We start from the raw sequence: 101,993 nt of genomic DNA on the forward strand, positions 1-101,993 counted from the left end.
TTTTATGTATTTTCCTTAAACGTCGAAAGAGCGGGTATACGACAACTGAGCGATAGTCAATGGACGACGCTTAACTGGGCGACAGAAACTTAAAAATTTTTGCAGGCTTAGCAAGCATACAATTTGTCGAATATTAAGATATTAAAAACAAAATTGTATTTTGTGTATTAATCATCTCTTATTTTGTCGTCCATTTGAAAGATCTTCCAAAATTTCGGAAAATCTGGCAACCTACAGATGGTAAGTTTCGGCGCCATCTAGCGAAGAAATTTCCCACTAAAAGTGCATTAGATCCTCCTTAAGGAGCATTTTTCTTTTTATTATTATTTTGATAATGTATATGATTTTTAAAAAAAATTAAATGAATATATATAAAGATTATTACTATAAACAAAAATTCAAAATGTATTATGTATATAGCATAATTTAAAATTTAATAAATAGAAATGTAATATTCATTTAGACTCGGACAGCCTACAAAGGCTAAGGAGTTTATAGCCCATAAAACTGAAATTTCAGCATAATTATTATTTATTAAAAAAAAAAAGAAATTTGAAACGTTTAAGAAATTCCGGTATCGGATTGAAAGAGTAAAATACATTTCTGTAGTGCTGCCATCTATCGAGAGTCATTGTAAGGAATCAGGGGCATGTCTTCATAGTATTACTATTCACAAATCGAGTAACGCGGAAAAAATGGCTCTTATATTTACATACACGAGATGTGTGCCGGGAATTATTCGTCGGTACGGAATCCTAAGAGAAGTCAAGTGCGTTAATAAGGTAACAGACAGTATTTTGAATAAGTTGTAATAGATAAGAATGGTGAGAAATTGAAGGACATTTCCAAGCAGTTGCTAATTACTGTTGAATATCTCGACAAAAGTTTTATGAATTTATAAAAAATAATTACACGCTAATCATCTTCCTGATGTAAAGGAATTATCTCACAATTAAAAATTCTACCCAGTTAATTAAATATTCACAATTTACATGTTATGTAATGGGTTATTAAAATATCAGCTGGAACATACATTAAGTGGTCCATTCTATATTTTTCATGAACATATCCTCCAATGAATTTATATTGAATCTACAGGAAGGACAAAAATAAATTTCATCTATGTTCTGTAGTTATAAAAAGGTGTGGTGATATGATTTATAACATTAAATTCTACATTAATAAACATATGTATGCACCGGAAAATCGGTTTATTACAATGTTATATCTTATTCGATTGAACTAGTTTCTTAACAGGTAACTATACTGTGTCGAAACTGGGTATACTTAACAAACAAAGCAAACGAGACTAATTTCCTGCACAGATTTCTTATTCTTTCTTATAAATCTAAACAGGCATCTAAAGATGATGATCGTTTAACATGGTCAAAAATGTTTGCTTTCTTATAAATTTGTGCCGGAAATCGGTTTCGTTCACTTTGTTTATACTGTGTCGTTTAAAAGTCGATTTTGCCATTTCTGTTCTTAATAATTACTTTGAGCATAACAATTATGTCTTAAAAGAATGTTGTTAATATCTTCTCTCGTTTAATAGTATAATGCAAGAGTTGATTTGCAAGCCGGATACGGCTAAGGCTTCGTATATGGCTCACCGCCTCGATGGTTTCTTTTCTAAAACTTAATGTCTCTAACGTCTTGCGGGAATTAAAACAGAAAAAATCAAATGGCTAACTGTTTGTGCAAATTATAAAGGCCTGGCAATAGAAGGGCCTTTTTTAATTATGGTATGTTTTGGTTTACCGAATATCTTGAATACGATCACATCTGATATACGTGTATTTGACTGACCCTTTGCTGCATTTGAGTTTGAGACCCCTGGTATAATTTTTGCATTTGAGGTATGTAAACAAATAAGAGTATTAAGTTCTAGACTTTTAAGTTTGTCTATATTCATTATTTATATTGAATTACATACACATTGATATTTAATAATGGTACCTAATAATAATTCATGATCTTCTGTATAATGAAATAATTCAATTTCATAAAGTATAAAACTATATTTAAGAGTTGAAGTACTTTCTTAATTTATGTTAGTAATTGAATTTTCGATTTGTCTATAACTGAGATAGATATTTAAAACACAGTTGTACAGTTATTTAAAGATAGTTTTAAATAGGTTCTAAAATAAGATTGTTTTGTTACAATTTTGTTTGATTGGAATCTTTTTTACAGTAATATATATTTTTTAAAATCTTCATTTTTTGGTTTGTTCTCAATAATTTTAAATTAGTAAACTAAAAAATAGTAATTCTTCTTCCTTTTGATATGAGCTAAAGTGAATATAATACTACATTTCTTTGATTAAACCTTAGGGGAGCTTATTTTTAAAACATATGTATCCACTGGGTTTATTTGAAGATTCGGGTTTATTACTTGCAACAGGAGATGAGTGGGTAAAAATTGAAAGAAATGTTGTAATTACTCATACATTTTTTGAACTATCAAAACCATCTATTGACTATTTATGGGTTACAGTTACAGTATTTGAAATAATTTCTGGTTTCATGATTAACCTGATTATCGTGATTCAGTATCTTCCAATTTTGTTATTACATTGTAATTTATTGCTTCAAGATGATACAGAAATCAAAATATTTTCTACTGTCAAACTCATCATCTCTTTTGGAAAGAGATGATGAGTTTGAACTAGAGATTTCCTTATTAGCCTTTGGGTGATAAGCTCTCAACTTATAAACTTAATCACAACTTTCTCACACTCAATATTCAACAATATTGTTAATGAGTTTAATTTAGTTTATTATAAGTTTAATTATAATTTTATTTTGAAAGTTTCTGTAAACCTTGGAATAGAAACTGCTGTCTGATTCTAGACAATTTGAAGAGGTAGAAATTTAATTAAATTTCTTACCTATCACTCTAAACTACATTACCCTATAGGCTACTGTCAGTACTTTAACATTTAATGCTGGTTTTTATGTTACAACTAAATTTATTCCAAATTTTCTCATTTTTATTTTACAATAAGAATTTTATTCTTTTGAAATAGTGATTTATTATATGAGATTAAAAATTCTAACTTGTATATTGTGATGACAAAAATTTCACGAAAATTAACCAATAACTATAATGACTTGACAACACCTCATGTTATAAAATAATTTATATGGCAACTTTATTAATTTGAGATATATTTTTAAAATTAAAAGTTATTTAACAGCATATAAGAATTTTAATTTCTGTTTTGGATAACATAATAGCAAAAGTTTATGTTCTGAATATATATGTAAATTTAACTCATTTTGGTTTTACACTATATATTGTAGATTAAATTAATTATACATTTAAAGACAATAAAATAAAATACAAGTAAAGAAAAATAAGAAGAAATATTTATTTCTTTTTATACTTTTATATATAACATATTCAATTCTAAAATAATATAGTATTATTTATTGCAATGCATGAAGGTTATTTTATTTATAGTGGCAATAGTATTGTCACTTATTAATTCTAAAATAAAACAAATACGCGATGATCATCCTTTGATGTAGCTCCATCGTCTTTGATAGTCTGCTGTAAAAGTTCTGGGAGGCAAACATCATCAACCAGTATTTGGAGAGACTGCCCTAAGGCAGAAAGGATGCTGTAAGCACTTACTTCTGAGACATTCTTTCAGTTTTGAGAAAAGGTCAAAGTCACATGGATTGTATAAACTCAAAAATCTGAAACAGCAGTTAATAACTCACAGAAATCTCAATGCTGGAGTATTTTATTCCAGCACTTGATTTACAAATCACACAAACATTTTCAATCACACCTGACATGTGAGTATTGTGTGTATTCTAGTATTTCCCTCTTCTACTTAACAGTGTTCTCATTTATGGTGAAGAATGGCTGCATGCATTATTGTTTAAGACAATTGGATATGATTACGGCAATTGTGGCAATTTGTGATGAATTGAATTGAGGAAGTTACAATAGTATCTAACATTAACTGTTTGTCCTTGTGATGCTAGAGACAAGATGACCTCTTGGAAATTATATGCAATGTTTTTTCTGCAGTTTCTTGGGGCACAGGATGGCACTCATTTGATTATCTTGACACCGTGGTCTTACGCCATACCTTTTTTGTATATTTTATTTGTATATATATATTTTTCATTTTCCCTTCTTCCTCTGCCCTTTGTTCCTTTGTCCTCCTCCTCCTGAAAACTTCTCTCTGCAGGTGGTGATGACCTGATTTTAAGACAAAAGAAACAGATAGCCTGGAGGGGCTAAAGGGGAGATAGACTGGTCACTTTTGGCTTAGACGTTGAGATGTAAGGACGTATTTTGTGGAGGTCTCCAAGTCAATTTCACACCGACAGAAGAACGAAAGAGGCAATAGGCCGAAGGTAGAAAAGACTAGAGAGGAACCCTGGTATTTCAATACAAGAGCCCTTCTGGAAGCTTATTGAGGAATAAGTAAAGGGAAGAGAGAATTTGAACTTTACAGTCATTGAAATTTGTACCATCAAGAATAGATCTGAGTTCTAGCCACCGCCACGAGGTCGATAGCTAAATTTGGGTATCCGTTCTTGTCTGGTTCTTTACATTCTTCTATTCTATCATCTATCCCTTCTTCCTTTCCTTTAGTATAAGTAGTTTTTAAGTAATTAATTGTTAGTTTACGTGTTCTTTTTGTGTTGCACCGTGTATCTTCAATCAGTCCTTTTGTTGTGAGATTTAAAATTAACAATTCTGTCCGAGTGTCTAAAAAATTTATAACTTTGTTCAAAGAGTGTTGGAATCCAAACGAAAATCCTGTATAAACTATCAAACACGGGTGGAAAAAAAATAAAGAAGTTTTTTTGGTAGACTCTACCCTTTGTTGGACTCTTTTTCACCACGTGCGTTTACAACTATGTACAGTAATATGTTAAACTGAAAATGTCTTAACAGTGGTAGTTATGGGAAAATCATTATCACTTTATTGTATTTTAATTTCAATACTTTGTATTATGTAAAAACTTATAAACTGCAGATTTTATTTTATTTATTGATTTTTCTTAGGATGACCATTATTGTCTTCTATTAACAGAATCAAAATGAGACTGAACTTTTGATTTTGTCTAGAAATGGTTGTCATTGAGAGCACGTGTGTTTGAACATTTTATTAGACATGTCAGTCCTTATTCAAATACATTGTGTTTGAGAACTTGTTCAAACATATATGTTTGTATTTAGATGGATTACAACACAAAATGTAAAGTATATAGATTATGCTGTCAGAATTCTGAAATGATACATCAAAAGTAGCAAGTAAATCATTAAATTTTGTATTAAACTTGGTATACAAATATAAACATCCATAAACTCTATTGCATTAAAGCCAAACGGTTGCCAGATTATATCAGGCTATACATATTAATGCTGCTATTAATTTTAAGTAATGAAATGAACTCGAGCATAGCTACTCGAATTCATTGCATTACTTAAAATTGGTTTAACTGCCAAACCTTTCTTAGAGTTTCTGTTTTTTCTGACAAATTTCATGTAAGTTCAAGTAAATCATGATTATATGTCGTATTTGTTATATTTTTATATTTCGTAGTTAATTCTATTTCCATATGGTTTCTATCACCATGGTCAATAGCAATATCTGAAATATTTCAGTATAAACATAATATTTAATCAAATTACCTTTTTTTGCAGGCACAATTTTTTTATTCTCCAATAGATACATCATAACTACATAAATGTTAATATTCTTCTGATAACTTCAAAGTCACTTTGATTTTTGACACTCATTTTTTTTTTCTATCATTGTCAAATATACTGATTCTGTAAAAATTTGATTGTTCTGACTTTTTGCTGCTATTAACTCATTTAGTTGGTTATTGAAGCGACTATTCATATCACTTAATGATTGCTTCATGATCATTACTTTTTCAAAGAAGAAAATGCTATTTTAAGAGGCAAAAGTAAAATTAAAATGTTGCACAAGATTAACTACTAGTTGCATGAATTTAAAATTTGATACTAAATGCAATATGCATGTGCAACTCAGACACGATTGGCTAGTGTATGTCAGATGATCACTCCTCAAGGTATTATCATTGCTTTGCCCGACCAGGTGATGCAGTATTCATCAATCTCATAAATTATGATAAAAACCTTGAAATTTACTATAGTGCCCAATTTTGTTTGTTGTTATTCATAATGACTGTATATTAATCACTTAGTCCATAACAATTATATATATATATATATTTTACCACATTATGTATATGTTTATTTATTTTAACAATGAAAAACTTGTATAATCAATTTAAAGAGATTTTAATTTTGACATGTACACTTGTTGTTCTTTGGTCTTCTTTGAAAATAATTTATTTAATAACCTTCAAAAATTTTCACAGCACCTATGATCCTCTCATGACAAACCAGTTGAAAATTACTGACATAAAGGGTCATTACTTTCTGATTTGTCATTAGGTGGATCCTGTTGACATATTACATATTGAAGTTTGTGTTTATTTTTACTTCTTTTCTTCTTATAATAACAGAATCTCTCACATTCTTGTAACTGTTGTAGACAAAGAGAGTTAAAGAAAACTGCACCTGCAAGACCATAACAATTTAACAAGCCTAAACAAAAATGAACCAACAGAAAACATTAAAGTGAATATCAGCATATTTCCAAGTCAAGTAACATCAGAGCCTCCAGTGAGAGAATAAAGAACTCTCATTTTGTCATGAAGTGCACAGGAGGTCTCCATATGTCATGCATGTCACCATGTTCAATTCCTACTACAGTTCGGCATCAACAAACTTGCTTTTAACCTTGTGGAGTGTGTAATGTATCAAAGACAGAGAAAGTTATTCTGGGACTCACTGTATATTTTCAGTCAAAATTAGTGCAGATGTAAAATTTTTATCTAATGTACTGAAGACAAACAGCATTCAGTTAGATAAGAAGGCATACAGGCAATGTATGCTATCCTGCAACAAATTTACACACAAATGTTTGCAATTGCCACTCCAGTTCTCTCACATTCATAGATTGTTGAAGATAGTGACTCATCTGGTTCCACAAATTCTCAATGCGTGACAAATCTACATACTGGGCAGGTTGAGAAAGTGTATCAACATGATGGAAACATTCTTGGGATGTAGGGAAACAAACCCTAGCTCTACAACTGAGCATTATCTTCCTGGAAAATGGCTATTTGCAGTCCTGCCATGAAAGGTAACACATGAGGGTGCAGGATTTTCTGAAAGTACTGTTGTTTGTTAATGTCCTGCTAGGGTGACTGACTGACTCATATGAGATGGCTCCAAAGATCAGGTTGCCAGTACTGGGCCAGTGTGCCACTCAACACCAAAAGTAGAATTGAAATACTCACCAGTGGTCTTCCATACAATAATACAGTGGTCATTCTCTCCTAAACAGAATTGGGATTTCTTGCCAAAGACAATATGCTGTCAGTATTAAACCATGCTTTCCTGTCACCATTACAAACAAAACAGAAACCAAATGACTTCTGGACAACTTAAACTGGACTACTTTACCACTACTATTATTAATTAAATACTGAGTAATTTGGTACTGGAGTTAGGCATTAGGTGCCATAGGCCATTATATCTAAATTTACTAAGATGAGAGATCAGACAGAGGTCTGGGTAGCATAATAACTAGCAACACATCCACATGGTAAGCAGCAGTTGCAGGTTCAAGTCCCACTCTAGGCTGATTCTTTTCTTCCAGAATATTCTAAAATATTTAATAAAATATTAATTTAATCATAATTATTAAATTTAATAAGTCACCTAATGCTTACCTCTAGTACCAAATTACTTAGTATTTAATTATTAATAGTAGCAGTAAAGTAACCTGATTCTAAACCTGGCAATTGTTTGGTTTCATTACAAAATATCATGCTTTGAGATGTTTGTATATATATAAACAAAACAGATGATGTTGGGATGCTAATGAAAATTTACCTAAGTTTATGTTAGTTGCCTACCAATGATACAGAGGAGATGATGGTTCTGTAGCAAGGCATTAATCTGTCTCCAGATGTGAACAAAGATGCCATTGCAACTGTTTATGCTTGTCTTACATCAGACTATCCTTTCTACTGGTGGTCTGTTTAAGGCATTTAGAGCCTCACCATATATGTGTGCCTTGAAGTATCCACTGTTCTAACATCATATCAAAATTTGGTGAAATAGCTATTTTGCTTCCCTCAGCCCAATGACGTGTTTTTTTTTTTTTTTTCTTTAAATTATTAGCTATGTACTAAGGTAAAACCTTTGATTGCCTTATACAGGGATGCATGGTGTTCATAGGCCTCCAAATAATAGGTACACTTAGCATTCTGATTACAGTGAGGACCTGCAAGCCTTTTTATAGGATATTGAGGTAGCAATTTTAAGGCACTCTGGTGGCATTACTTGACATGTAATCAGGCTATAACTAATCATTTAAATACCTACCTTGGACATAGCTTTATGCAGTGATCATAGTTTTGCAGTGACCAGAAAGGTCTATCTGGATGCTGGATGCATAACTTTTTTGTCAATGAGTGTATAAAAATAAAAACGAAAAGTTTAATGACTTTATTTAAATCATTTCAAATACAAACTTTTTATTTAAAGTTGAAAACTGATAAAAATAATGAATTTTTAAACTAGTGTTTTATTGTATACTGTGAATTCATACACAACAGTTTACAAGTGATTCTTTATTGCATTTATTAATTACAGGTTTCTTTGGGTTAATTTCAAAACATTTAATTTTTGTTAGATGTATTTAGTTTATTGATATAAATAATTTCTAATCTGATCCCTCTTGAAATCCTCAGAGCAGAAAGCTTCTTCAATTGATATTAGTTTTTCCCGGATGATAATTTTTCATTAATTAGAGTTGGTTTGGAAACATTAAAATTTAATAAAACTCCCAATTAAACTTGTTGAACAGTTTTAAGAATAATCTATTTTAAAATTAGTGTAGATTATAAGAACTTTTATGAATCCATAGGGTAGATCAGGGGTGGCCAACAAGTCGATCGCGATCGACCGGTCGATCGCCATGCCAATTTTGGTCGATCGCTAGCGATGTCTTGACTTAATATATTATATTTGTAACCGAACGCAACTGTGTGCATGCAGTTATGACTCGACTCATAAGCAATGAGTGCACTTCGTACTGAAACAGTGTATAAACATAGTATGTATTTCACACTTCCCCCTCCTCACTTAGACTATGCCTATGACAACAAGTCGATCGCGACACATTTTTACGATAAAAAGTAGATCTTATGTGCACAAAAGTTGGCCACCCCTGGGGTAGATAATATGCGATATTATTTGATACATTATATTAAACATTTATTAATAGTAAATCTTACTTATCTTAGTAATAACTTTTAAACAGCTCAAAATGTAAGTGTAATTTTGTGTTAAAAAAAAAAAAAACTGGATGAAATCTTGAATTAATTTGAATATTCCATCAGCTGTACAAAGCGAATTATTTTGGATTATATGATGTCTGCTTTCTATGTTAATTATTAATATACAGTAGAAGTATATAATATACTTGTAAATTTTTAAACTAAAAAAAATTAATGCTGTTTCTACTTACTTAAGATATAATAATATTTTTACATTTATGTTTTAAAATTTTTAGGCATTGAGAATTCAAAGTTTGGGAACAAGAACAGGTATGTAATTTCTAATTTAACTTAAAATAATAAATTTAAGAATAAAAAAGTTTTATTTGAAATTTCTTAAAACTATAATAAAGTTATCCCACAGTTTACACTTAACTATATATTAATAATTAAAGTTATGCAAATTGAGACTAAAATTTGATATTGAACAGAGAATCCAGTTCCATAGTTATTTATGAAAATTTTATACTTTTTTCATTGTGTTGGTGTTAACATTCAGTTTTAATAAATTGTAAGTTAAAAAAATATTTTAAAATTTTAAGTTTTTAAAACTTGTTCTAAATAAGTGCAGTGGAACACTGTTTATACATTTCATATATATGTTACTTTACGTTGGTCTGAAAATATTCCTCTTTCTTTTCATTTGTGAAATATTTTATGTATCTAAATCCATTATGGGGTTTCATTTGTACATTTTTTCTGATGAAAATTATACATATCACAGTATTTTTTAGAAAATATTTCTATGATACATTCTTTGTTTTACACCCTTCATATTTTTGAAACTAAATGGCACAAAATTGATCATACCAAGCATATACACTCTCAGAAAGAGTGAATTAGTCCTACATTATTGGTTAATGGATGTGAAGCAATCATGATATAAAGAAAGTTTACACAATTGTAGTGTCTTATAACACTACAAGGAAAGTCTAGAGGTAAGAAGATAGTATATCACCCATTATCAGCAACATTTATTTCTGTAATAGGTAAAAATTATTTTGGTCTGGTCTCTTTACTGCTGTTAATCAAGTATGTGAATTACATCTACAGGGCACTTTAATATATTATTGTTATTTTATAATAAAAATATAAAATGAAAGAAAAATATTAAAACATTCATTAGAGGCTGTAATACTGTGAATTTGTCATAAAATCTATTAGTTTTGCCACTCTGTGCACCATGATTTAAATTTTGATTATTTGTTCGTTTGGTCCAGTTCTTTGATACATATAAATGATGCTCCACTGTATTTTGTGATTTATTAGATATTAGATTCTGTTGGTGGATTATAGTCATAAAGTATATATAAATTGTCTAAATCTTATGTAAATTTATTTCAAAATATTACGTATACAGTATTTTTTCTTCTCTGACTTGTGAATGTGGGATATGAATTTTGTATAATTGGGCAGAAATCTAGGATGCCTTTTAAGTTTTAATGTAATCAAATACACAATCAAAGTAATTATTTTTCTGTTTTTTGAATAACCATCATTGAATTTCACTTTCATCTCTCTTGTTAGTTAGCTAAAAAAATTACATTACAGTTTTACTCATTTCATTTTACTAATTTACAGAATAATGAAAAATAATGATGACATTTGTTCAATTAAAATGAAAACAGAAAAATTGTAATATAATGTTTTTAGCTAACAAGAATGACAAAAGTGGAAACTATAATCAGGAGAATGCCATTGATAGCCCCATTCATATATGTCATGCAAACTGATCACTTTTTACTGTGGTATATTGTACATCTCCAATATATACAAATTTATTTACAAATAACAGATCACTAAATATAATAATAATCCTAAATAAATTGATTTCTGTTTAGTTGCTGTGTTAATTGTTGTTAATGCACTAATTGATATTGCATTTTTAAATGTCAAAGAATACAATAACTGAATTTTTAATACATTGCAAAATGTTTTAAAATTATATTTACATTTTAAGAATGCTTCATCGTGCTTAAAAATATCATTACATTGACAAAATCTGAGATCGGCCCAGAGTGGGACTCGAACCCTCAACTCCCGCTTACCGTGCGGATGCGTGTTACGCTACCCAGACCTTCATCTGATCTGCCCTTCCAGACATATTTAATTTAGATATAATCACCCTTAGTTACTTATGGTGCCGACTGGGGATGCCTTCGGCACCACATTCTATAATCATTTACTGTGGAAGTCAGCCAGTCATCACTTAACCCCAGCGTGGTGTATATAAAATCTGAGATATTTGAACTGTTAGCAGTCTCTATACACTAATGAATATATAAGCTTATTTTATAATATCTGTATAAGACTTTTTATAAATTTAAAATTTATCAACAGGATACTGCATATTAAACAGCAAAATTATTAAAAAATTGAATAATAAAAACTTGATTGACTCTCAACTATGGAGATAATTTTAATTTTTTCTAACAATGTGAACAGTTTTAATATTTGTTAATTATCATAATACAAATCAATTTAATCTCAGAGAAATGTTATTCAACTTAACAACTAACAATACAAGATAAAATGTGAGAAATTTCTGTCGTTAAATATTTTCTGTTCATATTGAAATTGTGGACTGATGAATTTATCCTTTTGTCTTATTCTGGAAAACTTTAATATACTGTAATTCCATTATCTATATGTAATAATAGTTATACATACTAGAAAATTTATTCTGACTAATAAAAATTAGTATGTTTTGATATATAAATAAAATGGAATCTTTGAATTCCATACAGTTTGGCTGTTGTTCAAGTTCTAACATAAAAACTATTATACATTCTAACAGCTTTTTAAAAGATTAGGAAGTTCGTAATGATTAATTTTTTGTTAGAAATTAAGATTGTTTATATGTAAATTAACTTTTTAAAACTTTAGTCATTTCTTATAAGAAATCAAGGAAATTTTTACAACAAATCAATTTAAACTAAACTTTAATATATTGTTATTGTTATTATTACTGCAACATTTATTGTTTAATAAGTTATTTATTTACAGTTCAGGTCAAAATTAATACAAATTTCCACTGGCTCTTCAGCTCATAGATAACGTTAATTATTGTGAAACTGTTACAAAAATAATTTAGTTATTTTTATCAAAATAATAAACACTTTACATTTTAGTTTAACTGAATAAGATGTTTCGTGACAAAAATATTGTAGCTTACACAGCTCAGTATTAAATCAACAGTCATAACAAATCAACTACTTTTATAAAGATTATAATATTTTTCAGAATGTAGGGTAAAGGTTTTTTCAAATTTTTGTCTTGTTATAAAGCAAGATAGAATTCTGTTTTCTGTTGAAAAACAGTGGCAGGGTAGTGGTGCTGCAGTAAGAATAATGGCACCCATTGGGAAGAAGTGCACATGGAAACAACAGCTGTGAAAACATACAAAATTGAAAGAAAAACAGGTAAGTCACTATAAATTACATTAATAGATGTAAAATATGTACTCTTTTTATACTATTCTTGATAATGAACAGATATCTTATATAGAAATAATGTACAATTAGACAATTTTTTAATGTATTTGAATTTCTTTGTGAGCTCTTTGTTTTAACTCTAGATGTTTATGAATATTGTTTATTTTCTTGTAGGCCCAGAGCATCTTGGCAACACAATGGCAGGAGGTTCTATAAAGTGACAAAATTATGACACCTACCACCTGAAGAATGCAGTAGGTAAGGCTGTATTGGAAAAAGGACCATCTACAGGACTTTGGAGGAATTAGGAATATCTTAGAGCACCCTTAAAGACCAAGTAAATCAAGTGAACCAGAATTAGAATGCAAGCCTGCATGACACTAGTAAAAATATTGATAGTTACATCCATAAACTTGGACACTTATTTGTTCTACTTGTGAAAGTCAAGGTAAAGTTTTTAAAATATTTAATTGATATGCAAGAGTTTGAGCTGACAGTAACCCAGGTCAAACAAATGGCATTTCACCTTGCAAAAGACTCAACCCCTAACAATTGTCCATTTAATGATGATAAAGGCATGGTCATATTGGTGACAGTGCTTAGAGAGATATGGTTGGTCGTTAAGGACCGGCAGCACGAACAGCATTTACTGCAAGTGATGAGAATGTTCAGGATTTCTTTGACAAATTAGAGATGACAATGAATAAACTGAATATTTGTACTAAGCCCCAACAGATTTTTAATTATGATGAAAGTGGAATGACACTTGTAGTGAAACTGTTAAAAATAGTAACATTGAGTTGTAAAAAGATAGTCTACAGTATACATTTGCAGAGAGGATGTCACACAAACTGTTCTAAGTTGTTGTACTGCTGATCTGCAGTTCCCCCTTTGATCATTTTTAAAGTAGTAAGATTAGTTGATGGATTAGGTCAAAATTTTTCTAGTATCATGATACAGTTATCTAAAAATGACTGGATTAACACTCAGATTTTTCTAGAATGGATGCATTATTTTAAGAAAAACATTCTTCCATCAAGACCAGTTTTACTTTTGATGAATTCACATGCATCTCATGTTAGCATCAAAACCAAATCTATCTTCTGACCTTCTCAAGTCATTGCAGTCATATCATTCAATGTCGTGATGTAAGTGTCTGCAAGTTATTGAAGAACACATGGGCTGCTGAACTAGATCAATTCAAAAGAGACAATTCAACAAGTTCTCCAACTTGCATTTACTTCTACACTCTGATTAATTCTGCTTAGTGCATTGTATTCAAGCCAGAGACAATAAGAATCTACCCTTTCTGTCAAGAAGCAATCTCATGTAGCTCTAGCTCATCCTGCCTCTATTCCATTAATGATGCAAAAACTGTTCTTATTTTTTGTAGTTCAACAAGAAAGCTACAGATTCCAACAAAATCAAATGTTAACAACATTCTTTCCCAGCAAAAGCTTAAATCCACTAGAATTACTCAAACTTGTGATCCACAAGATAAATTACTCAAACTTGTGATCCACAAGATAAATTACTCATCTCACTCCCTAAAATAATTGAACATCATAGAAGACCTAAGAAATCAAGTAGTGCAGATCCAATAGTGAAGCCTTTAACATTCAGTGGAGGTTCAAGTGACATTGTGTATGGAGACTGTTTCAGTCCATACTCAAAAGACAGAGCCCTAAGAAATGGTGCTGCTTGGATTCAGTGTGGATCTTGTTATCAGTAGTACCATGAACTTTGTGTGCAGATTGGAGATTCTCCTCTGTCCTCTGTTCATTTGTAGATGATGTGAATGTTCTTTGGAAGTGTTCTCAGATAAGGAGAATGTGATAAGGGAAGTGATTTCCAATTGTGAACACAGTTGATAATGTGCACTTTTATAAAAAGTCCATGTTTAAATAATGTACAAATAAAGTTGTAATCACAAGTAGAAATTGTATTTAGTCATAATATTACCACCTGCATACCATGATATTACTATACATGCCATGGAATTACTTAATACTGTCAAAGTAAATGTCTTGGTCTAATTACAAATAAAGTATATACCTTAAAAATGTCATAAGTATATGCTGACGAAAGTAAACTATGAGGAGCTTTTTAAAAAGGTTATCTGTCAAAATTACCCTTTAGTCTCGACATAACATAATAATTTATTTCACCTCAAAATATCATGATATTGCCACTACTGGGATACACACGAATAAGTTTTTTCATAGTAATCATAATGAATAAATAATTCATGCCTTAAAGCCTTTAATCTATGGCAGTCTTTTATAAAATGTTTGACTAAAAATTCAAATTTCTCATTACAAAAAGTACATAAATTATTTTTCTGAATTCTAATAAAATGATTTTTTCTTTTTTACTTAACAACTGGGTGCATAGGTAGACAATGGGCATCTTTAATTAACATCATTCAAATGATTTCTAATTACTAATCTATATTTATTCAACCTAAGTTGAGAAATCACAGCCTTAGCATAGTAATTTAAGTTAGAGAAAAAGTATCCCTGCAAATGTCAATAACAAACAAATTCATAGAGATTTCTTTTCCTTAAACAAATATAATAAATTGAAGAGTTTAGAGGATCTCATTTGAATAAAATGTTTGATCAAGAATTTTCTTCTTAATTAAATTTATTTATAATAACCTGCTTTGACCATATAATTTTCTGTCTGTTCCGGCTACTAAATTCTTTTTTGCTGCCTCATCCACTGCTGCTAATCTATTATAGATTTGTCTCCTCATGTTAGTCTCTGGCAATTTAACATTATGGTGCCAAAATTAGATTGAAAGATAAATTATTTTAAGTTGCAATGGGTGATACCCAAATTCCATTCTGATCAAAGGCTCTGAAACAGGTTTAATTTTAACGACATTCTACAAAAACAAAGTTGAACAGCTTCAATTATTTGTATATTTTCTGACCATCCCTAAATTGAAAAACAAGTGCATTAACTTAGATAAAATCAGCAAATCAAATAATTTAAAGTGAACCTTGACAGATTTAAGTCTTAATCTAGAAAAAACAGAAAATAATCAGGAAATGCATTTATTCACTTCAATAATAGTTTGATTGACATGGCCTGAAAATAGACCTGATAACAAAAAATTACTTCCTAAATATTTAAATGTTGAACCATTTACAACTTATCTCTGCCTAACCAAAATTTCTCAATTCTTTTGTCTTTTGTTCCTTTTTGAAAAATTAAAATTTTTGTCTTATTTTTAATTTTTATAATTTAAGTTCTTAGTACAGAAACTTTTTAACCAATTAAGTGGTGACTGATGACCAGCCTGAGAGTCAACAAACAGCAGGATATCATCTGCGTTTAACATACAATGTATTTCTCAGGACATGGTGAAATTGACCAAAATTTTTAAGAATTTTCATGAAATTCCACATTCATAATTTAGTCAATATTTTGTGATCAACGGTGTCAAATGTATATTTGAGATCAATAAACATTATGTTTAATTTATTACACTTTCTATACAATTTTGTAAGGGGATTTTTTTACATTTTTGGGCTTCTGGAGTGTCAAAATTTGAAGAAATGCAAAACTGGGGCATTCAAAATTGATCTATCACCATACTTTTCCTATGTTATATTCTGTAACAGCTGGAAAAGTAAAGATACACATCAGCAAATAAATGTTTTATTTAATATATATTATTTTAAACTTTTACGAATGAGTCTATTAAAATTTTTCTGTGGTTTCACAACAAAATAAAACAAAACAGATGAATAATTCTTTTTATATTAATTTCTAATTCTTAATAAGTTTGCTTTTAACTTAATAGTTTGTTTTTATTTTGTATTTTGCAAATATAATAAATATTCATAAAAAATAAAGATATAATTCCTTAATATAAAAATCAAAATTCAGTGTTATTAAAAGAATTATTTAAAAATAGTAATAAATTCATGATTTTATTATATTGTTATAAGTATGTTTTTATTAATAAAATTAGGATTCATATGCCATTATGCCTATAAAAAATTTTAATACTTATGCTTATAAATTTTTGTACATAATATATAGAATTTAGGATAGAAACAGTGGAATGTTAAATATTTGACAATATTTTTGAGAAACCTTAATAAAAATTATTTCAATTATATTCATTTCTTTTATTTACAGAATGCGTGTCATATTTATCAAGTAGGAAAAGGAACATAAGGTACTAAATAATTTCTCTATAGCTTTATTGATTTATTTTATTGCTGGTAAGATATGAAAATAAACAATAAATTTATATTTTATAAACATGCATATACAATCAAATCTCAGGTTTTGAACAAATTGGTTCAAGAACAGAATTTTCAACTTGTAATTGTACTGGTTGGCATACAATAACTTGGTTACCAAACAAGCTACTCAGCAAGAGAGACAAAGATAGTCAACTCTCTATACTTCCTATGTTAAAGAAAGTCAATGGCCCAACCAATGTCAGGATTACCAATTCAGAAGTTAGTGCCACCAAGATCACCTTGCAACATTAGCTGTCATGACATGAATCGTTGATGACGTTGCTATTTAAATTATATTTCAATGTGTGTGGGAAAGATACTACTACTGTTTTTCGGTGCACGCCATAGTTGAATTTAAATCAAGTTAATTAATATATACTGCCTTAATTGACATTAATATAATATAAACATGGCATCTAAGAATTCATGTTTAAAGTTAAATTAAATAACAAAAATTTATTATTAAATTTAATTTTATTGTTGTTTTTCATTACAGGTACTCCTAACTTTACGACTGAGTTTCATTCCAACGACTATGTCGTTAAGCGAATTGGTCAATAAGCAAGGAGCTTGCGCTGGGAATATAGGATCATTGTAAAATTATACAAATTATGCAACAAACTTCAAATTTATTCGTAAAAAGACTATTATAGTATGCTATCAGCCTATTATAGTACTATAGGACTATTATAGTATGCTTAGTGCGCATGTCACCATCCGCCACTGACCGACACTCAAGCTGAGAAAGGGGATTCCCCAAATTGCAGATCGAAACTCGATTGGTCGTAAGTGCGAGTGGTCGTTAAGCAGATAGGTCGTAAAGTGAGGAGTACCTGTAGTATATAATTGCCATTCAACATTATATTTAACAGATTTTGGGATGAGGAATGGATTAATTTATTTTATATTGTTTCTTATGGGAAAATTCATTTTGGTTTTAGAACTTCTTTTAGGAATGAATTACATTCGAAAACCAAGGTTTGACTGTATTTAATTATTATTAAAAGTGCATATACATATATAAAATATAAAAATGTAACAAAAATATTCTTTTAGGAAAACCTTTTTTTATATGAATGTAAAGAAGTTATCAATTAAACTTAAATTGATATTCAATTTATGGAAAATGTATTTAATATTTAAGTAGACACTTCAATATTCTTGCATACATAAAAGTAAAACCATAACTTTATATTTCTTGTCAAATTAGTTTATGTAATGATATAATTAAAGTATTAAATTAACAGTAATTTGTACTAAAGCAGGTAGAAAGATTGCTTCTTTTAATTTATAATTACACACAGTTTTATATTCTATATTTTAACATTTTTTTCTGTAATGAGTTTATATATACAGGGTGTTTCAAAATTACTTGAACAAACTCAGAATGCTTCCTCTTATGAAAATAAGTCAAAACGATCTTACGAGTACAGGTTTGAAAATGAACAGCTTACAAACAAATCAATGTATTAAAATGGTAGCATCTTTCCAAACCACCTGAATGGAGACATCTATACCGATTTCCTCTCAAATATCTTGCCACTACTTATGGAGGATATGTTGCTGGCAATTCTAGCAATTGTGTTGTTTGTGTACAGTAAAGTTCTGCCATATTTTAGCTGCCATGCTCGCCACATACTGGATACCTTCCATTCACATTGATAGATTGGCAGTGAGTCCTATTGCATGGCATTCATATTTGTTTGACTTTAATATGGTGGATTTTTATTGTGGGGACATCTAAAATTATTTGATCATTCTGCTCCAGTTGATGATGTAACAATTCTGGAGCAATATATTTTGATGCTTTCAAAATCATTTGTGGTCAGTCTTGAGCTCAGTGGATTGGTGACAGCCCATGATTAGGTGGATGAATGTATGCACCCATATGGAGGACATTTTAACATTTATTATAGGTTTATCTAGTAATAACTGTCATAATGCTAATGAAAGGTTGTGTATTCTCAAGTTTTGTTTTCTCATAAACCATTCATTTCTGGACCCTGTTCATTGGACTTTTTCTCCATGTAAGCGGCATCCCGAAGTTTGTTCAAGTAAGTTTGAAACATCTTGTACATAAGACTTTTATGTTTAAGAGTTTGTTTTCAACTTCAATGAACAATTTCTTTTGACATGGAATAAGGCAATAGTGGAAACTTGAAATGAAAATTTATATTTGAAAGTATAAAAATAATAAAATTGAAGTTGTAATAAACTAAAATATTCAGTTAATTGTTTGTAATAAGTTGTCAAGTAGCTAAAACTACTGAACATTGTTAGTTAGTCACAAATTTGTGCTTCACCAAGTTGGTCAAAATGTGTGGAGGATGCACCATGACTTTACCTGTTGATGAAATATGAACATTTTGTGGTTTCTTTTAAACCCAAAATTTGTTAGAAAATGTACATAATATGCACATTAGGGACAGCAACACTGAATTTTGTCCTAGCAGCCAATTTTTGAAGCAGAATTTTTCTCAAAAATCAAAATTTGCATATTCAGCGCATATGGTTGAAATTTGTCCAGCACTTTCTACAGAGAGCGTTGAACACTGCCTTTTTTAATTATGATACCCTGTATACTGCCAGCTTACTCTAAGTTATTGAAGTTCATTTCAATACTAAATTTAATACTTTAAAACCTCAATTTACCTAAATCTTGTTTTTGCTTTTTTTCCCCGATTAAGTATTTTTTAACCAATTAAGTATTTCATAATTAAAATTATTTTTGGACTGTTTGCCCTTTATTTCCTTAATTTAATTAATATCTATTTAATAGTTTAAAAATTTATTTAGGCTTTCTCAGAAATGTCAAAATCTATCAACTCCAGCTTTTGCACAAAATTTTCACACATCACAAATTACAAGTAAGAATCTTTCTAATTACTTAAATCTAACAATTAGTTATTAAAATCTTTAGTTATATTTAATTACTATTAAACATTTTGTGTGTTTTTATACTTAAAGGAAACGAACTTAGAGTTGTAAAATGTCCCCAGTTGGCTGAATCATTAAGTGAAGGAGATATCAGATGGGAAAAAGGTATAAACATACATATATTTAGTTAATTGTATGCCTAGAAAGATATTTGATATAAAAATATAATAAAAAAATTATATAATAGAAAATACCTTAAGTTATTCATAGCAAATGCATGTCATTTGTCTTATTTAAAGGTTTTGCATAACAAAAATTTGCTTAAAACTGGTAAAGCAAAGAATAAATTCATAGTTAATTTGAATAAAAATATAAACTGAGTTTCTTATCACTTGATAGCATAATATAGATTTGATCTTAATTTTTTTAAGTACAATCTATTCATTATGCATGACATACTCTGAATTTGAAAAATAAATCAAATTATTATTTTAAGTATTTAAATTATCAGTCAGTACAAATATTTTATTAAAGATGTTTGTGAACTTCTGTAGCTCTAGTCAATCCCGCCACACGTTTGCAGTGACTATTTATATCCTTAAAGATCAGTAAAATCTCTCAAAATCAGGATTCCTGACACCACTTAGTTGATTACATGAACTAGGATGCAAATGAAAATTTATAACTAACCACAATTTTAGGAGGGACTGTTTCTATTGTGGGTAAGACGATGGAGTTAGGCAAATGACAGTCATTTGAATAAATTGATTAACTAAATATTTATTAATACGATATGATAATATATATATATATATACACACATATATATATATTTAATTGTGTGTATGTATATATATATATATATATATATACACACAATTAAAAATGGAAAACAAAATTGAAGTGATATAAAATAGTTAGATATTACAATTCTAACATATAAATCTTTTCTTATAAAAGGGAACTTGAATAATCAACTCATTAATCTAACCTTTACATTTCTCAGAGAGAGAGAGAGTTTACAATGCATATTACCTTCGATGCTGATCAGTTCTTTTCATCTGTAGACCTCTATAACTTTAAGATGAACCATTTCTGTTAAGTTGACTGGACTGAACTGACCTGAGTTGAGCTAAGCTAATGTTTAGGGTGATCTGTCCCTATTTATTAGAAATCTCTTCCAATCAGATAAGTTAAAATAAGCCCTTCACTTTTCCAACATTTGACGGAAGTCGGGTGGTTTTGCAGATAGTTTAGCATTGGATTTCTCACGTCCTATCACTTTTGAAGGAACTGTGTTATCTTTTTCCAATTGAACAGGAAGTTCCTTTTTATAACTTTGTACATTTTTACAAAAACAAGTAAAATGAATGAATTATATTTAATAAATAACTTTAACAAAATCTGTTAAAATTATTTTCTCAGCTCTAGTCTCGCATGTTCAATAAATTTAATTACATTATTTTATTACTTTTGTAATTTATGTAGAAAATTTTTGATGTTGTTGCTCAACTTCTTGTTAAATTCAGTGTTTTTTAAACAGTGAATTGTCTAATTAATTTTTATCTGAAAATTAAGCATAATTAAATTGTCAAGTCAAAATTGTATCTTTTAAAAAATTACGGTATGTATAAGTGAATGTACAAAAATTATTTTAAATAAAATTACTTTGAAAGAACTGCTTATTTAATATTATGACTAAATCAAAAATTTTTAACAGCTGTGGGAGATACAGTAGCAGAAGATGAAATTGTTTGTGAAGTGGAGACAGATAAGGTATGCTAAAAATCAGTTTGTTTAAAATGTAACAAAATATTTGACAATTTTTAAATATTTTAATTCTGTGTTTAATTATATTTGTCAGATAAGGTCAAAAATGTATATTAAATGTAGGAATGTAGCCAGAAATTTGTGTGTGAATCACTTGCATGACTTGCATAGACTTAGCATAGGTGGGTAAAAACACATCAGCTTATGATCACTAGCAACACATTATTGTGCAAGAAGCTGCCAAGTTGGTATTGCAATTCCTTGCACGTCATATGCAGCCTCTTATTCAAACCAGGGGTACACATGACAATGCTAATAAAAAAAAAAGCTGAACAAGAACAAGTATTAAATTTTATTCTTCTTTATATATATATATACAGTGTATATATGTATATGTTACCGCTAAAGCTCGAAAGCCGTTAATGTGTACATTACCTAGCTAATCTTCAGATTAACTAGGGTGCTCCGTTAAAGTTTCAAAAATTGTTCCATTTCTCAAATTACCTAGGTAATGTGCAGATAATCTAGATAATCAGCACATTACCTACTAGACACTCGGTAAAATGAAAATAAGATCTTTGCTGGAACAACAGCAATGTTTCTGTATGCTTAAATTAACATAATGTTATTTATTTAATTTTCGATATCTAAAGAATCAAGTTAATACAATCAAACAATCAACAAATTAGTTGATAGAATCAATCATCAATCAATTAAAAAACTGTAATACAAAAAATCAAATGGTTTAAAATATTATTACAATTAGGGAAATGAATTTGCAAAACATGTGATAAAATTGTGCTTACTTATTAGTGCAATCTAAAGATTGGTGACACTGAGTTACATAGCAAATTGGTTTCTGCGACAAGCACACCTATTTGTGGTACAGTACATTTAGATTTGCAGTCACATTTTCTGATACCCTGCCCAGTACCAAGGTATTGTTTTATTGCTGCTTGATGTGAAGATATTTCTACAGCAGGGACATCATCTTTCGTTAAAAATCTCTCTTTACAAACACTGAATTCAGATTTTGCATACAATTATTTTAAAATACCCGTTTTAGTACCAAGTTTATAAAAGCCATCCTCTGTTTTACTAAGAACCACAGTTAAAATTGAGCGTGCATCAGTTTTTGCTCTGTCTTCTTCAAGAAGTAGTAGGGAAAGGAAATGAGAGAAACAAACTTTTGAACTTTAACAATACGAAAGCCGTTAATGTGCAGATTACCTAGGTAAAATGTGGAAAACTCTTGCTTCTGCACATTAATGGATCAACCTAGTTAATCTGCAGATTAGCTAGGTAATGTACACATTAACGGCTTTCAAGCTTTAGCAGTAACATATATATACACTGTTTATTTATATTTTAATCTTAAGTGGGGGACCAGTGGGAGTTGGCAGAAAGTGAAGGATGGGAAAAGTGTTAATGTGGAAAATGTTGCACCTTGTTTCTGTGTGGCTACATCCCTGTAAATAACAAAAATATATTTTTAATATGTTATGAAATTTAATTAAGCTTATAAGAATGTATTTGATATACTTAAAAGGCTTATGTAAAGAATGTTTGAAAATAATTATCAATTTGTTTAAAAATTCTCATAATATACAAAATTATTTTAAATAATTTCCTTGTATGAATTCAACAATTAGTTTTTAAATTTAGTTTACTGTTTAAGTAAAGAGAAAATTGTTTTAAAATTATACTGTAAATATTTTTGATTCTTTTTCTTTAGTTTTAATCATATTAATAAATTATAATTTTTATTTAAGAATATTACAAATTAATTTGAGAACTGTCAAAATTTTCTGTCTTTAAATTATCTGTTTTCTACAGATAATTTGAAATTCAGAACTTTGTTTCCCATTCATAATCAGTGATGACCATCTTATCTTGTCAGATTAAATGATTTATTTAAATATACTAAGAACAAAAGTATGAAAATAAATTTTAATTATTTTATTACCAAATTGAATTATGACATTATATATTTTTATAACTGAAATTATGATTTCTAGACATCGGTACCAGTTCACGCTCCAGCAGCTGGAGTTATAGAAGAACTATTGGTAGAAGATGGAGCTACTGTACAACCAGGAATGGATTTATTTAAATTACGTGTATCTGGTTAGTCTGTTCTAAAATTCATATTTTTTGTTTAATACCATAAAATCAATTGTTGTTGGTTTTCAAATCATTCAATAATCTAATGTTCTCTATAATTTGTTAGAAATTATTTACAAAATGATTACGCCTAATAATGTTAAGAACATTATCAGCTGTATTCTAGAACTTTAAGTATGTATTGCAAACCAAAGGAAATGACAAAATTGATATCAAACTATAAGAAATTTTATTGAAATGATACTTTTAACATTTGCAAATTAAAAAGTTGTTTTCAAGATATAATTTCTTAATAATTTCTAGTTAAATTATTTTAATAGATTATTATATTTCATAATACAGAATTAAAATGGATATCCGATAAAACATAAATATTTTATTTTAGAATATTCTGTTTCAATCTAACAGTCTTGTGTTATAATAATAATGCAAGAGACTTGGTGATATGAGAATTTGTTTAGTTTTAAGATTGATTATGATAGCATGTTTTATGAAATAGATTTTGTTTTTTACACTTTATTCATTATAATAGATACAAAAACTTTTACTCACTTAGAAAGATTAAATGAATCAAAGTCAACTCTTCATGCAATAAAACTTTACAATTTTTATTAAGATTGTGTCTTAATATTTTTTTAAAATGGCTTAAAATTATATTTATACAAGTTTTTTTTTTTAACATAAGACAATAATATAATATAAACTATTTTTGAAATTAATTTTTATTTATAAATTTTTATATGATCAGAATATAAACAATCCTATTTGGAAGTAGTAATTCATTGTATGATATAAACAGCTAAACAACCAGACAAATTTTCTTGATTGATAAGTAGAATTAGAAGCAAAACATAAAGTTACTTTGACATAAATATTTTCACTGAACCATTAAACGTGCATTTTTATGTTTAATTTTCACAACGTAAGTACTGTTTTATCATAAATATTCATTCAATTTAATCATAGCTACAAAAATACATTTATTCTATTGATTAATGAATCTATCAGATGTTGCTTTTAGCAAATACAGTAAGATATTGCATATATTTTTTACTAAATTAAAATTATGTAGAGGAAAGTAAATTTTTAATTTCAGAAACCTTATATACTAGTTCCAAAATGACAGTGAATATTTATATAGACCCTTTTTCAGCTGAACGTTAATAAAATTTATGAAAAATCATATCTTTAATTACAATTGAATCTAAAGCTAGAATTTTAAATACTTTAAGAAAATGTGTTATTAATTTTTAAATTTAAAAAGAATAGTGTTATATTTTTATATTAATAAATATGTTCTTTTGTCTAGAATTTTTATTAATTTGGCATTTTCACTTTAATATTTTCCTGTAATTCTTTCTATGATGATTGTTTTTTATCTATAGGAATATTTTTACATGTGCAAATTTTTTTAATTCTGTATAGCTCAGCTTTATTAAAATATTATTACTTACAGATAGATTAAGTCATTGTTATGATTATGTTCATTTTCATCAATAGAATACACAAATAATTTGATATTTACTTAGTATTTTCATTTCCACTGTAGAGGATAATTTCACAAAATAAATATGAAATTATTTTATTGTGTTTTATCTGTTGTAAGAATGTGAAAGAATTCTGCTTTTGTTTATTTTTATCATTGTTGAAAATTATAGATTTTATATAAATATTTTTTGTAAAATTTTAAAGAAAGAAGAAGAATTTATAATTTATTTTTACTCATCTTCTGTTTAATTAATTAGGAGATGCTACAGTAGCAAAGCCTAAAGAAGCAGCTGCAGCCCCTCCTAAAGAACAACCTCCTGAAAGCATCCCATCACCACCACCACCTTCACCAGTGTCAGCAGAATCTCCCCCTGCTGTGAAACCAACTCCATCAGATGGACCAATACCTTCTGTACCTCCACCTCCACCATCTGTGCCAGTTACCCCAATGGTTTCTGTTCCAACTTCAACTGTTAAACCTGCTGTAGCAGATCCTAGTAAAATTACTGATTCTAGGTCTGAACAGAGGGTGAGTAAAATATTTTAATTATGTTGCTAAAAGCTGTAAAAGTAAAAGAATTCTGATTTCCCTTTTCCCAAACAATACAAACTTGTAGGACATCGGTTATTAGATGAACTATTACACAAATAAAGCAATAATAATAATAAAGTTTAGATTGTTACAATAAATATAAATATAGCTAACCCTCATTGTATGTGGTTTTTGATTAGTCTAAACCCACATTAGAAAATAACATCAAACATTGAATATAATTTGTTTTATTTTATTCTTTTGTCCATCTTTGAACTGTACCTTGAAGTCTTTAATAATTTTTTGGTGTTTTTCATTTTCCATGCTTTTACTCTGTCCAAACAAATATAAATGTAAAAATTACAATTCCAGACAAATTCTTAATGAACTAACTCAGAAATTAATTTATTTCCTGTTAACTTTGATATATTTGCAGAACCATTTAATCATATACATCAAGGATTACTTGTACATTTTATTAATTTCTATATTTTATTTTAAAAACTAATTTATTTTCCAACATATTTGAAGAAAGGTTACATTCTAAGAACTCATGAAGTGTAATTTTAAAATATTTGCCTAATTTATGTCATTAAACAGCTGATTATTAAACTAGATATATTAATGATCTGTTATCAATAATGAAATTACTTGTTATTTTTAGCTAAAAGATTTAATCTTTAAATTGCTTTTATCAACAAAGTGTAAAAATAATATATACACTTTTGCATTAATAGGTGAATTGTAAATTTGTAAATATCAGATTTTGATATTTAATCATTTAAAAGTTTTAATTATTTCTTTTCATTACATATGTAAAATAGTTGTTTTCATGATGACTTTTTATAAAACTTTGTTAACATATTTTTTTTTAGTTAGAATATAAAATGACTTTCATTCATCTGTAAAACGAATGAATGTCATTAGAAAGTTGATTAGAAGATGAAATTAATTGTTTGAACTATATTTGATATTGCCAAAAATTTTGACAAAATATTTAATGATAGTTTTATTATATTATATCTATAGCTTTATTAAATTAATGTGGAATAGTGAGAAGTTACATATTACAAATCTTGTTTTAAAACATCCTGAATAAAATGCTTACAAGAAAATGCTAATGACTATTACAGCAAAGAACTAATATAATCAAAACTGTCCATTTATATGTTGAATTATCTTGTGAATAATTCAGAAAAATTTGCTAACAATTTCTCTAAAACAAATACAGGGAGTGATCTGTTAATGAACAAATTGGATAACAAATACTTCACTGAACAAACATAAAAAAGAAGCAACGGAAATAGCAAATACCGATTGATTTTCCCTTGTCTTCAGGTAACAATTCGAAACTTTTCGGAGTGCGGGAGACATCGACTGACGCTCAATCCGATATATACTGATCAGATAGTATTCCTCAAACTTTGAAATACTCCCTTGTAATTCCAGCCTTTTATTTTTCTGACAGAAACAATTCTTTTATAGTATTCGCTGAGACTGTCGGGCGGGCACTCGTTAAGTTTTGCGTGGGTTTTTATTTTCGAAAGGTGAAAGTATAATAGCAAAGGTAGAGAGTGGGCAGATGATGTCTGATGTTGCTGGCCAGTATGGCTTGAACAAATTACAGTAGGGCACAGTTCAATCTTATCTAAGAAAGATACAGTATAATCAAGAAGACTCAAGCAGCTAAAGGAGTAACAAAAATCACATCTGAGAAACAAAGAACATTGAAGAGCTCATAATGGAACCTGAAAACGGATCTGATGACAGAAGAACGCCAAGAAACTCGGCGAGATATGTTTTCTTCTGAGAAAGAGGATTAATGCCGATATCTGCTATTAATTAAAGATCTTTTGAAGAAGTGGGGATGTCAGATCAACGATCTTAAAATGGCATACAAACCAGGTTGAAGTTAATAGGCTTGGGGATCTGTACAATTACAATGCTATTAATTACTTCTGAAAATCCTGAAGAAGAGAGAAAAGCAATCGACGTTACACAGATTTTTAAACCCCCACAAACAAAAAAACATGATTAATGAAAATGCAAGACTGTGTATATATGTATTTTATTATTACATATAAATAAATGTAGTAAGAAAGTATATATTTTTTTATTTTTGGGGGTCTCCAGAACAAATTAATCAAATTCCCATAAAAACCTATGGTAAATCAATAATCGGATAGCGAACAAAGTCTTGGAACGGATTATGTTTGTTAACCGATCACCTACTGTAATTAAAGACAAGTTTTTCAACATCAGAAATATTCAAATAAACTGAGGGATAGCAAACCAATAGATTATATTCTTTACAACTTTGCAAATCATAGAAATGAAAAATAGCAAAAAACTCTGAGAAAATGTAATGGAAATTGTAATATAGTATTGGTATAGGTAGGGAATATATAACATATCACATAAGTTTATCAATATTACTAATCAAATCTAGCATTTTTTTTTTTAATATAATGTTTCTACATTTTATGTTTGAATGAATTAGTGAAGAATAAAAACTTGGGTACATTCCTGTATGCATCAGATTTAATAAGTTTTTAATGGACAATAGTATAACCTTACAAGATTGCATATTAGCACATTTCTATATTGGCATTTTCACTTTTTTTGTCAAAATATCTTTGGTTAATACAGATAAGTAGTAAAAATGATGTTAATAATATAACCATGGAGGCATCCATATTGCTTCATAAGAGCTTGTTTTACCACAGCCCGACAAGTGCAATGTGCATCAGTCACTGCAGTGACGAACTCGTCGATGACTATCAAAACACATTTCAGTACGTTACAGTTCCCCGATGTACTGTTTGATGCATACTGGAATATAGATACCTGTGAAATATTTAATAATAAACATTGGAATGTTGGATGATTAATTCTTCTTTGAAGTTTAGTAATAAATATGATCATAAACGGATTAAATTTTATCAAGATTGTATAAGTTACATTTTGTTTGTCAATTAAATTAATTTATTTATGATTTGCTGGTAATCTAGTGAAAACTTCTTTTGAAAAATATCTCTCTTAATGAAATTTTCCAATTTAGGTTAAAATGAACAGAATGAGACAACGTATTGCCCAACGTCTTAAAGAAGCTCAAAATATTTATGCAATGTTAACTACTTTTAATGAAATAGATATGAGGTATGCTATTACTTAATTTTCAAATTTATAAATTGTTTTTTCTAATTATAGAAAACGTTAATGAATACTTCAAATTGTATTTTTAATTTCAATTGAAATCAAATAATTTTATTTTAGTTTATTAATTATTTCTCACAACTAGTAATATAATAGAAATGCGAAAACTTCACAAGGATGCTTTTCTGAAAAAACACGGCATTAAATTAGGATTTATGTCTGCTTTTGTAAAGGCATCTGCCTACGCTCTGAAAGATCAACCAATTGTTAATGCAGGTAAATTTATTGATGAGTAGTAATAATTTGTTCAGTATTAAAATTATTCTTCTAAATAACTATTTTTACAGTGATTGACAATTTGGAAATTGTTCATAGAGATTACATTGATATCAGTGTTGCTGTAGCTACACCAAAGGTATATTATGTATATTGAAGTTATTGAAGATAAGTTCAGCGCTGTCAGAATCAGTTTTACTGACTAGAATTGTTACTAATCAAAAATTTTATAGTTTGTAAATTATTTGAATCATTCAATAATTCTAGGCAGCAAAATTTATTCTGGTACTGAAGTGCAAGTCTAATTATTTATATGTGGTATGAACAATAAGTAACCTTAAAAGCTACATAAACTTCAATGAATAATATCAGAAACTACAAACATTAAGAATTTGTACTTGGAATAATCAAGTACAACATGGTATTGTCAGTATTAGCATAAGTAATGTCAGCATTTTTTCAAGTTTGTATTAGGGAGGAGATGAGTGTGATATGTTTTTCAGTGAGTGAAGAGATGGGCCAATAGAAATTCATCACAGAATGGGCTTAAAATATGGAATAAGCTGTCTTTCAAAACAACAAATTCAAGAATAGCAGAGGAATCTTGGCCATCTGACTGATGATGTGACAAATGAAGACTGATGCATAACAGGGTGATCCACAACTGATGTCCATTTCTTTCCTGAATTTCAGAATGTTGTGAAATATCAAAAGTCTCTGCAGATGGGTGGTGTAGCAAGTTGATGATTGCACAACTCTTCTGAAGAGGTACCTACAAGAAATGCTTTTTTTCTAGTTTTATGGCCCGGATTCACAAAAGTGTTGTTAGATACAACAAATTTATGACGTCATAACCCAATTTACTATTTACAACAAAATATCGGTGATCTGATTTTGAGAGTACAGTATACTATTTTGTCCACTAGCAATGTAGCTTGGGAACTTTCAAATAATGCAAGTTGTCTCCGACATGAGTTTTGGCGATAATATGGAAGAGAGAAAAAAAACCCATAATTTTACTTCTTCTGAAATACAGACAATAATAGATAGTCGAAAAAGAAAGAAAATATAATAATAGAAGAGAGGATAGATCCAACTATTACTTCTTGCAGAAAAGGTAATTGTTGGAGATTATTAACACTATTCACATCTTTGCAAATTAATGTATGTAGAAGCATAGATGAAATTTGATGTAAATGAAAGATTACAAAAGTGTTCCAAAAGAAAACAGGCTAATGAAATTTCTGTACAATTGATTATAATTAGAAAGAAATATTTTAATACCAGAGTAGATAAATTAAACCAACTTCACTGCCTCTAACCGGTGTGCTGCTTCTCTAATGAAAGCAGAGGACTTTGCAAACGTTTTTGAACCTAATGTGGTTCTTCTTCAGGCGCTATGGAATTCTCTATTCGAATTTGAATTTCCAGTCGAAATTAACCGTTGGCTTGGAAAATCTTTCCAGAACATTGCAAACATTTTCGAACCAAAGTCCTCTGCTTTCATTGGAGAAGAAGCACACCAGTTACAGGCAGTGAAGTTGGTTTAATTGATTATAATTTTAACATGACTAAGAGAATTGTTATAAATAGAATAGTATGCTAAACATGACGTATATGCCTTTCCAATGTTTCAGTTCCTCAATTAAACTACATTGTATATAAAGATGCCTATTTATGATGATTTTGGTTATGACAAGTTTTGTTTACCAAATTTTGTCATATTACAACGAATGTTCATCATAAGTTGATAGGCCCAGATTCACGAAAGGCATTGTATATGTACTAGACATTATTGCCAATTTGAGTCAGAGTGCAAGTCCGTCATCATTTGGGAACCAAAAATTTTTGTGCACAAAGTTACCTTTTCTATCCCAAAATAAAGTCAACATATCTTTTTAGATTACATGATGGAATGAAGTACTGTGCCTAGCAAAACATAACAGTTAATTACTGCATGATAAATTAAAGCCAGTAATCCTGCAAAAAAGAGACAGATCGTTGTCAAAATGTGTTCCTTAGCAGCACTTGCCTTCATACTGTGAATTTGACAGTTACTACTACAGAAGAGTTGAATATGGAAATATTGCCCCATCCTCCATATTAACAGGAAGTAAGGTCAGGTGATTATTATTTGTTTGACCTTCTCAAGAAGGCTTTAGGTGGAACTATTTCAACACACATGATGAAGTGTGCAATGCAGTGCATTGGTGATTAATTACACAACCTTTGGTTGTGTAATTAATCACACAAATCAAAGATGATAAGAACAAGTTGACAGTAGCAACATGTTTCAAAAAATTGTCAATAATTATTATTTATTAACACTTTTAAAGTTATTTATTGACCATGCCTCATTTTTTAACAAAATTAGAGAAAACAATTAAATTTCTAATTTATTTGTAAAAATTGGATCTGCTTTCCTTTTAGGGATTGGTAGTACCAGTAATAAGGAATGTAGGAAACATGAATTATGCTGATATTGAAAAAGCAATTAATGCACTTGGAGAAAAGGTATTAGCCAATAATTCTGCACGATATTAATATAATAAATGATAAATTTCATTGAGCAACTTTTTTTAGGCAAGACTCGGTAATCTTGCCATCGAAGACATGGATGGAGGGACCTTTACCATAAGTAACGGAGGTGTTTTTGGCTCGGTGTTTGGCACTCCAATCATCAATCCTCCTCAGTCTGCTATTCTTGGAATGCATGCCGTCGTCGATCGCCCGGTTGCCATAAATGGAAAGGTGAGTACCTCGTAGTAAAATCTTCGTTATTGCCGACTCTCAAAATAAAATTACAACCTATTGCACAGGTGGAAATCCGTCCAATGATGTACGTCGCTCTTACTTACGATCACCGTTTGATAGACGGTAGAGAAGCGGTTCTATTTTTACGGAAGATCAAGGCTACGGTCGAAGACCCGAGAATGCTTCTGTTAGATATTTAATTTCGGAAGTATTGGAAGCAATTGCAATAGTATGTATTAGTGGTAAATGGCAAATGACTTTATTTAATAAGGAATGTCATGATTAAATAGCAAATAAGTACTCTTATTTGAATTTGTCTCCAAGAACGATTGTAAACAAGACAATTGTTTTCATATTCTGAAACATTCAGGAACGCTGTTGTTTAATATAACAAATCTTGCCTGAAATGAAATATTTTAGCTTTTATCAATTAATACATTATTTAAATAAAAGACAAGATCTTAATAAATTTTATTATTAAATTTTGACACTTCTAAAGGAATACTAAAAATTACATTTCAAACTTGTTCCTTTGTTCTTTGATAGAAATACTCATTCAGAATTAAAATGATTTAATAGAAATAATTCTTTATTTCCTAGAGTGATGTATTATAAAATAAGAAGACGACTAGAATTTAAGTACCTGTTTCATAAGTCATTTTGTAAGCACACAGTATAATGAAATTCAGCAATTACTTTATACTTATAACTAAAAATATGTATAAAGATTCACATCCAAATCACTTCCATTTAAATGTATTACAGTAGAGCATCGATTATCCGACTTGCCGGCAAATTCAAATGTCCGCTAATGATGTGGTGCTACAATATTTGGTTATGTCTTGGCTACTTTAATATTATTTTTGTTAAATTTTTGCATGTTTTAGCTGGCAGCACTGGCTCGACCATGAAAGGGAGGCTAGTATTTAAACCAGGCCTAATACATAGCAATTGATTTTTTCATACTTTTCGGTTATCCGACCAACCCCAGTCCCCAATTAAGTCGGATAATCGATGCTCTACTGTATTTTGATAATAAACAGAAAATAAGATTCTTTAATATTATATGTAAAATTGATAGCTACAGTGTTTAAGTGCCAATGCGGAAAAGCCCGGCAAGAAATTTTTATTATTAAGATTAAATCAAGAACCAAATTTTTTTATCAAATCAAACATCTTTATTATAATGGTTCTCTCATCTTTTGGTTTGCAGTGTATTAATGTTAAGTAATTTAATTTTTGCTACTTCTGTCAAGTGAGATACAACACAACAAGGTGTTGGACAAATGTAGCTGGACCACTTGATAAATTTGTCAGATATACAGATTAACAGATGGCTGATTTTTTTTTCATTGTTTTAAACTCCCTTTTTGTTTTGAAATCAATGGAAAAAAAACAAACTAATCTATTAGTGACTTAGAAAATTATGTAGTAATTAATAATAGATCTAAAGTGTTTAAAAATTCTTAAAATTCAACAGAGGAAATGTTAGAAAAACAAAGGAATTACTGCAGCTTTATTTCACTGCATGTATAAAAAAATTAACAACTTACAGGGAGATACAGAAATATCCATGTATCCTATCTGTAGAGCTACACAGGGCTTTGCCATTCCATTATCCATTTCTTTTTTTAAAAACTGCTTTAGAAATCTGTTAAATTTTAATACTTATGGAAAAAAAAAAAAGAATTTGTATGAACAGTTGCCATAGAAATGAACATTCTACTAGAGAAAATAGTAATAATTAAGTGAAATTGACGCAATTTATTTTTTTATGTCGAGGGAATTTGTTTTCACCAGACAAAAATTACATATTACACACCTCTGCAGGGATATTCATGCTGAATTATATGTTTTAAAGATTGGAGATTCTAAAAATGACTTCCGTAACATCCCATCACGTATAGGTTTTTGCAAAATAAAAACAAATTTTTGATAAAAACTCATAATATATTTAGTTCATTGTAATAAATAAATTTTCTTACAACTAATCAAAAATATTTTCTACTTTTTAAAACAGTCGACAGAAAAAAATTATGGTTTTGTTTAACTACTAATACTGTCTCCGTTTTTAAGTGTAGAGCAGTAAGTATATTTGCCATTTGTTTGACTTGAAGATTATTTACAAAAAACTACTAAATAATGATTTATTAAAATTAAATTTAATTAAATTAATTCAAAATATAATTTAGAGATTTTGATTGATTGTGTAATTTACAGAGTTAAGGATTAATAATCTTGACCCTGAAAATCGTTAATATATTAATGTGATTTGACTGTATTACGCATTATATTAATCCTTAGAATGCATTCCAACACATTGTAGGCTAAACACCATAGATGGATTTTTAGTTTTGTCTGGTACTAACAAATCCAATTTTCATATTCACTGATGTAATCCACAATGAATACAATTTGTAAAAAATGACGACGACATTTTGATGTATGCCACATCTCGTTTTTATTTTTAAGGATAACAATTAAAAATAAAAAAACATACAAATGTTTTTCTGTTGACTTAGTCTGGTTTTTACACCAGACATAGTGTCCAAGATATTAAAGTTCAAAATCTCATAAATTCTACTACATAACTAATTTACCTGAACATGGGTTGTCCCTGTACACATAGATCACTCCCAAGAATTGAATTGTGCCTAAAATAACGAACCAAGATGAAGATCATATACTCCTATAATTGAAATATTGTCACATGTGAATCTCATATAACATTAAGACTATTATTTGGAGACAATGCAAAAGGTATTAGTAGAAGGGCAATAAGCTGTTGATCACTTTATTGCAACAAGTTGATTCCGATGCTTTAGCCATATTATAATTTAACTAGTGTTAAACCATGTTCAGGGAGACCAACATTTTAGGACTTTGACATACCAAGAATAGGCATACTGTCAGTATGTCAAAATTTACAATCCACTGTCACTTAAAAGAATGTCGTATGCCCGTAAACATCTCCAAATGAGATCTGCTTAAACTCGCCGAGGCTCAAGTATGACGACACATTTCCATCTACCAATAACTCCAGAATTCTACATATAATTGTTTCTGGAAATGGGTGAACCTGCATAATCCAGACACTCAAAAAGCGGGTTGTACGAGACTAGATTTCCCAAGAAAGTTTCCGTGCATTTAGCGGAATTTTGAGTAGTTGCCAGAGTGGCGGGTAGTGAATGGAGAGCATTACAGTACCCAAATGGAGTGCATCTATGCTGTACTACAACAGAAATGCCTTTGGTTGACTGAAGTATGGTAAGTTTTGTCGCACGACAACAATGTTCCACTGCATCAATGAAGACATCCATGTAAAGCTACAAGAATTGAATGCTTTCACTATGGTGCCCCACTTAGCATAAAGCCCAGACATTGCATCTTCAAAGTTTAAACATTTCCTGTAAGGATGGTGATTTGATAAAACAGCAGATGTTAACAGGACATGCTAAGAGTTTTTTTTTTGTCTCCAAGACCAAGGACTGGTATTATAGGCAAATCACTACTAGTTGACAGATGGATAAAGATTATTCAGTGAAATATAAATCATCACCCTGGATAGTTTGTTCTGTGTACAGTGTGCTGGTCTAACCATATGCAGCAGAACTTATGGATAGCCTGGTATGTGAAATATATCTTCACTTTCATGAATGGAGAAACCTGAAAGTGCTAAGGAAAGTACTAGGATTGTGAAATTGAAGGCACGATTAAATAATGTGAGTAGTATATTCTATATTCCTGTTCAACTGGAATTTACATCGAGTAATAGGTTTGTGGAATATATTTTAAATTTTTCGTAATTACTTATCTATATAATGTAATTTCATTCTAGAAATGAGTAAAATTAAATTTAGTTTTTTTTTTTTGTTTGTTAAGAGCAAGCTGATTCATAATGGCATAAATCAGCAATTGAACATGGGGAAAATGATCTCACTCACCAATTTCAACTTTTAGTATTGAATTATTTTGAGAATCAATAAATTAAAATGGGAGTACAGAAAATAAAGTTTTTGGCCCAATAAGCATCAATGTATCAAGACATTAGAGTTTAATATTATTGTGTTAAATGAACAGAATAACAATGCTGGTAAAGAAATTGATGATGAAACTATTGAATGGCAGATTTAGCAGTTTTTAATAATCAGATCTAGTCTATTTGAATAAATATGTTTCAATATTCAGATATAATACATTATTTTATAAAAAAAAAGAAACTTACAATATTAAAAACATTTTATTTGAAATTATTAACTTTTACAGTGACATTTTATCAAATCCGTTCTTTATTTTTCTTTATAAAAATGGAAGATCATGAAAATAAACTTTGACAGAGAAAACACACCTAAAAAAATAAGAGACTTACTAAAATGTGTCAAAATGCATTCTAAAAGTAATTTACTCAGATTAAAATTCTTCCTCAAATATTAACTAGTCACTAGGGATAAAGCCAAGCATGAGAAAAAAATTGGAATCATCTCAATTCATCTGCTATAAAAATGAATAAATTCTGCCATTGCACAATGATGTAATTTTCTCTCCAAACGAATCTTATAGTCACAGGTAATTTGTACATTACAATCTGGGTAAATTGAACACAATGAAATTGGGTTTCGTTATATCGAGTTTTAAGTGCAACCTATAATAAAAGATTATCGTTATTCTATTCAAAAAATACATATCGGCAATCGAGTTCTTTTTTCACAAGGCCGATTAACTAACCACACTTTCTGGTTTCCGTTTGGTGGAGACTTTTATTCATTAATGTAAAATACTTCAAAATCAAAATGGAACAAATTATGTAAACAAATTTCCAATTAAGTAACAGAAATATATAAATACTTTCAGAAAAATATTTTTTTACCTATTTAATTCTTTAAAAAAAAATATTTATCTCCGACAGGAATAAAAGAAAATTATTATTTTGAATAATATACATATGTTGTCAAATTGACAATGAACCAGGAGAATACTTTCAGAAATATAAATTAGAAGTATAATGCAGTAAAATTTTGCAAAATATACAACACAAGCTATTTCTAAATTGAAAATACATTAAATTTTATTCTGATAACTTTAAACTAAAAGAAAACAAAAACTTCCCCATATTTTAATTTATTCGTATCCAATTAGAGTACTGCAGAGAGATCAATCGCTATGCCTGGAATATTCGTTTTCGGTCTGATTGTTATCGTTATCTGACGTAGTTTGTTCGGGAATGTTGTGTGAAGATTTGGTAAACCTCTGCAACCTTCTCCTTCTGACTTCGGCTTGAGGATCGAAAGGTTGAGGAGTATCTGAAGTACTGGCTGTATTTTCTAATAAAAACATCTTTATCAGATCTTTTACACTACAGATTAGAGATGGGCAAATATCACTTCTTTAATTTGAATACTAACCAGATCTCAAATACACCTAATTACCATATTAAGTAAATAAAAAAAACTTTGAGTAGTTGTTTAAACTAAAAAATAAGTTAAGTTTCAGTTCAGGATTAACAGTTGTTTTAATCCTCACCTACTGCAGATTTTTATTTAAGAAATCAATAATTTTAAAAATGTTTTGCAAATGGTCCATCCAGTAAGCCATCATAGATGTTTCTATTGTGCTGCCTGTTGCAAAATTCACAATTTGCAAAAATTATATTCATCTGGAAATCAGAGTAGCAAATAGCCAGAAAGTAGTCCAGAAGGGGGAAAAGAATATCACAGAACACAAATTGGTCTTGGTCCAATACAATTTTACTGTTAATAAAGTTGCTTGAAAAACTCAGTCATAAAAACTCTTCATTTAAAGTCATTGTTCTTTCCCAGGTTACTTGTTTGCTTACCAAGCATTTTTCATTTGCCAAAATAGAGAGTGGTTGGCGATTGATATAAAAAAGCTAGTGTCCCCCCTGAATCATCACACGTGCTAATAATAATTATTCAAATATTTTTAATTTTTAAATACTCTGAGTTATTCCCCCATTGGGTATTTCTGTATTTAACACTGACTGTAGGTATAGTGTGATATTCAACTTTACATTTCGTCAACATAATATTCGAGATATCAAATACTTTATAGTATTCAAGTATTCACCCATCTCTATTACAGATCATAAAAAAATAGTTTACTCCAATATAATTACCATTATTAGATGATGATTCTGCTCCTTCAGGATGTGAACTTTTATTTATAGTAGAAGGCTCTTTACTTCTAGAAAATTAATTTTTTTAAGTTATTTATTAATCAATTTTGATAAAAGGATGTTCTATGTAAAACTGGTTCCATTCACCAATTCAGTACATTATAATAATCCTTCGTCCTTTTTCAACACTTAATTTTATTCGTAACGACACACACACAACCGATAACCAACACAAAAAACGGTCATTACGTATTTTCCGGTGTGGTGTGTTGTAATTTAATTTTATTCACAAAACATTATGGAAACTTGCATTATCAATACTTTGTTTTTAAGGTGAATAGATTTATTTCATATAGGACACCCTATATATGATTGTCTTCTTTATAAAATGGTATTATTATTTCATTCTAAGAGGTTAAGTTATAGTTTTATATTATGGCATTAGACAAAATTAATTAGTTAAAACTATAATAAAAACAACCGTTGTGACCACCTTTATAATGAGTCAGCTACTAAAATAATTCACAACTCACATAATACACTTTTCAAATTTCATTTCATAAAGCCTAGAATTTTATATTCCTTTTCATGCTTTTTCATTTTATAGAATTACTAGCAGATAAGCCTGGCACTGTTGTTATTTTTTGCCTGGGAAAACATTAAAACAAAAATGAGTTTGGTTATTTTAGCCTACCATTGTCATGTTTTTTGCAATACTCAGATGGTACAAAATGGCACAATTTCATTGGTCATGTTAACTCTAATATTTTCAGTGACTCTGAATGGTACTGTACCATACAGTACCATTCAGAACCAAACATCAAATGGTACAGTTTTTGCAAAATTTGATTCATTATTAAATTACCAATACTTAAACTCAGCACCCTCAAAAGTCCCTTAAAACATATTTTATGCTCACTAGTAACTTTGTATTATGTAATTTTTGGCAAAGCGACACACGAATGATGGAAAATGAGACACTATTTAGGTGTTACTAACTTGAAGTAAACCCAGAAAACTGTGTGGCCAGCAATGAACCCACGATCAACTACCAGTGTAACAGTTTTGACTCCATACAGATGAGTGCTATGTGCTGCTCATCAAAGTAATAATTACTGTGACAAAGTGGATGTGCTATATTAAGTGAATAAAATATAATTGTTTTTTTAATTATATCCCTTTTTCCAATTAAGACAAAAATTAATTGATATATAGAAATCTAATAAATACTTTGGGGTGATGTATACAATGTTAGTAGCATGTTAACAGAACTGCCAAGTTTCATAACAATTGGTCGAATGGACTGGGAGTACATAACAAACAAACAAACATATTAACTTTTAATTCTTGATAATAGGTTATAAAGTTTTTGTCATAAAGAAAAAATTGCTCTCTATATTTAGTAATTGAAAAATTTATCAATGAACAATTTTCATAGTCATACAAGCCCAAGCCAATGTCTGTCTTTCTCTATTTACAAATATAAATTGCTTATTTCAGAGAAAACTTTTATATGACAATAGGTGCTGTAATCATTTAACATTTCAAAGCATATAAAACAACAATACAAAACTTCTGTTTATCATCATCATCATGTTAATAAGTTTGAATGTACTTGATGCTTAACAACAACCTACAAAACATAACAGTTATAAGTTGTTGTTCCAATAAAAATGTTAGCACAAAAATCAGAATAAACTTAAATTAAATCATCCAAATCATACAAGATGTTTGCTCTTATTAGTTAAATGTTCAATTTAATCTTGCACTCAATACTGTATTTTAAATTTTAATTTCTGGCACTAGATACTTCATTAGCAGGCTAGCTGTTTGCTGTTATGGAAGATTAGTTAAACAGTAATAAAATTCATATAAAATACGGTATTGTACTTTGCCTCTTTGCATTTCTTATTGGCTTTTTTTGTTATGCTAAGATCTGTACCTGAAAAGATAAAGTTGAAATTTTAGAATGCTATGATAAGTTGCCAAAAATTAATGAAATGCTTTTGCATAGTTAAGAATTTCACAGCCAGTTTTGTGAAAAATTTTGAAACACAGAGTGAATATGTCAGCAGGGAAAAAATGAATAATGATTTGCAGGAGAAATAAACTGGAAAGATAGTAAAGCTGAGTTAGCTTTAAAGTTCTGGTTTAGTAATGTTTGTGAAAAAAGCACACTTGTTAATGTGGTCCACTAATGCATCGTAAAGCAGAAAAATTTACCATATTTTTAGCTAAGAAATTTTATTTCATAAACAACAAACCACACAGAACTTATTTTGAGACCAAATTTAATATCAACAGATTAGCATTTTTTTTTATTATCAGAAACTGGATCTTTGTCTTGCAATCAAAAAAATTAGTCTACTGACATTAAATCTTCAACTGGTGTCAAAAAAATTCTCTGTGGTTTATTGTTTATGAATATTATCTAATTATGTTGTGTGCTAGAATGGTTGATTTTATTTCAACCAGCAGAGAAAACAAAAAAACATTGTGTGCAGACACACTCAGGGTAAGAAGAAAAGTTCTGATGTTGCATAAGTGAATTTTGAATAAAGACAGAATATTAAATAATAATTTTTGGTCATTCACCAAGGAATGTCCTTTATTTTTGTGCAATGCCTGATACTTGTATGCCTAGTGATGAAAATGTAAAGCATTTAAAACACTGAAGGGACATACTACAATTCTTTGTTGAGCTAATATGCAAAGCCAGACAGGCTTTTAATATTTGGAGAAAGTAAAACTAGATGTTTTAAGAGCATGAAACATTTACCAATGGATTACTGTTTAAATGCAAATTCCTGAATAACAACTGTTTAGTAAAATGAATATAAACTAAATGAGAGATGATTTTGCTGTTATCTTCCCATGAATGCATGAATAGATTATTATATGGTATGAAAAAATTTTATTGTTCATACTATGCAATATTATTAGTGGTTTCTAGATTATTAAAATTTCACTATTGCATTACAAACAAAAAACAAGCTTAATGATTTATATGAAGTATTTTTCCCCACTATGACTGAATATAAACTAATAAGAATTAAAAAGAAATCTGAAAATCATATTCATACCTTAATGAAGCAACCAAAGTGCTATATTGCTGCATTTGCAAGACAGCTGCATCTAAAAGAGTTTGAATATTTCGAAGGCATTGGATACGAGCTTCCACATTTTCGCGTTCGTGTCCCTCCATATTCTGCAACTCTTCTAAAGACAATCTCTTAAGATCCGTGGCAGGAGCTGGAGGTGGTGGCGGAATAACTATAAAGAAAAACATAATACACTTTTCATATTGTGTAATTATATCTTTTTATTTGTAACTCTGATATTCGTTCACTAAAACATTGTACATACAAAAAGGGAGGAATGGAAATGGCGGAATGAAAGATGATGGTTGATTATTTGATCTAGAAGTGTTACTTCCAGATGTCGAAGGAGTTTCTTGAGTTGTTTCCCCTGTTGCAGCTTTTAAAAATATAAGAGTTAAAAAGTTATTTTAAAATTTTTCAAGTAATGAAAGCAAAATGAAAATTTTGTAAATAAATTTTGTATATTTCATTAACATAAATTTCCTAACATATAATCAATATCAAATATATAATACCTGTTTGTTGTTGTTGCTGCTGCTGCTGCTGCTGCGGCATCCAAAAAGGAAAAGGCATCGTACCAGGCCCTAGCATTGATTAAAAAAATTTTTAAACATTATCTTTATATGTGATATTAACTATGCATTTGAACATTTTTTCAAATAAAATTGCTTGTAGTAGTTTGTATAAATTAAACTTTAGAAATTTCATATGTTCAGATGAATTTGATTACACACATTTAAATTCCTGGTCTTTCAAGTACTAAGAGAGCTTTTTATTCAAGCATGAAGTTAGACCTACAATGGCAACCGGGTAGTAAAGGAACAGACTTCTTCATACCTATACCATCTGAGAAAATTTCTGAACCAACCCAGATCTGAAATCTTGATCCCATAAAATGAAAGACTAGTTAGTATGTATTGCCTCAACCATCTGGCCATCAATTTAAATGTTCTACCAACTGTTATGTTATACAAGTTAAACTCTTTCTAAATATATGGGATTTTTAAAACTTAGTCATTTTGTATCATCGCTATGCTAACAGGGGTGACACAAAATAAGTAAGTTACTAAAGATTTAGAAAAACATTTACACATTTAGAGTAAGAAATGATCTGTAAATAACTTAAAATCATCTTGATTGTAAAGACACGTCTATACCAAATTTCTTGCATGAAAAAAGTGAATTAAGGCAATTTGAAAACAAAAATTCTGTCTACACGATTATACAGAATAATACTTTCAAGATTCAATAAATGAACACTATTTGACAAACTTGTCTACACCATACAATAGACACTTGCGGGTGGCAATATTGGAGTCTCTCCAAATTTTGCAAGCTTAAATATGGAACCAAGAAAGTAGGAAGTTATGGTAAATACCACCTCTTGGATTGATACACTGCTGATGTCAATGTTCTGCTTTTTTAGGATTATAAATTTTCAGATGATGCTTGTGCCAATTCTGTGAGCAACTCCACACATTTATTTTTCTTGTGATAATAACTGAAAATCATATTTTAGAGATTGGGCCATAACTAATACTCAGTTATAAGCTTTTCCATTCTCCTTCATCCAAACTGCCATTTTGTCACAAGACAAACATATTTTATCACAATTGGTTGGAGCTTTCACGATCTTGAATCTAGTAGAATAGCATTCTGCTTCAGAATTCCTGAATTCAAGAACTTTGAAAGGACAAATTGGCCAGTCTGCATTATGTAATTAGCTTGAATACAGGTTTTACATTAAGAAAATTTGATCTTGTAGTATGCCTCTAAAAATTTTGTGAACATTTAGAAATCTTTCAAAAAAATTATTATTTAAGGATTTTGTCATCTTTATAATATAAGTCCTTTCATGTAAATGTGTTTTTTTTATAACAAAATTGCACATAGGGCTGCAAAAAAACATAATCCACTACTAAATCTTCCCACAGCTAGTTATATACAGTAGAGACTCGTTAATCGGAACCCCAGTAATCGGAATCGCCGGTAATCGGAACGATTTTCAGTCGGACTGTGTCGTGCTGAATCGAATGTTTTTGATACTTCTAAAATTTACTTCTAAAGTATAATTTTCATGTTTTTATATTCTTCAATATATTTATTTTGTTTGTACAAAATGCAGAAATAATTTTTAACGATACAATAGCCTCGATTATTATTATAAAAATTTTCGTTAGGCTTAAAATCGACGAAAATTCAACACGAAGCGACACGCAACGGAGAAAAATTTGAACATCGGACAGGTTAATGTATTTTTTCGTACATAATCAGTAATTGGAACAAATCACTAATCTGAACAACCCCAGTCCCCAATTGATTCCGATTTTCGGTTCTCTACTGTATTAGTAAATAACACCAACCCTCAAAAATATTCCAGCAGTAATCTGCTACTGCTTGCAAACCAAACATATGATCAATTCATACCTCTTTTGGTTAAAGATGCAAAATTTGCTATTGTAATCTAAGTTTTTTTAAGTTTTGCAATAACTTTTCTACAAACTAACAGAAAATGATCCAGTATTACATTTTATCAAAATTAAAAATTCTACAACAACAACAACAACAATCATTAAATAAGAAAACTTGATTAAATATATCTAATTAAACCTTGTATGGATTAAAATTATAATTTATTAAAAAAGTAAAAATAGTAGCATTATTTGAAAAATGTAATAATTAGGTCCAATGGAGAAATTCACATAAATAATTAACTACTTCATATGTTAAATTATATAAATTTTATACCAATTCAGTTATAATTGAATTCCATAATTCATTCCAATTAATTACACACAGATCTTTGTGTTAACATATTTAGCATATATATATATATCCTGGTTGTTATCAAAAACAATTTGATAAATGCATTTATCTCTAATAACTTTTCATTATCATTTACTACTGAGCTAAATATATTTTCAGATAATCTAAACGAAGACAAAAAAGTCTAAAAATTTCTTCTAAACATGAATTATAGAAAAATTTTTGTTATATTTTAACCATTAAAGTAAAATTTTTAAGTAAATAAAGATTTAATAAATTAAGACATAGTCGCTCTGGAAACATTCCCTAGACGATCTCCATTTTTTCTTGCAAAATGGGATCTTACGACGTCTTTTTTTACATCCATGTCCATTCGGGAGTTCGACTGTGTCTTAATTTATTAAATAAAAATTTAACATCCGACGAACTTCAAAAAACTGTAAATAAAGATATTAATAAGAAAATACTTCATGATTATTTAAACTTAATATACTTTAAAGTAATATCTACAGAACTAAGCATATCTCAAAATGCCAAATGATAATGAAAGAATATAAATTTTAAAACTCATTATGATTATAATAAAATTTAAGTTTATTATAGACATTTTTAAGTTTAAGGATTATCATTAAAATGCTAAAAAGTTGACACAGAAAATTTGTTACAAAAATAATAAGCTTCTCAAATTTTTTAGTCAGTTTTATAACCACTTTAAAAGGGGTTTTTTGGATGAATAAACTGAAATGTTGTGTCCTTCGAATCTGACACTCACCCGAGTTATAAAACTGACTGATTATATCTGGAAAATATTGTTAATTTTAGCTTCATACCCAAATTTTTTATTATATAATGTATTTCATATATATTTAATAGCAACCTCTTACTAAACATTATAAAATAACTAATCATAAATACTGTTATAGCCTACAAATGCATGTAAATATAATTTTGTAAATAAACTGGTCAGGGGGTTTTACTGATTTTAATAAATAATTAATTATTACTTCATTTTTTCTTTTGTAAACAATGAAACACTTCTATTCTTGTATATAATACATAATGAAATATTAAATCAAAGAATCAAAACCAAGTTGAACTAAATTCTTAAAAACTGATTAAACAGTAATAACTTTCATGAACTTTTAAAGTTTTTGATATTTTATCCTAATGCAGGGCTTAAAGCAGTCATGGCAGTGAAAAAAGAGAGTTCACACTGAAAAAAAGCTAAAAAAGCTAATTAGTGTTAAAGTGAACTAAAAGAGACATTATTAACAAAAAAACACATTTTGTATCAATAACATTGCATATGATTATTAATTTTTTCAGTCCACTTAATAGTTGACTGAAAAAATTAAATATGAAAATAGTTAGGCTCAGTTTATACTCCAGAAAAGTGACCAGCAAGACTGCATTAAGCCAAAACAGGCCCACATTAAGTTTTCATGTACCCCGTACGGAGTTCCCACCATTATACAGCAAAAGAAATGGAAGAGTAACATAACTACCAGAATGCATCTCCATATAACATGCCAAATTTCAAATGCCATTTATTTCAAGGTACATTTTTTGATTTCTTGTTAAAAAAAATTTGTAATTGAAGATGATTTTCTTTTGTTTAAGTCATGCTGTAGTTTCTGCACTTCTCTTGTTTTCTCCTCTTCATCACACTGAATTTTCTTTGCACCTTCCAATACCCTTGGACAAGATGTATCTCTACAACATTGTTTTTCTCAACAGCATTTCGTAGTCTATTAGTGGCTTCTTTGAACATTGTAGACCTCATTTTCCTTTGCATTGCTTCTTTTTTTTTTCTTCAGCTCAGCTTCAAGAATATCAATTTTCTTTCTCTCCCGTTCAAGCTCTTTTATTTTATTTTCCTCTTCTTTTTCTCTTCCTTCCTTCTTGTCCTTTTTTCTGCTTTTCTTCTTCTTTCAGTTTACTTTGTTTGTCCAAAAAAGCCTTGTAAGTAACATATGCATTGCAGGCTAACCCAAGTAACTTTTGTCATTGGCACCAAAAAGGCATTATTGTTGTATACATGGAGTCCATCTTTTACCATCAACAACGAATTCATCATTCATTCTGACAGATTTCTGTCTTCTGTCAGAAATAGAGAACTCTTTCATCATCTGCATTGCCATGACTGAGAGCCAACAATGCTTTGACTACTTTAGCGACAGTTGGGTATTTTGACATCATTAACCTGATATTTATTTATTTTTTTAATTTTCACTGGAAATACCTGTGGGACGAGATTTCCCTTTTCTTTCATCCCATACCTAAGCAAGAAAACAGTGCAGATGGTGATGGGTCATTCCATTTGTAATTTAAGGTTACTAAAAGGAATTTTCTAGTCTATTTATAACTTGATTCCCTGTATTATACTCCAAAAACAGGTCTTGTTTTTGCTTTCAAGATAGCTGAGGTGCAAAAGGAAACTTCTTACCAAGTCCTGATTTAAAATAGTTCATAAATACATGCTGACTGAAAATACAATTTACATAGTCGGTAATATTCTTTTCAGTTTCTTTACAAACATTATCAATGTTTGTCATAATGGAACAATAATTGCAATTAAACTGGATTAAGTGCAAGACTCTAGAAACTTGTTTCTAACTTTGTGTGTTTCTTATTCATTAGAGTGTGCTTTAGTGACTCTGGAGTCAGATTTTGTAAAATTCAGATATCAAAATCTTTATTGTGAGATTACTTGAAACAGAAACAATAGAATGCATCAATAAAAATATAAAGATAGTTATAGATAAAAAGATAAATAAAAATAGAAAATACCATTTTCCCTAATACAGTATGTTTCACATTTATTGTAGTAATGAGTAAAAATTCGCCATGGGATTACTTCAATGGCACAAGAGAAAGAGATGCTGGAGCTTGCAAACTGTGCTTTAAAACAATCAAAGCAGTCAGAGGAAGTACTAATGGACTGCATAGTCATATTGTACAACATCATGATATAAACTCATTAAAAAGAAAATCTAAGGAGACAGCAGAAACAGTGCACAAAGTAAATCTAATAAAAAAAAAAATAACTACATTTTTCAAGAAAGAAATTGAAGAGTCTTTGCCTGCAGTATTATCTCGTATGGCTTCAGTTGACGGACTGCCATTATCCAAATTTTGCACATTGAAAGACCTAAACCAAACTTTTCTCTGCAAGCAAATATGCAAATCTAGCGAAATCTCCTCATTCGATTAAAAAGATGATCACTGAATTTGGAATAAAAACTCAGATTGAGATTATTAAAGCTATACCAGAGCGCAAAGTTTGAGGAGAATCTTTCAGTATATCTTGTGACGAATGGACATCACTTAACAACCGTTGATATATGAATGTTAATCTACACGCAAGTAACAAATTTTGAAATCTAGGTTTGATTTGCCCACATGGATCGGTGTGTGCTGAAAAATGAATATAAATATGAATATGAAATATGAATATAATCAACATTAATAAATGAACATCAACAATATAATCAATGAATAAATATAAATATGAAATATGAATATAATCAACATTGAATTTTTTTAATCTGACATTTAAAAGTTCAATGTTGATTATAACAACCTAATTTCAATTGTCACAGATGGAGCTGCAGTGATGAAAAAAGTGTCAGGATTAGTCAATGTAAACAGTTAAGTGTGCATTGCTCGCGTCTTACACTTAGCAATAGTGAAAGTTCTTTACAAAAAAGGCCATGTTAAAGAAAACAGTACTGAATCCATACATTTAAAACTGGATGAAGAAGATTCTGAAATCTGCTATAACAATATCTCCCTCCTCCAGTTTTTACAGAATACCACAATCATTTGTTATAAACAAATCTGTACTTCTTCCTCCATACCCACTAGAAAGAAAAGTTATAAGTCCTGATGGGGCAATTCCAATTAAATATTTTATAGTATAAGCAGATTTATAGTAGGAATAAAACTGAATTTGATGTTGAACTGATGATGGCTTCTCAGTTTTAATTTCTGTACAGTCAATGATTACTCTTATTTCAGGATAATTTCCTTTAAATGACTGAGGTAATGTAGCCTTAATAGATACTTTTGTTGGCCAAATAATCCAATCTTGTGTTGCAATAAAAATAATTTCTAATTTATAAAAAATATGTTTTAATGGTGGTTCTATGAATTCCAAACAATGCACCTAATGCTGAATAGCACAAACCCAACTTTAACTTCATTAGAAAAATTAGCAATTTATTTTCCCAAGACAATTCATAAACTCTAACAGGACTGTTTGAAAGCATGTCTAAACATAAATTGAAAACATCAAATCCTACTGATATTAGATCTTTTAAAGATTGATCATCATAAAAATTTGCTACATCACTAAAATGACAGGACCTATAATTTTCTCCACATTCTTTTGAAATCATTTTAACGTGGGGAATTTGAATTTCAGAAACATTGTTACCAGTCATGCAAGTAAAAATTTAGATAGATAAGATACTACAAGTAAAAAATAGTCTACAAATGAACAGTTTGGAAGTTAAAACTGTTCAGTTGTAGACTCTGAGTTCCAAAGTCACATTTTTGTTCTTCTTTAGGGTCTAAAAAATTTTCTTCAATTACTACATCAAAGTATCTTCCTGCTTCTTCAAATGAAATGTTCTTTCTGTTCATTACGCGTTTATCTCTCTTCATTGACTGTTCGTGTCAACAATTTTCTTCATTGCTTCTTTTTTTCAGGATAGATTGTTGGATTATAATTTGGATATCTTGGATCTTCACTTTTTTCCCCATCTATGAAATGCATACTGCATATCCATGCTGATTTACTAAATTTAGAAGGATATTTTTAGAAAATTATTTGTATCAATTGTTAAAAAATTAACAATACATTTTGCATTTCTTACTTTTGTTTTTTAGCAAAATTTATCCAGATTTGGCACCTCTGTTTAAGGTTTGGACATGCAAGAAAATAATAAAATGAAACTTTTGGCATTACATGTTGAGTGTTTGCTAGTGTATTAGAACATCCAAACACAGAACAATTTACATTTGATTTTTCCTATTTTTAATATTATAACTCAAGTACAAATTAAAAAACAATAAGCAATTTACTGCACTAGGTATGGTTTTCAAATTGTCTCAGATACAACACATATGCATTCTTTAGCGAACTCCTGTGTGTTATATAAATATTTGCCACCAGGACGGTGCATGAGTAACTTGCACTCGGGGTCTATATACACGTACAAGTGTAGATGGCAGTGTGGCACACAATCACACGATAAGGCGTATGGGGGTGTGCTGGTTGCTATTTTGCTCCTGAATGCATTTACAAAAATAAATAAATAAATTCCATATAGAAAGTGAAAAAAGCTAAAAAAGCAAGTTTGCCTCAGAAAAAGCTAAAAAAGAGGAGAAAAAAAGAGTCACTTTAAGCCCTGCTAATGAGGTTATCTTGATTTAATAAACATCAATTATAAATCACACTTTGTTTACCAATATGACATTAATAAACAGTGTAGTTTATATTTAAATTTAATCATCTCTCTTGATTTTGTTATTCTTGCTTTGAAGTTAATTATATTAATATCCAAAATATAAGTATTATTTTTACATATTTTAAAAGCTAATCTATAAAAACAAAGTAATGAGATAGTTTGTTAATGCAATATTCAAAATGTATGTAACTTAGAAAATGAGCTTTACGCAAATTAACTTTACATGTATACATATATAACAATTAAAACAAAATTCCAAGATAAATATTCTGAAATGAGCAATAAGCATGATCTTCTCAAAGACTTAGACAATGGATATAACACTGCCAATATTAGTTATAATAAAATTGGTAAAAAGATAGTTTTACTTTGCAATTTTCAGATGTATAGGCAACTGCAACAGTTAAGTTGCAGTTGGCTAAACAGCTGAAAATTGCTGCTACTATCATTGCAGCAAATCAGTGGTCACACACTCGAGACACAGCAACAGTAATATAATTAGAAATTGACAAATAGAATTCTATTTAGTAATGACTATCATCATATGATTAGAAAAATGAACCAAATAGATCCATTGATTACCTCTTTCAATGGAAAAAAAGATTCAAATTTTTTAAATGAAATTCCACAGGCGTTCATAATTATGGATCAATTTTATAAATCATGACTGCAACTTAGTGCTCCAATTTTCCACCATTTTAAATAGTCACAATGACTTAAACATGCCAATGACAAATGTCTTCTATGCACTTGCAATCAGTTTGAGAACAACAAACTTTTTGTTTTTAGTTGCAGTCACACTCATCATGCAATATTCAGAAGTTGATGAGAATAGTCATCATGCTTGCAGTTTCCTGCATGGCTGAAAATTGCAAATTGTCACATGGACAGTCATAAACAATGTATAAATGTATTTATATATCACATCAAAATTTTTACAAATATATACTTCATCAATAATTATTTGATATGACAATATGTTGCTTTGCTGACATCATTTCTAGCATATTTAAGCACTGTACCAAACTGATGATGCTATCGTTAATGTAGAGTTGTACAAATGGGAGAGTGAGTTAATGTGAGTCTAAAAAAGATTTTGTCCATAAATCTCCAAAAATACTGAAGTATATCTTTCTGATGAAATTTTACATACAACTAGTCAGAAATGTACATACAGTAATTTTTGCTTAAAACTTATATTGAATTCATTATTCTACTTCACTGTATATGAAAGTCACTGAATTGTTCAACATAAATCTTTACTTACTGTAATTAGCAAACTTAAAGTTATTTAAGTGGATGGATTTTAAGAAAGATTATATTGTTTTACTTCTCTTTCATTTTTCTCTCTCTTACAATCTGATTTCACATGGTATTTTATACGATCAAACTTTTATATTTAAGTAATGATTTCAAATTTATAAAATGGAAATCTTTTGCTTCAGACATCTTGAGTTAAAGACTGTAAAAATTTATCAATGAACTATCACTGTAATTTCATATAGCTAACCCACAGCAGCATATAACCTGCACTGGTGTACACTCTACAAAAAATGGCTAGAGTGGAAATAAAATCTTCACATAACCTATACTGTATCTGTACATTTCGCAATATGCAAATTAGAAGATATCGTCTCATTTCTTTTTTCTATTTCTTTTGTTTTATTTATGTTCACAGTTGCTAGCATTGTAGGATGTAATTATGTATAAATGAAATGGAAAAAATGGAATATTTGAGATGGAACTAAACTGCATTAAGTATCTAAAATACAAAATGACTGCCAAACAACTAAATTTTTTATTGTATTGTGCATATCATTTATGTTTTATTTATAAAATTATATCATTAACTAGCAGGTAAGCCTGGCATTGCCTGGGCAAAAACTAAGTACAAACATTAAGATTTTGTACTTCTAACTCTTATATTATATTATAGTATTTGATTTATATTGTAAGGACCCAGACGAGGTCCGAAATCGCAAAAATGCAGAATTCTGTTGTGAAAAAAATAACGATAAATTATATAAGAGAGAGAGAGAGAGAGAGAGAGAGAAGAAAAAAAACTCTTAATCAAAGCAACGTAACGAAAAATGTAAACAACGAGTCTCGGGATGACGTCAATGCGCGTTAAATGACTTGCTAATGTTCAGTCCAAAGGTAGAACTCTGACACACGCGCTCATAAAGAGGTATAAGTTTGACACAAGTATTCAAAGGAAAAAATCAAACTTAGGAAAACAATTTCAGAAAAGGAAAAAATTGGAGAGATAGAAAATACCGCGTGATCGTTAGAATTCCAAAATGACATCAATTACAAACAACGAATTAAATTATGAGTGCAGGTGTTGTGGTTCTATCAACAATCTTGAGCATAGTCGACAAAGGGTGTCAAATAGACACCTCAAATCGGACCTTTCCCGCGACCCGACATGGTCTCGTTTTGCACTTGAAATCAAAGGGGAGACCAATCGGGAAGCGAGGAAAGGGACGAGGGACCAATCCGCAAGGTGGATAGTACACGAGAAAAACGTATAAAACCTGGGACTTCAAGGTCAAAGAGGAGTTTTTCGGAATGACGGACATGCCTCTTGTGGATTAAGACAGTGTGTGTAGTGTCGTCACTCGGAACTTTAAGTGTGTCACCATCGTCCAACGGCCCTTCTCATCCGCCCAGGACTGGATAGATCGACCAACCGAACTCGTGCACGTTACTGAAGATCACTGAGATTTGGAACAATCAAACCGACGTAAGCATGAATTCGTCCAAATAAACGGTTTTCCGCATGTAAACACTTGTCATCATTTGCCTCCTTCGGAATCGCCCACATACACGGGTTCCCTTAAGCTCATCCTGACGCAGGATATTTAAGCCCAGTCTACACCAGTCCAAATCTTACACTGATGTCAGTGACACGGGATTAATTGTATCCCCCTTTAAAGTCGGCGAATCTTACATAAGATAACATTTTTAGTTATATTGTAAGTGTTTATCACATCAAGTAACCATTTTAAAAATTCTTTAAATTGTATAAAGAATTTACACAGTTTAAAGAATTTATTGTATCTTCTTTTGACTTGACTTAGACACATATATGCACAAAATTATGGTAGTATTTAAAAAGGATCAATCATGTTAACTTCATATATTTCAATTAAACTGAAAATGAAACTGCTTCTACTTTATAATCTTATAATGGCATCATCTATGCTTAGATAAATAATTTGATAATTCTATGAATTTTTCAACAGAAAGACTATTTTATGTCACATAATGAAATTTTTCAATAAAGTTTTATCAATGTTTAAAGATGTAAACGATTTGCATTCAATTTTAAACATTTATTTAGTTGAATGTAATTTTATAAACTGCAAAACTATTAAAGTAAATAATTTATAATTCCTGTTTACATTCATTTTTCCATCTTTCTGTCCATATTTTGTACCTCTTTAAAATATATATATAATTAGATAAAGAAGCAAAAACTAAAATATAAGATAAATATAACAGAAAAGATAAGTTTATCAGAGTTACAGAATTATAATATGATATTAATGATTCATTAGATTTTACAAGTTATGATTGATTTGATCATATGTTATTGACTTAATCATTACTATGTGATCAATCTACTTGTATTAAATAGTTTTAATTGCTGTCACTTACAGTTCATAAATGGTGGTGGTTGCGGGGGCTGCGGTTGAGGCTGCTCTTGTGGAGCTGGTGGCGCATTTGCATTGGGAACATTTGTACTGGTTGGTGTAGCTACTCTAAGCACATCCATACGGCAAGTTGGACACGTTTGCTGTCGTTGAAACCAAGAACGTAAACAAGTAGCATGAAATATGTGATTACAAGGTAGTTTTTTGCTACTTCCACCTCCTGTCATCTCTTCACGACAAATGATGCACACATTGTCAACAGTTGCTAGCTCTTCAGGAGTAGCATCTGGATAACTGTAATGAATTATTTCAGTAAAATGTTTATTTTTTCTAAATTTATGCATTAATTATTAATTAACTTACAGTGTATTCATGTTTCTTATAGCACGTCTTGATAAAATTACATCATTTACTGCTTTTTTGAAAGCCCTGAAAAATTAAATTTAATGCATTAAGTCTATTATATGAAACTAATTCCATTTTGGTTACATGATAAATGTTGTACACTGAATACTGAATATTAGAATGTTATTTTATTAAAACATTTTGCAGAATTGTTCTATATCTTATATAATGCAATAAATGAAATAAATTCACTCTGAATTTCACATAATTGTTTAAAGTACTATATTTAAATTAAAATATTTGTAAAAATTTAAACAATGGAACCAGTATATTTTATAAGTTAAAAGACTATATTTTAAAAAAGGTAAAAGTTAAAAAACCTTAAAAACTTCTTAAAAAACAACCACAAGAAAATATCCTTCTTTACCTATTTTCAAGGAGATTTAATTAAAAACTATAGACTACAACTTTCTTCTAAAAGGAACAAGCTTTATTTAATATTACCATCAAATGCATTTCACCCTGGCTATAACAGGGCCTCTTCAGTGGATATAACATCAGAATCCATAGCAATATTTGCTTCACAAATATCATGATTTTGATGACAAACTATCTCGCACAAAGATGTATTTATACTTCTAATTACATTATCCCAGCATGCATCTACACTCAATCCACATTTAAAATAATAAAAATAGAAATAAAGCAGTATGTATCTTTTCCATATATAAAAAGATTATTTGAAAAATATAATAAAATATTGAATAATTATCAAAATAAACTTGCTCAGTCTCAAAAAAAAAAAAAAAAAAAAAACAGGTTAACTAAATTAACAGCAGAGAATTCAAGGCAAGAAACAAACTAAAAGAGTCTGATGTGGTGTACAGACTGGTATGTACAGTACATGTGACCAACCAAAATATTATATCATGGAAACTAAATGCCACTTGGAAAAGGGGATATCAGAGCACATGGCAACAATAAGACTAAAAAAATAATACTTTACCATGGTTTCGTCATTGTTGGAAAAATAATTATATCATCTATATATAAATAACATAAAAATTGTTTATAAGGAAAAGAATATCGTAAAAAGAAGAATTAAAGAACAATAATGTTATTAATTTAAATACTAGCATGAGTGTAGATGCGTGCTGGGATAATGTAGTTAGAGGTATTTTGTTATCAAAATCATGATATTTGTGAAGCAAATATTGCTATGGACTGTGATGTTATATCCACTGAAGAGACCCTGTTATAGCCAGGGCAAAATGCATTTGGAGGTAATATTAAACAAAGTTTGTTCCTTTTAGAAGAAAGTTGTAGTCTATAGCAGGGATGGGCAACCTGCGGCCCTCGGGTTGCATGCGGCCCGCATTCATATATTTTGCGGCCCGCGACACATAAAATGTGAATAAATATATCAATTTCCCAGCTTAAGGAAGTATGCAGCAAAAATTCAAATGTTATTTTCTACAACTTATGTATGTGAATAGTTTTTCCCGCAATGCATTTAGTAAAAATTAAAACAAGAAACCGGCTAACAGACACATCAAAACTAATTTAAAACTAGCAGTGATGAATATTTAACCAAATATTTCCAATATATTATGTTTACATCAGTTCCAAAAGCTAAATTAAGTATACCTTTGCTAATTTATAATTATATATGAATAAATAATTCTGATTTACCAACATTTTTTTTTCTCTTTCTCTTGTATGCAGCCTGCATCAGTTCAAAAGTCTTAAAATGTGGCCCTTACATAGAAAAAGGTTGCCCATCCCTGGTCTATAGTTTTTAATTAAGTCTCCTTGAAAAGCAGTAAAGAAAGATATTTTCTTGTGGTTGTTTTTTAAGAAGTTTTTAAGGTTTTTTTTAACTTTTATCTTTTTTAAAATATAACCTTTTAACTTATACTATATTTAAACTTTGATTAAACCATGAGCCATATTCTGGTCACTTATCTCTTCTCTCTTCTTTCACCAATGAATGACGTGAAAGCAAGAGACAAAATTTGTCTTTCATACACAGTGGCGATTCTGGTCGTTCATAACGATCTCATCTTTGTCGTTGATGTCACGATTCTATTCAGTTGATTATACATGTTCGGGTTATTTGCGCTCGCAACACAGTATACAATTTTAACCAATAAAATTGTAAAATTTTTGAAAATGCAGAGTACGTAATCATAGATCATGTGGCAAGGAAAGCACGTAATTTCAACAAAGTTATGCTTTTTTGTTTTATAACATTTTTACAGATTGTAATGTCAATTTGTCTCTTAACAAATAAAAATTTTAATAACCTAAGTTAGAAAATCGTGCATACTTAGATATTTTTTGAAATATTACCATCTAATTTCTTCTTAACTATCTAAGTAAGATTAACATCATATTTGATAGTTCAGTAATTGAAGTAGGATAATTAAAAAAAAAAAAAATGGAATCAGTGTAGGTACTGGAAAAAAATCAGAAGCGTTTTCTCTCTCAAAATATTTTTTCCTGAGATAGAGAATGTTCTCTAATAAGATTGTACAGTGCAAATAGCATCCAGTCATCCATATTGGATATAACAAAATTGAGGAGAAAGACATTGGACCGGTCAAAAGACAACTATCCGCTCATCTCTGATAAACGAGAGAAGCAAAGAGAGAAAAAGTTGTCCAGAATCGCATTTAGAGAGACGCGATGATCTCTCGAGACGTAAACAAATGATTAGCCAATCAGCGACCGGCTTGTGAGAGATGACAGACAAGAGACGATGACCAGAATACGGTCCCATATCATTACCAGAATTATATAATTTATACTGTACACTGTAATATGGTTGCTGTCTATTGGTTCTTGTATGTGAACATCTCTTTAATCCAAAACTATGTTCAGTGGACTATCTCACAGCATTACAGTTAGAAACAGCTTTATTTTTTTTAAATCCTTTTCTTAATTCCTTCAAAATATTTATTAAAATTTAAAAATCTTTGAGCAGACAGTCTAAGGCAATTTTTAGTTTTCTAATTTATTTCTTTAATAATTCATATGAAAAAACTTTTTAACATTTCCACATATAATCATTGTATCAAACCAAATGGATCACTTACACAAGTTAGTCAAATAGTGCAGTATGATATACAGCATATGCACCAAACAGATTGGGGTTGCATCGAATAACAGCAATACATTCTTAACAAGTTTTATGCTTATTAATTACGAAACACAATATAGTGCTTTGACGATCACTTAGCTTTCTTTTCCCTTTTATTCGCGACACGGTTTCAAGTCATTAATCAAGTTTTATGCTGTAGTTAATTCTAATATTTAGTGAAATATATCATTAGATGAAAACTGTAGTGAAGGAGCATGAAGTAATAAAATAGCATCTGTAGTGCATTTTTTTAGAATAAAATCATATTGAATAACAAAAAATTTTAATTTCCTAATTTGAGAATTAATTCCTAAATACATCACTAGAAATAAATATTGCACTTACCTCATACTAAGATACATAGGTCTAATAGCAAATAGTGGGAACGTGTGTATTTTTATCATAATAACCATAAATATAATGTACAGTATAACCTTCACAGAACCTACAATGAAATAACTGTTGTTTATAAAAACTTAAAAACAATATATTAAAATTAAATTTTGATTAATCTGCTTTATAATAAATCTCTCAGATGTTATCAATATTAACTTTACTTATTGAAAACTTAATGATTAAATATTAAAGTTTTTTTCATTACAGTTTAATAACAACCTTCAGATAATGATAATAAGAGTAAGAATAATAATAAAGTTCACAAAATAATATTAACTGAATTAATGTTAATTGGGCTGCAATTTGAAAAAATTATAGACCTATAAATTCCCATTGTTGTCTGCCCATCCAAGTTTCCTTCATCTCAAGAATGGAGTTAGATAGATGAAAGATGAGACCAGATATGAAAACCTTAGGGGCAGGAGGTGCCAATTAACTATATAAGAATTTTTGACGAAAATCAGAAGTCATGTTATATTCGAACTTAGACCGGAAATGACATTATTTCAATTCAAAAAATTTTCCCTAGATAGACTGGCATGACTCTATTGCTAACAGTAAAAGTATGATGTACAGGGGCAAGGCACTACTAATTTGAGGTGAAGAGCATATATTTTAAGTTAAATAAATTAAAAATATGATTAAAATTTGCAGTCCGGCATTGTGATGATGTCACAATAAATAATTACTCATTAAAGTTAAAGTTATTTTATTATATAAATGTGATCACTAAAGCAATGGTTAAAAGACAATGATATAATTTTACTGACCTACACGAGTTTTGATAAAAGTATGAAAGCTATTATACGAAAGTCATATAAAGAGAAGTTCTACCCCACACAAATAGTCAGGAAATTTATGTACGAGTACTGTACCAGCTGATAGAAAATAATGAACTAATACTGTATGTAGATATATCTTTTGCTTTATACTGTTAATATTGTTGTAAAAGTATATATTAGGTTGGGGAAAAAGAAATCCATTATTTTTATGTTTATTTTAAGACTTTATTTAACGTGGTTCGGATTGTCCGATTTAGGTCAAATATGCACCGTTTTGTTTTATAATTTGTTGACATTTTAAAGGTAACTTCATAATGCCTCTCTCATAGAAGCCCTGGTCCCTATTGGCAAAAAACTCAACTAAGCGATTTTCGTGATCTTCTCTTGACGCCAATTTTTTATCACTAAGGAAGTTTTGCAATGATAAAAAAAGATGGTAATTGCTTGGTGCCAGGTCCGCACTATAAGGTGGATGCATCAAAACTTCCCAACTAAGCTCCCAGAGTTTCTGGCAAGTCCCTATAGACGTGTGTGACGTGGCGTTGTCCTGATGAAAAACAACACTTCTCCTGTTGGCCAATTCTGGCCGCTTCTGATCAATTGCTAGCTTCCAATGGTTTAATTGTTGACAGTAGAGGTCCGAATTTAATGTTTGACCATATGGAAGCAGCTCATAGTAGATGATTCCTTTACAGTCCCACCAAATGCACAGCAAATCCTTCCTGGCCATTATTCCTGGTTTGGCCACCATTTTGAGCCGCTTCACTGCGCTTTGACCACGCTCGTTTTCACACAATATTGTCATATGTGACTCATTTCTCATCCCCAGTCACCATCCATTTAAGAAATGGGTCGATTTTGTTCCATTTGGCCAAGGCTTTGCAGATGAAAATTCGATCCATCATGTTTTTTGCGTCAATTCGTGTGGCACCCAAACATCAAGCTTCTTTTTGAATCCAGCTTTAAGCAGATAGTTTAAAACTGTTTTGTGGTCAATCTTTAGCTCCTGGGTGATGCTACAACTGCTAACATGCTTGCCCATTTCAATCATTTCCATGATTCTATTGACATTTTTAATGACGGGCCTACCTATGCGAGGTGCATCTTTAACATCGAAATTACCAGAATAGAATCGACGAAACTAAAATTGTGCATAATTGGCTGTGACAGTATCGGGACCATAAACATCATTCACAATTTCAGCTGCCTGGATTGCATTTTCGCCTTCATCAAAGCAAAATTGTAAAACATACCAAATTTTCTCTTTGGTAACTTCCATCTTTTACACCTTATAACTCACAACTAAATCGACCAATCAAAAAACTGTAACAGAATTTTTTTTAGTATAAAATGTCACTTTTCCAGTGAGCACAAGTCTGAACTTGTTTGATCAATACTTTACGAGATATATATCACTACAGCCATCTAGCAACAAAGATATATCTTTTGCTTTATACTGTTAATATTGTTGTAAAAGTATATATAATGTGCAGTAAATAAAATATAATGTACATCTAAATTGTGTTATTTATGTTGTTAACAATGTTTTCAGATTTTCAGTCATCTGGATTGGGCCTGGTACCATTTGAGCCAGATAAACAGGGTTCCAACTGTACATAAACAGTATACATGAAACAGAAATACATAAAACATAAATCATTATAATAATGTAGCCATTGTGAAAGTAATGATTTATGTATCTATTCTAATGGGAAAAGACTTAAGCAGATATTGATTTTCTATATGTTGTTCCTGCACTATTGTTAAAAACTCTCATGAAAAGATTGATGAAGTTTTACTGTTATTTCTCTTGTAATACCATCTTCTGTTCGGATTTCATTAATCCACTCACAATTCAACTGTGGGATTAGAAATTAGTCATTTTTATTAATTCATTCTGTTACAGATATTTTTTGGTGATAAAAGAGAACTTATTATTATTTTTCACAATATACAATAACAAAATAAATCAACAAAAGTAATTCATTTTGTGATAGCATCTTGTGTATCATGTTGAATTCTGTCAATAGTAATTTATATGCTTAATCTTCTAGGATTGCATGACACATGAGATGCCACAGCACACATTTTTGACCATTTTTTTTATATTCAAAATTTTGTAATATATCTGAAAAAATTTCTATGTTCCTAACTTTTCAACCCAGAGGATATGTGTAACATCCGAGAATTTACGCATTTATCAGACATTACACTTTGTCGGAAATTGAAACAAATCCGATGGAAAAACGCTCTGGGTGAGAAGTAGATCATCATCACTGTTTGTGATAAGAAGCAGATGGAAAAATTGACATGTAAGTGCCAACTCAGCACTATTAGCATCAACATTTGACGATCAGGTGATGCCCCCTTCCCCACGACAAGGGGATAAAAGTGAGAGTTGCCAGAACTCGGGGAGAGCAATTAAACAGGAAGTTAGATTGGGACATCGTGCGTATTCCGTCTCCCAGACCTCCATACATCAGACTGGATCCAAAAAGAGGAGAAGACACCAGTAGAAGACATCTACAATGCCCACCACTTCCATGAAGAACTGTTATCACCGCATATAGCTCTCCTCCGACTTTATAGGTAATTATTAGCGGATTGTGAACTCTCTCCCTTGTAACGGAAGTAGGCATAGCTGTCATAGAGTAGACTCAGCAGTTGTTACTCATAGACTTTGAAACCTTATGTTAACCGCATTTAGCGGCATCCAGCCTATATAACCTATATCTATATGTATTTTACCCCGTGTAGCCTCATGTATTTTAGTGTTAGCCATATAATAAACCTTTATTTTGTTATTTGTTAAACCTGTCTCCTGTCTATCCAAGGAAGCCTGTCGACTTACCAACGCCTCCCCACTTGTTTTGCCCTCCTAGCCATCTAAATCAATGCTGAGGTCGGGTTTTACCAACCTGTGCAGTGTAAGTGGTCATTAGGGATTAACCCCGACCCCCTGCTTATCTCACATATGCATTGTACACTTTCTTCATTGAACAAATACTCTGAGAAAAAAAATACTGGCACCTGAGAGACATCTTATGACTCTTCCTGTATAATAAAAGTTTCAGGAAAATTACATGGGTATAACTCATGCAATTGCTTGGAATGAATGCAATTTGACACAATAGCGATTCAATATATATTCTTACAAAGTACTATTCCTTACATTCTCTGCTCTTTCTCCATCTTTGCACCACAAAAACCAATTCCAATTCATTTCAAATAAAACATTGTGACTTGTTATGCATTGCATTGTCACACAAAGCTCTGCATGACAAAAGCATAAAAATTCATTTTAATAATGCAAACTGTAAAATTTTTTTGTTCATTTCATACAGTATTATTCAGGCACCATGACAAGTACATTTATTTGGTAAAATTCTCATAAGTTTATAAGTTATAATGCTAGCAACAGCATTAGACATCCTGTCATAAATTACCAAATTTTTAATAGTGCACATATTTCTTTGATTTCTTCATTTCTCATATAGAAAACATTCCTGATTAAAAACTCAGTAAAAATATTTTGATACTTTCTGTGATATTTCAAGAATAATAGCGAGATTGAAACCAAAGTTTTAAACACAAAAACATGTATGTCGGACATTCATCGCCACTTTCCTGTAAGCCTAGAAGTTTGACAATGGTGTTTGGAAAGTCAGCGGAATCACACTTGACATTCCAAACACCATTGTCAAACTTCTAGGCTTACAGGAAAGCGGTGCTGAACGTCCAACATACAAGTTTTTGCATTTAAAAAACTTTGGCCTCAACCTCACTATTAATTTTTGAATTCAGATAATTATTTTTTTTTTATAACTGCACAATTATATCACATAGAGAAATAAAAAAAAAGTAATTAGATCTGACTAAACTGGTTATTACACAATATTCTTCTGAGCACAATAAAACATCATTTTCATTTGATCCATTTACAAGTGGAAAGGGAGCATTTGTTTACAGGATAATAAAACAATTGGTGGTTTGTTGACATTAGCAATAGGGAGGATCAGTTACAGTGCTACTTTGTCTCCCTCTAAAGTACAGTCAAACCTCTATTTACGAACTTAATTCATTCCTAAAAGTTGTTTGGAAACCGATTTGTTCTCAAACCAAAACAAATTTTCCCATAAACAATATAAAATTGATTAATTCGTTCCAACCCCAAAACAAAGCCTTTTTTTTACCTTTATAGCTGTATGTCATGCATAAAATGCCTATAAATGCAATATATTATAATATTTATATATCTATATCTGTTTTATATATATATTAAGAGCAAAATGTTCCATCACCTCCAACCAAAACTGAAACCATCACTTTACAAAAAAGTGCTGTAAATACACACTTGATTCTGCCTGGATGAAATATAACTAAATCAATCAAACAAGTACTTTATCCACCCTTTCTGAAATATTATGTTTTAATTGCTTTGATTTAAATTTTCATTTTAATTAATTTATTTTATTTTTGAGTTTCTGTTTCAGTGTAAAACCAGAGTTTGAATTATTATTTTTAGTTTTAATTAACTGGCTACCTAGTATTAATAAATTTTTGTTATTTAATTTGAGTTAAGCACCTTATTGGATGTCATTTATATTATGTAAATGTCAATTAACACAGTTTTTATTAATTAATTTCATTTAAATTGAATTGTGACACACAACAAAAACCAGTAATAGTATCTTACGCTCTGTGCATTGAAATCTAATTTGAATAACATCAAAATTAATGATTTGTGTTGTGATGTCTAATAATGCAAGGTGAATCTCAGCACCACTACTGAATCGGTAGTCATGTCATCGATTGGTTGGGCCATCAACTTTCTTTAACGTAGGAAGTATAGGAAGATGACCATCATTGGTCTGCTCTGCCAAGGAAAATGAGTTATTGGATGGCAACTGGAGCAGATAGGGTATTCAAAATTTTGTTCGTAAACAGGGGTGTTTATTACAGTCAAACCTCAGGTTACAAAGTTTTACTACTTAATCTCAAAAAACAGCGTATTCTTCTCCAACTATAAATAAATCTGATATAAAATATCTTGTACCACAGATTGACAACAAAGTGAAATTTTATATTTTTATTTTATTGCTTTATTGGATCAAATTACAGTAAAATAAGCATAAAATACACATTTTTATCAATCCATAAGTATTTTTCATTGTTAGAAAGAAAACAAAATGCAATAATTTCACAATTTTGAAATAAAAATTGGCCTCAGATTCTATATGAGTATTCGAAGGCAGTTAACAAGGGTTAACAAGGCATGAACAAGATTCCCACAGGGTTAACAAGGCATGAACAAGTTGGCAGAAATATCTTTCAGATCAGACTTGAAAGCATTACCTTATGTTTACAGGTTTTGACAAAATTCAATCCTTGCAGATCTGTGTCTTTGTGACAATTCCCAGAATATATGTAGCTTTTGCAAATCCTCTGTATACAACATATGTTTATAAAATAAATATTATATGTACAGTAAGACCCCACTTAATGCAGGGGATGCATTCCTAGATGACAAAGCGCTAAATGAAACAGCATTAAATGAGGTCATTTTAACTCAGAGTAAATAGGGAAAGGGAAACACACGACCAAAAATAAACAGATTTTACCTTAATTTTAAGTTATTTTTATATTAATTTGCATAATAATATATTTTAAATAACAAACATAACCAAACTTATACTGAGGAAATCTTTTGGGTTCTTCATTTTCAGAATCTCTATTTTCCAGTTATACATGAATTTGTTGTTCTGTTCAATATTCTGCTCATCTACATCTCCTAGTCCTGCTGTATCAATTAGCTTGACAATTTGGTCAATCTAATGATATAGCGATAGGCTCTTCTCATTGAGAATTCTTTGGATACCTTCAGCCATAACTTCTTCCACACTTTGTTCATGCATTTATCAGTTAATTCTTGCTAAGTGAAGTTCATATTTCCTATGGCATCCATGATGTTATAATTATTCCAAAATTGCACAAAACAAACATAGATTTAAGGAAAGTATAGTGCTACGACAAATTGCTACCTTTTCCTGATTGGTTTGTATTCATAAATAATCATATTATATACAAATTAATAAAATGCCGCGATAATTTAAATCAGTGTAAATTTTGAGCTTTGTTAAGGCTTCAAGCAGACTGTGTTATATCAAATCAGCATTAATGAAGGCAGTGTTAAGCGGGGTCTTACTGTACATGAATCATAGTGAATGTTGAATTTGTACAATAATGTGTTCATTAATGTGTTTGCAGGTTTTTAATCAATCTTAACACAGAATAATCACGCAGTATATCATCTTCAGACTGATTAAAGACTTGAATTTCTACTGTGTATATTAAAAATAATTTACACATGGTTTACTTTACACGCAGTTTCTTTATAAAAAAAATACTCAACCTGTCCAGCTAATGTAGACATGACTATTTAATATAAAATAATTGGTATCTAAAGTATAATATATCTAGTTTTATTTGAGAAAAAGTTTTTAAGGATCAGAATGAATAATAAACATTTAAGTTAAAAAGTTTTATTGATTCTTAAACCTTTTTATATGTATATATTCAACAAGAAAAATTATATTCAAATAAATGATATAAAAAGCAGACATTTCTAGATTAATTAGACTAAATACTATCATTATTTGTTAGAAGTTAATAAAGAATTCATACATATTAAATACTGTATTTTCGCAGAATGACCTGCATGCTAGTCTATTCAGGGAAACCAAGAAATCAGATATTTCAGTATGGTAAAAACCAGCATGCCATTTATTCCAAGGAATGCCAGCATGCAAGTTTAAGTGAGGTAATAGATCTCTCTCTAGAGGGCACATTAAAAAAAATGAATGAGTTTATGTCATGTAAAAATGAATGATTTTTTATTCTAAAACTGTGAAACTGTCAGCATTACATGAAAAACTTTGATTATATGTTTAATTTCTTCATTTTATCTTCTTTCTAATGACATAAAATATTCATGGGATGACAAAGTGCTTTTTTACGTTTATTTTCTTGTAATTCAATTCAAAAATGCAAAAATAAGCATATTAAATTTCAAAAGCTGGTGGTAAATTATCTAACAATGATTAACATTGCTTTGTATGAAATTTAAGAGAAAGGTGTTATTTTTAAGATCAGGGTAGATGGTCAGTGCAACCATCGCAGTTAATTGTTTTATTGCACTGTAAACGAAAACTGCATTCCTGAATTTAAGTTGGTCAAATTATAATAATGTTATTTTATTGTAATCAGAAGAATGTTTTCTTTAATGTTTAATTAATAACTAATTTTGTTACATCTGATTAATTTTATTTTTTAGTCGCAGTTTAACTGACATGCCAGTAACCCCAGGGTTTCTGGCATGCTAGTCTCCCTGTTTTATGCAGCATGTCAGTCATTCTGTGAAAATATGTTTAAATTCTAAAGTATAATATACAATGTAAGAAAACTCACCCATTAATAATTCACAATATAATAAATAAACTGCTTTATTCTCCCAAGGATTTTCACTTTGTAAATCAATTGAATGCAATATGTACTTTATAAAGATGTTTATAACAATGCTAAATAAGATGGCATACTGAAAAAATTAATTTTGTATAATTAAAGATTTGAATTGTAAAGAATAATCTTATTAGAAAAATGTTTGTAACATTTAAATATTCACACAAAATTTGAAAGAAAAAAAATTTAATAATAATAAATTCTATTTTATTCTCCACAAAAAAATATTTTTGTATATTAAATGAACATCCAAACCTGATAGTTATATATTAAAGCCAAACAATCACCGAATTATATTGGGTTGTATTACTACCACTATTATTAATAGTAGTAGTAATATATGAAATATATTAGTATCTATTTATAATAGTTTATATAACTGTAAAATAGAATTTATAGAATTAAAAAAAAATTAGAATAGCAGTAAACTGAGAAATATAATAATAATAATTATAAATTTTATGAAAACTAGAATATGAATTATATTCAAGAAAGAAGTAAGCAATCAATATTTCAACTGTAATATTTTTTCTACTGTAACATACCTCAAAACCAAATACCAACTGAACAGAAGGACCTTTTGTTAATGTGCTGTGATATGCATGACTTACAAAAGCATAATCCAGAGCACCCAATAGTGATAGAAGTGCTAATTAAAAAGACATTTTAAATCAATAGCTATTTTAACAAATATCAAGTAAAATATTTTATAATAAATATATAAAACAATATACATTTTCATAAAAATTTCATACTTATAGCATGCTTCATACACAGAAAAAGTCATAATGAAGAATTATTTATTAACATTAAAGTTCATCATTAAATTAATTAAAAGTAATAAATTTTAAAATTAAATAAATCAGCTTTAATCAATTTTATTAGTAAAAATTAATTAATATTAAGTTTCAACAATATTTATAGACAGTAAAGAAAAAGTTACAATAACCACTTAAAGATATTAATTATTAATAATTAAAAATAAACTCAGTACTTTATTAAGATAATTGGTTGTTTTATTACTTTTTAACTCTTAACAAATAATATTTTGTTAAAAAAAATAAATTATTCTTCATGAATTTCTAACAAGTTACTAAAATTATAGGTTTCAAGTTCTCAAATTTAGCTTTCTAGTTACTGGTAGGTATTATATTTAATGCATCCTTAATATAAACAAAAATTTGAATACAACTAATAAAAAATGAATCTCAGTAAACTGAAATAGATATTACATGTATAAATGAATTCATGATTTTCCTTTACACTAATTTCAGTAAAAATCAAAAGTTTCATAATAAACTTAACTGTAAAATATTGAAAAATAACAATATGCAAAATTATTGTTTATTAATATAATCCTTTCCTGAAAAACCAATACAATATTAAGTTTTTCTTTAAAAAATATATGAAATTTGAATTTACTGTTAACAAAAAGATTTTTTAAAATAAAATTTATTATAATAATAACTAATATTTTTCAATTTAATAATAGAAAATAAGAAATTTCATAAGTAAACACCAATTAAACTGTGAATCTACATTATTTCAATTTCCTATTATTCTCATAACGTAATAAAAATTACATTTTAATAAAAAAATATATATTTTTTTAATATTCAAATAATGGAATTAATTCTATAAATATCAATATTAAATAATTCTTGAAAATTCTGTAATGCTGCATCTGCAGGTGTATAGGAACTTTATAGGTAATTCAATAATCCAAAATGTAGAATTTAATTATATTTATATTGGTTGATTACATACATTATTATATGCATTTTGAGCCAACTTTCATTTTATGGCCACTCACCAGTAATTAAAATTATTAAGAGATAGGTATAAGTACAATTAATTTAAAAAATAAAAATCCGAATAAACTAAATTGTCTTCTTTATGCCATGTCCATTCATCAGAAAACAATAAGTCTTTCTTCACAGAGATGACCTTTTATTGTAAGTCACACCTCTGCTGAATTATGCAAAACAGTTAAAAAACATTAACTGATGATAAGCCAATTAAAATGACTGACAGTATTTTTTTTATGGCAGAAAGAAGACGATTTAGTTTCTTTGAATTTTTAATTTTTTTTAAAAACACTGTCAGCCATTTTAATTAAAACTGTGTATATATTTTGTAATTGGCTTATCATCAGTTAATGTTTTTTTAACTGTTTTGCATAATTCAGCAGAGGTGTGACCTACAATAAAAGGTTGTCTGTGAAGAAAGACTGTTATTGTATTCTGATGATTGCACATTATATTTAATTAATTAATTTCTAAATAATTTGTCCTAGAGGGAGGTGTTAGGTGCCATCTCTTATTAAATTTAATAATTATAATTAAATTAAATATTGGGTTTAGAGATGTTTGTATATGCAGAACATGCTCATGAAATAAAACCCATAAAAAAATGTATGAATTATTCATTTTATCTGTAGTTCTCTGCAAATAACATACTACAAACACTATATAAAAATCTAGAAACATTAGATGTTAATCACATTTTCATAACAAAAAACAGCAATATTAAATATATCACACATTATACATGTTTTACAGTCACATATACCACTAATAATACATAAATTTCATAAAACAGTTGATGGTAGTAGTTTTGAATTGACTTCAGTCCAACATAACATTGACTTTGATCTAACTTGACATTAATATCAACCAGTTATTACATTTAAATTACACTATAATAATAATAAAACAACAAATGTACTTACAAATCACTCTAATATGAAAAAGCCAAGATATTACTGGACTTCGTTCCATCTGAAAGAAAGAATTTGATCATGTGTTGATTTATTGAACATGCAAAGAATAATTCATTTCAAAAAATAAACAGAAAATACATTTTTGTTGCTTTGAATTCAAATTTTTGCATATTTATAGCATCCTCTATTTAAAAAATTACAAATACAGTCAAACCTGTTTTTATGCAGGGGATAGGGACCGCATTAAAAAAAAACGCATTAAAAAAAATCTCACGAAACTTCACGAATGGCTGTAAATAATAGTTTTCGCGACACAATTAAAAAATATTTTTTTTATGCGGTCAATAGGGACCGCATAAAAGAAGTCTCACATAGAAAATAACTCAAAACCGTACGAAATAGAATTTATTGACAACAGATGTCAGCACTTGACTGCATCGTCTGGTCTATCGTCTGTTTTACATATTTTTGTCCAGGTGGTGTTTTGTTGACTTAAAAAGTAAATTATTTCATTTTTCGCATATTCATGCAATAATATTACTATAATAAGTGCATTTATGCTATAATAAGTTTATTTAGCTATAATAAGTCAACGTAAGACATGACGAATCGCACGAGACTAGTCGCCAACTATACCGCACAAATTAAAAATTCGCATTAAAAAAAATCGCACAAATAAAAATCGCACATAAAAAGAGCGCATAAAAACAGGTTTGACTGTATTCAATATTTGTAATTTATTAAATATTAAACATTACATTTACTATTTTAAACTTTATCAATCTATCCACAAAAATTAAAATGTATATTCAAAAATTAATACTGTAATTATTCTAATAAACAGCACCATTTCATAGTAAGCACCCTCTAATAAATAGTACTGCTGCAACATGAAAAAAGTTATAGGCAGTGCCCTCTAATAGTAAGCATGCTATCTATTGGATGAAGATCAATCTTATTGCAAACTGAAAAACTGCATATTCTATTCAGGATTATCATTCTTACAATATGTTTATATAAAGTGTGAGTGTGTTGCTCAATTAATAATTAAGTGTAAAAAAGTTACTGGATTTATTCCATTAATAGTCACCCTGGAATAATAGTCATACCAGATTCACAAAAAATGGAAACAAACAACCTCTAATAAATGGCAGAGTTGCAAGCTGAAAAAGTTATAGTGTGCTTTCATTAGAATAAGTACAGTATTAAATAAAAATATTCATCATGTTCATTTCTAATACAGCAGAATCTCATTTTAACAAATCACTCAGGCATCTGAAAAATCACCCATTATATCATTAACAATGGATTTATACACACCCAGGAAAATATCCATTATTCAAAAAAATTTGTTGTTTTAACCCCCAACACGTAAGAAATACTTGTACTTGAAATTATTCAGTCTCGTCAGGCCTCCATCCTTTATACAAGCATATATGCTACCAGATCATATATTATGCTGTACTTGTGTATGACAAAACCAACAGAAACTGTATACACTGTAAACACAAAAAGAGGCAAAGTATGCATGCTCATACTTTGACTTCATAATCTGTTAAAAAACTAGTCCATTTTGATTTCTTTTGATGCCGCTTTTCTGTCTATTGAATACAACAGCCACTCGATATTAGTAATGTCATGCACTGTATAACTTGTTCATTTATGCTGAAACTTGTCAAGAAGGTCTTCACGACTTAGAAACACTTGATGACTCACTAAATTTTGACATTATAGTTGGACCTGCATCAAAATGTTAACCAGGTGGCTCCTCATCAATTGTATCAGCCTGCTGATTCTCTTCATACTTCACAATTCTTCCATTATACATAGCCCAGATGTAATAAGTGTATCATCAAACTACAAGTTTTTGGAAACACCCAAATATTAGTTAAACATTGAAAAACATGTGATATTTAAAATAGATGGAGCTAGAATAATATCCATTACTCCAGTTATGGATCCAGTAAAAAGAGGTAAAATTACATTGATTTGGTGAGATCTGGAAAAAAATCTATTATTCTGAGAAATCCATTATTCCACAATCCATTAATTATTCCACAATCCAACATTCCACTGTATGATCTTAAGCTGTATATGTAACTAAATACAGCTTACATATACATATGCATAATTGTTGAAAATTGCACATGCATGCACACACATGCACATCAGAAAATTATGTAAATGTAACAAGCAATTATTTTATTGTGCCATAATCGTAATGCCAAGATGCAATTTTTAATCATATTTTTAATTTATTTAATTTAAAATATATGTTCTCCACCTCAAATTAGAAGTGTCATCATACTTTTCCTGTTAGAAATAGAGTCTGCCAGTCATCTAACTCCTTTCATGGAAAAATTTTTTAATTGAAATAACATGGTTTCCAGTGCAAACCAAAGTTCGTATAATTTATAGTTAATTGGAACTCCTGCTCCTAAGCTTTCCATATCTGGTCTCATCTTTCATCTATCTGACTCTGTTCTTGAGATCAAGGATGGCTAGACAGACACGACAGTGGGAATTTATAGGTCTACAATTTTTTCAAATTGCAGCCCAATAATTAATATAATACCTCTTAAATTTACTCAGTTATAATTTAAAACTTTTCAATGAAAAAATATGTAAATAAAATCATTGTTTATTATATACTGTATTATAATTTTGATCAGCCATTCTGAGAAAAACAAATCTAATAATTGTATCTAATATACATTGAACTCTGTTTACATTTTTTTCAAGGAGAAAAAAATAAGGGAGAAATATACAAGTGATAAAACTTTTTAATTGTTTTCAGAGTGAATATAGTCAACACAAAAGTATGGCACAACACAGTGTAATTTTTAACATAGAAATTTCAATTTACTATATGTATATCTTTGAACAACATTTAAAAGGAAAAGTAAAACAGTGTAAAATTAAATCATGTACTTTTAAGAAATTGATCAAGTTTTGTTTCATAGTTTTTCAATGGACTTGTCACATACTGGTACAGTATGGGACATCAATTGTCTCCTGCTGCCAGTCATGTGACAAATGAAGGGTCATTCTAAAGATCAGCTTATACTGTCAGTGAATAATAAAAATGAATGAAAAACCAAAATGCAATTTTTATTCACTTAGCAAAATTGGTTTACACTGCAAAATATGGAAAGCAAAAATATTCAATGTTTTCAACTGGCAGACCAAATTGCTAAACTCCTGAACTTGTCAGAAACACATATTATTTGTTTTGCTTTTTGCATTTTGTTGGCGAGAGTATTGTGGCACACTCCTAGGGACATTCCAGGTGGCGCTTAGAATCCTTCCATATATAAGAAGACCTTGTTCTATGTAGACCTTCTTGTTCTTTTGTACATCTACTGTGTATAGTGTATATTAAACTCTATTCCAACCAAGCAGTTCCTTTTCCTTACCTCGCTACCACACACTGCACCAACTATACCACATCTGCTAGTGATTTGCTGTCCATTTGGACTAAGCTAAAGTGAATACACACATAATTCATTTTCACTGTTTTTAATAATCACTTTGAATTTTTCCATTTGAAAATGAACATATAAGCAAACAAAAACAGTATTTTAGGGTACCAAATCATATAAACGAAAAATATATAACTGAAGAGTTTTATAATGGAGAAAGTACTGCACAGAAAATATTTAACATATAACATATAATCGCAAAAAGAACATAACTGAAAAACACATAATTATTAGATTTATTATTATACAGAGATCAATTAACATATACATTTTGAATTAATGATTTATGATAATTATGTTCAAATGTTGTAAGTTTGTTTACATTAATAATTACAGTGTCCATTAAAAAAATTAACTTTCATGTCACTATGAAAAATCTTTTACTTACATAATCAACTCGATCTTCGGCCAACCAATGAAAACATTTTAAAAATAGTAGCAGAGTAAACAATGCTACAAATTTCGGACTGAAATCGTCTCGGAACACAGTAAAGGCTAAACATGTTTCGGTAACTGCATACCATGATCTTTCTATAAGATGCTGAAAAAACAAAGAAATAGTGAAAAAATAATTCAAAAATTTTAATTTTTTTTTAAACAATGAAAAATTACATTTTAATGTATCAAGAAAAAACTTCACTAACTTTTAAAGTAAACTAAATTCTTATAAGTGTCTATGCCTCAATAAGCTAATTATAGTTGAGTACAAAGTTTTTTGTAAATCTAACTGACAGACTACATGTGATTAGTACCATTAGAGGCAATTTTTAAACTTTTTTTTTTGTCATAAATCTCTTCCTTACAATCTGAAACATGTACAAATCAAACTTAACAAAGTTTCACACTTTCATCCACTTTCTGCATTAGGTGCTGAATAAGGTAACTCTAATTTGAATCATCCTGTATATGGAAAGATAAATTTATTTTCTTACATTATTATAAGTATTTCTTTTAATTGTTTACATAATGAATTGTAACACATCAATTTCAGATATTTAAATTATCTGTAGAGAGTTTATCCTATACAGATAATTTAAATATCTGAGACTATCTGAAATCTGTTGATAATAAACACACATACACACAATCTATACATAAAATTAGAAGTCCTAATAAACAAGTCATACATAAAACCCACAGAAAAGGAATTAGAACTTATTTTATTTTCATGCCTAACAAAGATATGTAAAGTCAGCACCATTCCAAGCCAGACAATAAATTCAAATGTATCAAAGATCTACATAACAGTATGAAAACAATTTAAAATTGTAACATCTCAAAGGTCCTTAAAAAATTGACTGTTTTTTAATGGACCATAGGCAATCACTTTTATCATCATCTTTGATATGTGAAAATAAAACAAGCTTGTACTTGAACAGGTTCCCAATAAACATAAGTTTATAACCTATGTTTATTGGGACTTTTAATTTTTAGATATAGAATATGCATACACATTTATTATCAATAGTTACAGTTCACCCTGTATTTTAATAAGTTTTAATTATTTATTCATGTCCATTATACAATATAAAACAATTCTGTAAGATTTGAATAATTTTTCCCCCAGTTTACCATATTTATTTTAATCTAATGTGCCATTGATTCTTACTTTTCAACATTTAAAACCAAAAGACCTATTTGCTGCCAAGTTTGATGCATACCTACAGTAAACATAGATATGACATGCAATCCCATTGACTAAAGTAAGGGTCGGAATTCATAAAAATAAAGTATAAATTTATGTTTATGCTTTATAAATATTAAAACAACAATCTAACCTCCATTTCTGCAGCTCTCAACTGACCAAAAAACACTTTCCTCATTAGTTTTCCCATCAGTAAAACCAATACAAAAGCTTGAAGATATATCACCTAAAAAATATTTTAAAATGAAATAACATAAATTAAAACTAAAAAAAAATTAATTAAAATTAAAAATCAACAATATTAAAAAAAGAACACAAATGGCATAAATGAAAACATGTCATTGTTTTCATTTTTGCCATAATAAATTGCTCAAATTCAATCTCCCAAATCTAAAATTATATTCCAATAATAATAATGAAATTTAAAACTTCATATAATGTAAAAATTAGAATAGTTAACTTTTATTTTTACATTTAGTAGCATTAATATAGCCTGATGTAATCCAGTAATCATTTGGCATTAATAAAATTAAAATTTAAGGTAATTAAAACTATTGAAAAACTTTAAATGCAATACCCAATTATTATAAGCATTCAACAAATGATTATTTTTATGCTTAGAGAGATCAACTAATTAATTACCTTAAATAAAAATTTTTTTGTGTAAACATTTTTACATTATCATATTTTTACCATCATAAGTCACTTAAAAGTTAATTTTTATTTTTTACACTTAATGGTACAAGTGAAGTTCTGTATAATCAATGTTGTATGTTATCACACATTGTTCTAATTCATTCTTAAATATAACTATAGAGAACTTAATATAGTCTTCAAACAGAAATATTCAATTTGCTTTATACAGATTTTTTTTTAATTTTAAAAACATTAATTATTTGTGTTATACAAATTACAATTCTGATATATATAAACTATTTTATTTTCATTCTTTCTGTCCTGTGAACATTAAGATGGCTGCAATTATATTTAATGAATTACTAAATAATTTGTTACTAGAGGGGAGGCATTAGGTGCCATCTCTTATTAAATTTAATAATTATAATTAAATTAATATATTTATTAAATAATTTAGAATATTCTAGAAAAAAAATAGCCCAGAGCAGGACAAATTATTTAGTAATTAATTAAATATAATTACAGAAAAATAGCCTAATGTAATCCAGTGGTTGTTTGGTTTTACAAATTTATCGAGTTTCGTGAAGTTGGTTTAAGATAGCCCTTTTTAAAATCATACCTGTCATGGACGTTTGGTCAGGCCCACAATGGGGACAGTCAGATGCTGAGGAATATGACCTGACACATTCAGGACAAATTGCCCATGAGAAAATCCTGAGGTTACTCACTCAGATTCAATTCCAGATCCCACAGAACAGTAGGGTGATATCCTAAGTGCCTCAGCCAACCAGTAATCTTTAAATATTACTGACAACTGTATTCAATATTTATAAGTATAGCTTTAGAAAAAACATTTAAATAATAAAAATATTTTATAACAAAAAATGTAAATCAATTGCCACATATATTCAAATATGAATTTTAGAAAATGTTTTTCAATAATCTGACCAGTTGAACTAATGAGTGAATGACTTTTACATCTAACATTTCTTATATTTTTGGGGTTTTAAAAATTATTATATAAATTTAAAATTTTACATATATACAGGCATACTCTGCAGAACGTCTCCCCCAATTAATGTTTTCCTGGTAGAATATTTCTTGGTTTTTTTTAATATCCAATTTTCATTGAAAATACACTTCTCTCAATATATAACATTTCTCAGCTGCTGCTTATACAGGGAAATTTTGTGTGTGTGTTCCAAAAACACAATATAACATTTTAAACAGAGAAGTAAGCAGCAAAAATCTAGAGTTATGTTCTAAATACAATTGTTAGAAAGAACATCAATCATGTGTAGATATTTTGAAAAGCATAATGTTGCAAAAAAGAAAATGCAAATCTTGGATATTATTGCACTGTGAAAAGCATCAGAGCATCACATCAATACTTCCCATAAGAAAGCTTAAGTATGTTTTTATAATGTCACTAATAATAGTGACATCAGCCTGTTTTTTAATTAATATAAATTTTTGCTTGCACTTTTTTCTAATTAATTTTTTTTTATTGCTGTGAATTTTGATAATATGGCATGGCAAATAATAATGTTTATGCTACAACATATAGAACAAAGCAACTGCATGTTAACAATTGTATTAATTATTTGATGACAAGGAAGTGATGTTTCGATCATTTTACATCTTATCATGTTAGCTTGTTATTACAATACAAGTGTTAGCTTGTTATTTATATATACTGTAGTTGTTTTACTGCATTTTAGTTATGTTTTAGGAAATTGGTCAGAGTTGGTGGGGTTGACAACTTAACACATTATAACTTCTCCCATCAAAAATTTAAAAAAAATGGAAAAAAAGATTTTCAGCATTTTGGTGCAGAACATCTGCCTTTTTGGCAACAGATTATTGATATTAAGTGAATGTGATGCCTCTATTATTAAATTTTCTTAATGAAATTTGACTGTGAGAATATGGTATTTAACAAACAAAATTATATTTGCTAACTATGGATATATTTTAATAAATTAAAAAAATATATTTTTAAACTATCAACAATAAATAATTACAAAGCACATTGTTAATGCAATGACTTTCATTATTGATAAAGAAATTTCAACAATACTGAGATAAAAAATGTCCAAGAAAAATTATGAGAAAGCTGTCTTTAGGATCTGCAAATTTTTTTTAAGTAACAGTTAAATATATTCAGCTTAGAGAAATTTATAATACCTCAAATTAATGTTTTTCAACACTAACTAATAAGACTACCTTATTCCTCCAACACAGATATTTAATTGAATGACAAATGTTTTCATTCCAATTCACTGCCCAACCTCAGGCCCAGGTTCCTTACTTTTCATGCAACATGAGACTATTATGTTTGTAGAACAACATATCTGTATGTAGAAAATACATAGAGCATAACTGTATGCAGTAAGGAACTTGCAGTCTGGACTTGAAGTTGAGAAGTGTATCTGACCAAACACACCTGTTGTTTTTTCTGGCACATATATTTAATTGAACAACAGGTGTTTTTAGGCAGAAATATTAAATATCTTTACTAATTTGGAATGAAAAATACAGTCGCATCATACTTGGAATTTAATTCATTCTAGGAAGTCGTTCAAGGTTTGAATCAATTTTTTCCATTAGAAATAATGGAAAGTGATTTAATCTATTCCCAGACCCTACACAATACCCATTTCTATAAACTTGAAATAGCAAATACACATAATTTAACGTAAAAATAACACAATTAAATATCTTAATTTATTGAAAACCATAACTAAAAACATAAACAACATAATAAAATGAAAACTGCTTTTACTGATCACAGGCTGTGGACTTCGACATCTTAACATAGCTGTGTGATTTAATTATAACAGTTGTGAAATTTAACATATTATATATAACATATTTAACATATATAATGTGAGATTTTATCCTTTGTTTATAAATAAACTTACTTTAAACTCTATATTCAAACAAAATATGAAGTAATCAAGTTCTAATGTCTAATTATTATTGCCTTATTGTCCTTATTTTGATTCTTAATATATTTGTCAACTTAGACATTAATTATTAATAGGACTGTTAAACTGGTGTTAAGTATTTTATGCAAAATTGAGTAAAAGTTCTTATAGAAAACAGACTTTCTAAGTTCTGATGTCTTTGGATAAAAAGCATATCAGGCATATTACACTTTATGACTTTCAAAAAAGGATATAACACATTGAAAATGTAAATTCTAAATTGGATTTGTTGAAAATAGAATTTTTTAAGAAAGCTAAACTAAAGGTTTAGTATTAGTTTGTTATTTGGTTTGCCTGCTTTGATAGATTACTCAAAGTTGGATATAAAGTGTATATTACTCTGTTAATGTTAATACTCTGGAAATATTTTATTTTTAGAATTTACATTTTTAAGAAGTTTATTACCAATCCCATTGCTTTTAATTTGATTATATATTTGTGATATAACACAGTACAAACAGTAAAAACAATTGTAATGTGCATGGAGAAGATGTCCCTAACCTTTGAATATGTCAAATGTGGTTTAAAAAGTTCTGTTTGGGAAATTTTGAATTAAAGTATGCAAAACATATGCAGCACCCAAAAGCAGTTGACAAAAAAAATTGCAGGAAGAAATTGTTAAAAATCAACAAATAACACACAATACAGTAAATATAACAAAACACACCAAAAATAAAGCAAAAACAACACTAAAAACATACAAGCATAATGTAAGAGCAAAAGTTAGAGATGACTTGAATACAACAGATTGCATTTATGTTTCAAATACAGTTTTTTACTCCATGCACAGTTCAAACTCCAAAGTGAATTTTCATCAAATTTTGCATTCAAACTAAACAAGTTGTTTGAAGTAAAAGGTACCACTGTATATTATTAAATGCAATATAACTCTCTTGTATATTCATATAATTCTATTTCATACCTTATTACCAAACTATCTAACATTTAATTATATCTTTGAATTTATGTTAAATAGTGTAAAGCAGTATTTTTCAACCTTTTTCTCATCATGGACTGGTAAAATTATGGATAATTTTATGTGGAACAGTAATTATATGTGACTATGAATTATGTTTATTTATGTTTATATATACTTATCTAGAGTTGTTGTACATAACAAAGTACATATAGTAACTCTAGATTACTGTTTAAATGTCACATTATCAACTGTGTCAATGTCAGTATGATCAAATATTCTTTTGCAAACCAGTGGTTGAAAAACACTGGTGTAGAATGTAAATTTATAAATACTGTATTTACTCAAATATAAGACAATCTCGCATATAGGACAAGGTGTGACTTTAAAGATCAAAATAAAGAAAGTTAGATTTTATTTGTTTTGTTAAAACCATGTCTTCTTTTTCTTGTTTTGCTTGGTTCAATGTCACGACTTGGTGAATTTATAGACACTTGGCAAATAATTCATCAATTTAATCCATAACCTTTACTTATAGAGATGCGTTTCAGGCTTTCGCCCCTCTTCAGTCTATTACATAATAAACATATGTTATATCTGATGGACGTCTGTCCAGCACCTTCCGCACTATGTCTTCCCACCTACCTTCCCCTCCCTGCTAACTTGACTGCTTCCCCCGCATGTCTCGCAACGTGTAACTTCTCTCTCCCAGAATGCTGCACACAGCCACGCCTACAACTGTATAAATATTCTCTTTAAGATATTCTATTTTAATAGTTGTAACCAGCTTTTATGAATTTCTATGCTTAGGTTCTTGTTAATATTATTTTTGTCTGTAGTAATTTCATAGCTTTCTTTAAATTTTCTTTTGTACTAATTTTTTTCTTTGTGTACAATTATAACATCAGTTTTATCTATTCTGCAGTTATGAGTTGTGCAATGTTCATAAAAAACAGAGTTGATTCTATTATATTTTAAATCCGTGATGTGTTCTTTTAATCTTGTTTCCAATCTTCATTTTGTTTCTCCAATGTATGCTTTTGGTGGTTTGCATGTGCAAGGTATTTTGTATATTTTGTATTTTAGTTTGTTATTTGTATTTTAAAATATATCTTTAAAATATTACTTACTTATTAGTATTTTATTCTTATTTTTAACTAGTTCAAGAGTGTTAAAAATGCATTTAGTTCAAGCAATATTTAAACTAAATATATATTTTATATGGTTTAAATTTCAACCGTATAATTTTACGGTTCATACGTGCTCAGCTGAGATAAATTACAAATTTATGACCACAGCTATGCATTTGCTGAGAGAATGTTTTTAATAACTAACGTTTTCAGCCTACTCCTATAAGCCATCATCAGGTTTCTTAAAACCATTTTTAGAAAATGTTCCAAGAATAGAACATTCCATTTAAATTTTAACTTATGAGGTATTCTAAATACAAATTTTAAAGGAAACAAATTAAATAAATGACTCATGAAAAATATATGGTTAACAATAAATAAAAACAAACTTAAAAAATATACAAGGTTAACAAAATACAAATAAATATGCAAATAAGAAAAATATAAAAATCTCTCAAATATGAAACTCCTTGTAAATCCTAAATCAATACATAACTTATACATTTTCTATGATAGAAAATAATTTAATTTTTCTCTAAACTGAAAATAAATATTTTTTTCAATTTTTTCCATAATTATGGACCAAATTAGCTATTTTTTCCTTACATATTATTTCATTATAATATTCATTATAATGAAATAAACAATTCCAGATATTTAACATTTTACAAATAATTAGTATTCTTTCAGAAAATATTTATTTGAACTGTGTTAGGTGCACACTCTTTTGTTAGAAATAGTAGGTATATAGATTACCATTAAAGCCATAACAAAACTCATAATTTAGGAAACACTAGCAGGTAAGCCCAGCGTTGCCAGAGCAAAAAATAAAAACAAACGTTAAGGTTATATTGTACTTCTAACCTTTCTATTATATTATAGTATTTGATTTATATTTATAAAGGTTGTCTTATGTAAGGGTTTATCACACTGAGTGCCCACTCTAACACATTTTAAAAATTCTTTAAATTGTGTACATTAGAGGAATAAAGAATTTTTAAAATGTGTTAGAGTGGGGCACAGTGTGATAAACCCTTACATAAGATAACCTTTGCAGTTATATAAATCAAATACTATAAAATAGCAAACATTAAAACGAAAACCATATAAAGAGTTTGGTTATTTCAGCCTACCAATGTCATGTTTATTGCGATACTCGGATTATATGAAATGGCACAATTTCATTGATCAAGCAGACACCAATTGAAAATACATTTTAAACTTTTTAAGATATCGTATTTTTTCCTAATGTTAACTCTAAGAAATTGTGCCATTTGCAGCTGAATATCAAACAGTAATCTGTCAACCAATCAAATTTCTCAAAAAAATGACCAAATATTGAAACTCTGCACCCTCAAAAACCAGTTAAATCATATTTTGTGCTGGCTGGTAACCTTATATTATGTAATTTTCCTATTCAAATGCCACAATACCACTGGTCCAATAGAAAGAAGAAACTGTTGCAGAAGGGAGTTGAAGTTAACTTAACCAAAAGTAGTAGATGATCAACAACTACTCATTAATACCGGTCTACTATTGATATTTGAAAACCGATTCGTGTTGGATGGGTTGTGATGGCCCCGCATGTGATCAAAGTTGCTAACCTTAATGTCCAAAAGACTTCGTATGACTTGTTTAAATAAAAAAAAAAATTCTTCTAAAAATGCTAGAATAACTGTTTTTGTGATAAATTTTTTAAAATTTTGGCAACAGATTATATAAACTATGAGGGAAGTGTATTCTCATAAATATTGCATTATGGAAAAATTATTGGGTTGCAATTTGAAAAAACTGTAGAGCTATAAATTTTCAGTCATTCCTCCATCTCTGACCTTCCTTAATCTCAAGAATGAAGTTAGATAAATGAAAGTCGAGACCAGACATTGAAATCATAAGAGAAAAGGACCAGATTACCTATATTTGAACTTCTGATTTGTATTGAAAGTCACATTATTTCAATACAAAAATTTTCTCCCAAACAGAGTTAGATACATAACCAGCACAACTCTATTGCTAACAGGAAAAGTATGATGTACGGGGGCAACTACTACAATCCACACAGACAAGTGCTAGGTGCTACCTATTGCAGTAATGGCATAATGATGCTCTATTTCACACTATATCATTGTCGCAGTAATTCAGTGAATATAATATATATATTTTTAAAATTATATTCATTTTTTGTAAGAATTATATATTTAATTAATTATTTTGTTAACATTTTTGCCAATAGATGGTGCTACATGTAACTCAGAAAATCGAATGTAAATAAAAATTAATTGATTTATAGAAATGCAATCAATATTTTGGGGTGGGATGTATGACATGATCTAAGTTAGTAGTATTTGAACATAACTACAAAGTTTCATAGCAATTTGTCAAACAGCCTAGGAGTGTATAGCAAACAGTTCAAACACTAAGTCTGGAATATATTATACCATAAAAACACACACAATTGAACCTTAAAAGTAAAATTCCAGAAAAGTTTAATGCACATAAAACACAAACGTTTTCGATCTACATAAGAGATCTTCAGGTTAAAGCATTCTCAAATGGAACATGGAAAATGGAACATTCTTAAGATTATTTGAAAAATCATATAACAAAAATTTTTTTAAAAATTGATTATTATTCAGAGTTATTCAAATCTAAAAAGAGGGACAATTGCATCAATTTTAAAAATAAAGAACAATTATCTTATGCCTGGCAACCTTTATACCAACAGGAACAGTCAATAAAGAAAATTATTTATAAAAAAAAATTTTTAGATTTTCTTTATATGATTTTTCAAATAATCTTAAGAATGTTCCATTTTCCATGTTCCATTTGAGAACGCTTTAACCTGAAGAAGATCTCTTACGTAGATCAAAAATGTTTGTGTTTTATGTGCATTAAACTTTTCTGGAATTTTACTTTTAAGGTTCAATTGTGTGTTTTTTTGTGATATAGTGAACAAAGAAACAAACATCCTCACTTATATATAAAGATAAACCTTTTATTGAAAAGAAAATTTTCATGTATTTTACATATTCTGTAATTATAAACAGAAATACTTTTGTATTTTTTAAATATTAAAAATAAAGATAATACAACATTACACTTATTGTAAGCAATTGTTGCAAATTGTATTCAAATGCTCATTGCAAAACCATTTTCTGGACTTAATAAGTCAACAAGAAAAAGATGTAGTGTGAGTTTATTTTTTCTATATCATTTTACAATCCTAATCTTACCACTACCATTTCTGCCTTCGGAAATTTTGCCACCTTCCATTTTTACTGCCAACAATTTTGCCATGTGATTGATTTGCCACAGAGTAATTTTGCTGCATTGTAAATTTGATGCAGACAGTTTGCTGCCCCAAGTGGCTACTGAAAGTTGTTGACTTAAAAGGCTAATTTGGGAGAAAAGTCATCTGCATTATTTTTGAAAAAGTATATAACACAAATCTCAGTTAGTTAGAACATATTTGACATATCCTGACTATCCACAGCATATCCATAACTGATATCCTTATTTAGGTCAATAACATTATGACTTACTTTCCTGGCTGTTATGTACATATAATAAGGAAAGTATGGAAATTGCATCAAATTTGACCCTCTTTATTTTGCAAATCTCCAAATTTTGAAACCTCCTGAATCCAAAAAAGTAAAAAAAAAATTTTGTGGATGTGTATATGTTGGTATTGATGCTATTAAATTGATGTAGCAAATGAGCATTGATGCTATAGGCTGGAATTTTTTCTTTTATCAGTTAAAATGCGAATAAGAAAGCAGATTTAAATTCTGTGATAAACTTTACTTCCTGTCCAGCTTTATTATTTTTTGTGATTTTGTAAATAAATATGTATACAATTTATAAACTGTGTATTTATTTACCATAAAACATGGCTGAACAGCAATGTTCCCTCTAAGCTGCACGGCTGTGCACTGCTCAAATAGTTGCCAGGCACAAGAATTTATGTGCCGCGCAGGCGAGCATGCACACTGACTTGAATTGTTGTTTACTTATTTCTCATTCTGTCTGCAACATGATTATTGCTACGTATATTTCAATTAAATACATTAAATCATTGACAAAAGGTAATATTTTGTATTGAAGTATGTTTTAAAATGAATTTTAATCTCTACTTTATAATTAATTATTTTAATTTTTATAGGAAAAAAATAAGATTTTATATATATGCTCAGCAAAAATTTTTTTTGCTCAGAGAAGTATATGTTTTGCTTATCTACAAAAAAAAAATTAAAGGGAACATTGCTAAACAGCAAAACTGACAGGCAGCAAAACTGTCCATGGTGAATTTACAATGTGGAAAATTTGTCAATGGCAAAACTGCAGTGGAAAATTGACAAGGTACCACATTTATCACATCCATGACTTTGATACAGAATGCCATATTGCTTTTCACAAGCAGTGTTTCGGTTCTCAATAAAAGTTTTGCCCTTCTTCGTATTTTGGATAGAATACTTGAATTAGCAGATCTTCTCAGTATCTGAGGTTTTATTGGTTTCCAGTCCATATTTTCTGCAAAATCTTTTCTTTACATTTTCCTCTTTATGGTTAGCTCTATAGATGCACAACATATTGATGCCAACAATGTTCAGCAGGCTAAATTATAAATAATATTCAACTATTTTCATTGTTTTTAATTATGTTAAAAGATGGGTCACTGACTTCATAATAGCTACTGTGGGAGAGAAGTGTATAATCAATGAGAAAAAATATATATAGACAAAAGAATAGTGATGGATTACATGTGTAATTGATGTACCTAATGCCAACCTCTAAATTTTTCATTTTAATTTTGTTTGAAGTTGTACTGTACAAATTTTGTTTCATTATTCAATTCTAAAAATATCTTTATTTTTCTCCATTTCTATGGAAAAAATGAGACTTCATCAGATCTTGTATCAAATCATTCTCAATATCTTTCATTTACTTAAAGTTAGCCTACTTTTATTATTAACATTTAACAATTTTTGAAATCAACAGTAGGTCCATTGTATTATTTGTCAAAGTCTATAATAAAACATGTAAATAATTAAAAAGCATGTATATTATTATTTCTTAATATAGAATGAAAATTTATTCAAAATCAATGCTTTATTGTATATTTGTTTCATGAAAAAGAACAAATCATTCTAAAATACAAACAAACAATAATAGATCAGTAGATATTTTAAAAATTTAGTTCAAAGAAATTTTAACTGCATTAGTGACACTGACAAAATCCTTAAATTTTGTTTATACTACTATCCTCAGATGAATTCAAACAAAATTAACTAAGAAAATACAATTATTATTTGAAACAAATTACTAATCTTAATTGAAATCTACTTAAAATTTGATTCCAGACAATAGAAATATAGGATGTCCTGCTTGAAAGTACCCAATTTGATTCGGCTATAAAAACTTAATGGTTAAAGATATAAGTTCACCAAAGATTTTATATGAAAGACAAAAAATCATCAAATTTCATTGGGAAAAATCACTGCATCTCTACATGTAATCCAGCAGTCACAGTGACATCAAGACAGTAGGCAATTTCTTTCTATGTAGGTTGCAGCATGTCATGTCTCACAGTGGCAATGACATGCTCCTGAAGATCCTGAAGGTCTTTGACTAAAGTTGCATAAACCATATCTTTCACATAATCCCACAGAAAGAAATCTAAATGAGTCAGATTTGGAGATCTTGGTAGCCACGTTATCAGATATACCAGACCACAATTTGCACTTTCTTCTGTGGCAAAGCCATGACTGAACAATTATGTTCCTGATTCAGCATCTGCAACATGTTGCAGTACAAAAAAAAAACCTATAAATCTTGATAAGTTTTCCCACCAGATTCCACTTGTTGCTTTTATATATCTTAAACTATTCATTTTTTATGGCAAAATTAAAATCAGAACACTGTGTATAACTATATTGGTTATAATAATGCAAATGTGTGAAATACATTACAAATAAGACAAGGCTAATAGCAGTCAAATTGTGTTTATTAATTGAATATAGGGAACAGATTTCAGTCTGCCCATTATAGAGAACCGAATTCGTATTTACACTGATTCTCCACTCTCACTCAGTCTTCCCGCGACAACTAATTATAACACAATTCAGCTTACAGCGAGTTATAACACAATTCAGCTTCAAAACTAAAACTATTACTACTTATGTACTAGATAGAGAAAGAAGAATGAAGAATGTAATAAATCACCAAATGATTGCCTAAATATCGAGCTACAATACTTAAATGATTGGTACAAAGTAATTTGTCACTAGAGGTAGATGTTAGGTGCCATCTCTTAAGAAAATTAATAATTATAATTAAATAAATAAATTATTAAATAAAATTGCCTGCTCAACCTGCTCAACCTGCTCGGTCTCCTTGATTAGACTTCTCTCGTTGGTGACAAACCCAAAAGTGACTCTCCTTAACTCCATTACCCTGGACCCCCCTCGCGCAAAACCTTTCTTTTCATAGTTGATATTCTGACCAATCAGGACCCACAAACAGTAAGACTCGTGTCATGTGATAGGAAAGGGTTGAAAACAGAAGGGAGAAGAACTACAAGCAGAGTTCTTATGTTATCTACAACTATATACAAAAACAAATATGGTGGACAGCCACAATAAAATCTATTAACTTATCATATCAATTTGTAAAACTTGTTGAAATGTATCATAGTATATAGTAAATATGATGAAACAACAGAAGTATGTGACATATTTGATAATTTGTGTTAGAACAGAAAATATTTTTTAACTTGAAGCAATATTCTTTAACTTAAGTACTGTACAGTGAAAACTGCTTAGGCAACTACCTGCATTTGACGGACAAAAATTCCTGACACCGAATAGTTTATACATAGAGTCTTCGTATAAGTTACCTGTATTAAACTACCACCTGTGTAATGCGACCATGGGCATCAATTTTTGATCTGAAACAACATACGACAACTGTAATAAGTGACCACTTCCGCAAATATATCTGGTCGAAACTATTGTTCAAACCCATCTCAACAACGTTTCCCCCTCCTAATATAATGAATTAGTCTAAACTCTTGTTCAAACTCACCTCAGACAATTCTCTCACCCTTGAAATTAGGTGCAGGCGTTAATGAATTAGTCTAGCAACAAAGGAAATTCGTTTGTTCGAAATTGTCCAAAAAACAAAAGAAATGCGAAGTGCTGTCATTAGAAGATCATGTTAAAGTTATCGGAGAAAGTGAAAATAGTTTATCCCAACTGCATTTAGCTTTGAAGTTTAACTGTGGGAAAACACAATTTATTTTACCATAGACCTATAGTATTTTCCTTAGGAGTATAAAATATTGTATACGATACAATGAATCGGCTGATCTCATTGTTTGATAAAATTTATTTTATTTCTTTATTTATTTTTGAAGCTCATATAACACATCACTCAATAAGTCTCCGGTCTAACTAAGAAAAACAATTTTTTTTTTAGAAATTCAACTTTATTCATCAACATACTCTCCTTCACAAGTGATACATTCATTCCAACGCTCCTTTAACTTTTCGATGCCTTTTTTGTAGAACAATTTGTCTTTGCTCTCAAAATAGGCCTCAGTTTTGGCAATCACTTCTTCATTTGAGCCAAATTTCTTTCCCTGGAGCATCTTTTTAATGTCTGTAAAAAGCCAGTAGTCGCTGGGGGCCAGATCTGAAGAGTGCGGCTAGTGAGGAAGCAATTCGAAGTGTAATTCATTCAATTTAACCATCGTTTTCATCGATTTGTGACACAGGGCATTGTCTTGGTGGAACAGCACTTTTTTCTTTTGCATGTGAGGGCGTTTTTTTTTATTTCTACACTCAATCAATCCAATAGTGCCATGTAATATTCACTATTGATAGTTTTACCTTTCTCAAGATAGTCAATGAACAAAATACCATGCGCATCCCAAAATACGGATGCCATAACCTTGCCAGCTGACTTTTGAGTTTTTGGTCGCTTTGGACGACTTTCACCGGCTGCTGTCCACTCAGCTGATGATCTTTTTGATTCAGGTGTGTAATAATGGATCCATGATTCATCCATTGTCACATACTGATGCAAGAAATCCTTTTGCTTGAACTGCTCCAAACAGCGCTCTGAATCGTCAACACGTTGTTGTTTTTGGTCCGGTGTGAGAAAACACGACACCCACTTCGAAAGCAACTTACGCATGCTCAAATTTTCATGTAAAATTGTAAAAACACTACCTTCTGATATCTTTAAGGTGTCAGCTATCTCACACAACTTCACTTTACGGTCTTTCAAAACTATTTTGTGGACTTTTTTTGTTTTCCGAAACAACTGCCGATTTTGGGCGACCAGAGCGTTCAGCATCATCGGTGTTTGTCCGACCACGCTTAAATTCAGCATACCAGTCAATAACAGTTGATTTTCCTGGTGCAGAGTCTCCATAGTGCTTATCAAGCCACTGTTTGTTTTTTAATGGTGAAAAATACTGTTGAAGCCAATGTTTAATCAGCACACGAAATTCTCTTTTATCCGTTGTTTTGAAAATTAAAAAACTGGGGTCACTAAAACCAATGTAACTTGTAAAATAATTGTCAGAATATCACGAAATTTTGACACGTATTGTTTGAAGGTTGGTACTATCCAGAAATCATATGGGTCTGTCAACAGTGTTGCCAGATCAGCATCAGATTGGAGACTTATTGAGTGATGTGTTACATATGCAATAAATAGTTTCTGTATCAACCTACCTTATTTCTGTGATATTTTTAGAAAAATAATATCCAAGTAATTTTCACACACAAAATATTCAAAAAACAATAAACACATTAACGCAAAAATCAGTTTTACAGGCAACCTTCCTTTTTCCATTCTGCGATTGTCATTGACGTAATGAAATAGTATTATGAGAAGAAATAATAAAATCATTATTATTATTAATTAATGATTTTTTATTGAACTTAAGAAAATATTAAATATTTTTAAAAAATACAGTATTTTTAAAATTAAAATGAGATTAAACACAATAAACGACTTCTTCTAATAACACTGTAGTGCGTAACACAGAGAGACAGACTAAAACCTTTCACAGTGTTGTATACGATAGAGAACCAACTAACGTTTTCGGCCTCCACTGAGGCCTTCATCAGGTTGAGAACTAAAAGTCATCCCCACCAGACCGCCAGAACGGTGTTGCCCATAAAATAAACAACATAAGTGTCACGTTTCACCTCTCCGCCCAGCACCATTCAGATTTTTCGAACAGGTACCTCCACACATGCACAACCGAGTCCGCATCCTTAAAGTTGATGCAGGTGCACTTGACGCTGGCTTTATATATCTCCCATACCTCCAGGTGCCATATGTGATTGTAATGGAAGGCACGCCATATTAACTTCATAGCTCTATCATTGAAAAATTTGCTTATTTTTGCTCATCTTCGAGTTTTGCTGAGTAGATATGGCTTTTTTAGCCATATCTGTGTGCAAAATACATGCGGAAATACGGTAAATACAGCTCCACCTGTATTGGATGACCACCTGTCTAAAAGACCACTTTTTGAAGGAACCGTGGGTGGTAGCCATAGACAGGTTTTATTGTATTGTTATTCCATATACAAATACACCACCACAATACCTTGATCCAGTCCAGCAGTGGTTAATTCTCTAGAAAAACTAACATTTTCAATTTTCTCCTAAGATCTTCGTCAGGTATGACAAAGATCTAAGGAGGTATTGTAGTAGTGTATTTGTATCCCTCATCCAGTTTTAGAGGTAATTGCATATAAATATGTACTGTATTTTATAGCATATAATGTGCACAGGCATAAGTTATAAGACACATGTCCATGTCAATCCAGAAAAGTTAAGAAAAGTATTTAGCATGGTTAAGCCATACTGTGACTTTGGGAAAAATCCCCAAAATTTTTTTTTATTGTATTCTGGTTTAAAAAAATAAAGTTAGAATGCACACTTTTATTTATCACAGAAAAAGAAGACTTTAAAAGATGTCATTTACAATTAAAATTTACCATTAATGTAGAATATTTTTCTACATTAACAAAACATGCAAAATCTGCTTAGCTATATAGCTATACATATATAAGAGAATTTACAATTAAAATACCTGATAATCATGAATACCAGGACATACAATTTGGGAAACTTATTGGGCTGCAATTTGAAAAAATTGTAGACCTATAAATTACCACTGTCATCAGTCTGTCCAGCCCATCTTTCCTTAATCTCAGGAACAAAGTTAGACAGATGAAATCAGAGACCAGATACAGAAACCATAGGGAGAACAGGCCCTGATTAACTATATACGAACTTCTGATGCAAACCAGAAGTCACATTATTTCAATTCAAATATTTCTCCTGAAAGCAGTTAATAGCATTAATAGCACAACTCTATTGTTAAAGGAAAAGTGTGATATACAGGGACAAGCCACTACTAATAATTTGAGGTGGAGAGCATATATTTTAAATTAAATAAATTAAAAATATGATTAAAAATTGCAGCCTGGCATTATAACAGTGTCACAATAAATAATTGCTCATTAGCCTATGGGAGATTGCAACTTCACATACAAGATATAGAGCAAGTTTTTGAGCCTATTTTTTGGATAAAAGTTGCATCTTATATGCTGTAAAATACAGTAATTCTTCAAACTCATTAATTCACAATAGAATAATTCATGAAGTAAAAAATTTTTAAAAGATTTTAATGAAAAGCATTTTCTTTTAAATAAATAAAATGAAACATTATTCATTTGTTCTCTCCTATCTTACTTTTCATTTAATTAGTTGAAGAGAAGAACAAGATAGAAATGCTAGACAAGATAAGCTAACAAATAAATATTGATAGCACAATTTTTGAAAATTTATGACAAATTAATCATCATTTTTTTTTTTTACTTTTATTGATAATTATTAGCATTTGAATAAATTTTTCACAAAAGCACATTCTAATCTGAAAATAATTTTACAGTAAACTGATTCATATCATCTGTTGAAATATATAACAATAGAATAAATAATATTTTTTCTAGATAATAGTAAAAATTTAGATAGAAAATGAAGAGTAAAAAAAACATCTTGCATTCTTGTACAAAAACTGATAGGTCTACTTATTTAATTTTTTAATGCAAATATTCAAATTACCATTTTTTGTAGATTACATAACTTACATTATGGAATACCTCTGACAAATAGTAAATCTTTCATATAGAAATATAATATGGACTCCAAAATAATATTTGTTATTTTTATTATATATATTCAAACAGTTTATCCAAAATTCCAAAGTTTAGTAGTGATGAAACAGGATAATTAATAGTGCAATTACTGTTACAAATGACAAATTGAATTTTTAGTTCTTCAGTTTGTAAAATAATACTTTATAAAATATATCAGACTTTAAACAGTTCTAAAATTAAATAAAAATCAACTCTATTATTATTATTATTATTATTATTATTAAATACACTTAATAGTGAATTTTATAGATCAAGAATATTTTCTGGAATTTTAAATTGTAAAATATTGTTTGTATATGTTAATATTTATTATAAATTACATCAAACTAATATTCAAATTCATTCAACCAATAAATATAATTTTGGATTATATCAACGAACAAATTTAGCGATAAATGAATATTTATAAATTAAATTTCTTAAATCGCTTAATTTTTTTAATGTTACTAATTACTTTATTTACAATGACATTTCAATTCCGTCAAATGAATAATTATATCTCGGCAGTTCACTCACACTGAAATTACATGCCATTTTCCCTCAAACTAAAATTAGGATAATTCATCTTAACTTCAATCCATATATTTTGGTACTACTTTTACGAATCATGTGTATTAAATTGTCATTTTCTTTCTAAATTCCACGAATTTGTGTGAATTAGTTTGGCATTCTATTCGAGAAAAAAAAAAGCACTACCAATCAATTAACGCACTTAACATTACCATTAGCCAATATTGATTTTACGTATTGAAACACACCTATCATAAATCTCATTTGTTCCAGAAAATGAATAGCAGTAACGAATTACTTATTAGCAAGGTTACGGCTGATGTTTTCATCTCTAAAACGTGAACATGAAACACTCGATGTTCACGTTCATGTTTTAGAGATTAAAATGTCAGCCGCAACCTTGCTATTAGGAGCATTTGAACGGTTTTGTTTATATGATATTGAATGTTTGGACATTTAATATGCTCTTTCATATGTTGCTCATAGTATTGATTCTGATAATCAAACAATTTAACTAAATGGACATTTATACTTGTTATGCTTAACATTTACATGATGAATTGATGACTACTCCATATATATATGTTACTTGTATATAGTGACTCTTGATATATTTCTCTACTAAGTGTATTTATGAGTGCATTAGATAACATAAAGACATGAAACAAGATATAAAATACAAAAATTAGTAATATAAACAGCAAGATATTTCAACTTACTGCCATACTAGGGTTGGATTTGGTGATATAAACAACTGATGGATAGAACTGATTTTTTTGATAGTATGCATTTCCGATAACCGTGATTGTCAATACCAGACTGCCTATAGTTAGCAATGCGGCTCTCATTTCAACACATTAGCTTATTACTAACTTATAATACGAAAACGAATTACTCTAACTTATCTTCTAACTATAGGTTTACAGCTGTTCCAAGGTGAATGTTTCTCCCATTCGGCACTAGATGGCGCAGATAGAATATGCGACGTGTGGCGAGTCTGATTGGATAATTGCGATTAAAAAAAATAAAAAAACATGATCGAACCTAATTCGGTGATAATATTTTAATTAATTTTTGTTTTTTTAAATTTTATTTAAATAAAAATAGGATTTTGATTAAATAATTTTATGAATATTTTCTTCGATTCGGAAGTAATAATAATTGCTGAGGATTAGATTTCTCGTGCGTTTAAAATTTGATTACGTAAAGGTTTGAAATTATTTATTCGGTTATTGTCTCTTTTTTTTTTTGTTCGTTTTGTTTTAAAACATTGTCTTTTAGGTTATTGTATTTGAAAAGAAATAAATTCAATATAACTGCGTTACTTAACGGTTACTGATTTTAAACGGGAATTCGTGGAAATGAAAGCATTGCACCATTTGCTTCGTTATAATATCATTTATTTATTAATAAACAATGTCTTTTACATTCCCAATTATTAATTGAAAAAATTAAAATAATTACTTTTAAAAAACAACTTTTTGCCCTGCGGGTACTAAGATTTTTTTTTCAAAGGGTCTATCTCCACGTTTCCTCGAATTGCAATACCCCGACTCCTTGCTATTTCTTAATGTTATTTTGAAATATTTAAGTATATTTCATTTTTGTTTTTTATCAGTTTTAGTACTGATAAAATAAAGTTTTTACTAGGAAAAGCTATTCGTTTCGAAATTACGCTTAAATTTCGTATAGTTCGTATAACCTGTATAATTTCTGTTTATCAATGCACTGAAAACGCATAAACTTCTGAGCGCTCTATCATTTCCAGATAGTATAAATAGTCATATTTACGGCACGAAATGCTTATAAATAATTAGTTTATCTAACGTTTTCATTAACGTCCTCGTGCAAAGTGCCCTACACCTTCCCGGAGGACCACTTACATGGGCAGACGGGAAGCAAGACAAATGGGACTGGGCGCCGCACATCTGGGCAACAACATAATAGATCAATATTAAACAAAGAATAGACAAAATGAAAAAATTTTTTTATCACTTTCTTTATTAAAATCGCCATTTTTTTCTAATGATCTACTAGACCAACAGATTTAAGTAATATATATATATATATTTTACTTTTATTGTGTAGAAGTACAAAATTGTATAGAATTTACATTGAAATTTCCCGTGCAAAAATGAGTCAGCTAGTTAATAACAATTTTCGTTTTTATCATATATCAAAATCTGTAGAGTCATTTAAGAAATGGTTTAAAAAACTGGTCTCAAAATGATTTTAAAATGAAAAGATGTAATTGCACAATATTAAAACAAATAAAAAACATAGTTTTTTAATTCATTTACTAATATTATTTCGTAATTAACAAATATATTTACATGTGTTACATATATTAAAACAAAAAAATATACGAAATTAATATTTTTATTTTAAATTTATTAATTCATATTATAGTTATATGCAATACCACAGAAATGTTCTATTATATTTTCCCTATCGTAATTATATGTAGTGTATATTATAACTTATATATTTTACCAATATTTACAAAAAAAAAAAAAAAAAAAAAAATCCGTCAAATCGTATGCTTGCTAAGCGTGCAAAAATTTCCAAGTTTCTGTCGCCTAATTGTTCGGGAGGACCTAACTAACATAATTTCACGGAAAGCGAACTCCTCTACGATACGGCCACGTTAACGGGAGACGCCTAATTTACATAATCTCACGAGGGGCCGACTCCCCAACGACGCCCGGAAACCGCACCGAACCGGCCGAGAGGTCAAAGGTTGCAGACGACCTAAAATGGCCCTCTGGGCCGCTTAATTTGCATAACGACGTGAGGGGCAATATCCCCGACGACGCCAGCAAAGGTCAAAGGTCAGAAGGCCTCGAAAAGGCCCGAAAACGGCAGCCCTAACTCCTAATTTGCTTAAGTACACGCTGCTCTAGCCATAGTTGAAGCTGTGAATCAGGGGGGCCTCAATTACCTCAATAACCATTAGCCTACTTCTTACTTACATAATGCCAGGAGAGTTCAAAGTAGAAATTATAAAATAATTTAATTGTAAATGAAGTTTAGTCTATAGATTATGATGATTTTCTTTTATAATTTAAATAAATAGTCTATATATATTTTTCTGTATAAATTATATATGTACAGTACAGTACAGTAGTGTATAAATCGTCTAGCTAATAATCCACGATTGAACGGAGTGATTTGACCCGGATAAGATTGGGATCGTCCATAAATTACATAATGCAATTTTTATACTTTTGTAACGACTTTGTAGCACTTGTAACGCTTTGTAACGCTGTCGTACATATCCACCCTTAAAATTACGTAACGCATATTCTGGAACGACTGTAATACACAGAACGGATACTGAACGTTAATTATTTTATTAATTACACGTATAACGTACAAAGCAGTGACGTAAACAGTAAGATTCGCTATGCAACACTTTTCTCTATTTTTGTGTTCGTTTTTTCGCGGATTAGACGACGAAAGTTATAGCCAAATCTAAGAAGTTATCGCCATGTGGCGAAAAAAGAACTACCGGTAGTTTTATCCTTAATCCTTACACACTTAACAAGCAACGCCAGTCGATTTAAAGAACCTAGCATTACGCTTTTGTAAACACCTCCACTCCCTCATAACGCATCCTAACTTTTGATTAGCCCACCTATAAAAATTTATAAGCCTACTAAAATTCAAAACTAGGACTGATGCTGCCTGGATCTGGTCGTCGATAGTCTGATTATAATGACGCTGATGTAAATGAAACGTTAATCCGTTCTTGCCTTCCATAATGAACGAAACTATATCATATAGTATTAATTTGCTACTATCTTGTGTTAACAGACGAATATTTAAAATTTCTAACTACAAAAGCCCACCAGTGGCCAATGTTTCCATTCCCTGAACACTGGGAGTTCGGTCGTGGATTTGCGCATCGCCAGGACGGGCTGGCTACGTAAAGTTTTCTGGGTTTTCTCCACGTCTGTAACGCCTGAATAGGAAACAGTTACCATTAAAAAGATCTCCCGGAAGGTATTCCCCTAGGCAGATCGCCCAAGCGTTGCATTGCGTTGCGTTGCCGTAACTAAGCTAAACGGAACCTAACTACAAACAAATACAATCTTAACGGAAGTAAATTTTATGGATGTTATATTCAAACTTACGAATTTTTGGGCTGCAATTTGAAAAAATTGCAGACCTATAACGCCCCACTGTCGTCCGTCCATCGGTCTTTCCTTAATCTCGAGAGCGATGTTGATAAATACAATTCAAGACCAGATATAGAAAGCTTAGGAGCAGGAGGCGCGGTTAACTATATACAAACTTCCGGTACAAACCAGAAGTCAAGTTGTTTCAATTCAAAAATTTTCCCTTAAAAGATGTTAGATGACTGGTACGACTATATTGCTAGCAGGAAAAGTATGATGTACTGTACAGGAGCAAGACACTAATTTGAGGTGGAGAGCATATATTTTAAATTAAAAAATATGATTAAAAAATGGCAGCCCGGCATTGTGATGATGTCGAAATAAAATAATTGGTTGTTTCCATTTATTTACTTACTTAATTGACTGATTTTTTTCCTAAGCGAGGTACTAGCATATGTTTTTAAGATCATATGTCCAGACACAATTGTAGCATGTTCAGATCAACAGCGTGCGGTGACAATTTTCAACAGATGTGAGAAAACCCATTATTTAAACACCCGGAAAAAATGTATTTTATTCGCGTATTATTGGCACATTAATTTTACTTTCCCTGCTCTGTTATATATAACAGAGGGAAAGTTTGCAATAGGTCGAAAAATGAACCCTCCACCCAAATTTTTACATTTTTGGATTCGGGGGACCGTGAAACGTCGAGAAATGCAAAAAATTCGGGTTTTTTCTCTGTATGTATGGATGTTAATGTATGTGTGAGGAACAAGAGTTTGTTCACCCTCTTTGAAGCATAATAACTCACGTGTCTTTTGTAGAAAATTTCTGAAATTTTGCAGGGAAGATTGTTTATTAGGGGGATTGATGCTATTAAATTTTGATAAGTTTTGGGGAAGATAGAGGGGGGGGTTGTGTGACGTATCTCGAGTAGGTCGGACTTAATGACGATTTTATTTGTTATTAGCATTTACAATTTTTTTAAAATAAAATCCATCTCTACCCTCAAAATTAAGCCTTTTGCCATTTTACAATAATAACCAAAACTATTTAAAAAAATGTAAATAAGATTTCATAATAGATGGCGTCACACGTAGTTTTAAATGTTGCCGGAAAAGTTATGTATCAATATCAAATTTAAATATATAAATCTATATTTGTTTATTTATATGCTTTTTATTAATTTTGTCTGGTGTCTGTCCGTTTCTGTTCAGATAAAATCAATTTTCCCCACTTCTGAATTTCCGATCGAATTGAAACTTTGTGTGCATACAGAATGTATTCCCGATGACAATACATTTTTCAGAACTTGCAAACAAGTCTAGTAATTAGCAAAAACTTAGCGAAGAATTTAAATTTTAAAATAAAATCTGATAACGGATGGCGATACATGTAAGGAAAACTCTTTCCCCTTTTTAGTCGTGCTGTCTATGTAAAATATTGTAACTCAATTTTCCCAATTAAATGCTAAAACAAGATTTTCGATAATTCAGTGTTACGTATATAAAACTAAAAAGTAAAAAATAAAACATATTTAAAAAATTTTAAAGAAACAATTTTTATTCACACAAATACACTGAAAAGTAAAAATAAATTTTTTTCAGCTTTGACAGAATTCTTGGTATTGTGCGACCAGACAAATAGCTTGGGGCGCCCATGGAAAACCTATAAAAATTTATAGAAAGTATAACTAACTTGTTAGAATATTTTAAACATGAGTGTCCCACACTTTTATTTTTGGTCGCATAATACCAAGAATACTGTCAAAACCGAATAAAAATTTATTTTTTACTTTTTAGTGCATTTATGTGAATAAAAAGCATTTCCTTCATTTCTGTTGTAAATTCTTAACTTAGACCTATATAGTTTTATATGAATAAAAACGCGCACAGCTTTTCTCATTTTTTAGTCTTTCCATCCTCCGGGGATTAAGGGGACTTTTTCCCAGGTCCATTGTGTATGTGGCCAGTCCCACAGCCGGTAGAGGATAGAACCCGAATATTTGGGACAGATCAACTGAAAATTTCCTATGAGTCTCTGCGTAGATTCGATCCCGAGTCCATTAAAACGATAGACTAGCGCCTTTACCACCTTGGCTGTCGAGCCTCTGAAAATTGAGGGTTCAGTTTAAAAGGCTTTGGAAGACTCACGTCTTGTAATTGAGATAGCTGAGTGGATAAGATGTTATGCGATATAGGTTCGCACCTTTGAATTTTTTTTTTTTTTTTTTTTTAATATGTAACAAAATTATCTTACCGTATCATTAGCATTATTATTACTATTGTTATTTCACATGTTTAATTAAAGCTTATAACACAAGAGATTAAAAAAAGTGACGCCATTTCCTGTTTAGCGAAACGAAGTCTCTGCAGATTTAACTCTTGTATAATGTTAACTCTATCCAGAGCCGGATTTGAGGCGATTGGAGCGATTGGTGCCAATCGGGCCCCGCGCTTGAAGGGGCCCCCGCATCACATCAAAATTTATATATTTAAAAATAGTACAGGTTACAAAAATAAACATCTAGGTATATTGTTATGAAAAATAAAACAACATATTTCAATATGTAAATTAACTATTAATTAATGTTGTTATTTAAAGTTTGAGGGGCCCCGCAAAAAAAAATTCAATCGGGCCTCGCAACTATTGGATCCGGTGCTGACTCTATCTGAAAATTAATATGAAGAAGTAAAATTGCCCAGCCTCTACACGTAGCGTCTTATCCACTTGGTTATATCAATTACGAGAATTGAACCTTCCACTGTATAAATTAAAGGCGATTTCGTATTCTCAACCGTGTTGTATTGTAGATTAATAAATTAAATATACACAAACACACACCCGGCTCTCGGTTATATACCGTAGCATATACACAGGACGCGTAACCTAGTAAAACGACTTTAATACAATAGGAAAGCCATAGACAGTCCGTTTCATTTGAAAAAACTTGTGTTATTGGCTTGCTTATATAACCGTATTAAAGCTGCTTTCCAGGCAATGCACCACAGAATATATGTATTATTTTAACAAATGAATGGCTTTTCGAGATAGGAATGTTCTAGAGGAATTTGATAAATAAATGTGTGTGAGCTCTCTTGCCTGCCCACCCATTCTGGATAATGGGCATGATGGACTGTATATATGAGCTTATATACATACAGTACTATACATGTAAACAAAGTCAAACTCTAATTTCAGCATTAGATAATAAGTTTTTTTAAAAACCTTCGTAATGATGATTAAGAATCTTTATCATTATTACAGTGTATCGTTTTTGTAATAAATGATAAACGGATTAGATAACTTTTATTTCGAAAACTTTATCAATTTAAGCATAAATCTACATTTTATGCTATGTTGGAATATTTGTAAGAAATGATTTATTTGCTCATATAATAAAAGTTTATATTAATTTTATAATAACTTCTGAACATAAAACATAAACAAAGCATCATATTAACATTATAATAATTTATTTTTGTTTCTATTTTTCTCACAAATTTTAATATTTCAAAAAACAGAAACAAAAGTATTATTATATACAATTAATTAATCAAGCAGAAAAACCTATTTTCGAAAACATAAGCGAGAAATAAAGTAAAATTGACGGTAATTTAAATTTAATTATTTGATAAAGTAAGAAGATATTGTTTGCATTTTTGTAATCATTCACATGGGCAATATTCCAAAGTTTTACATGGCTTAAAGTAAACAGAACACTTTTAAATTTTATTTTTGAATAATAAATTGATTTTTATAATGATTATAAAAATATCAATAATAATGTTATTTCAAAAACTAAAGCCATCCGCAAAAATATAGTAAAGTTCTTGATCTTTCACATTTCAAAATAATTGAACAACCAAAAATAAAACAATTCTCGAAAAAATACAAGTACTGTATATAAAAATAATTTTACAGCTATCAACAGTAGAAAGAGAATTATAAAGCAATTATTTCCCTCATAATAGTCGTAGGCGCTTCTTTACATTTTGGAGAGAGTGATCGAATCCATTTGGTGATTTTGGATCTTTAATTTTAAATCTGACATTCCTCAATTTCGAATTCGTAACAGGATGCCTTATACAAGCTTGTACGTCTGGTCGTAACTTAAAAGGAATAATGACGAATTGAATTTGAATATATTTGTTTGTTTGCATTTTTGGATGATCCAAAAATGCAAACAATAGCGAGGTTGAGTCCGAAGTTTTTAACGCGAAAACGTGTACGTCGGACGTTCAGCGCCGCTTTCCTGTAAGCCTAGAAGTTTGACAATGGCGTTTGAAAAGTCAGTGGAATCATGCTCGACATTCCAAATGCCATTGTCAAACTTCTAGGCTTACAGGAAAGCGGCGCTGAACGTCCGACACATTTTTGCGTTTAAAACTTCGGCCTCAACCACGCTAATGATGGAAATAAAATTTATATTCATGTATGTTAATGCGATAGATTTTTTTTTTTACAATTTGTAATTAAAACATGGCTTCTGACAGCCGCCACATGAGTGCGTTCGGATATGTCAGGCCCCGTCCCTCACCACCCGGTCGCCCCATTGTGGGCCTGGCCGAACCCATAATCGGCCTTCTAAAAGAGGCCTCTTAGTGCCCACAGGGCGGAAAGAGTTAGAAAAAAGCCGCCACATGATTACTTGCATTATTTTCTATTATTTTTTATCGAGTGACTATTGCAGTGGGCCGGCCAAGCGGTTCCGTTCCCTGAACACTGGGAGTTCGGTCATGAGTTCGTGCCTCGCCAGTACGGGCTGGCCACGTCTGTAATGCCTGAATAGGGGCCAGTTACTCTTAAAAAAATCTCCCGGAAGGCATCTCCCCTAGGCAAATCACCCAAGAGTTGCGTTGTCGTTACTTAATAAATAAACAAAGAGATTGTTGCAGTCAAGGGCGTCGCCAGCCAATGGGCCAGGGGGGGCAAGATGATATAAATTAATAGAGGATATGAATTGTATGTAGGTAAAATAAAAACGATTCATAAATTTTAAGAAGCTTAAGAAGATTATTTTAATTAAACCATAATCTTCTTGGGTTTTTCGCGCGGGAATTATAAATCGGGCAATAAATGACTTAGCATTTAAATAATTTTTTTCGCATGTCTAGGGAGGGGCAACTGCCCCTCTGCCCCCTCTGGCGACGCCCTTGGTTGCAGTGATTGCAATAGTCATTTGAAAAAAAAAAAAAAAAAAAAAAAAAATTGAGGCGCATGGTCGAGCGGTTAAGGTAGCAACTTGCCATTATGGGGATCCAGGATAGAATCCGGATTAGTTCAAAAATCCTAGAAGTTTTTCAAGGAGTGGTTTATCCGGATATGTCAGACTCCGTTCCTCACCATTCGACTGCTCCATTGTTTCCCTAGCCTGACCCATAATGGCTTTGTTAGAAAGGCCCTTTTAGCACCCACAGGGCGGAAAGAGTTTTAAAAAAGTACATTATGAATTTATGTAATTACAACTGTATTGTTTCTTCAAACAATTTTCCTCTAATCACTGTCATATTAATAAAATAAACAAAAATTCTATACCATTTATTCATAATTAATTAATTTATCATAACAGAGAATCTAAAAAAATAAAATAAATATCAAGAAAAAAAATAAAAGTTCTAGAATTAAATCTTACAAAAGACTAGAGTAAAATTTATTATTAATTTATAGTACAGTATTTCAAAATAAATATTTCCAAAAATATTAGCGCTATTATCCAGTCGAAAGGTTAATAAACGCTATAAATTTAACTGTGTTAATAACAAATAACATTAAATACGGATACAAGGAAATTATTTTATTAGATTCTGTTTCCTTTATTACGGTTATATCATGTTTATTAATATATGATGGAAACTTTAGTATTTGCAAATAAACTATTGTTTAAATATGTGATGATTATTCATAGAATTGTTATTTTGAGTTCATCCATAAACACCTGTGGGGAGGGAATTAGACTTAACTAAAATAGCACACATGGTTTATAGACGATCCCTTAGACCTGTAGAGATTTATTATTGAGAAAAGTATATAATCTCAAAATACTTTAAACTTACTGTTTTTCTTTAAGTTCAGCGCAGTTTATTATAGTTTAAATGAATAATTTTAAATATAATAAATTTGTAGAAGCCAGTAATTATTATAAGCTTTAGAAATAATACCATAAAGTATATATATATATACATTTAAAATGAATATTATTGTTACACAATACAATGTGTGTATTATTAGGCAATACTATAATATACATTTTGTATTGTATTGTACTGTACATTGTTTAATGTATTAAACAATGTACACTACAGTAAAACTTTTAAGATAAAATAAGCAAAAGCTGAAATTGCAATACGTCATTAAATTAAATTAAATTTAAAAATCATTATTATTTTTTTACCTTTGTAACAATAGCATAAAATAATTAAAAATGTTAATTTTTTTTTTTAAAGTAAAAACATTTACAATAATTGATGTAAATAAATATAGAAACACTCCAATTTAGAGTGATAAAAGACGTAGTAGTCTTTGACATTGAGACAGCTATAAATAGTTTGAACTTAAAAAGTTATTTAAGTCGTTATTTTAAGTAATTTGAATGAAGTTCATCAGCCTTTGTTATCTATAATAGAACTCAGCGCAATTGATGAATGTTTTTGATACTCTTGAATTGCGTCAGAGTAATAATAGGAATTTATTGAGAAATCAATTATAAAAAAAATTAAAAAATAAAAATTATTAATGTAATTTAATTTATATAATATAAATTTTAATTAAATATAACATAAGTATTCGCTCGACGAAAGAACGTTCAAGGCGGTTAAGCATCAGCCTATCGCTTTGGGGGTCCCGGGATCCAATCTGGGCGAGCAACTCTAGGACTTTTTTATGGACGTGCTGTCCCGGATGTGTCAAGCCTTGTCGCTCACCACCTTACTTCTATTGTGGAATCAGACGAGTCCATGATAATTAGAGTTAAAACGGAGTAGTGTTTACAAGGCAGGAAGAGTTTCCCCGGACGGCCGAGCGGTCGAGGTGGAGCAGTCTATCGCTTTAGGGAACTCGGGATCGAATCCATACGGGTCCGTCCGAATATGTCGGACCCCGTCCCTCACTACCCGGCCGCCCCATTGTGGGCCTGGCCGAAACATGGGCTTGCTAAAAGAGGCCCTCTTAGTGCCC

General features: G+C 29.7%; 2 protein-coding genes and 1 pseudogene across 2 annotated transcripts; 1 reads left to right on the forward strand and 2 right to left on the reverse strand.

The window, feature by feature from the left end:
- Nucleotides 1–633: 633 nt before the first annotated feature.
- Nucleotides 634–32,410, forward strand: LOC136969532 (dihydrolipoyllysine-residue succinyltransferase component of 2-oxoglutarate dehydrogenase complex, mitochondrial-like). The gene is made up of 14 exons (XM_067263724.1): nt 634–782; nt 9,659–9,692; nt 17,012–17,051; nt 19,918–19,988; nt 20,089–20,163; nt 21,719–21,774; nt 23,787–23,895; nt 25,638–25,909; nt 28,974–29,071; nt 29,214–29,344; nt 29,416–29,483; nt 31,775–31,858; nt 31,928–32,095; nt 32,164–32,410. The coding sequence occupies exons 1-14, from the start codon at nt 696–698 to the stop codon at nt 32,296–32,298; spliced, it is 1,428 nt and encodes a 475-aa protein (XP_067119825.1). The 5' UTR covers nt 634–695; the 3' UTR covers nt 32,299–32,410.
- Nucleotides 32,411–36,319: 3,909 nt separating this feature from the next.
- sip3 (septin interacting protein 3) lies at nt 36,320–91,671 on the reverse strand. The gene is made up of 14 exons (XM_067263717.1): nt 91,413–91,671; nt 73,397–73,489; nt 72,007–72,159; nt 68,146–68,194; nt 65,960–66,063; nt 65,364–65,490; nt 57,064–57,163; nt 53,595–53,660; nt 53,236–53,525; nt 41,848–41,916; nt 41,598–41,708; nt 41,315–41,504; nt 38,232–38,299; nt 36,320–37,419 (listed from the first exon to the last, which is right to left on the reverse strand). The coding sequence occupies exons 1-14, from the start codon at nt 91,539–91,541 to the stop codon at nt 37,250–37,252; spliced, it is 1,719 nt and encodes a 572-aa protein (XP_067119818.1). The 5' UTR covers nt 91,542–91,671; the 3' UTR covers nt 36,320–37,249.
- Nucleotides 86,385–89,062, reverse strand: LOC136969660 (protein GVQW3-like; annotated as a pseudogene).
- Nucleotides 91,672–101,993: the final 10,322 nt, after the last annotated feature.

Source organism: Centruroides vittatus, unplaced genomic scaffold (assembly GCF_030686945.1).
Source record: "Centruroides vittatus isolate TY-2023 unplaced genomic scaffold, ASM3068694v2 contig_18, whole genome shotgun sequence".
Taxonomy (NCBI): Eukaryota; Metazoa; Arthropoda; class Arachnida; order Scorpiones; family Buthidae; genus Centruroides; species Centruroides vittatus.

Excerpts from the sequence above, each read along its gene's own strand:
- LOC136969532 (XM_067263724.1), top strand. The coding sequence starts at position 696 with ATGGCTCTTATATTTACATACACGAGATGTGTGCCGGGAATTATTCGT. Across the intron at positions 783-9,658 it reads AAGTCAAGTGCGTTAATAAG|GCATTGAGAATTCAAAGTTT; the intron begins GTAACAGACAGT and ends TAAAATTTTTAG. Across the intron at positions 23,896-25,637 it reads ATTTAAATTACGTGTATCTG|GAGATGCTACAGTAGCAAAG; the intron begins GTTAGTCTGTTC and ends TTAATTAATTAG.
- sip3 (XM_067263717.1), bottom strand. The coding sequence starts at position 91,541 with ATGAGAGCCGCATTGCTAACTATAGGCAGTCTGGTATTGACAATCACG. Across the intron at positions 68,195-72,006 it reads CCGAAGATCGAGTTGATTAT|ATGGAACGAAGTCCAGTAAT; the intron begins GTAAGTAAAAGA and ends TCTTTCTTTCAG. Across the intron at positions 41,709-41,847 it reads GCAGCAACAACAACAAACAG|CTGCAACAGGGGAAACAACT; the intron begins GTATTATATATT and ends TATTTTTAAAAG.